The 142,967-nt window shown below is 44.0% G+C and overlaps 4 protein-coding genes and 2 long non-coding RNA genes across 10 annotated transcripts; 3 read left to right on the top strand and 3 right to left on the bottom strand.

Annotated features, from left to right (window-relative positions):
• Positions 1 to 13,228: 13,228 nt before the first annotated feature.
• BARX1 (BARX homeobox 1) lies at positions 13,229 to 24,656 on the bottom strand. Its single transcript, XM_080997065.1, has 4 exons — positions 24,172 to 24,656; positions 17,405 to 17,693; positions 16,444 to 16,528; positions 13,229 to 13,968 (listed from the first exon to the last, which is right to left on the bottom strand). Exons 1-4 carry the CDS (start codon positions 24,377 to 24,379, stop codon positions 13,804 to 13,806), a joined length of 747 nt encoding a protein of 248 aa, XP_080853191.1. The 5' UTR covers positions 24,380 to 24,656; the 3' UTR covers positions 13,229 to 13,803.
• A 39,997-nt stretch (positions 24,657 to 64,653) lies between these two features.
• On the top strand, positions 64,654 to 95,800 carry PTPDC1 (protein tyrosine phosphatase domain containing 1). 4 transcript variants are annotated; one of them, XM_080996738.1, is made up of 10 exons: positions 64,654 to 64,801; positions 82,146 to 82,238; positions 85,119 to 85,290; positions 86,054 to 86,134; positions 86,323 to 86,441; positions 87,162 to 87,299; positions 88,349 to 89,493; positions 91,327 to 91,512; positions 93,053 to 93,163; positions 95,552 to 95,800. In XM_080996738.1, exons 1-10 carry the CDS (start codon positions 64,708 to 64,710, stop codon positions 95,666 to 95,668), a joined length of 2,256 nt encoding a protein of 751 aa, XP_080852864.1. In that variant the 5' UTR covers positions 64,654 to 64,707; the 3' UTR covers positions 95,669 to 95,800. The 4 variants fall into 4 exon arrangements, with proteins under 4 accessions (XP_080852864.1, XP_080852867.1, XP_080852866.1 ...); XM_080996741.1 differs by lacking the exon at positions 64,654 to 64,801 and adding an exon at positions 70,494 to 70,551; XM_080996740.1 differs by lacking the exon at positions 64,654 to 64,801 and adding an exon at positions 74,448 to 74,565.
• A 631-nt stretch (positions 95,801 to 96,431) lies between these two features.
• Positions 96,432 to 102,392, bottom strand: LOC308472222. The gene is made up of 3 exons (XR_013983365.1): positions 102,034 to 102,392; positions 99,002 to 99,120; positions 96,432 to 96,880 (listed from the first exon to the last, which is right to left on the bottom strand). It is a non-coding gene; the product is annotated as an uncharacterized lncRNA (long non-coding RNA).
• A 101-nt stretch (positions 102,393 to 102,493) lies between these two features.
• LOC308472179 (tripartite motif-containing protein 54-like) lies at positions 102,494 to 122,681 on the top strand. 2 transcript variants are annotated; one of them, XM_080996824.1, is made up of 9 exons: positions 102,494 to 102,715; positions 104,105 to 104,263; positions 105,627 to 105,797; positions 109,494 to 115,394; positions 116,916 to 117,183; positions 118,741 to 118,834; positions 119,946 to 120,354; positions 120,447 to 120,564; positions 120,754 to 122,681. In XM_080996824.1, the coding sequence occupies exons 1-4, from the start codon at positions 102,542 to 102,544 to the stop codon at positions 110,103 to 110,105; spliced, it is 1,116 nt and encodes a 371-aa protein (XP_080852950.1). In that variant the 5' UTR covers positions 102,494 to 102,541; the 3' UTR covers positions 110,106 to 115,394; positions 116,916 to 117,183; positions 118,741 to 118,834; positions 119,946 to 120,354; positions 120,447 to 120,564; positions 120,754 to 122,681. The 2 variants fall into 2 exon arrangements, with proteins under 2 accessions (XP_080852950.1, XP_080852949.1); XM_080996823.1 differs by lacking the exons at positions 119,946 to 120,354; positions 120,447 to 120,564.
• An 805-nt stretch (positions 122,682 to 123,486) lies between these two features.
• Positions 123,487 to 132,404, bottom strand: FBXW12 (F-box and WD repeat domain containing 12). The gene is made up of 10 exons (XM_080996815.1): positions 132,250 to 132,404; positions 131,066 to 131,103; positions 130,010 to 130,170; positions 128,975 to 129,096; positions 127,143 to 127,352; positions 126,732 to 126,893; positions 125,676 to 125,883; positions 124,712 to 124,893; positions 124,476 to 124,603; positions 123,487 to 123,768 (listed from the first exon to the last, which is right to left on the bottom strand). Exons 1-10 carry the CDS (start codon positions 132,340 to 132,342, stop codon positions 123,675 to 123,677), a joined length of 1,398 nt encoding a protein of 465 aa, XP_080852941.1. The 5' UTR covers positions 132,343 to 132,404; the 3' UTR covers positions 123,487 to 123,674.
• Positions 132,405 to 132,946: 542 nt separating this feature from the next.
• On the top strand, positions 132,947 to 139,583 carry LOC308472201. The gene is made up of 3 exons (XR_013983342.1): positions 132,947 to 133,921; positions 134,484 to 134,562; positions 138,747 to 139,583. It is a non-coding gene; the product is annotated as an uncharacterized lncRNA (long non-coding RNA).
• Positions 139,584 to 142,967: the final 3,384 nt, after the last annotated feature.

The raw sequence follows: 142,967 nt of genomic DNA, 5'->3' as shown, positions 1-142,967 counted from the left end.
TTATATGCAGCCTGCATAACAGTTGCACATCTATAGATGTGTATTATTGGGGAGACTGAAGACTTTGAAAGACATAATTCATGCAAGAAGGTTGCGGTCATGAAAGTATTCATTTAAATTGTGAGGCATTTGGGAATACATGTTACGTGCCTGGAAGAAAGAAGAAAACCTAGAGGTTTAATGAAGCATTCTAATAGAGTGACTCATTGACTACTTACAATGGTGTAGGTCTATGTAAATCAATGGGACTATGCTGGAACTCATAGTTAGTGAATGAGCCTAGATTTTTTTGTGTGTGATTTTTAACTTTGCGAATAAGTATTAGTCATCTGAACTTTCCTTGATCAGCTTTGTTTACTTTTGTTTCTTTTTATCTTGGCAGAATTTGTATGAGGTTTGGGACGCTCCACCAAGCATATTTTAGACCTGGTGTGTAGTCAGAATGGAAACAATTTGGAGAGAAATTAATTTTTGACATTGAATCCATAATTCTTCACATAAGTGGTGCTTAGAGATCCCTTGGGAGGGGGAAAAGAGGGGGAAGACCAAGATAAACTTACACATTTCTGTTCCAGACATCCCTAACATTATCTGTTATGGACTTTTCCAGTGGCATTCCCCAACATAATCTTCAATATAAATCAACGAACTTCTTTAAACAGCTTTCCAGATTGCAGCATTGTGGAGCAGCCTTGTACAAGAAATGCTCCACAACAAAATGTTGTAGTGAATCCCTGGGGTGTGTAGGGCTGACACATTTCTGTGGCTGATGGGGTTGGGAAAACAAACTTTTGCATCCAAGACAGGATTCCCTGCTCTAACTTAATGTGCAAAAGTTGTTTCGGTTTTCGAACATTTAAAAGTCCAACCCATCTGCACTCAAGTCAATCTAGCAGGAGGAGCAACAACAGTCAGCAAGGTAAGAGATCGTACACACCTGACCAGTCACCAGCTTCCTTGCGGCTCACCAAGAGGGGCAAGACACAAAGAGGTTGGCTCAGTGCAAACGCACCAGCAGGAGCACAAGATTGACTCTGCCAAATACATTTTTGTTTCCTTGTGCTCCAGCACAACATCACAGGCACAGCCCAACAAGACAACAAGAAGAATCCCCCGACAGCATACGACTCAATCTGGCTAACCTGATTCAAAAATACACTCTCACACCCTGCTCACACACAAAAACAATTCTCAGTACAGCCAACCAAAGACAACCAACCACACCCTAAGCCACCTCCAACCTCTCTCACCACCAAGGAAACATAACAAGTGAATAGCAAGAGAACCCTTACAAGTAACGCTGACACAACCCCCCCTAAGTAGAATAAAAGAAGCATAACCACCCGACCCCCACCCCACCCACCACTCCCCCTCCTCCTCCTCCTCCTCTTCTTCTTCTTCCTAATTGTTTAAACCAATTCATAAACCAAGAACTTATACACTGACCACTAATAATGAAACATATGTTTCCCCACATTTATTATGCTATTTTTGTGATATACAAATAACATGAGATAACTTGGTATACTTGTTTGTATAACATTCTTGTTTATAAAACCCAATAAAAATAAATATATATTATACTGTTAAATCTGTTTTAATAATGTTCATGTGATTTTATTATTGTATTTTTTACTTTGGTTGTAAACGGTTTGAGGACCTTTTCAGTGCAAAATACCAGTAATATATTTAAGAAACCCTATAATTTTATAGAACTTGTAAACCACTCTATGATCTTTGGATGACTATATAAATTATTATTATTATTATTATTATTATTATGTTCGTCAGAGACTATACACACTTACTTGGGAGCATTGAACTCAATAAAGCATACTTCTGAGTAGACCTGTATAGAAATGCACTATAAAAATGTCATTGTGCTCCCGTAAACACCCACAAACACCTACACCTTTTGGGTTCAAACTATATCAATGTTCCTTCATGTAAGCTAGAAAGAAGTTTGAAAATCCAGCACTTCCTCTGGCCAAGGCAGTGTTGACATTCCTGCTCAAAATGGTTTCTGTTGGTTTTACAGATGGATTTAATGTATTCTTATTTAGCTTTGCATTTTGTTGGTATTTGGTTGTTGTTGCTGTTGTTTTTGTTTTTGTTTTTGTTTTTGTTTTTGTTTTTTTACGCTGCCAGGGCGTTTTTAAATGGTGGGCAGTTGATAGATTCTTTAAGCAAACCAAACAACAAACTCGGAGCAACAGCATCAAGGAACCCCGCCCGGCCTGGCGGAGACGTCAGGTGAGAGAAGGAGGGCGCCGCGCGGTCGCGCCAGGTGAGTCCAGGCTGGGCCACCTTGTGCCAGCAGGTACCTCTCTGCGGGATCTCCCTGGCTCGTTTCTGCAGGATCTTTCTGCAGAATTGAAGACCTCCGCAAACCGCCTCCCTCCCCGACCCCGCAGGCCTCCGTCCCGGGAGCTCACCTGCGGGACAGGTGGCTTTACGCAACGGAAAAAACTGGCCTTCAAAGACATCCCATGGCAAGCACCTCCTCCGCAGCTAGAGAAGCCCCATCCTAAACCTGCGCTCGCACACATTACACGAGGCGGCCAAGGAAGGTCCTGAGTGAGAAAAACTGGGATGTAACGAGATGGGCCAAGCAGAGAGCAGCGCATCTTCCAGAGCAGGCAGGTCCCGCAAATTAAAGCTGCTCCAATCTGATCTCAGCTGGGGAGGAAAGGACCTTTGGAAAGAGCCTTTTGTGGTGCCAGTGAGCAGCTTGGGCAAGAAGGTCTCGTGTTTATTTAGGTCTCGTTATTGTTTTTCCATCTTCCAACGTCGCTTCTCTTTCCTATAAAAACATACCAGAGGCAGCAACCTTTGGCGTTGACAGTCCTCTAAATGTAATTAGGCTCCTTCCATCCCAGGCCCCAGTGGATGATGGGAGTTGTAGTCCAGCGACATCGGCAGCCTTGGGTATGTTTTTAATAAAAATGAGAGCTATGGAGGCGGGGTGTAAAATAACGATCGTGAGGCATCCGTTGTTTAAGCAGCTCATCGGCATAGCAAATGCCTCCGCGCACCAGCAAAGATCAGATTGTCAACATCGTTAACTTTTTGCAAGACCCTCTCTGCGTTAAAGTTACAGATAGGTAGCCGTGTTGGTCTGCCATAGTCAAAATAAAAAAAATCCTTCCAGTAGCACCTTTAAGACCAACTAAGTTAGTTCTTGGTATGAGCTTTCGTGTGCAAGCACACTTCTTCAGATACATCAGGTATCTGAAGAAGTGTGCTTGCACACGAAAGCTCATACCAAGAACTAACTTAGTTGGTCTTAAAGGTGCTACTGGAAGGATTTTTTTTATTCTGCGTTAAAGGAAGCTCAGTCCTACGATTTTCTTCGGTCCAGTGGCTTCAACTGGACTTTCTCTCAGGTTCAGTGTGTATGTGTGGATTACAGCCTTAAACCTGAAAACAAAAAACGAAAGCGGGTGGGGAGGAAGGGAGGGAGAAGGAGCCTCCTCCAGCCGACCTCTCTGGCTTTGTTTTTGCTTTTTTGGCAGGGAGGAAACATGGAAAGAGAAGGTGCGCTTTTGCTTCGCTTCTGTTCCTTTGGTGAGGCCATAACAGGCACCACTATAACATGCCGCGTTGATTATTCCCAGGACCGCGAGTGGCTACTGGGATTTGTTGTAGCCCTGTCGCTGAAACCAAGAGGAGGAGAGGCAGCTGTCAATTTCGGTGGGAAGAGTTCGTGGGATTGCAAAGCTACTTCGGCAATGAAAGCGCCTGCGGAAGGGCCGCGCTTCCCCGAGGAACCACGAGGAAGGGGCTTTTCATTACGGTGGTACCTCGGATTAAGTACTTAATTCGTTCCGGAGGTCCATTCTTAACCCGAAACTGTTCTTAACCTGAAGCACCACTTTAGCTAAAGGGGCCTCCTGCTGCTGCCGCGCCGCCGGAGCACGATTTCTGTTCTCATCCTGAAGTTCTTAACCCGAGGTACTATTTCTGGGTTAGTGGAGTTTGTAACCTGAAGCGTATGTAACCCGAAGCGTATGTAACCCGAGGTACCACTGTATTCAGCATCACTCCTGCAGCTTCGGTCAGGAAATTTAAAAACTCTCCACCCACTATTGCAAGTCCTAAAAATGTTCCAATGCATATTAGATGTTCGACAGCACCTATCAGTAACACATGACAGGCGTCTTCCTTATGCACGCTCCCTCCCAGTCACTTAATATTACTGACAGTATTCCTATTACTGTTGTTTTTATTATATCCCCCCCTTTTTTTCCCTTATGGGGACGCAAGACGGCTTACACATGAAATAGAAACGGCTAAGAACACAATGCAATACAAATCTGAGGTTCTGCCCTCCCTCAACCAAAATCCTGGCTACGCCCATGATCATTACAATAAAAACAGCAGGGCACCAGCCCTTTCATTAAAGGCAGCCAATTCACCAGACAGCAAAGCAAAATCCCTGGGGTGGAGAATGTGCGCCTTAAAGCAGCGATCCTGCTATGCCTGCTTACGCGAAGATGAGCTTCTCGCGGAGCACAATGGGGCGGAACTCGCGCGTAAACAGAAACACCCGCAGTCCTGGGAAGTAAAGAATCATTGAACTCCGGGAGTCTTGCTGCTGCGAGTGGGCTGCATCGGGTGAACCCCAATAAGTCCTACTGAAGTCACTGAGAAATACTGCCGTGTACATTTGCGCGGGATTGTGCTGCACTAATTTTTAGAAGAAGAAACAGGGAGGAGGGAGAGAGAAAAGGCAGACAGTTTCATTCGTCCCTTTCCGGTATCCAGAAGAGAAGGGAAACCTTTTTGAGCTTCCCTTCGCCCACTCGCTCTTCCCAAATGAGTGGATTTCTGTTCTATTTTTGTTTTTGTTTCTTCCTCGAACAAGGAATATAATTGCCTGCTTCCTCAGCCACTCGGTAATTTGATATGGGAACAGAGTGGTGGAGGGAAAAAAGTAACACAAGTCCACACACAGAAACGCACCAAAAAGTCAACGTTGGAATACCTTCGTGGACAGCTGGAGATTTCGTCGGCAACCGGAGGATGAAGACAATCAGTTTCGTGTGTTTGTTTTGGAAAGGAAGGAAGGAAGGAAAAGGAAGGGCTTGCATGTTAAAGCGGTCCTGTGCCACCTACCTTGCAATGCTCATTTCTTATGTGTTTTATATTGTCCGCCCCTCCGCGCCTGATCAAATTGTGCACCTTTCTGAAACACTCCAAATAAGAACAAAAACAACCAACTTGCGTTCCCTTTTTGACCAGACCCCTCGGCAGGGATGTGCTTGAACTCTGGGCGACAAAGCCGGCCTGTGGGGTGGGAGTTTTTTTGCGAGTGGGGCCTGGGAGGGAACGCAGCTAAACGAGCATCGCGCGCAAAGGAGCGCGAGCGCGCAGAGAGCCCTTCGGTTCTAGCCTGAGAAGTTGGAGCTGGCTTTGCAAAGATCTCTCTGCGCAAATGAATTCTTGGCTGTAAGCAAATTAATTAATATTATAATAATAATAATAATAATAATAATAATAATAATAATAATAATAAAAAATAAATAAAACAGCCACCAGCCAAGGCTGACTGAACTCCTGGTTCGCCTGGCGGTCATGACTTGGAAGTCAACCCCATTGATACCACGACCGAGAAACCCCTGCATATTATGGAGGAGGTGCAAATCGGATCAATCTGGGTGGCGGATCAGGCAGACGGAAATAATACAGGCGCGTTGATAGCTCCAGTATGCAAGTCCAGATTTGGCAAGTATGGGATAGGCCTGCATTCTGGGGCGGAACTCCACTGTGGAGATGAAGCTGAAATCAATTCCAAAGCAAAGCCACCTTCCCTTCCTTCCCTCCTTCCCAACCTACCGTGCTCAGGACAGGAAGGCGGAAGTCTCTCCTAGGGGACCATTGGCGAGGTTGGCTGGGGCTGATGGGAGAGTCTAAGTGCATTTGGAGGGCCAGAGGTCTCTCTCCCCCAGGCTAAGGGAACAGCGGCAGCCGGGGAACTGCGAGGGGACGGGCAAAGGAAAGGTGTGTCTCGTTCAGGAGGACGCCGGCTTGGCACACGAAGAATAAGCGCCAATCTCTCCTCTTGCCTACTACACGAACCCATCATAGGCCTCAATCACGTCCGGAATAGGCAGGGTAATAGGTTCAAAGCTACCCCGAAAGAGGATCCTCTAACCTGAAAGCTGGGACGAGGATGAGGGTACTCAGCGGCGGGGGAATCAGTTCACACGTTCCAGGAATGGACGCTGATTCCAAAAGGAGGTCCTCTGCAGTTTACAGCAACCCTAAACCAGATAAGACCTATTGGAATCAATGGGGTTTGCTCCCAGGGAAGTGGGATTAGCCTGGACTACTCACTTATCAGAGAGCAACCCCCGTTGAGCTCAGAGGGACCTAACTTCTTAGCAGACACGGTTAAGATCTTGCTGTTCATTTATTTTTGAGTTCCAAGGTTTTAAAGCGACTTCTGATGCCTCTCTTTGTTGTTCTAAGGAAAAAGTTAGGACCGGATGAATAATAAAAACCAAGGCAAATAAAAACGAGCTTTGAAATAATGGGTTGGCTCTCCCTCGCCTCCTTTCCTTTGCATTCCCCCCCCCCCCCGGGAGTTGAGACTTCCTTCGCTGCTTAGTTTTATCAAAAGTTCGGGAGAACCAGGTTTCTAAGTCTTGCTCTCCTTTTTCATTACTTTTCCAGCTCATCCGAAAGCAAGACTCAAGTCCAGGCACCGAGCCGACCTGGTTTCTTGGATGGCACGTGTGAAAAGGGAAGTTCATGGGTTGGGAAAGAATTTCACCATTAAAAAAGAACTTCCAGGCAGAGTAGGGATTCAGCTGTATACTTCAGCCACGACCCTGGTGTGGAAGGTGATTTGAGACAGTTAAAAAAAATTGCTGCCTACCAACGCGCAGCCGCAGTGAATTTCAGTGGAAGCCAACCAGACTTCCAGTAAACGGGTTTCGGTCCGGGTGCCAAAATATACCTAATAGACCTGCAGCCCGAATCTGTCAACAACTGGTGCAAATATTCCACTGAGTTCATGGAAGAGTTCGTTGAAATAGCCTTGAAAAAAAATGTGCGGCTCACTGGCGCTTTTCCCCCAAAGTGGTTTGAACAATCGAGGAAATGCTTAGAGGAGCTCGCGCCAACTCCATGACTGCGGGGCGCCTCTCTCCAAAGACACCCCCAGCGCAACCCTAAAGAAGCCCTCCTTGACTTCCCTGAAATCCGCTCCTTCTATCTAGGACTGCGACTTGAACCACTTTTTTTTCTGCTCCAGGTGAAAAAGAGGCACTAGATCGTTGAAAGGGATTTGAAGATGAGCAAACGGCCGAGATTTGGGGGTTCGAGGAGTGGCAGTCTTTGCAGCACAGGAATAAGTCCTGAGCACATAAGGGGTTGTTTTGAATGGAGTGGCCGGGAGAAAATGCTTGGAAAGAAGTCGCCTGTGGAACGACCCGCCACTGCGCACTCGCCCAGCCCTCCGCCTGAAGTCCCATCCCTCAGGGAAAGACTGCGTGCCCGCGCACAACAGGTCACGTTATTTTTATTCCTTTTTCAACAGGGAAGACGTGTCGTTCCCAAAGCGAAGGCTAGTTAGGTTCCCTCTCCTCCCAAACACAGCGTCCTTCTGAGTATGACAGGCAGGTTAAAGTGTTAGGGCTCCCTAATCCGCGCGAAGTACGAACCTTGAGTTGACACCCTCACAGTTAAAGGCCTGGACACTCCGCAGAACTCCGGGGAGATTCTTTCTCCTTCCCCCACAGAGTTTTTCAGCAGCCCTGTCTCAAGACCCAAAAGCAGAAGCAATCTATTGGTCCATTCACAACAAAATAAGCATCAACGGCATCTCAGTGCTTTGCCAAGGCCTGGCTTAATTTCAAAAGTTTCCCGTTTCACAGGATTCTTCCTTAGGCTGGACAAAAATGAGGAAGAGTTCTGTCAAACTAGCACTTGTGAACTGCAAGTAAGTACTTTGGATCACAAGCAAGGTATTATTGCTTATGTTACTCTTCGGATTTTACACACCCGTCCAAGGACCAACACTGCGCTTTTGTCTCCATTCCTTTGGAGAACAGAGCCACCCACATGGGGACCCCAAAACTGGAAGATTTGCTTTCTACCATCTAACGTGAGGTCTTTGCCTAAGAAGAAAACAAAATCTCCAAACAGCGGGTCAGCTGTGGCCAACCCCTGATTCAGCCCACCAGACTCCCCGCCCCAACAAAGTCCACCGATTTGGGCGGTGGCGGCTACAATATTTTTGTTTTTAAGCGAGCATAGTGGCGAGGCGCACATCGCCCCCTTCCCCTCCGTCGGATGGCCCCTCGGAGAAGCGGAATGTGGGAGATAACAACCTCTCTTCTTCCTTGATCTGCGCAGATCAGCTGATCTCTCTCTCTCTATATATCTTAAAAGAAAAAGATAGCCACCGCTGCGCTAGTTATGACTAGCACTCCCTTGGACTTCTTCTGACTCTATCCCTGTTGCCTCGTCTGAAATCGATCGCCAGATTTGCTACCACGTTTCTGTTAAACTCTGCTCGGTGCCTCGCTGCGCAATGCTAAAAAGACAGATCGATCGCATAGAACGGAGGGACTATTGTGCAACTTGGACCCCTTTTTTGCGCTGGGCACAAACTAACTTCATGAATCCGCAAGACACTTCCCGGACCACATTATAGGACCTAACATATTACAGGCCTCACCGGGCTCTTCGCCTTTGTCTTCTTCTCCACCATCAGCTGCTTTTGGTTTTTGGGTGGTGGTTCAATGTCCAGTTTTGACGAAGAGATCTGTGAAATTCGAAAACACTGCTCCCTGACTTTCAGTTGGTTCCAAGAAAGTTGTTATATTACTGCAGCTGTTCGATTTTTATTTTTATTTTTTAGGAAATCCGCGAGATCCAACTTGAGCTCCACCCCTCCTTTCACCTGTTCTGATCAGGTTGGCATCTTTTTTGAAAGCCATCACCCCCTCTCCTCAGAAGACGATGCTGTCTGACATGACAGGAGCCGGCCCTGGTTTTCCACCTTCTCCTTCCAAGGGCCACGAATCAAGGCTGGTGGCCCCATTCAAACCAAAGAAAGTCCTCGCATTCAGCTCGGATTCCATCACATTTTAAAGCGGCGGAATCCTCCTGCTGTAATCAGCTGCTGGCAGCATTTAGTTTCCCCAAAAATACTGTATGCGCTGGATTGGGGCACTAGTTTTAATTAAAATCCAGATGTGCTGATTTTAGAAGTATTTATTTCTCTGGAAGAGCTTAATTTTCCAAAGCGCCCTTTCCGCTGAACTAAATGGGACTTCCGAGAAAAATACAGTATGCTGGGGGAATCGGGCTGTAGAGTCACGGAATTGCGGTTTCCCATCCAGCACGGGAAGCCTCGCCTAGGTAAAAGTCACCTAAAAGAGAAGCACTAATCTGACCTATGCACACTTACCTAGTAGTAAGTCCCATTAAATTCTGCGGAACTTACTGCTGTCGGGGCAAACTATTTTGGTAGCTGGTTTTAAATGTTTTCTGGTGTTCTTATTCTTAAAGAGTTTGTTTTTCTCATTCTGTATTCTACATCGACGTTTTTAAATGTTGTAAGCCGCCTTGAATCCCAACGTGGGAGAAAGGCGGGATATAAAAATACACGAATCATAAAATTGCAGAGGGAAAGGCATAGTCAGGCTGTGAGTGATCCCAATGGGAACTCCCGAATAGACACGAATACGAAGGCCGGGAGTGACTGCCGCAGTCCTAGACACCTGTACAGTGGTACCTCGGGTTACATACGCTTCAGGTTACAGACTCCGCTAACCCAGAAATAGTGCTTCAGGTTAAGAACTTTGCTTCAGGATGAGAACAGAAATTGTGCTCCGGCGGCGCGGCAGCAGCAGGAGGCCCCTTTAGCTAAAGTGGTGCTTCAGGTTAAGAACAGTTTCAGGTTAAGAACGGACCTCCGGAACGCATTAAGTACTTAACCCGAGGTACCACTGTACTTTTAATTTATAACCAGGGACTTCAGGAGTCAAGGCAGAAGTCAGGAGATGAACAGAGCATTGGCGGGTGGGGCTGCAGTAGTAGTGAGGCGGGGCGGGTCTTACTTACTTTTATATCTCCATCGACCACTCTGATCAAAAGTCCTGGCTTTAAGTCGCTCTTGTGCCTGAAGTACTTCTCCTTCCGGGTGTGCCTGAAGGTTAGGCTCCTATGAACAAGTCTATTCCGACACACTTACCGTGAATGCTGAGGCGAAGGGCAATACCACCTTCCCCCATCCGCGCCCACCCCACACTGGCACTGAAATCTTCCTGTGGGGCAGGAGGCCAGCTCGAGGAGAAGCAGGGCAGGCAGGCTGCGAGGCACACCGCTCCGCCCTCCAGCATTTTTCTGCAGTTCACCTAAGGCCGCTCCCTGCCTCTGCCCAATGACAGGGCCGGGCAGCCCAGCGCCGACCAGTCTCAATCCTACTAGGCACGCTTCCTTGGGAATGAGCCTCGCCAAACACCGACCGGCTTCCGAATAAACACGTATGTGCAGGGTGGCCACCGCCACCCAGTTTCATTTGGCTGACAAGATTTAACTGCAGGCCAGGCTGAATCCCACATGCGCTCGGTTGGCAGCGCCCTATTGAGATGGCGGGGGCTGGCATCTGAGCTTGGGGTTCAGGCTGTTAGGGAGAAGCAGCGGAGTGGTTAGATCAGAGATAGGAAAGATCCAGATTCAAATCCCTCCTCAGCCATAAAACTCACTGGGCCATTCTTTCGGGCTAGCCTATCTCGCAGGGTGGTCGTAAGGATAGCATGAGGGGAGGAGGCAATGTAGCTGCGTTGCACTTCTTGGAGGAAATACAGTGGTACCTCGGGTTACATACGCTTCAGGTTACAGACTCCGCTAACCCAGAAATAGTGCTTCAGGTTAAGTACTTTGCTTCAGGATGAGAACAGTTTCAGGTTAAGAACGGACCTCCGGAACGAATTAAGTATTAACCCGAGGTACCACTGTATTGTTTACAAGCAGAATTAAAGCATTAAAAACGGGCACTAAAAGTAGTACAGCTCTGAGCAGCCGGATCCTGTACACGGATAACTGGGCTCACTCTCAGGAAAGAGGTTTTTTTAAGGATCGCAGCCTCTGTTTCCCCCGCTCGCCGCCCGCCTTTAGCTGCGAGAAGTCCTTCAGAACTGGATTAGAGTCCCTCTCCACAGAGCTCGGCTTCCAGCAGGTGGGAACAAGCGACGGGGAAAGCGGCTCATCCTGCAACTCCATACACGCCCTGCCAGCCAGCCTCCAGTCCTAAGGCAGCTGGCTGCTGTTGGAAAACGCGGCTCGGATTGCGCACCCGGCCTCCATCCTCCGCTGGATCCGACAGCCGGAGCAGCCCGTAGCGCCACATAGCTGGCGGGCAACTCGAAACCTACGTCAGTTTCCAAAGCTGCGTAGACTGCTTTGGGAGAAGCTCTGAGGTGACAGTCCTACAGAGCTTAAAGTGTGTGCAAGCTAGAGCGGAGAATTCTTTAAGCAGGGGCAGCAGTTGTCACGCTGGCCCGGTGATCCTACACGCACCACATTTCCTGGGGCAATAAGCTCCACGTAGCCCCAATCAAAACTAGGACAAGGTAACATAAAATCATAGAATCGTAGAGTCGGAAGGGACCCCAAGGAAGGATCATTTAGTCCAACCCCCTGCAATGCAGGAATAACACAGAGGGCATTAAGCACCTTTAAATAATGACTAGCAGTGCAAGATCAAATTTTAGCCAAAGTTCAGCACATGGCAGTACCGCAGAGTTCAACCCGCGAGTGTCCAGCGGGTGCTTAGTTTGCGCTCACTTGAGAAGTTCTGCAAGATTTGGTGCACAGATTTCTGTGAACAGAAGTTCACAGAGCATGCTTCAGACATGCCTAATTAAGACCATAGCCTAAAGTGTCAGCTATTAAATGACAGCTTTGACTGGGCTCTCTCGTTTCTTGGTGTCAAAGTATGCCAGCTTCAGGGTATCACAGAAGCCTGCGGCAAGCGGATGGAGACATCTGTGTGCCTTAAAGGTTTGCATACTGTTGCCTTGAAGGAAAAGACCAAGAAAATGCTTCGCTTTATAAGGGATCTTGGCTCTCTATATTTAGTCAAGCTTACGCTTCGCTTGATACCACAGAAGGTCAAAAACTACGCAACGAGCCTTTCTAGCTGGGAAGCTGCGCTGACAAGGAAGGAAAAACAGGAGCAATAACTCATTCGAAGAGCGCAGCCCCATTAGTCTGTCTTGCCGCAAGAGAGCAACGAAGAGCCATGTGGCACCTTAAGGACTAACGCATTTATTGCGGCGTAAACTTTCCTAGACTCCGGTCCACTTCACCAGATGCATGAAGTGTGGGGTCCTGATCGTAAATCCTGAGATCTAAGCGAAAGGAAATGCAGAAAGCACAGAGAGTGGCAATTAACGTTACAGTATTAACAATGGGAGGTTTGTATTCTTGCGAAAACTGATCTACGAACACTGTTAAGAATTTGACTGTCTTTCCTGCAGCTGATTGCCTCGAATTAGTGGCCTGAGAGTTGCTCCCAGGAAATCTGCCTTTGCACAGGTCCCTGGGAGTTAGTCCCATTGAACAGGGAGAGGATTACTCTCGGGGGAACGTGAGTTGTCCATTGACTCTCCGGAATCCTCCTATTGGGCTAGCCCCATTGTTGCTGGAATCCAACTCCCACGCTTTCTGGGGCTGCTGGGAAATTTAAGTTGCGCAACATCTGGTGGGGGGGCGGCAGGGGCATGGGTGTAGCCAAGGGGGGCAGGGGGCAGCTGCTTCCAATCAATCAATCAATCAATCAATCATTCCATCAAATTATGTTCTGCCCCCCCTTAACAAAAGCCTGCCCCCCAACCAAAAATTCTGGTCATACCCATGGGCCAACTAGAATTAAATATTTGGGGGCCCAGGTAAGCCCCGCCCCGCATAATCAATCACATGTGGTCACGCACACCACTTGAATTGAAATGTCCATCAACTTGGCGGAGGACCCCTCAAATATTTTATGGGGGGGTGAAGCCCCATTGACTCCTATGGGGGGGGCGGGGAGGCGCCTAGGTTTCCCATTCCTGGCCTCGACGGTTCTGAGGAAATGAACGCATGACATTGCTCAGGCCAGTCGTCCATAAAATACTTTATTGAAATAAAATCAATATCTTCATGTTAATGAAAACCGATTGTAAAAGGCGTCTGTCTGTCGAATAATTTGCGGGACCCCCAACCCCACCCCACCCCGTGTCTGAGACAGCGAAAGAAGAAAAAGAGCCCCCCTTCTGCCCAAATCCTTCTCACCCAACGCCCACCCAGCGCGAAGGCGACGTTTTCCTTACGTGTGCACAACAGGCACTGAGGCGGGGGCAGTTCAAACGCGCAGTAAATACAACGGATTCAACTGAGAATAATAGTCCACTAACCATTTTGCCACCCATCTTCTTCCACTCTGCAGCTTCTGAAAAACAAAGTCAGTAGCGCGCCCCTCGTCTGTTTTGTGCGCCTACTCCTCTTTACGCATCAGGCAATCCACTTGGTTTTTAAAGAAACCACGTACGCGCAAGCGAGCGCCTCAGCGAGGACTAGTCGATTGGCAAGGCGCACAAGCCTGCAGTTCAAGCCGTAATGGCTGGAGGTTCCAACAGGGCGCGCGCGGATGCGAGAGGGAGGATTTCGAAGGCGTCGCGGATCCAGCCTCTTAGGCCACTCAATGGAGAAGCAAGGCGCTTCGGCCGCGGCCGCCTTTGCAGTACCGTAAGTCTCTGTGTTGCAAGGCACTCCCGCCGAGAGGCCTCAGCCTGCGGCGCGCCGTTATTCCTCTTGGCTGACTTGGCAGGGGGAGCCCAGGCTTTCCGCTTGTTTCTCTGCTTCCTTCGCTCGCTCTTGCTCGGTCAGCTGCTCGCTGGTAGGAATGGAGTTTTTCTTCGGGCGGCCTTTGGGCTTCGTGGGAGATTCGAGCCCTCCGCCTTGCAGAACCTGCAAAAAAGAAAAAAGGGGGGAAATCGGGAGAAGAAAGCAAGAAGGCCCAGAGAATTTAATCAGCTGGGGGGCGGGGAATTACAGGCTTATAAGGAACCCGTCCTTTTTATTTTTTTAAAAAAGGGAAATTCAAAGTAAAAAAAAAAGCTCCTGATTTCTAATAAGCATCGGTTCACCAGGATTTTAACACCGACCCTGACCCTCCACCTGGCTTGCGCGATCCAGTGGGTCAACTAGGACTGTCTGGGTTTGGTTTTTTCCTGCAGAAATCCTGCGCTTTTGACAGAATCCTGGCAGGCAGAAATCCAGCGGGCGAGCCTTTCTCCAGCAAGTTGTTCTCCACGCAGAAGATCGCCTCACCTGTTGGGTTTCTACCTTGCGCAGCTGTTAAAGAAGCACCAGTCTTGTCCGAAACCGGTGGCCATGTTCAGGCAGCAAGTAAGGGTCACTCTCCTGCTGCAGAGGAGCGAGGCTAACAGAGAGGATCGCCTTGGCTGCTGGATCTGTGCACTCACTCAGAGCACCAGTTCCTAACCAGGAAAGATCCGTGCTGGTTTGTTTTATAGGAGTACTTCTGCTTACAATTGGAGCTTCTCCAGGAGTTTAGATCAGGGGTGCCTAACCTGTGGCCCTCCGCATCACATTCTTAGGTATGCCTGCTCTAAAATAAGCACAGGATTTCCGCCTAAAGGACGCTGCAAAACGCCCCCCTGTTTTTGCCAGATGATGTCTGACGGATGCTTGAGGCCACGACAAGGAAGAGACGCTCACTCCGTAAAAGACAACCGCACTGCAATCCTGTACAGGATCCACAGGATTTCTTCCCAGTAGAATTTCCGGGATGGTGGGCCTGTGGCTTTCCAGAGGTCGCTGGACTACAATTCCCATCATTCCTGGCCATTGGCCATGCTGACGGGGGCTGATGGGAGTTGGAGTCCTATGAGCCCTGGAAGGCGTACAAGGCTGCCGCTTTCTTCATAACTACTGCGCGCAAATGCAATTACAATGTGCACTGCCAGTACTAACTGTGTTTGCGCATATCAGCCATGTTATGTGCTGCTTTTCCATACTATGGTTTAAGTTCTGCACTGTCCGGGTGTTTTGACTACTTTGGGTTCCTTTGGGAGGAAAGAGTGGGATTAATATTTATTTAATTGACTGATTCGATTTAAAGGTGAGGTTTTTCTAAAACGCTGCGCATTGCCCTGCGCTCTTTCAGTAGGAAGGGCAGTATACAAACACAATTAATGATGATGATGATGATGATTATTCCTTTACACTTGCCTCTCCAGCAAGACCTTTCCTCTGGGTGTCTCCCCAAGTTGTCTAACGTTCCTTTGTAGTGATCCGTGCACACCGATGGAATAAGACTAATAATAAATCACCGTGCATGTGTGTCAGGCCCCACTTACTTCAATGAGTTTGTTTCCCACATTCCTGTTGTGAGAATCGGGGTGTAAGTAAGATCGATCAACTATCTATCTGGACTTTAAAGTTGCGGTCAGGATCAGAGTAGGAGAGACTGGTTTTAAACAGCCCAAATTCAATCTGACATCATCTCGTTCAAGTTCCACGTGAGGAACAGGACAGCCTCTCCGTCCCTTGAATATCCCAGGCAAGGTCTGGTTCTGGGATAACAGCAGGTTGAAGGCATCGGTGTGGACAAAGCTGCACCGATTACCATCCCGTTAGAACGCCACATTGAAATCCACGAGTAATCCATGGATCTATCAATCCCACAGATCACCAGTGTCAGGCTTTCTGCCAGCAATGGGAGGGGGGCGCAGTGAGGAGGATCAGCTTTGAATCCTGAGTCCTTCTTATACATCATGGGACCGTGGAAGTGGGGTCGACTGGCTCTTCCCTGCCAAGAGTACGTTTTGCCCGGGGAAGCCCTGACGATTTGGGTCGGGTTGGACCAATGGCAAAGGTACAATCTTTGACTGTGCCACAGTCCAATGAGATGGGCCCTATCGCTTTCCGCAGTGCTTGTTCCGGGCGCTGTATACTGCAGTCCGAGTTGGACTACAACTCGCATCATTCCTGATCATTAGCCATGCTGCCTGGAACTGATAGGAGTTGTGGTCTAAAACGTCTGGTGGATAGAGGTTCTCCACCCCTGGAAGGAGCCTTTTCTGTCTGCAGCCTTAGGAAATCTGTGGGTTGGGGGCGTATTACTTTTCCTGCAGAGGAAAGGGTTGCAAATGACTAGCATTTTCTTTCCTTTACGGCTGGGGTGGATGCATCCAGGTCACACCGGTACTTGGAGACAGGCAGGAGGAGAGAAAACAAACCTCTGCCATTATATAAAGATGAACGTACTGGCGCCTTCTTTCTCCCTTCCCTAGGAGGTCAAGAAAAACCATTTGGCTGGGACAGTGTGTTTTTCAGCGGTTGCCTAACTAAGTACATGGGGTGAAGGGGGGGGGACACACCGATTTAAATGGTTGAACTTCCAGAAAGCACACTTACTATTTTCTTCCATTTCATTCGCCTATTTTGGTACCAAGTTTTCACCTGTAGTTGACTCAGGCCCAGGGATTCCGCCAAATCTATCCTACAGGGAAGAGAAGAGAGGGCGCACGTGGCTCGAGATCTCTATCTCCAGATCCTCCTTCCCTTGCGGGCAAACTGCGCCGCTATCCACTCACCATCCCTTTCCCTCTGCGTCCACCACCCATCCTCTTTAATAGGGTCAGGACCTCTAGTTCTGGGAGCGCAGCATTTCGTATATAAAGTGAGCAAATATGAAGACCCTGAGAGGTTGGCTCGCTAAAGAAAAGAAATAAATAAGCAATTTATCAGGTCCGTCCAGGGAGCTTCATGAATGATTAGTTATGTTGTCCTTTCCAGAAAGAAAGGTTATATATACCTATCTAGTATTCCACACTGCAATGTCTGGTGCATCACCAATAAGCAAACCCAAAATGAGCCATATTTTCAAGCTGGGGGCCTCAGTACCCTCCTGCGCACACAATTAAATCTTGCAGTGATGTGGGAAACCACCCTCGGTGCTGTCCTGCTGGAGAAACGGCGGCCAACGGAAGAATGGACTCATTCCGGGTTTGGACCCCCACCCCCATTGTGGGGAAGAAGGGTTCAGCGGGGGTCGGAGGCTTGCCCAGGTGGGGTCGTTCGCGGAGGGCCTGCCCCATTACCTTTGCGGACTTTGAGCTCTGGTGGGGACTGGGGGGAACTGATCCTGACACCTGTAAGAGTCCCCGAGGGAGATTTCCCGGGCTGGCTTTCTCGACGTGCGCTCTCCCTCTCTCTTTTGGCAGGAAGGCAAGCCGATAGGATTCCCCTCACCCACCCCACAACGATCCCCACCACCGTGTGCTGTCCGGCTGTACGCCCCGTCCGGGGGGGGGGCTGCCTCTAACACCCACTCCCAGGGCTCCCGTTTCCCCCCTCTCCCTGGGCGAGGGCCCACCTGTCGGGCGTGGAGAGGTATTTCTGCTTCTCGAAGCGCTTCTCCAGGCCCATCAGCTGCAGCTCGGTGAAGACGGTGCGGCTCCGACGGCCTTTCTTGGCTTTGCCTCCCGCCTCCGGAGTCCCCGGCTCCAACTTCCCGCGGAGGTGCAGCTCGAGGGGCAGGTGAGGAGGCCCCGAGCCGCCCTGGAGCCCGGAGCCCGCCGCTAGCAGCGCCGAGCTCAGGCCTGAGCAGCCCAGAGGCGCCAGCGGGAACTTGAAAACCGCCGCCTGCTCAGCCTTCAGCACCGCTGAAAACAAAGAGAGAGAGATTGAGAGTCAACAGCGGGGGGGGGGGGGTGAGAATCCTAGGTCTAGCACCCTTGCCCGCCCCCCACTTCCGAGATAGCAGCGTTTGGAAGCAGGAAAGCGTCAGGACAAAGATCCCGGGGAAGAAAGTTTGTTGTTGCGCCTGGCAGATTCATAGGCTCGGTACTCTCCGGCCACTCTTCAGGGGATTTTTCCTTACCCACAGACAAAAGAAGCTTTGTGGCGCTTTAAAGGGGAGCAGATGAATTATGGCTTCCCGTGGCGCAATGGCGCACAGAAGTATTGTCACAGGAAGAGTCCTGCCGGATCAGGCCGAAGGCCCAGATAGTGCAGCTAGCATCCTGTACCCAGAGTCGCCTTAACCAAGAGCAGGACCTGAGTACAGCAGCAGCACTCGCCCCGCTTGGGACGCCCAGAAACTGGTATTCGGGCATACCCCTTGGATCACTATAAATCTGTTCTCCACAAAGATCTTTACTGCAGGGATTGCGCAGTGCCCTTCTAAGACCTCGCTAGGTTACAACTCCCATCATGTGGCTGGCTGATTATTAATAGAGTCCTAAGACAGGCCTCTAAGGTGGTAAAGAAGCTAAGAACCCGCTGAGATCTCGAATCGCTTGATCTATATATGTATTTCCTTTATTTGCATGTCAACTTTTCTCAAGGGAGCTCTGGGTGACCTGCGTGGCAGGTAGGTCCCGCATTTCATCTCCCCACCCAGGTGAGATAGAATATTAGAGTCACTGCCTCCAGATCACCGTGGAAGCCTCTGGGAGGAGCGGGACCTGTACTCAGAACCTTGAGGTCTACGGTTGCGCTCCTCCTCCTCCTGCTCTCCCTTCAACTCAATCTGGCAGGACGAAGCTGGATGTGAAACGGGGAGTCTCTTAGCTAGGAGGTGTCCGAGTGCCAGCCAGGAGGAGGCAGTGGGTGGAAATAGGAGCAGCTGGGGTTTATAATAATGAACGTATTTTCTTGGCAGTTAAGACGCATTTAACTAAACTGCATTACTTCCGAGTAAACAAGGTTGGGATTAGACTGCAGCAGGAGCGCGGGAAATCGTGCAGCGCGATCTTTTCCTTCCAGGCTGATTTAGGATTAAGTCTAAGCGTGTCTGATTCTGGCTTAAAGGTGAATAGGGGCAGGTTGCACGATTTCTCGCGCACTGACTAGCGATACTCCCGCAGCCCAATCCAGCCACTCGGAGGTTTACTGGAGGGCGCTGGGAAGGAGAGCCGAGTAATGAGAGCGCCTCTTAAAGTGCATCTAGATCCAAAGCGATTGGGTATCGAAAGTGGGGGTGGGGGATGAGAGCGGGAGAGATCGATATGGAAGGATTCCTTTCCTGTAAGCCCCGTCAGCCATCCTGCCAATTTTCCATAACTAAACTGGTTTAACTTTCGATCTTCAGCTGCTGTATTTATCCGAAAGCCATTTCCAAGGAAACTAGCGCCCCGGTGACTTCAGTGGTGTTGCCATTTCAGTTGTAAACAAATTAAATCGAAACTTCCATTGATTATGACGAAGGTGAATTAGGCGCTTCCTGTGCTGTAAATAGACGTCGATGACGTCAGTCGAATTTAGGTAACGTCCTATTTGGTAATACTTCGATTATGGGACTTACTCGCAAGTTGCGCTTGTTTGCATGTTTTTAGGATGGCACTACCACCGTAAAGCTTTAAGACAGCGGCAGAAATTGACTTATTTGAAAATGTTGCCGTTTTATTCAGCAGCTTGTGAATCTAGCATTCTGCTCCCAGTGATCATATTTTATATTTAGTTTTCCCCGAGGAGCAGTAGAACATATTCTATCGTTTGGAAAGAAAGGAAAAAATGCTGCTGCTAAAATATTTACAGTATTTTCGAATCATATGAGCATCAGGAATAGTTTTTAAAAATAAATAATAACATTGGAAGCACAATATTAGACAAAACAAGTCCCTTCGATTTTACTGAAATTTACTTTCAAGCAATGAGTCTAGCAAACGGATGAAAACCTTTTCTTAAAAGAATTCAAGACACTACATGCAGCCTGTATATACTGTTGCTCAAAAACTATTTCCATGTTTGTGGAAATCTATTGTTAGTGAAGCAGTAACTCAATATTTTCCATAGAACAGGTAATAGAGATTGATATATAGCCTACTGCTCTGATTTTGGAAAGTCTTTTGTCTAGCAGCTTATGAATGTGATTTTAAATGGAATGTAAATTTATTCCACTTTCATAGGCCGATTCTCAAGGCAATGGAAATGTAACCCGATATTTAGATTAAAGCTAGATTCTCAAAACACACTTATCCAGGAGTAAATGCCACTGAAGTCAATGGAACTTACGGCTGAGTAGACATGTGTAGGACTGAGCTGTACATAACATACACATTAATTTGCATGCAAATACATTAAAGGGCGTGTCAATCAAGCTTCTAAGACAATGCCAGCATTTTCCTCCATAATGAAAAAGTGAAAATAGAGTAATGAAAAGATGTAAACAACTTTTGCTAGATTTGAGACAACCATTGTTTAATGCAAAAACATCATAGCTTACACACACACCCAAAAAAACCACCCAAACTAAACCAAACCAGGGACAGGATCCAAACATAATTAAGCACTGAGTGGAGAGAATTCAACATATGCTTAAATCTTCACCCATTAAAAGTAATGGCATTGTTTACTCAGAAGCAGCCCCCATTGAGTTCAATGAAACTACCTTCCCTATCAAGCATGCGGAAGAGACCTGCCGCCTTCAATGATTTCCTCGCAAAACCGTGGAGGAATTTTCATTCGCTCCATCCAGGCAGGAGGTCATTTTTGGGGTACTTTTTCATCTTGCCGAGGAAACTCTAAAGGCGGCGGTACATTTGCATCCGCTTGCGAATTACAAATTCATCCGCACTCCGCATACCTTGGGGCGGAGAGGGGGAAAGGTGCTGGCAGCGCTCGAGAGCCAATGCATACCGGCTACGGGGGAGAGGGATCAGTTAAAAATAGACTAAGACGCAAATCGTTTATAATTTCAGATTTCTTTCCCTGGCAGAGTAGAAAGAGGCTCCCCAATGAGTGCCATGTGAGCAGCTCTCCTGGACCCACCGGCCCCTCTCCGCGCTCCTATTTTCTTCAGCCTGCGATCATGAAAGGTGTCAAGAGTGTGGCGCTTCACTCTAAAGGGCGAATCCGTAGTGCGCGCTCCGAGTCCTGGCGCTGAAGCGATAGAATCCTCGCGTCTCTCTTTTGGAACATCCACGACGTTTCTCTCCCAAAGGGACCCTCGGACCCACCCTGCTTCGGCTTAAATCGAGGCGCAGCGGCTTCCTGCTTGGCAAACCATCCCGCCGCCTTTGTTGGTAGTTCAGTAGGTCGAAGAAGGGCCTTGAAGGCAATCGGGTCACCCCGCAGGGAGCACGAGCAGATCGAAACGCGCCGGCTGCCGCCACTGGCTTGTTAGGCGTTTGCGCGCAGCGTTTACCAGGATCCCGCGGAAGAGGCCCCAAAATAAACAGCCGACGTGGGCTCAAATGCTTTACCGGGCCAGCATGTCCGACTGGGTCTTTTGGTTTTGTTTTAGAAAGCCCATCCTGGGCTGCTTTCTCTAACGGTGGGACCATTTGCTCCTACAGAGTCGCAGAAAGAGCTACGCCTAGGCAAAAAAACCCCAACCGCAGATGGCCCTCTGTTGGCCGGGGGGGGGCTGTATCGGATCCGAATTCCACTCCTGACATAAAATGAGACCTAAATGATGATTTCTGAGGCCAGTGCTTGAAGACAGACATATTCAAATAGAAAAGGGGAGGGCGTGCGAATTCAACGCGAAGGACACTTATGTAAACTTTTCTTTTTGGCAACTCCGTTGCTATCTCCTGACTCTGTTTTGAAGACCCGTTGGCGATCGTGTTATGCTTGTCTTAATCGTGGGCCTCGTGCGAAGCACTACCCGGCTATGAGAAAATAGCTGGATTTATAAGGCTATGATCCTTTGCATGTAAGCCCCGCTGGGCTGATGTACTCTGTAAATGTGCAGATTACGCTGTTAATCTGCTTTTTGTACGCCCTCGGATCCTCGTTAACATTTTGTGGCCTATCTCTTCCCCTTCCCTGAAGTCATTGGAGATATAGTTAAGATATATTATACATTTTCCCACCGATCGCTCTGCTATTCCATGTCAATTAAAAAGCAAAAGAGGCTCGGCCAAACTCAGTCCTATGAAAGGCCTTTGAAATCGATGGGCTTGGTCCCGCGTCAGCTCAGCGCTCGGGGAGGGATGCAAATTTGTTCAGCGCTGGAGTCCGAAAAGGGAACCGTTTTGCACTGAAGAGGGAAGGGAAAGACTCTCCCGGAATCCTTCCGGCTTGAGAGCCTGGTCTGTGCAGGCCTCAGAGACCCACAACCCCGCCGCTCCTTCGCGCGCGCTCCCCCCCCCTCTCTCTCACACACACAGCCCCGCCAATAAACGGTAAGGTTTACGCGTCTCGCCCCACCTGGTTTCCAAGCAGATTGCAAAAGGAGAGTAAGTTTGGTTCTAGGAGGCCCGGTGGGGAACCAGGGGCAAGAAAACCCGTCCTGGGATGAAAAGGGATCCTCTCCTACAGAGAAATATCACACACACGTTTGTCATGGAGGCGCCATTTCAAGTTTGGGGGCACAGCAAAGAGATACCGGAAGGCGAGAGCAAGACTGCAAGGTCCAAAGGCCCTCTCTACAAGACGGAATGGCACGCAAAGGAAACATTTTACGCATTTGGATACGGTTACTTAAAAAACAAAACAAAGCAAAGCAATACCACTCGTAGAAACATGGGCGGTTGATCTAACGCTGCTGAGGAGAGCGGGGTGGGGGGTTGGGCCTGAAACGGCTCTCCCTCGCAAGAAGGTCCGTTTCACTCCCCGCTTGCTTTGTAGGGGGCTCAGGGTCGCTCTCTTAGGGAGCAGTGCGCTGCCACGCGAGGACCCCATTTTTGGAAGAATCCTTCCCAGTTTTTGGTGCTCTGGAGGTTGACGACTGAGCCGTCCTTCATCGAAAGCTTGGGGTTGGTCCAATCGGGCGTGAAGCGAAGCGGAGCACCCACCCAGCGCCCAAACTGGCTCCCTCCGCCGGTTACCCGGGAGGAAGAGGTCCTAGACCACAAGGGAGTTAGTTCGGAGCAACTAGAGTTCAATACCTTTCCCCTTCTCCCCTCGCGTCCAGGCCGCGGCTCTCGCGGTGCAAGCCTCGACTCTTTCCCTCCACGCCATTCCGCAGGATCTTGGGATTTTTTATTGCAAGACCCACCCATAACACCGGCTCTGCTATCTCCGCCAGCGGTAGATTCATCTGGACACAAGGGAGGGGGCGGGGGTGTCAAAGAGAGGCCCGATCCCGTCCCAGTTTACTCCGAAGTAAGTGTCACCGACCTCAACGGGCCTTCATAAACCAAAACGCGTGTCCTCCCCCCTGCACCCCACAGCCCCAAAAGCTCAGGGAACACAAGACTGCAGCCTTAAATCCATTCCCTTTCCTTTGATGCCATGCCAGTGGAAACAACTGCTTGCCTAAAGGCATCAAATTAAATGGGTTGTGGATCGGGTTGTTTCCTTTCGCCTTGCCTGGACCCAGCACACGCGCGCACGCCAAAACTCTGAACTTACTTACTCAAACCGATCTACATGGATCGGAATAGGAATCTTCCGAATTGTGTTATTTACGGGTATGGGTGGTGGGACACGCTGACCCTCTCAAAGACAACAAACTTGCATCTCCGTTTCTGGGGGAAAGTTAATTAAGTAAAACGAATCAGCACCACGAAGCTTACGGGAGATTACTCCCTAGTTTAGTGTATCAAGGACGGCAGTCGTTATGTCTTACTGCAGTCTTACTCGGGAAAAATCCCCACTAACGTAAGACTTTGCTGTGCCACAGGCCCGTCCATTTCTTGAGCTACAGCTCTGGCGTGCCAGCCCTTTGGGGAGCGAGTCCCCTAGATTTCCACGGAACGAAAGGCGCGCGGGTCTTTGGGGATCGCAGCCAAAGATTACCCGAGGCCCTGATCCGTGAAGCCTTAGCCATGTTCGACGGAGATCTGCTCCCTTTGAAAGAGGTGGGACTTGCCTCGACTTCTCCATACTGGGGGGTGGGGGTCGGAGTGCTGAAACTCCCCCGAGAGCAGAGTTTCACTGTCCCTCGCGCGCCACCTCCCTGCCCCCAAGGCACCCGCCGCCCCCTCGGCCAAAGATGGAAGGAGAAGCAGATCGGTGGAGCTTCCAGGCGGGGAGAGTTGACCTTGAGCAGGGAAAGGGGGAAAAGCAGCGTCCAAGCAGCTCTTAGCGCGCGGACAAAAGAAGGTCCATGTCTATTTATTTCCGTTTCAGTCCCCACCTTCCCTCTCCAGGGGGGCAGCCGAGCTCTCCCGCCCCCCCCCACGCCCCACAAACAGCTCGATCCGGGGAGGGACGGGATTCGGTTCACCCACCTGCCCACAGACCTACCTAGGGGGCTGTGGTAGGGCCGCGCCGAGAGCAGCGCTTTCACGCCGAACTTGAGCAGCTCTCCTGCCGGGGCAGAGCCCTTGGCGTCCGGGTGGTCCGTCAGGATCTCCTCGATCATAAAACTCCGGTAGCGGTGCGATCGGTGGTCGACGAAGGGGTCGGCGGGGAAATAGTGCGCGGCGGCGCCCAGCTCCAGCGGGTGCTGCATCGCTCTGCGCGGCCCCCGGGAGCCTGGTCCCTCCTCGGCCCGGCTCCGCGGCGCAACCCTCAGCGCGACCTCTCCTCGGACGCCTCTCCTTCCCGGACGCGCGCAGGCCTGGCGGAGGCAGAGACCATCCTGGCGGCCTCGGGGCGCCAAGCCCCTTCTTCGAATCCCCCTCGGAAGGAAGCAAGGCGGGGCGCGGCCGGTCTGCCCCGAGGGCCGCCCGCGCGTCTGGCCGCAGTCGCCGCCGAGGACCTCCCTGCGGAGTGAGGCCAGGCAGCCGAGCGCGCCGCGTCCGCTTGCTCGAAGGCGCGGCCTCCTCCGAGGAGCCCCTTCTCCTTTCTCCGCCCCAGCGCCGCTGCAGACAACAGCCTATTATAGGGCTGACGCGGGCTGGAGCGCGGAGGGGAGGGGAGAGAGAGAGATGCCCGAGATGAGGAGGGGCGGGTACCTGGGAAGGAGCGCTGGATCCTGCGCCAATGCAAGCAAATTAGTCTCCACGCTGGACGGCTGGAGAAATCCAAGCCGTCCTCCCGCCCCCTCCCTGTGCAGTCACGAAAAAAGGTGCCTCTGCCCTACTTTGGGGGCCAACTCCGCTCGAAGTGGAAACGATTCTCTCTCTCTCTCTCTCTCTCTCTCTCTCTCTCTCTCTGTGTGTGTGTGTGTGACAAACACACCCCTATTCTGGGAGCACGCTGGACCCAAGGCTGCCTCGCAGTGGTATCTTCACAGTGGCTGGGAGCAAGGTTACTCGCAGGCATTTGATCCAGGACCGCAGCCTGCACAGGGCAGCAAAGCCGGACAAGGCGGCGACGGTCCCTGTCCAACGCTCTTGCCTTTATGGAGCTAAGGCATCGGTGCCCAAAGGGTGTGGCAGGAGAGGATGGCAAATGTGGAGGGAAGATTTAAAAAAAAGAAAACTGCAGAATATGGCTAGAGATACATGTATTTTCAAAATCAAACATTGCTAGAAGGTGTTTCTCTCCCCCCCCCCCCCGGTATTTTTTCTCAATTAAAAATTCGGTGTGGCGCCAGCAAATTTTTATTCTGAAAGTGTGGCCCAGAGAGAAAAGTTTGAGAACCACTGAGCTAAAGCATTTTCCAGGTTCCCACCTGAGGGCCAAAGGGTATAGGAATAAAGGAAATAAAGCATCTACAGTAACCCTGAAGCCAGCAAGCAGCCCATCCTCATTCCCACTCATTATCAGACACAGCAAAAGGCGTTTGCTTTTGGGTCTTGTTGCAATGGTTTCTTCCTGATTCCATATCTGGGTCGATATATGTAGGCTGCTGCCGTCCTTATACCGCATTTGCCTGGACGTAAACGTCATTCAGCTCGGCGGGATTTGCTCTTCTGAAGACATCTGGCTAGGAGAATTGCAGAAGAATTGTCATCCCAATAAAGGAGATTTTAACGACAGCTTCAATCAAAATAGCAACCAGAGCCCTTTGCTGAGTCTCTGATTCTGAAAGAAACACAGAGCAAGGCGTATATGTGGCTCTCGAAAATGCTGGGCTCACACATAATGATTTAGGCCTTTATTCTTTCTGTAAATAGGAATTATAGGACCTCAGTACGTGCTGCTGGGAGAGTGATCAACTTAATACAGACCTCATGTACCGAATGTATTAAAGTTCACTTGCAAGCAATCCATTTTCTGTATTCCTTAGCAATAGGCCGCTTAGGTAACTGCCCGTGCAATTTTATGCGTGCCTATCCTAGAAGCAAAAGCAGCATCTGATTAAGTGGACTGCTCGTGCCCTCGGAAATGTGTTAATGCTTAGGATGCTACGTGACTCTTTGCTCATTCGCTGCAGCAGCAGCAACAAACTGACACAGCTAACCCACTGGAAATCGTTACTCGGGTGAAGACAGTGTGGAGCTGCAGTCCTTAGAACGACTTGCCTCGGGGCAGACGGGCTTAGGAATTGCTAAACTGCAGTCTTAGGCTCACTTGTCCGGGAGAAAGTTCCATTTCTCTCAGTGGGGGTTGACTTCTCAGTAGGCGCTAGAAGTTTGCAGGGTCGAGTCTTGCAAAAAAGCAAAACTGAGTAGGCCCCCATAATTAAATGCGTCCAAAGGCCGTTGCTCAGAAGAAAAGCATCTCCAAGCACCGCAGGGAATAGTCGCTGTCTATAACCCTGGAAAGCCGCTGCCAGTCAGTACAGACGATATTGAATTCCATGGACCAATGATCTGACTCAGTAGAAGATAGTTTCCTGAGTTTGCCGGGAGAATTCCGCAGATGACGCCAACCAAGCCCTTCTCCCGTTGCAGGCAGTGGCGGAATCATCCGCCCTTGGAAGAAATCCCAAAGGAATTCATTCGGCCTTACTTCGGAGTAATCGGAGCAGGATGAGCCAGTGCTTCGTTTAGACGAGACGTGCCAAATAAGAATATCACGTTCATATCTATAAAACGCTTGACTGTATATCTTTACTGTTGCCCTATTGGAACGACCTTTAGTCAACTGAGCGATTAAGAGAGTTTACCAAGAGTCTGCAGACGTTTTCTAAATACAGACGTGGAAAATCGAAGTGACCCCCTCTGTGGCTTGGGCTTCCAACATGATTTGGAGCCGGCACCGAAAACCGTCGAGAGCCCCTGGACCTTGTGAACGTATGGGGAATTGCAGCTGGCCGGATAGTATATCTGAACTCTAATGACTCCGGTTCGACGGCGTCCAGGTTAATAGGCGGCTATGTCCCGCCAAAATAAGCACGACGTCTAATAGCTTTGCAAAAGAAAATAGGATACTTAAGGCATTGCCCAGCAACAACTGACTGATTTAAAGTCCTGGCCATTTTAACAGGGGGATTTCAGCAAGTGCTCAAAGCGGCCATGCTTATTTGGGATACCGCCCTGTTGAGCTGTCAGTGGGACTTACTTTCAATCTTTCAATCAACGCTTCAAAAAAGTGTTTCATGTTGGTTGGATCATGTCCTTATTTCGCAAGTGGAGTAAGAGTTTACTGGGGTTTTTCCGCCTTCCCTATTTTGGGGGAGGCGGGTCGTTTTGTTTGTGGCTGTTGTGCGTAGTGAAACTTAGAAATTCAATAAATAATTATACTAGCGAAAATGAACCAGGACGTAATGCCGATACGTCTCTGATTCCTTATCGGTGCTGAATGGCACCAAGCTGCCAACCAGTGGTGTGGCCTCTGTTTGACTGGCAAGGGCGCTCGTGGACGCCTCTCCTTGAACTTGGAAAAAAAGGATGTCCAGATTTGTATTCCTACCTCATTCAAGTTATGGGAAACCAACCCTACGAGTGACCTGGGGCCGGTTCATACAGGTGTGCTCCTTACCTGGTGTCAAGGGCACAAGGGCCTGCCTTCTTACAGAGGTTTTGTTTTGTTTACACAACTAGGAGGTGTGTGTATTTAGTCAATCTAGCCCACTGTTGTCTACACTGTCTGGCAGCGGCTGGCCAGGGTCTCTACTAACCCGGAGATGCTGGGGGTCGAACCTATGACTTGAGCCAGGGCCCTTCCCCTCTGACGGGGCCGTCGCAGATGCAACACCGCAGACAGACCTTCCACAGGGCAGTCAGATGCAGTTTCCTTCCTCGTCGCCATCAGTTCACACGCTGCCTTGGCCAAATCATTAGTCCACCTCACGCAGCTCTACATCAAGGGTAACCAACGCGGTGCTCTCCAGATGTGCTCTCCAGATGTGGTCTCCTCTTCCCATCAACCCCTGGGTCAGCATTGCCAATGTTTAGGGATGATGGGAGCTGGCAGAGGAAGGGCATAACTCTTCGAGGCCTTAAGCATGAAAGACAACGACGCTCAATAATTTGGGGGGGGGGGTGTGTGCTCACCGGCGTTAGGCCTGATGGAGAAGAGGGAATAGTGGTGGATATAGGGAAACATTGTGGATATATACAGATATTACGATTTCCTCTCTCTGGCACTGCAGCTCTGTCCCAGATTACTATACTCATATGTAGATCGCATTTGAAGGGACTCCGCTTACCTCTGACTCCTCTAGGCTTGCAGACATTACACTGCAATCTTCTGCATATCTACTAAGCGTTAAGCCCACGGAGTTCAATGGGTCTTGACGTCCGGAAAGTGTGCATAAGACTGCAGTTTTGTACTCAAGGGAATGGCTTCTTGGAACCGCCACTCGTGAGCTACCACGCTCCAAAGGCAGCGTTTTCTGGCTTGGTCCAATAACTCGAATGCGACTACTTCGGAGTAAAGAGATCATGGATGGCAGCCAGGTCTAGAAGTCCACAGCAGTACAATCAACATAGCGAAGATTTGGGGTGGATCCAGACGACCGTTTTACCTGGTGATGATATATGGTCGTCTGGATTCACCCTGAACTTCAGAAGGGTTGGGGAGTCAGATGTGGGCTACGAATATGCCTGTTGTAGGAATGGATATAGCTAAATAATAGATACTCTCCTAGTGTCTAAATCCATTCCTACACCTGTAACATCGGCTTCTCGGGATTTCTGCTCTTCCAAGGCGGCTGCGAGGAGGACCTGCCCGACTCATCGGACAACAAAGGAGGCTCCTTGCTTCCGAACTGTCGTTTGGTGTCACGCGCAAACGCAATCGACCCCTCGAATCATACAATTAAGGAATCGCCTACTATTTCTTAAATAGGAAGATGGCAACATTATGCACATCCCCACCACCCCCACGCAGTGAGATGTAGCGGGTGTACAAAGCAAACGCGGCGTGGATAGGAAGCACAGGGGAGAGGAAACCGAATTAAGGAAGGCTCAGAGGCTTCCCAGTGGAGTCGTAAGGTCTGCGGGCCGACGCAAGTCCGCCTCAAACTGTTCCACACAAGCAGAGGGGAACACACTCTTGACTTGGAAACTCCTTAGGATAGGGAATCCAACGCTTTTCCCAGCGCAAAGAAGCCGCTGTTCCCACAGGGCGGACCATGAGCGGAGGCAGTCCCCATTGGCACCAAGAGTTCACCTGCGAGGAGGACGAACATCAGTTTCAACAGAGTCGATGCATGTTTAGTTCGACGGAATTTAAGCGAGTGCCATTCCCAAAACTTCGGTTCTGTTGACTTGGGTACCTCGGCTCGCCCGTTGTTAACCAAGGTAACACGTATCTAGAAAGACAGAATATGGTTGGGCAGATATTTGGAGCAAGGTGCATACAGACATGAACTGCCATTAGAATTACACTAGATTCCACTTTTTGGGGGGCAACGCTTCCGCTATCGACTAGTGTGTGAACCAAAGTGGGGGAGGGAGAGGCATAACTGACGCTTGCCTGTGGCAGGACTGAGACCCACATTCGCTTTGGAGAGAGAAAGATTCTTTCACAGATCCTTCATCTCCATCTATTTACCTGACTTCATGTTTATCTTGGGCATTAGCCACGTCCTCTAGGCGCTTCGCGGATTAAAATCAATAACATGTAAATACAATGAACCATCAACTCAAACAATCCAGGCAGAAGCAGCATTTGGAACCAGTTTCGTTTCGTAATCAAAATAGGCCGGTGAGAAACTTCGCTTTGCTTTACGCACATTATAAAAAATAATATAAAAAAAACACCTTCCGAGAATATCCACCTCGGGACGGGATATAAAGAATCTCAGATTTATTACAAATGGAATTCCCGGAGGTATTTCCTCCCTCCTGAGTCACAAACCACAGCCAGAGAACTTTGGGGACTAGGTAGAAGCGACTGCAGATTCGTCACAGATTTCCTCTGGAAGTCGTGGCCACGCCACTTCCCGGTACCTCTATCAGTGTCTAGACCAGGATTTGAGCAGGAAAAGTGGGCAGGGAGAGCAGAATTCTGCGTGCAGTGGGTGAAACCCTTCCCGCTGTGCCAGCAAGCTGCTGGGTTGCATTTTTTAAAGCCATGCGGTGACCCACTTTGTAAAGAGTCAAAGGAGGCTTGCATCTCCCGCGCAATAAATTGCGGAACTGCCTTTCGTTTATCAAAAGCCAACTCGTTCCAGGTCGCCAAAGAGACCCGGCTTGCTTAGTTAGTAGCGCCCGAGTAGTATGTGGTTAACCTCGAAACCAGTCAAGGGAGAAATCCACCGATTTCAGTTTCCTAAACGAGTCTACTTTCTATTAGCGGCGAGAGATTGTCATGCATATACAGTCTAGCAACTGGATCCTAAGCGCATTTCCCTTGGAAACAGGGTCCACGGAAATCCCTGGCCCTTACTTCTTAGTAAACTGCACACTTTAGGAAGTGCAACTGAGCTTCGCCTTGAGATCTGCTGATCTGGGCAGGTTCATTGAAATTAACGTAACTCACTCTGGAGGATGTGAGTTGGGGGTCGAGATTGTCAGAATGTCAAAGTTTAGTCTCGCCTTCAGTGGGAAGTAAGCCTCGCTAAACCTGGACTTACTCCTAACTCATCGCTCTTCATGGCCTTCTGAACTTCTGATCAAATATCCAAGCACCCCTACGATCAATGAATGGACTTAGAAGTTGGTTGTCATGAAATTTACTTTCGAGCGAGAGTTCTAAATATCACATCAACAGGAGAATAGCAAACAAAGCCGTCAACCCCCAGGAAATTCTAGTCTTCTTCCCTTCCCTTCCTTTTTTCTTTTCTTCCTTTTTTGTTGTTGTTTGTTCATCTGAAATGAGATGCAAACACACAGAGAAAAATGATATTATCTTTATTATTACTATTAATATTACAAAACCGCATCTTTTTTTTTGTTGAGGACAACCTTAGGATTCACTCTCAGGGGCTGTGTGAGCACCTGATAAGGATAATTAACCACAATCTGATAACACAAAAAGATTGTCCAAAGAACAATCGTGCGCTCACGGAGGACTATTGTTGTCTTTCACTTCCTCACAGTTATGTATTTATCCTGCTATGGCATTCAGCCGATCCCTCAGCTCTGTAGCTCAGCGGCAGAGGACCCATTTGACATTCAGAAGGTCCCAGGTTCAGTCCCAGGCTTCTGCTGCCTCCTTCTCCAGCTATCAGTCAGTGACAGTACTGAGCTAAATGGACCATTTGACTCGGCTTAAGGCAGCTTCCTATGTTCTCGTTCAAGATCAACCGGGGAATTGGCAGGTTTTCTTTGGGGAGAGACACTTAGAGGAATGGAGGGCCATAAATCAGGAATAAAACAACAAGCAAGGGCGCCAATAGGGCCGAAGAGCCTTACAAGCTGACCGTGGCGTTTCGTTATGCGCAGGCTTTTCTGGGAGAGGGTAAAGCGGGGCTTACTCCTAGGCGAGCATCCATAGCCGTCTGTCTTGCGGCTTCGGGGGTCGAGAGTGGCCTCTTGCGCTGCGCAGAAGTCCAAGCCAAGTCATCTCATAGAATCATAGAATTGGAAGGGACCCTGCAGATCTCATCTATTCCAATCCTCTGCAATGCAGGAATATATGCAGCTGTCCCATCCAGGGATCGAACCTGCGACCTTGGCATTATCAGCACCACGCTCTACCCAACTGAGCAACCTCAAGGAGCTGCCAAGGAATAGCACTGAAGGAAGCCAGGAAGAACTGTCGCTGTCTTCCGAGCCAGGGGCAGCCTTGCCAAATCTACTTCTCTCTGCGTGCGTTTTCAAAACTAAAAACCAAAGATTTACCAACCAGAGCCAGGTGGGGAAAAATGCATACATTATATAATTAAAGGGGAGGGGTCCCTCTAAGCATATTCTAATCCTGGGGAATCTCAGGCTCCAAGGCAAATGTGGCCCTCCAAGGGTCACAGGTAATACCTCTGACTGGCCCTCCTTCGCATCTCCCTTGAATGTTTTTGCGTGTTTGAAAATTGTGTTTAAACTATGAGAATGCCTCTCCTTTGTCTGGCTGCCGGACAGAGGAGGCGGTGAGAGTGCTGATGGAAACCAACCTCCACTAGGAAAAGAGACATTTAATGTTCTTTGTTCTTCCTGCTTTCGTCTTCGGCCCCGCCCACCACGGGCATGCGGCCCCCGGAAGCTGCACAGAAGGGAATGCGGCCCTCGGACTGAGAAAGGTCCGTCCTCTCTGCTCTGTTTCCAAGAATTCGCCCACAGGACCGGAACTGAACCGAGTTCACAGCCCCACAACATTAACTTTATTCACTCCAGCAGCCTCATTTAAGCTGGGAAAATTATTTTATGGTCCTGAACTGGGAGTCAGAAACCCGCCTCGATCGACTGTACTCACCCAGAGATCTACCAGTAGGCCCCGATCCACCTTCTGCCCACCCTTTGGGAGACACAGAGACACCCTGGAGGTGAAAAGGAGAGGGAAGCGTGTAAGAAATGGAAGCTTTGAAGGAGTAAGAGGAGTTCGGCGACATGCTTTGCACTTGGAAAAAGGAGATGGGCGAAGCGACCTAACTCCGTATGCTTAAAACTAGCCTTGGGCACGTTTTACTGGAAATCAGAGGAAATATTGAAATCCCTTGAGAGTTCCAATGCGTAGCAATATTGACTGTGTTCTAGTAATCTGTGTTTTGCATCGTTATTAACTACTGTATTATTATTATTTAATCGGCCCCTCTTCCACGTAAGCCGCTTTGATTTTTTTTTTTTTTTAAAGGAGAAAGCGTCGTCTAGCGACATGCCTACCCAGAAATAAGTCTCGCTGGGTCCCAGGCAGAAGCGCAAATGACTGAGGCAGGAATGGGGTAAGATGAGTTTAAAAACAACAACTTAAGTTAAAAATAAAATAAAGAGTGAAAACTAAGTCTCTTGGGACACACTGAGACTTACTGCATGCTTGCTTAGGCTCTCAACTATTTCCTACCCATGTTTTCATCAGGCGTCATTCTCCTGTCCTACTCTCAAGGCAATTTGTACTGGCCACATGACCCGGAAGCTGTCTGCGGACAAAAGCCGGCTCCCTCGGCCAGTAAAGCGAGATGAGCGCCGCAACTCCAGAGTCGTCCGCGACTGGACCTAATGGTCAGGGGTCCCTTTACTTTACCTTTACAATTTTAGCAGCCTTTTAGCTGCGGAGCCTTTCAACACAGGGCGATTATTCCATCTCCTTCACAAACATCGCATTTTCTCCTTATCGTTTTTGGTTGTTGTTTTTTTGGTTGTTTTTTTCACTGGTATTGCTGTTGCGTTAGAAAAAAGAAAATAAGAAGTATGTCTCTGAAAATAAAATAAAAGACAAATCATTTGGAGGTCTGACTAAACTAACCCATACTCTGTTGAACTCAGCGGATTTTCCATCCGAGTAAACGTGCATAAGATCTGGATGCGCGTTTTTTCACGCACGCATAATCCAGTGTGCAGACCGATCCTGAGGCATGCCTACTGTGTCAGAGTCAAGTCCTACTGCTTTATTGCTTTATGAGGGGCTTCATTTTGAGTACGCACATTTAGGATTGGGCCGTCCGGGAACTAACGCAGCCAGGTTTTTCAGGGCATTCCTTTGGATGGAAACTCGTATCCAGCGACTTTGGAATGTGCTACTATCGATCCTCCCAGACAAAACCGGTTTGACTCCACTTGGCCGGCTGAAGTGCAAGCGCAACGAGCCCCAAAGCCGGTGATCGATAATAGAAGGCTAATTGAAATGACACACCCGAAACTGCCCCCGGCCCACGCGTCACTTTCTATCCTGCGTCCTGCGCCCTCCGTGGCTGTAGGAGTTCAGGTCAGAAAAAGGCAAAAGTTAATCGGGAGACGTTTAATCTCCGTAAGGGTGAAAACCAGACATCTTTAACAGATTTATTCCTTTCGAGAAAACATTTCCTTCCTGCTTCTCCACTGTTTTTCTTTGTCCCTCAAACCCAACGCTAGAATAAAATTCGACATGAGTGTTTTTTGTTTGTTTTTTTGAAGAAAAACAAGGAGCCTATTTCAACTTTTCACACCCATGAAGTTTCGAGCCCCTTTTAGGCAGGATTCTAATGCAAAGCAAAACCAGGCATTATCGAAGGCTGAGGTCCTGTGCGCACTCACTGTGCAGCGCAAGTCCTTCAGAGTAAATGCGCACAGGTTGGCGTTGCACAGTGCCTGCAGAATCCTCTCTTTTCCCACTGGGGCTGTGCGTATGTAAATGAATTCCTATCAGAATGGGACCACGCTTCTCTTTCTTTAATATATGTCACTTTTCTAGCCTTTTTACTAAGAACTCAGAAGTAACTATCTGAGCCTCGCCCTTTTTGCTGCCTCTGCTGAATTTTGGAACCGAAACGTGGGCTCGTATTTTTCTCCTTCCCCATTATCTGGATCTGTCCATTTCTTGCCAAGGAAGCGTGCCTGGTTTTCTCATCAGAAACCGCTCCACATCCTGCGATTTACTGTATCTGAAAAAAGCACAAAGCTTAAGGCGAGAGCTGGAGCGCTGTCAAGTGGAACCGACCTAGGCTGCGCGCCGCTTTTCACTGAAGCTAAGAAACTCGAATTCCCGAGAGAGAGAGAGAGCGCTCAGGATCCGACCCTCCAGCCTTTGCAGAGAAGAGCGAGGTCAGCCCACTGGCAGTCCCTTGACGTCCTCGTCGATTTCACCCCAGCGGCTGTTGGAGAGGCGGGAGCTGCTAATCCGGACTCACTTCTTCTTCTGCTCCTTAACAGCCACAAAATCCGGCCGGACAATTGCGAGATTGCTTTCCACACACTCCCTCTTTTTCTCCTTCTTCTCCCAGAGGGCTGTTGTGCTGGGGACGCCTCCTCCGGATGACACACCCGTCTTTGGACTGGTCCCCAAACTGCTCCCCAACGACGCCCCGTGCGCCTGATGAAAATGGCCCATGTGGAACAAAAGGGAGCAATTTGCAGCCTTCCTGAAAATCCTTTGCAGATGCAAGGCAGGAGGAGCGTGCGCTGGAGAAGTCGGGCGCTGTTCCTGAGGAGGAGGAGGTGGTGGTGATCCTGCGGGTGGCCAGCAGCCCCACTTCCTGGCAAGGGAGTCCTGGCTCCATGGAAACCAGGGGAAATTGCTTCCGAGTAAAGCGTGCAAGATTGCGGGTACGGGTCTGGGGCGGAGGCTCGACGGAGTCCAGACGGGGAGGAATTGCCCGACGAGATCTGGCCTCTAAGAAGAGGAATCTGCCCCAACTCGCTTCAGTTCCAGCGAAGGTGATTGCGCCGGATTACCGTCGGGGAAAGACGGAGCAAGTGAGAAATGCGGGGCGCGGGGAGATGTCCTCACCTTCCCCACCAAGACACCTCGCCGCCGCTCCTGGTGCATTTGAGCGAGGCGGAACCGGCCAGAATTAAGCCATTTCTAAACCCTGCTGGTTAACAAGATAGTTCACCATACACAGTATTTAAATAGCTCAGGTCGAAAACAATGAGATTCTTTAAAGTGCTGGACTTTGGCTGGATCGTTGCCATTTTGTTACAGAAAAAAATGTAGCTCCTACCGAGCGCTCAGTTCCTTTCCCCGTTGCTTCTTCCGAGCTGCGCTTGCACCATTTAGCGAAAGAGAATCACACCACGCATCTTACACTCTTGATATTTTTATGTCTCCGATTATATCTCGTGTGTCCCCTTTAAAAAACAACAACAAACGGACACAGTGCTTCTTGCTGCTTTACATTTTACAGACTTTTATAGAACTGGTCCCGTAGGAGATGAGGCAGGTCAGGTCTCGCCACGACGAGGAACTTAGTGCAACGATTCACAAGATCGTAATGTCGCGACAATTGACATAAACATTAGGCAGAGTTAATGGCCAAGGGGCCCTACAGAAGAATGATCTGCCTGTCTTATCCCCAGCTGCATCAGTGCTTAAAAGACCGATGAACCATGGTGTAGAACAATAGCAACGCACAATATCCCCCCCCATTTTATTTTATTATAAAACCACATTTGAAGGGTTGAAGGTGCTCCATTCTTAGTTATAGGCATTGAGAATGAGCCTTTGCAGATTTCAGTGGGGACCTCACCGCAAACTGCAGCGCGTGCTTAAGACCCAGAAAGCAAGATCCGGTTTTCCCTCTCACGCGCACTCCTTTACGCTTACTGCCCGCCTGTTCTGGCAGTGCTAACAGGGCGGATCCGTGCTCATATTCTTTCAGGGCAACCTTGTAAATGGATGGGTGGCTCTTAAAACTGCGTACGTCAGCGTGACTAGAAAACTCAGACGTGTGCCTTACTCCGTATTCACTGAATCCGAATTAAGAGGATCCGAGTGATCACCTGAGCTAGCAGTCTAGAAAGCCACCAGATCACTAGCTGAACCCCACCCGCCCCGTCCCTTCCTGCACCCTAGAGATTTCCAGAGAACAAAGAAATCAGGGCAGGAATAGGTCGACGTGCTCTGTAAGCTCGACGTCGCTCGATTAAAAGCTCAGCCTTGTCACTTGTACCCCTGACATCAGCTGGTTGCGGGAGAAGGGACCCCAAAGTGGGCAAGAGTTGATAATCAAAGAATGTTTCCATTAACTTCTCACTTTTCCCAGCACAGAGCAAATGGCCAACTCCTGGGCCCTGGGAAGGAGGCGACAAAAGTTGCAGCCTGGACCATCTTTGCTTTGTAACCGGCCCTTCAGGGAGGAAACGGAGGGGCTGTCGAGCAGGGGTAAAAGATGGATAAGTGGACGGAATCTGCAACAGCAGCAGCAGCAGCAACAGCATTGTAGTTTTTCACCTCCTTTTTTAATGTAAAGGATAAGGGAGCAGGATTGGCATCCCTGATCTTAACAGAAAGGAGATAAGTGCCGCTGAACCCTCATCTAGGCAAACTTCTGCGAGTTTGACCGTCAAAGCTCCCATTAGACTTTTATCTATGGGCCTCAATCTATGGTTAGCTGATACGAACCTGAAAGAGCCTTTATTTATTTGCTTATTTGCTTATTTCTTACATCTCTACCCCACCTTTGCGCCTTGTCCTCCCCACTCCATTTCATCCTTCCAACAGCAACCTTGTGAGCTAGGACAGGCTGAGAAACTGTGATTGGCCCCAGGTCATACAGTGAGATTCATGGCCTAGTGGGATCTAGAACCCTGAATCCAATGATATGTGGTGGTCTTGTAGTAAGGTTACAGCTTACTGGGAAGTGACATAATGAATTGAAAAAGATGTTTAAAAACACACACCACAAAACCTAAGAAGCTTTCCTTTTGGGAATTATAGGGGCAGAACTATCCAAACTGTCAGGGCCGTCTTAAGTATATCTAGCGCTGTGGTGCAAAGCTCCCCATTTCCCAGAGTCTTTTAGGGAGGACGGCGCTGCTGGCAGGGTTAGAGGAGGCGGGCAGTGGCTGGAGGGCAGCTCCTCTGGCGGGGAAGAGGCGGAGGCTGGATGCGGTGCCTCCTGGCTCAGCTGGCTGCTTCATGCCACAGTGGCCATGGCAGATGGAGGCTCCAGGCGCGGTGCTGCTTCGGTGCGGCATGGCGGAGGTGGGCGAGGGCGGCGAGCTGATGCTGGGAGGTGCCGCGTCTAGCCTCCGCCTCTTCCCTGGCGTCCTCAAGATCTTGGCGCCCCGGCGCCCCGCACCACTAGCCTCTATGGTTAAGACGCCCCTGCAAACTGTATAGAAATTTATTAATGTATGCGACAACAGAGGCAAGAATGTTATTTGCCCAAAAGTTCTGATGAAAGAAGAATGGATGCAAAAACTTATGGAATATGCAGAAATGGCAAAACTTACCAGAAAAATAAGAAATCAATGAACCTTTTATAAAAGAATGGAAATGATTTACTGAATATTTACAAACAAACTGCAAACAGATAAGAACCTTATTGTAATAGCCTGCACTTTTATAAGAGTATACATTTAAAGTAGATGAGTAAATGATTAAGTTAACTTGGAATATGCAGAAAATATATATTAAAAAAATTTAAGGAAGCGCAGAATGAGGGGGAAGGAAGTCAAGTTCCAAAATGTTAAAATGATTGTAAAATTATTGAAATGTATAAAATTGAATATCATAATTTTTTTTAAAAGAGCCCTGAATCCAATGAGGAATCCATTGAATCCAGTGAGTCTGTGAGGGGCCCATCGGGGAAGGGACCTACCTAGCTCAATAGGCAAAGCGTCTGATCTGCATGTGAACAGTACCAGGTTCAATCTCTGGCATCTCCAGCTGGGGAGGGGAGAGATTCCTGCCTGAAATTCTGGAGAGCAGCTGCCTGTCAGAGTAGGCAGTAGTGAGCTAGGTGCACCCATGGCCAGCTTCCTATGGTCCTAAACACACTTCCTAGGGAGTGGATCTCTGTGGAACTTGACAGTCGGGAAGAACAGCATACAAAAATCAGGTCCCGTCCCCCGTCCCCCCCGCACTGAGACTTTTATACATAGCATCAACTACACTGAGGCTGGGATATTACAGCTAAAAGAAGATCTGTATAATTGGGTGAACAGTGGAAGTAAATTGCAAACACTCGATTACATACCTATCCTCTTCATCAGTCAGGAATAATCACCAGCTTGCTGGTTTTGTACCAGCAGCAATTTTAACCTTCCCTTTGCCCTCATGCCCACACCATCTCCTATGCTCTGCTGCTAATGGAGGCGGACTGCCAGCCAAGAGTTCCAGATATCCTGCCCAAACTGGCTCCAACCCCCAACCTCAGTCATTCAAAACTGTGGTTTTAACCACACTTTAGCCACTCTTGTCAGTACACACACACACACTTCACATTCCAGTAAGCCTATGTAAGAGAGGGGGCTTCCCTTTTTTCCTCTCAGTGTTGATTGGACTGGGAGATTCCTCAGGCATATCTTCTTAACTGTAGAATTCCAGATGTGCTCATCGTTAGTCATCCTCAACCAGGAAGCTTGCCTGTCTTAATATCTCACCAAACCCAGGGATTTCCCACTGAAATGATTCCACAGCCACATGCTCTGTCTTCTTTTAAAGCCATTCAGCCATTTTAAAGCATGCAGAGAGATCATGGGGCCTCTACCTGCTCCTCAGCCCCAAGCATCGTTTATTTGATCACCCCGTTCAGTAGAAAAGAGATGGTTTGTGAGCTGCAGTGCCACCTTCTCTCTCTCTTCCTAGACAACCTGCCCCATATGCTGGCAACCTAGCAGCTTGAAAGCACGCCAGTGCAAGTAGATAAATAGGTATCGCTGCAGCGGGACAGTAAACGGTGTTTCCGTGTGCTCTGGATTCCATCACAGTGTTCTGTTGCACCAGAAGCGGTTTAGTCATGCTGGCCACATGACCCGGAAAGCTGTCTGTGGCTCCATCGGCCTGAAAGCGAGATGAGTGCTGCACCTCATAGTCGCCTTTTTTTTTTTTTAATGATATCTATTCCAAATTTAAAGTTACAAAAAAGAAAAAGAAAAACCATACAAAATACAAAGAAAACTTTAGCCATAACAAAGCAAAAGATAAACGAGTAAAAAGAACAATAAGATAGAATAAAAAAGAAGACTTAACAAAAAATATAAAAATACATTAAGTTGAAATAAAACAAAAGCAGATTAAACCTTTACATAACCTTTTCCCTTTACTTATTTCCATGACCTCCTCTCACCTCCCAATTTTGTATTCTAGTTCAAATCGTGTTTCCAGCAAATCCCTCTAACCTTATTTTCATTTACGTATTTTAAAATTAAAATAATGTAATTAAACCTACTCTATTTCGTCAGTTTCATCAACTCATTTTTGCTTATTCCATTATATCATATCATGGGAAGTTATGTTGGCTACCTGATCTATTGGGGACACTCAAATGCTCCTTTCAAGCCTAATTTCAGGAAGGGGACCCTAGGGACGCCCACACGCACTATGTAAGGGACCCCTGTCATAGTCGCCTTTGATTGGACTTAACCATCCGGGGTCCTTTACCTATATGCTGACAACAACCTGGGTGAAACTGTTTCTGCTCAAATTCCATCGTGTTTGCCATGATAGTTCATTAGTCTTGTGGTATCCCCAGAAAGACTCAATATTTCTGTCAATCGGGACTTCCTCTGAGTTTGGGTTTAAATGCGTAACCCAGGGGTCCCTTACACAGTGCATGTGGGCATCCCTAGGGTCCCCTTCCTGAAATTAGGCTTGAAAGGAGCATTTGAGTGTCCCCAATAGATCAGGTAGCCAACATAACTTCCCATGACAGTTTGAAAATGCATCCATGGGTCCCACAGCTTGGCAACCTCCAGTGTCACTTGTTTGTGGTTCCCAGGCTGGGTCAGCTTTGCAGCATATGAACTGAGTAGAAGGAGACTGAGCATGTGCAGAAAGCCTTTTCTTCCCCAGGAGAAACCCCGGCCACCCTTCCCATTGTGAGGATAGGGGAAAGGGCAAGACCCTCTAGGATCAGAGAGCCTGACTTCCAGAGATGGCACCTGTCTTTTTGGAGAAGCAGGGCATAGCCCCAAACTCTCCTGTCATCTAGGAAGCTTCTGCTTGCTAGTGGCAGAGCTGAATGTGCCACATTTAATATCATGACCAGCTGCACTACTAGGCAATGTTAGGAAGCCATCCATGAAGATTCCTTAAGAGAAGATAGTTTTGCTGCAGTAACTGCAGCAACTGAAATGGATTTTTCCATCTCGGCACTGTGTGTGGCTTTTCTTCTTCTGATTGTCAGGATCAGGAATAGGAAGTGTGAGAAAGAGGACCCTGTCAGCAAAGTGGCTGTGCTGGTCCCGGGGGCTAACCGAGAGGCGAGGTCCAAGTCCAGTCCAAGGTCGATGGTGCAGTATGGAGGCTGTCCATCAAAGCTGTAGCTGGGTCCAAGGCGGGGAGTCAGGTGTCAGGAACTCTGGCAGAAGAGCAGGACAGGGTGCAGGCAGGAACAGGCTAGCAACAACTTTGCTCCCGCAACCTGGGACTGGGGCTGACTGGCTTTTATCTGCCCCGAGGCATAGGGCAGCCCTGGTCCAGGTGACTCGCCTCTCCTGGCCTGGAGGCGAGCACTCCTCCTGCAGGAACTTAGTTCCCTCCGCCTCTCTGCCCTGAGCCTCTGCAGCTCAGGGGAGGCTGGAGGGTTACCGGACCCAGAGGCAATCTCCTCTTCCCCTGACGGGGCTGAGAGTGGAGCACCTGCAGCCATCACCTCAGGAGCCAGAGCAGACTCAGCTGGTGCCTGCTCCTGAGGATCCGGCACAGGCGAGGACCCTTCAGGCTCAGGCCCCAGCCCCGGCTCAGCTGGTTCTGGAGGCGGGGACACCTGTGCAGGCTGGGATTCCTCAGGTTCAGCCTCTGAGTCCGAATCCCAGGCCATCACAGTGGCAGGGGTGGGTGGAGGAACTTGGAGCCTAAAGCTCCTGGAGACCCAGACAGCCAGAGCTTCTAGCATGGAATGGCTAGAAGGTGCAGGCAAGAAGTAAAGCACATTTTGCTCTCTGAGGGGGAAGGAGAAGATGGTGCCCTCCCCATTCCACATACAGATGCGGCTTGGAACATAGGAAGCTGCCTTACACTGAGTTGGCCCATTGGCCCATGGAACTCAGCCCTGTCCTTATCCTAGATTCATAGAATTGTAGAGTTTGTTCAACGTCTTTATAAATGACTTGGAAGAAGGAATTGAGGGGATGCTCATCAGATTTGCAGATGACACCAAACTGGGAAGGGTACCTAATGCCACAGAAGACAGAATCAGAATTCAAAATGACCTTAACAGATTGGAGAACCAGGCGCAAGCTAACAGAATGAATTTCTATAGGGACAAATGCAAGGTTCTGCACTTAGGCAGGAAGAACCAGATGCACAAATATAGGATGGGGACACCTGGCTTACTTGCAGTACATGCGAAAAGGATCCAGGGGTCTTTGTGGGCCACAAGCCTAACGTGAGTCAACCGTGTGATGTAGCAGTAAAAAGAAGAAGCAGCTAATGCTACTCTAGGCTGCATCAACAGAATTATAGTGTCCAGATCAAGGGAAGTAATAGTACCACTCTATTCTGCCTTAGACCACACTTGGAATACTGTGTCCAATTCTGGGCACCACAATTTAAGAAGGATGCTGACAAGCTGGAACGTGTGCAGAGGACAGCAACCAAGATGGTCAAGGGTCTGGAAAGTAAGTAAGCCTTATGAAGAGTGCTTGAAGGAGCTGGGTATGTTTAGCCTGGAAAAGAGGAGACTGAGAGGAGATATGATAGCCATCTTCAAATATCTTAAGGAGGAGGGAGCATGCTTGTTTTCTCCTGCTCTGGAGGGTAGGATTCAAACCAATGGCTTCAAGTTACAAGAAAGGAGATTCTGACTAAACATTTGGAAAAATTTTCTATCAGGAAGAGCTGTTAACAGTGGAATGGACTCCCTCAGGAGGTGGCAGATTCCTCTTCCTTGGAAGTTTTTGAACAGAGGTTGGATAGCCACCTGTCATGGATGCTTTATCTGAGATTCCTGCATTGCAGGGGGTTGGACTAGATGACCATTGAGGTCCCATCCAACTCCAAGATTCTATGAAAGGAACCTGAGGATCATCTAGTCCAACTGCCTGCAATGCAGGAATGTACAGCTCTCCCATATGAGGATTGAACCTGCAACCTTGTCACTATTAGCACCGTGCTTTAACCAAATAAGCTATTGTAGCTACTACACTACACTAAATATGAAAATATATGTAACTGGATTGTAGCCAATGTTAGTCTTACCCAGAGCAGACTCGTTGAAAATGATGGAGGTGACTAACATAGACCCATTAATTTCAATGGGTCTACTCCGAGTATAACTGAGTGGGATACAACTCACTGTAATTAATTATTGAATCAACCAAAAACACACACCCTGAAATGATTTGATTGAGGCCCTTTTATCTGGATGACAGCTTCAAAAATATTGCATGGGGGTAAACTACCAAGTGCACTTTGCACCATACTAAAAAGTTTGCAATTTGATGGCTGAATGAACTTCTAATCCTATACTTGCCTGCTCAGAAGTTCAATGGGACGGACTAGAGCATTGTTGTACCTTAGCTTGTTGAGTACAAGGAATACAAAGGAAGCCTCATTGGGGATTGGCAGCAGAAGCCTATGTGGGATAGTTAGGAAGTGAAAACAAACACGGAAGCTTCAAGGTCAGGTGCAGCAGGGGGCACTGTTGTGATATGTCACTCAAAGCGTACCCTTTGCTTCAGGCTGATGCTTGCAGCAATCACATTAGCCCTCCACTTCCTCAGCATTTGTTGTGGTTTCATCCTGCCAGTTTCAATATAGGGGGAGTGTACGTGTGTCTTTAGAGGTGATTGCAGGATCTCTGCATGGCAATTTGTTCTTGAAAAAGATTACGTTGCATACACATGTTACACCCAAGTTGAATAATTGAAACAGGTTATTTTTCTTGGTGCAGAATCTGGCTGACCTTGGAGTTTTGCGTTTTCAGGAGTATACCCAGCACTGTCTAGAACAGGGGTTCTCAAACTTGTTGCAGTGATGCAGCCCTTCACTTTAATATTTTGCAGCAAAATATTTTTAAACGATTTTTAAAAAATGCTTACTGCTTATGAGACCGAATAACATAAAGCTGATCTTTTAAAAACTTGCCTTTACAGATCAGTTTTGTTCTGAATATAACAATGTTACACACCATTTTAATGAGAATTCTTAATGAAACGTTAGAGTGACAGGATGGGGGAGGGAGTCAGTTATTGAGCAAGGGAGAACCAGTCAGAATAAAAGCAGCGACCTTGAGACTTTGAAAAACCTAGCTGTCAAACTCCTGATCTTCTCCTGGGAGAAACCTTTGTTTTGCTTTGTTTGCCATCCTTAAGGGGTTGGCCCTGATCAGAGAGAGTTCTTCTCTGTGTGTTGTTAAAGGAACAGCAGATTTCATCCTTCTGCTCAATGGAAGGTGCAAAGAGGGGATGAGGGACCCCCATGACCAGTGCTTGAGCCGCACATTTAACCTAGCGGTGCAGACAGGACAGCATTGCTTTCCTAAATAAAAGTCCCACAAGCCAGAACAACCATGCTGACTGGCACTGATGGGAGCTGCTGTCAAAAAAGTTTTCCTCAAGGTCAAGAAAGGTTCTCTTAGACCATCAGACCCATCTGGCGATCTGTCCCCATATGCTTGAGTTGCAGCAACACATAGTACTGTTTGACTTAGGTTAAATTCCTGCCTTGACAGCAACCAGCTGGATCTGCCAGTGTTCTGATCCTGAACACCTCATCTGCCATTATTTCTGTGGAATGTGCATTCAGAACTTGCAGTCCTGGGTTGCATGGGTTGAGTTCCGCTTGCCCCCTTCAAGGGTAAGGCCCAGTATGTTGCTTCTTGTGTTATATAATGGGTTCCCTGGGTGGGACAGGACCAGGACCAGCTTCTTCCTGTTAACCTCCGGATGCTTGTATTTGGTGAAGACCTTCATGCCTTGCAAGGGACACAGCCTCTTGCCTCTCCCTCTGCAGCAGAGTAACTGCAAGGGGGAGATCAGCTGCTCTGATTTCTACCTTCCTTGCTGGTTACTGCACTCAAACATTCAGGAAAGGCACGGAGCATGTGAAACCATGCTCTCATTCGTACAAAGCACCAGAGCTGTTGAAGGCATAATTTGGGCCTGAGTAATATGCAGCATTTCACGGCTCAGTGAAATTCCGTCAGCTCCGAAACATGTGGCCCTCTTCCCCAAATGATTTTTCTGCAAGCACCTGGCCATCTCAGGCAGTTGCAACATGAGGCTATCTTTGAAAACGTGCAGTGAGATCACGTAATTGGCATGCCATGTGAGCTACATCCGACTGCACTCTGATCCTGTGATTTCCTCTCCAATTAAAATGGATCACCTTTTCACCACCATCTTCCTTTCCAGACACTCCAAATAAAGAAGGCTCAGTTCCTTCTACAGATTTCCATAGCTGTAAAAGGCCCAGAACCACCCACGTCTAAAAGCTTTTGCAGCATCAATATTTGATTCTACTTTTGCTTTTCTGCCTCGTTCTCAGGGCACTTTAGAATTTCTTTAAAATTGTGTGTGTGTGTGTGTGTGTGTGTGTGTGTGTGTGTAGTTTAATTTATCATTGCAAGGCATCCATGGGTAGTGTATATATCTTTCTTTCATGTTAACTGTTATCTAGCACCCTGCAGCCTCCCCAGCTGCTTGTGCTTTCTGGTCTGAACAAGCCCTATAAGGAGGAGCAACTTTGTGATACCTCCCCCTGGGCTTTGATGGAAGTGAGGTCACCCAGGAAGGCTGCAGCCTGCAGACCACCAGTAAAACAATTTGCAAAATGAAAGAAATGAAAGAAATTCACACACACCATTTCTGCCAGCTCAAAAATATAACAAGTGCAACAAAGCTATACTAATGATGTAAACCCATTAACCAGGGCTTGTGGTGAAGGGACAATCATGCAAGGTAATAAGCTCTTGTCCTTGAACACTGCAGTCACTCACCTCATGTGCGTGGATATTTCCTGACATACTTATTTCTCATGGAACCAAAGTCAATGCCCATTACTGAATTTATGCACAGGTCAATGAAGGCACACAAAAGTTCCATAGAACATACTAAAACACACAATAACCTGAGATTATTTCAGATTCAAGGAAAGTTATTGATATGATGGAAGACTATTGTTTGTGTCATAATATTTAGGAAATATAAACAGTAGCTTCACTAATTATTAATTTTGCCTCATGCAAGAAATTATAATCTTTATAAGCTAGCATGGTGGAGGTGGAATGCTCTCTGTCTACATACATCATAATACAAATGTGATGTTAGTATAATGTGCTGCCTTTGTTCGGATAAAATATTTAGAAAAAAAAATGAAATTTTGAATAAATGGGACTGCTATTACATTATGAACCTCATTTGCAGGTAATTCAAAAGATTGGCTGCAACAAGTAGTCACAGCAGTGTTGCTATTAAATTGATCAGTACACTCATATTCATATCAGATTCCATGTTGCAGGAGCATGTAGAGATTCAATCTCTGATCACAGACCAAGTTCACAATCTGAGGGTGGAGATGTTCACCCACTCCCCGTGAGCTGCATTTTCTCACCAGCAATTACTTATTGCTTGCTCACATGCAGTTTGTATCCTTTCCTGCAGAACAAACAAACAAACAAACAAACAAACGAATGAATGAATGATTTTTTTAAAAAAAAATTGGTTTTTTGCACATCTACAGTGCTGACCAGCAACAGGTTTCTTACAGAGCTACTTGGAGGTGGAAGTAAAATGATGGTGGGCCAATTCCTCATCCTCTGAAACAGCCCATCAGCAAATTCTGTTGGGAAGGAACCACAACACAGTGGTAGAATATATATTTTACAGCTAAAAGTTGCCCCCTTTACTCCCCACAATCTCCAGTTAAAAAGATTAGGATTTTTAATCTCCAGTTAAAAAGACAGGACAGATGTCTGTCAGAGACAGTCTGAGCTGGTCTAGACCAGTATTATTCAACCTTGGAACCCTAGATGTTCTTGGACTGCAAGTCCCTTCATCTCCAGCCAGCTTAGCTAATGGTCAGGGACAATGGGAATTGTAGTGTACCAACACCTGGGCACCCCAGGCTGAAGAACACTGAGACAAGTACAGTGGTGCCTCGCAAGACGAAATTTATTCGTTCCGCGAGTTTTTTCGTCTAGCGAATTTTTCGTCTTGCGAAGCACGAAATCCCATAGGAATGCATTGAAATTCAATTAATGCGTTCCTATGGTCAAAAAAAGTCCAATCAAAGCCAAATTTGGTACAACAAGAGTTTATTAACTGCTCTTTAAAGTCACACATACTTTAAAGAGCATATCAAAAATTGAAGGAACAATAAATTAAGTTTCTAAACATGACAGGAAAAACATTTAAAAATCAAAAAAGGGTACATTACATTTTCTAAGACTCTGGGGGACCACTCGAAGAAGGTTCCTCTTCCACTCTTTGCTTCTTGCTGAGGAACCTGTCCATGGTCTGCTGCTTCATCCGCCTTTTCAGCAGCTCCCTGAGAGGCGACATGACCGTCGTATCAAAAATGTTCGCTTGGTCATGTGCCACGTGCTTGTCAGGGTGGTGCCGCTCTGCAAAAGCCTGCACCTCATTCCACTTCTGGCAAATGTCCCTCAGTTCTTTGGAGGACAGCCGTTCCTCAGTTGCTTCCTCCTCTTCCAGCGAGGCCTGCTCCTGCGCAACCTCTGACTGCAGTTCAACCAGCTCCTGGGTGGTCAGCTCGTGGTCGTGCTCCTCCACCAGCTCACAGACGTCCTCCTCTGTGACCTCCAGGCCCATGGTCCTCCCCAAGGCAACAATGTCCTGCACCACTGTTGACTCTGGTGCATCAGAGTCACTTGGTGCCACACAGTCCGGCCACAGGCTGCGCCAAGCGCAATTCAAATTCCTCTGGCTGATCCCCTTCCAGGCCGTGGTGATCATCTTCAAGCAGGTGACGATGTCGAAGTGGTCCTTCCAGAATTCCCGCAGGGTGATGGTGGTGCAATCAGTCACCTCGAAGCATCGCCTGAAAAGCTCCTTGGTGTAGAGTTTCTTGAAATTGGCGATGACCTGCTGATCCATCGGCTGGAGCAGTGGCGTGGTGTTAGGCGGCAGGAACATGATGTTGATGAAGCTGAACTCCTCCAACAAGTCCACCTCAAGGCCTTTAGGATGAGCAGGAGCATTGTCCATCAGAAGCAAAGCCTTCAGCGGCAGGTCGTTGTCCAGCAGGTACTGTTTGACAGCAGGGCCAAAGGCAAGATTGACCCAGTCCACAAACAGCACACGTGTGACCCAAGCCTTGCTGTTGGATCGCCACATGACACTCAGCCGCTCCTTGTCGACCTTGTGTTTCTTGAAGGCCCGTGGGTTCTCCGAGTGGTACACCAGCAGGGGCTTGATCTTCAGGTCACCGCTTGCATTGGCACAGAAGAGCAGGGTCAGACGGTCCTTCATGGGCTTGTGGCCAGGCAACTTGGCCTCCTCCTGTGTGATGAAAGTCCTTTTGGGCATCCTCTTCCAAAACAGCCCGGTCTCGTCGCAGTTGAAGACCTGCTGTGGAACGTAGCCCTCCGTCTTCACAACCTCCAGGAACTCCAAGGCAAAGTCTTCAGCCGCAGGAACATCAGAACTGGCAGCCTCTCCATGCCTGACCACGCTGTGGATTCCGGATCTTGCCTTGAACCGGTCAAACCAGCCTCTGCTTGCCTTGAAGACTTCTGGCTCGGCCGAGGTTCCTGGCTGTTCCCGGATGAGGTCTGCGTGCAAGGCCTTGGCCTTCTCACAAATCACGGCCTCAGTCACTGTGTCCCCTGCACGCTGCTTCTCTTCTATCCAGATGAGGAGCAACTTCTCGACCTCCTCCAGAACAGCTGGGTGGTTCTTCACGATCCTGGTGACTCCCTTGGCTGCATCAGTCACAAGGATCTTCTCCCTCATCTTCAGGATGGTCCCGATGGTCGATGGGTTCCTGCCGTACTCCCTGGCGAGGTCCGTCACACGCATTCCACCGTCGTGCTTCCGGATGATCTCCTTCTTCATCTCCAGCGTCACCTTCTCCTTCTTCCTCTCGCCGGCCTCCGCAGCAGCAGCAGTCTTCTTGGGTCCCATGGCAGCACAGCTGTTACCTTTGTAAAACTCAGAAAAAGAAAAAAAAAATCAGCAATTCAAACCCACAACCAAGTCCTTGAATTCCAAACACCCAACCCAAAATCCAAAAACCCCAAAAAAAGTTTTAAAAGTTTAACTTACGAAATGGCTGCAAATCACCAAAGTCTTCAAAATCCTCAAATGGCTGCAAAAGAAGTTTTGGGAAAGCTTTAAAAATCACCAAAGTCTTCAAAAACCTCAACTGTTCCCCCAGCCCCTCCCCAACTGTTGCAAACCCCTCCCCAACTGTTGCAAACCCCTCCTCAACTGTTCCCCCAGCCACCCAGCACACAGAAATTCAAAACCCAGAAAATTTTTCAAAAAAACAACAACATGGCCCAATGGTTACAGAAAACCATAAAAATTCAAAAAAAAGCACACAAGCTCCCAGATTCCTGCAAACCCCTCCCCAGCTGTTCCCCCAGCCACCCAGCACACAGAAATTCAAAACCCAGAAAATTTTTCAAAAAAAACCAACATGGCTCAATGGTTACAGAAAACCATAAAAATTCAAAAAAAAGCACACAAGCTCCCAGATTCCTGCAAACCCCTCCCCAGCTGTTCCCCCAGCCACCCAGCACACAGAAATTCAAAACCCAGATTTTTTTTTCAAAAAAAACAACATGGCCCAATGGTCACAAAAAATCATAAAAATTCAAAAAAAACCACACAAGCTCCCAGATTCTTGCAAACCCCTCCCCAGCTGTTCCCCCAGCCACCCAGCACACAGAAATTCAAAACCCAGAATTTTTTTTCAAAAAAAAACAACATGGCCCAATGGTCACAAAAAATCATAAAAATTCAACAAAAACCACACAAGCTCCCAGATTCTTGCAAACACCTCCCCAGCTGTTCCCCCATCCACCCAGCACACAGAAATTTAAAACCCAGAATTTTTTTTCAAAAAAAAAACAACATGGCCCAATGGTCACAAAAAATCATAAAAATTCAAAAAAAACCACACAAGCTCCCAGATTCTTGCAAACCCCTCCCCAGCTGTTCCCCCAGCCACCCAGCACACAGAAATTTAAAACCCAGAAATTTTTTTCAAAAAAAAGCAACATGGCCCAATGGTCACAAAAAATCATAAAAATTCAAAAAAAACCACACAAGCTCCCAGATTCCTGCAAACACCTCCCCAGCTGTTCCCCCATCCACCCAGCACACAGAAATTCAAAAATTCAAAGCCAGATTTTTTTTTTTAAAAAAAATAAACATGGCCCAATGGTCACAGAAATTCATAAAAATGCAGAAAAAAACCACACAAGCTCCCAGATTCTTGCAAACCTCTCCCCAACACCAAGTCCTTGAATTCTAAACACCCCAACCCAAAATCCAAAAAACCCAAAAAAAGTTTTAAAAGTTTAACTTACCAAACAGCTGCAGAAGAAGTTTTGGAAAAGCTTCAAAAATCCAGCAAACTCTTTAAAAAGCTCAGAAAGGCCACCACACCGCGTGCAATGTGTTGCTCCTCGAGGTCAAGTCGCAACTGCACCTCTTCCAGCAATGCACCCTGGGTTTTAACGGTTTTACGAAAAAGGAAACAAACTTGCAAGACGTTTTCGTCTTGCGAAGCAAGCCCATAGGGACATTCGTCTTGCGAAGCAACTCGAAAACGAAAAAACCTTTCGTCTTGCGAGTTTTTCGTCTTGCGAGGCGTTCGTCTTGCGGGGCACCACTGTAGTCTGATCTGGTATAATGCTTCCCGTATCGTGTTGTTGCAGATTTTTCACCTCTAGATAGGCAACTGGGGAAGGGGTGGGAGAAAGTTCCTTTTTGGTGTCAGGATCTGGCCCAGGGGAAAATCAGTTATTGACCTTTAGTCTCTAACCATCTCCCAGCCTGTCTCTCAAAGCTGCTCTCCAACTCACTGGACAAGGCATTATCACTGGAGGAGGAAGAGGAGTGCGGGGGGAGCACACCCCTCCCGGCAATGTGATCCTGGTGGGGTGCCATCGTGGCTGCCCCCCCCATGCTGGGCGCCACACCCCCGTGGGCGGCACACCATGTCCCCAGGAAGCGCATCAGCCCCGCCCCCGCTTGCTCTCCACCCCCGGTGCTGGAGCATGAAGCTCCGCCACTGGGCATTACCTGCCTAAAAGGTAATTAAAACACTACTTAGAGCAGAATTCAAGAATGATCTAATCTAATTATAAAGTGACTGGAGCTGTAGCGACCCAAGGGGCAGTTACATGGGAGTAAGCCCTACTGAACACGGTGGAACTTTCTTCCCAGTAAGCATGCCTAAGATTGTGTGTCCGAACAGAGTGAACAAGTCCAATTGCTTTCAGTCGCAACTAACTTCAGCTGAATAGGAAGAAATGTCTTGCAAATCAGAGTACCCACTTGCCGGGGATTAAACTCTATTGAACTCAATGAGATGTACTTCTCCTGAATAGCATGCATCACTGTCACTGTTAGATATAAATGAATGAACGAAAGAATATCAAATCCTAGGTTGCTGGGAAGACACATATCTCTTACATGGCTCACCCCCTCTACCCAGATGTAGGGAGCCTTATTGTGGTTAGGAAAGAAAGAAAGAAAGAAAGAAAGAAAGAAAGAAAGAAAGAAAGAAAGAAGAATCAAATGCTTAGAAGCACATTTCTCAGGCTACTTGCAGAAAGGTCTTTATTTGGAATAGCAGCCACCAAGCTGCAACTGGGAAGCTTCTAAGTGTGATGTGATGGAGATAAACTCTTACCCCGATAGTTTCGGACCAGGGTGTGTGGATGACCAGCTGCCTCATCTTCTGGGTGCCACACCTTCTGAGGTCAAGTGGGTGGTGACAAGAGGCAGGATTTCTTACTGGTGGTGCCCTCATTATAGACTGCTCCCCCAGAACACACCTGCCTGGTACTGACCTTTTTAAGTGCAAGGTACAGTATGAGTGTGGTGTGGCAAAATAACAAAACAGCTTTCTGTTTCTGTTATTATTATGTGCATGCCTAGGACCAATGAACCAAAGCACTAAGGATTAGCGGAAATAGCATCAGATTTTTTTCCACACGCAATACTGTCCTCTGCTGGGTTTGATAGGCTTTAGCACTCAAAGAATTACAAAGACTTTTGCTTAGTTACGGAAGTGCTTGCAAGTGATACAGATATTGCCTTCCACACATTTCTTTATGTATAGTTTTCCAGTCTCTTTACGTCAGGAATATTTAAAATGTATTGCTATGCTTATTTATTCGTTGACATATTTATATAGAGAATTCTTAGACTGTGCTCCTGAAATGCCTTAAACCGGGCCCAATTCAGCCAAACTTTACACTTGGATATCAGTGGTTTCCTTATAGTGAGGAATGGATGAAGGCAATGGGATTTTTGTATTTTTTTACAGTGGGACTTTGGAACAAATAACTATTCTAAATTGTGTGAAACTGTGATTTACAATGAAACTTTGGGATAGAACAATCCAATTCACATCTACCCAGAAGTAAGTACCATTGAGTTCAAAGGTCAGGAAAGATCACCTGACCTTTCTGTAGATGCTCTCTCCAGCATCCCGTTTAAGCAAGGAAATCTGCGTGTGAATGTGTGCTAAGTGATTTAGATTATGTGAATAGAGCTGCCACCGGCTGCCGCAATGTGGACGTGCAACGTCGCAATCACATGCCTGCATGTAGTGCATGTGACAACACACACATGGGACGTCACATGTCCATGTTGCGGCGGTGGCAGTGGTGGAGGAACCCTCTCCGGCACCTGGGGCAGGACGCCAAGGGGCGGGGAGAACCGCCCGGTGGCGCACATGCGACGTCTGTATGGACTGCGCACGTGCTGCATCCCGCACGCAGTGTGCAGGTGCGGCAGTCCGTATGGACACCCATATGGATGGCAAGAGCGGCAGCCCGTACGGATTGCACATGTGTGGCATCCCGTAGAGACTGCACATGTGTGGCATCCCGTACTCATATGGACGGCATGCGTGAGCGGCAGCCTGTACTGAGTGCACATGTGCAGCATTCCATATGAAGTACGCATGCACAGCAGCCTGTACAGACACCCGTATGGATGGTGCATGAGAATGGCAGCCTGTATGGATGCCATGCGAGTGGCGCCCATACTGACTGCGTGCGCCCTCGGCAGCTCTACAGCTGGGGGGAGGCAGGGGCCATCTTGTCACCTCCCCAAGAGTGGCACCCGGGGCACACCCCCTCCGCCCCCACTTTGTATGCCTTTGGGCGGTGGGCACCCACAATCCAGAGGGCAAGTTGGCACCCCTGACTGTGATCATCTGCAAGGGATTCCCATGCAGTGGGTTTAATGTTGCCAGTCTTTATATCGCATTTGCAGACATCTTTGTATTGCAGAGTTGGTCCGCCTGAAGCCAGCTTCCCATCCCTGGGGATCCGGCCATCTTCCATTCTGTGTATATGACCAAGCCAGCATAAATGTCACTGAGACAGAAGTGTGAACCTGCTGGAAATGTGGGCTTGGGATGAGACTCTGTCCTGCTATCACTCGACACATTAGCACTGGCAACCACACACTTGAGGTGGTAGACAATTTTGTCAGCCTGGGCTCCACCATAACCAGCAACCTCTCTGTCAATGCTGAGCTGGACAAGCATTTTGGCAAGGCAGCTAAGGCAATGGCTCGCCTCTCCAAAAGGGTATGGGAGACTGTGATGCTAACTTCCAAAACCAACAGGCTTGCATGTTGAGTGTACTACTTTATGGAAGTGGCAGGATTTCCTTTCCCAAAAGAACATACCCCAATTATCTTGCTTCTTCTATTTATTTTGTTCATGCATAGATATAAGGAAGGCATATATGCCATCTAACATTTTATCTCCCTTAGCTGCCTGGGATAAATCATGTGCAATCAGATACAGAAAGGCCAAGGTGCATCTGTGAAGCCTTTCAGGTTGCACTAGAGAAATAACAACTGTGGCCAGAAGAGGGCTACAGAACACAGTGGAATGGCAAAGGGAACACAAATAAAGTACAGTGGTACCTCAGGTTAAGAACTTAATTCGTTCTGGAGGTCTGTTCTTAACCTGAAACTGTTCTTAACCTGAGGTGCCACTTTAGCTAATGGGGCCTCCCGCTGCCACCACGCCGCTGCCGCACAAATTCTGTTCCCATCCTGAAGCAAAGTTCTTAACCCAAGGTACTATTTCTGAGTTAGCGGAGTCTGTAACCTGAAGCGTATGTAACCCGAGGTACCACTGTAGACAGTTCCCACACATCTCCTCCTGTTCTATTAAAAGCATCCAGGATTCAACATTACTGTATTCACAAAGTCCCCCAGTATGGACCAGACCTAACTAATCCACAGACTTACAGACAGGCTGCTTTTCTTTATTTAGAACAAAAATATAAATTGCTTCATTTAAAAGAAGAATACAAGAATATATACAATAATAATTATCATGGATTAAGTCAGTTAAAATATAAAAGTAAAAATACATTAATAATAATAATAATAATAATAATAATAATAATATATTTATACCCCACCCATCTGGCTGGGTTTCCCCAGCCACTCTGGGCAGCTCCCAATAGAATATTAAAAACACGATAAAACATCAAACATTAAAAACTTCCCTAAACAGGGCTGCCTTTAGATACCTTCTAAAAGTCAGCTAGTTGCTTATTTCCTTGACATCTGATGGGAGGGTGTTCCACAGGGAGGGCGCCACTACCGAGACTCTGCCTGGTTCCCTGTAACTTGGCTTCTCGCAGTGAGGGAACCACCAGAAGGCCTTCGGCGCTGGACTTCAGTGTCTGGACTGAACGATGGGGGCGGAGATGCTCCTTCAGGTATACAGGACTGAGGCAGTTTAGGGCTTTAAAGTAAGGTTACCAGATTTTTTTTTCAATGAATCCAACTTCAATGGATTTTGTCAGGGGGCTGATTTGTAAATCCAGGGACTGTCCCTGGGAAATGGGGATGTCTGGTAACCTTACGTTAAAGGTCAGCACCAACACTTTGAATTTCAGTAGAGATCTAAAACAATATATTGGGGGCACCTGCGTAAAATATTCAGAACAATATTTTTAAAACAGCTTTTTGGTTGTTGCAATGGTTTGTCCACCTTCTCCTCCATGCACTGCATTGCTCCACCAGACAAAAACAGAATTTATATCATCCCATTTTCCCCCTCTCCCAGGGCATGCTATTCCAACACACAGTCATACTTGTGCAAGAGAGAATGAATGACACCGACTCCTGGGGAGCTTTGGTGCTGAGCAGGAGATTTGAACCTGGGTTTCCCCAGTCTGGGACGCGGGTGGCGCTGTGGGTTAAACCACAGAGCCTAGGACTTGCCGATCGGAAGGTCGGCAGTTCGAATCCCTGCAACAGGGTGAGCTCCCGTTGTTCGGTCCCAGCTCCTGCCAACCTAGCAGTTCGAAAGCACAAAGTGCAAGTAGATAAATAGGTTTACCTCCAGCGGGAAGGTAAACAGCGTTTCCACGTGCTGCTCTGGTTTGCCAGAAGCAGCTTAGTCATGCTGGCCACATGACCCGGAAACTGTCTGCGGACAAACGCCGGCTCCCTCGGCCAATAAAGCGAGATGAGCGCCGCAACCCCAGAGTCAGTCACGACTGGACCTAATGGTGAGGGGTCCCTTTACCTTTACCCAGTCTAGATCAAGTAGTATGATCTAGCACCACAGCACCACAGTGGTATAAGTCCACACCCACACCATACATTGATACCACATTAAAGGTTGCTTGTAGGAAAATCATGGGAACTATCGTTTCTTATGGATGCTGGGAACTGTAGCTTTGTGAGGTCAATACCCTATACCTGATTACCTGAAAGTGAGCCCTATTGAACCCAGTAGGGCTTACTTCTGAGTTGGCATACAGAGGTTTGTGCTGTGAAGATCCCTCCGGATGAGAGCCAGAAATCCCAGTTGGGACAGGTGAATGAGTGCCTGAATCTCTGTGGAGAAGAGGATATTTCTGCAGGTGTAGCTTTTCACGTGTGGCAGATAATGTATGTATTTTCATGTTTTGTGTTGTTTAGTGTGCCTGTTTTGGTTTTAAGATATTCCATGAGACTAGTTGCCTTGGGGAAAACAGGGGTTAAGTGAAAATGTAACTACTTGGGAGTGAGACAGTTCTGGGCAGTCTTGGCAAGCGTTGCCAGGGGAGTCAGAAGTTTGGGTTGTGGGGGAGAGAAAATGGAAAACTAACACAAAAGCCTCAAGGCCAGGTGCAGGAGAAATGATAGTCTTGCAATAGTATTATATGCTGGGGAAAAGTCATTTCCCCCCCTCATTTATAGTAAAAGCTGTTTTGACAAAGGTCTTTGTGTAGGCTTTGAAATGTTCTTTCTAGAGTGCAAATGTGGAGTGTGACTCCTCTATCTTTCCCACATCATTTGGCATCATGCACCACATATGCAATCTGCGCCAGCTGACATTCCCACTTTCTACACAACTGTTAAGAGGTGCAGGGGCCCTGTCCTTTTTCACCTTGGCCCCCTTCCTCAGGGAAACTGCACACTCATGCAGAGCTCTATGGCGCTCAGCTAAACACAGTTTAGTGTTGACTTTGGTTAAAAATAATTTGGGATGACATTTAAGCAAATGTGCAAGTGACCTTTGTAGACACAATGGCTTCACGCAGCTACCCACCTCCGGAAAGCATGCTGAGTGATAACATAATTAACTGTTGACAGTGTTGCCTTGCAACACGAAATCAAGTGCAGCAACTGAAGCTTCAAAGTGATAGACTGGTTTGGCATCTCCCTTTGGAAGTACAACATCGGTGGAACAAGATGTTTTCAAATCACAGTGCCTGGCTCTTTGTTGTTCTCTGTATCTGTAGTTCTGCATCTCTTCCAGCTGTTTTTCACAGGAAATGTCCTAGAACCTACCATAACCAGTTGGCAGTCTCATTCTGAAAGTTGTCCCTAAGAACAAACTACACATGACATTAAATGTGCTTCCCCAGCACTTTCCCTACATTTGAGGAACTCAGTTGAATTTTGTGTCTCAGTTTTAACGGCAGATTCTAACCCAATGATCACAGGGACTAAATCCAAGTTCCATAGTGCAGCTATCAGAAATAGGCCATAAATATTAAAGAGAAGATGAGCTGTGAGTTAAAATTGTCTGTAACTTTAACTATTTTTAATTTTTTTTATACATTTTGTACTACTCTCATTTATTCTCATGTGTGCATGTATGTACATCATGTTTCTTTTCTTGTTTGCTGTGGTTGTCTTGTTAACCCTACAATGTTCATGGCCTGTAAACCAAAGAAACTGAACTTGAATTAAACATGGTGCCACTCAAACATTTGATTCTCCTCTCTGCCTCCAAAACATAGGAGGAAGGGAGGCAGGGGGTGGTGCGGTTTGCCCTGGGTGCCATCTCTGAGGGGAGTGACAAGAAGGCACCCTGCGGGGGGCTCACCCCACTGACCCAGGGAGCGGCGGCACGAGCCACCGCCATCGCGCCACCACAGCCGGGTGCGGAGGATCCCTCCACCATCCATACTTTACCTCCTGAGATAGAGTAGCAAATGGTGCTCTCCCCGACCCAGCTCAATCAAGGTGCATAGTAGTTCATGGCTAGCCAAGTTATTTTTGCTCCTGAGACAGAAAATTCCATTAGGGTCTCCATGGGAGTTAAAATGCAACAATGTTAAGTTCATTCTCCTGCCCTTTTATGAGACTCAGAATCAGCTGCTTGAGGTGGCTACCTCATTCTGCCTAATGGTAGGACCAGCCCTGTGTGGTTGGAGAGAGGGGTTACTGAACACATGCTGGTTTGGGTGGCAACCACACACCTAATGTAACACCATTTTGACATGATTTAGGCTCTACATCCAGGTTTCGTGCATATGAAGTTATTGCCTAGTCTAAGGAGATCCAAGGGGTTGCATCACAAGGCTGAGCTAGCTTCTGTTCTTTCTTTCTTTTTAAAAAATACAGCTCAGATGTATGGAGAAAGCTGCCATTGCAGCCGTACAAATGGTGGCAGTGCCTATACCTTTGTGCAGCTCAGCTCATGCTGATACTTCTTTATGTGCTGCTGTACCCAAGAGAAGATAAATGCTCAGCTTGCCTATGTGAACCAACCTAAAGTCTCCATAGCTGGGCAGAAGGCACAATAGCTGGCCCATATGGGAGGAAGGAAAGTTTCTGTTGTGAGAAGAAAATAGGAAACATCAAGAGTCATGGGACTGGGCAATGCAGGCAGGAGAAAACGCCCGGAATGGATCTATAGCTTTTGCCTGCACCTGTCTCTGGAAGTGGCAGTGGGGTGATTGGCAGGACTGGTGCTTCCAGAGACAGGTGCAGGCAAAAGCTCCATCCTTTTTCTTCTGCTTGCATCTCTTTCTTCAATTTCTCTCTGTGGCGATCACACAGGGTCCCCGGATGTTTCACCGTCTTTTGATCCCTGTGCCACCACTTGATTTCTCGCTGCCACCACCCAGGCCCTACCTGGTACAATACTGAGTCCAGTCAGGTTTAAATTGGAACATAAACTTCTGTTTATTTATTGCAGTTTAACAAGCGTGTGGTTTCATTAACGGTATCGGTGCCTATCCAGACCTATAACTTCCGCTACCTGCTCTCACTCACTAAACCACCTCTCAGATATTTACTTGTCTTCCTAGCCCCTAACTGTTCCTGACTCAGCTTATTTCGCTACACTAACTCAACCTACCCACAGACTCTATCCCAATTCACTCCCACTCCAACCAACCACCCAACTCCCAACGAACTCTCCCTTCACCCCTCCCAGAGCTGGTTTTATAGTCCCTCTGACTCTACCTCCCCGGGTTCTGATTGGGTAACTTGTTTAACTATCGCCTTTGTCTCTTCCCCATTGCTGATTCCCTGTGGGTCATGGCAGCTGAGAAAGTCAGGTACTCTGTACTCTTTCCTGACTCCACATTCCTGTTTTTGATTTTTAAACATTAGGGTGCGCCTTGGCACACACCAAATACCCTGTGTACACTCCCATAATGATAAAGAAGAGAGCATGATATTATTAAAACATTGTGACGCTACAGATGGTTTGGTTCTCGTGAAAGCATTTATTTTTAACTTGCAACAATGGTTGATTTGGCCTCAGAGGGTTAAAACATTAAGTGCTGTGAGTTTACATAATGTTCACTCATAAGCAGATTTATTGAAAACATGGTAGATTTGCGGATTGCCTCCCAAACCTTTGGATTGCAGTTCATAAATGGTAATATAGTACTAGTTTGTTTCTTTGCATTCAGCTTTAAAAATAAATAAATCAGCAACTGCTGAAAAGGTAAAAATGAATCTGATGTGACCAAACAAAGGAAGGGGGAGTGGTTGGGGATTATTCATTCACAGGCAGAGTATATGATTATTTTAAATAAGAATAGTGTGGTACTTTGTGGTAGAGTCCTACAATATTACAGAAATATTTATTATACAGTTTCTGTAGGAATGGCAGATCATAATCAGCCAGTGTTGCTGCCTATCATAGGCTGTGCCTTGCTGTAACAGCTGACTAGCCTTATTTTGTTCCGTTCTCAGTTCTGTCACAAACAAGACAGTTATTGTATAATGTGTGATGCATCTATGTAAACAGGGTAAGCGAGAGGCCTCTAGTGAGAAGCAATGTTGTCTCTGGAAAGGCTCTATTCACTTAGGTAAAGAGCAGAGATACATAACTATCACTAGTGATAAACAGAATTAAAGAAGAGACAGCCAGAAAAGGATGTAAATAATGTTCATAACAGAGCCAGAATGAATTGTGTGTTGACATTTGGAATTAAAATGCTGGCAGGAACTTAACTAAATACTGAATTCCTGCTGGAGGAGCACAATTTACCCTGCATATAGTCACACCAAGACTCTGGTACGTGCTTTGGGAAAATAAGAAAGCTACAGGAAAGGTGGAAATGCAATGAGCCATGCTTACTCAGCAGGAAAGACAAAGGAAGATGTCACCTCTCCCAACATGAGGATGAAGATGTAGGAAGTGAGGTCAGTAACCCTAAGGATATAAGGTGGAATCTACACACATATAAAAAACACTGTGAAAATGCTTTTTTAAAAAAAAAAAGTTTTGAAAAAGTACATTGAATTTGGCATAGCTCACCGTCTCCATCTAGTGTCACATCTGTATATAGAACTTTAGGACACATTTAAACCATTTTATTTGCAGCTGTATAGCTGAGTCTAGCATCTGATAGGAGGTCAGCACTGGTTAGCTCAGAAATGACAGTCTAGATAACTTGGAGGTTCCTCTATCTACTTTCCCCCATGCAGACACATCAGCCTTCAGTGCAAGCTGAGTTATATCTTAACCCTTCCTAGTATTAAGGATATATTGTTCTGCAGTTGAAATACAGGTACATAGTGACTGGGTATATTTACTTCCCTTGAAGGGCTCCTCCACACTTGTCCCACAGCTTTCACCCAAGAAAACTCTTGGTTTAGTGCTGAATCGGAACAGGCAGGCTTTTCCATGCATTGCTATTTGCTCTGATTTAGCGCCAAACAGTGTTTTTTTGGGGGGGAGAAAGGCAAAATCCCTAAGAATCCTTATGTTTGAACTATAATAAGACACATCACTTAACAGACATACCTAAAATCATCTTCATGTTAATTACTTACCACAGTTATGCCATGGTGGCTGAGCTAATATGAAGATACTTATTCAAGAAACTCATCAAGATTTCAGAGATCCCAGATCAGAGGCAAGGTAAAATAAGACCCAAAAAGCCCTTTTAGAAGTGCCAAGGCTTATACACCTTGAGACATGTTACCTTTCCCTGCACCACAAAACAATTCCTTATATTTTGGGTAAGGATGTTTCAAGCTACTCCAAGTTAATTTGGGGAGGAGGGTTTGGCTGGTCAAATGGCATAAGAGCAGCTCATGGAAGGAAGACTCAAAAGCACCATCATATGTGCACAGCTTAGCCCCTGCTTATTGGACTGAAGCCAAATACTGCATTCCTTCACTCAGTCTTATACATTCAATTAGAACATTCACAGGGTTGGAGCTGAAGTGTTTATTTCCAAAACAGAGATGTATACCAGTGTCCAATTATAACACCTTTCTGAAGCAGGCCTGTAATGAATAGGAACGAGGTACTCACATTTTGAGGTGGTAATTGTCGCTGTAACCACTTGCTTTTCAGTGTTTTCCCCAAGTTAGTCAAAACAAAACAAAACTGTGCCAGAAGAAATCCGAAAGGAATGTTTAGCATAAGTGTCACCAGTCACCCTGTTTCCTACATACATGCTTTACTTATAGGAGCATCTTAAAAAGTGATGCCTGCAATCTTAAGTGGCCCATCCCATTTAATCTCCTCAAATCTTGCCAGCCTCATCCTGCTACATTTGTAGACCCAGCACTAACTTCACAGAACTAGGTGGAATTTCATGGGTTATCTGGGGATAGTTGCTGGAAAAACTTCCCACTCCTTGTCATGAGATTCACCAAGTGTTAAACACAAAAGTGAGGAAAGAATGTGCTGTCTTCAGCACTGCAGTCCCCCTGGGCTACACATCTATGGAAAGAAAAGCATCTGGGGGGAGTTACTTGGATTGTAGAAGTGGCTGAGAGGGGAAAAGATTCCCCCTCTGCTTCTGAGCTCCAAATTGTTCCTTCTGATGCATCTCTGTCTGTCTGTCTGTGTTGGGCTTAAGATAGCATAAGAAAATGAGCAGTACTTCCCCAGTTGTGTTTCCCATCAACTGGTATTCAGAGGCATAATGGACACCCTCACTTAAGTAGGGTGCTGGGTAACATGGTTGCCACAGCAACCATCTCCTAGGGGCCATGGGGGCTTTGGCTCCCACAATAAACTATTTTAGGGGGCCAGGCCCCCACAAAGTTGATGGGCATTTCCATTCAAATGGTGTGTGTGCACTGCGTCATGTGATCGATCATGTGGGGCAGGGCTCACCTGGGCGCCCACAATATTTTATTCAAGTGGACAGCCCTGATGATTGCTTTTTTAGGTGCATTATTAGATAAATCTCACCCTCCATTCCCACAGCAGAGGTTCCCAATTAACTCTTTGCGGTAGCATTTATGTTTATCCAGCAGCAAAGAATTAGTTGTGTGGAGGGGAACCTGTGACTGCTTAATCGTCACCCAGAGTAAGGATGAGGCACTTTTAGAACAAGAATTTTGTTTATGCTCAAAGAGATTATCGTTTAGTGAGAAGTTTTTTAACACTCTGTTTCTTTTTTAAAAAAACACTCTTTACAGAGATATTTAGGATATTCCTTAACTTCATGCTTTAAACCGGTCACTGGACAGATTAATTATTTCTAGGATGACTATTGCCTTGCACTACCTGTAAAACATTCCCAGCACCTTCTAGAGCCCTAAAATTCCCCAGGTAGTTAGAACTTTGCCCACAGACAATTCCTATCTTTAACAAAGAGCCAATTTGCTGTCCCCGCTGACAAATAATCCTTATTTGAGTCTGCTCAGATAGCCAGACAAGCCTTCTGCCCACCCAGACAGAATGTTCCTATCTCTAATCCCAGATCCCTGTCTAACTCACAGACAATCTCTGCCTGTGCTCTCTCAGGTAGCCCCTATCTGACTGTTCACTTAAATTCTGTTTCCTGATTGCCCAATGGACTGGCCAGCTCCCACTGGTTGCTGGGTCACTAGGAAGCAGAGTCAGGTCCTTTCCATCCACAAATGCCTCTGACATTGGAGGTGGAACACAGGTATCCTTGCTAATAGCCATTGATAGCCTTATCCTCCATAAATTCATCTAACCCTCTTTGAAAACCACTCAATTTAGTGCCCATTACTGTGAATTCACACAGCCCACCATTAAATGAAGCAAAAGAACACTCTGATCCTATCCACTGACCACATATGCCACCAACAGCTATTATCAGCAGGTGGGCCTGAACTGGGTATGAATAACCAACACTTCTTTTTGCTTAGATCTGGCCTTCAACTGCTCTCCTTCTTTTGCCTTTTCCCTTCCTTTCTGTTTCTTTGTAAGCCTGATGACAGTGCTTTGTCTCTCTCTCCTTGTTAATTGATATGAGTCCCTTGGTATATGATAATAGTCTGAAAAGTGGGGTTCAGAATAAATAGCTGCAAAAACACAGTTGGAGCCCTGCATGAAGAGGCAGCTTAGAGGTGAAATTTGGAGTGAAGTGTTAGGCAAGGATTGGAATGAATTTAATATCCCAGCTGATTCTCCATTCCTGAAGCGGTAAGGAAAAGAAAATACATTTGGGTTTGTTACACATATTGGCAGATACTGTTTAGGCCATAAATTGACCCAAGAGCCAGAGTACCGGCTCGGAAACCCTAATTTTAACTGATGGAATAAAGAAAGCAGTGTTCTTTCTTCATCTCTTGTGTTGACTTGCACTGTAGAAGAACAATGGAGCAATTCAGTATTCCAGCAACATTTTGTATCCCTAGAAGACCTTAAAGCTTGGCATAGTACAATGGGACCCTATTCTCTCCCTTCCCTTTTGACCTGCTTGCTACTGGGCTGAAGACAATAATAAAGTCTCCCAGAAGGAGAAAAACTTGTAATTCTTTGGCATATTTATTGGGGCTATTGGGTTTCTTTCTCTTTTCTTGATTCAGGGAATTTCAACATCAGATTTATTATTAGAGTTGATAATAAATAATAAATAAATATTATATACCACTTATTGTACTAAAACCTCCAAGCAAAAAATTCCAAACACATCACACATTAAATATATCAGTAATAGACAGTTAAAACAGATAAAACAGATACTTAAAACATTCAAAAACAATTAAACTCAACCACAAGCAAAATAAGAATTTATATAAAATATTTGTATACTGTTATATCATAAAAATATATCTAAGCAGTTTACAGCAGTAAAAACATAAAATCAAACACCCAGTGTTGTTTAATGTTCCTGCAAATGGCAAATGAACTAGGATGAAAACTGATTTGCATACACAAATTTTCAGGGAGATTAAACAGCATCAGTTACTTATTGAGCTTTCTGATTTGCCACATAGATTATATGACGTTGCATCAAGCAAATTTGTACCCCACACTCCCCAGTCCATTTTCTCATCACTTTCATTATTGCAAAAAAGGGTCCGATTTTTGTGTGTGGTGAGAGAAGCACGTTTTCACGCAACACTGATAAATCAACTTTTAATAGCACAACCTGAGTTTATATACACACAAACACATATACTTTTTATTAAAAATCTTTTAAAAGGTTATACAATATTCTGCAAAATGTTATGAAACAGGATCTGGTGACAATATATGTAGTTTGTATACAAATACTGACAGAAAAGGAAACTAAATGAACCATGGATATGTGAATGCATGGAAGGTAGCGACTAGAACTGTGTTTTGATGGCAGGCAGTGGATCTGTTGCACAGGAATGCCAAGCCTCATGGAGCCTCGATGCTGTGGGATATCCAGCCTATAATGATGGTGATGATGTTGATAATGGTGAGAGCTGTTTTGACAGTGGAACGGACTCCATCGGAAAGTGGTGGACTCTCCATCCATGGAGGTTTTTAAGCCGAGGTTGGATGGCCACCTGTCATAATGCTTCAGTTGAGATGCCTACATTGCAGGGGGTTGGACTAGATGACCCTCGGAGGCCCCTTCCAAATTCTTTGATTCTAAGGGCAACGAGGCCCAGTTTAAACTTACGAGCGCTCTTACTTTTTGCCGTGAAGCTACAAAGCCCCACTGGACGAAACGGGAGACGGTCAACCAAACCCCAACAGCCCGCCCCCCCCCCCGTGCTGTTTCCCCTCCAACACAGCACTGGCCGCCAGCATCTGGCGCTGAAGGAAAGGCCTCCCTCCGCCCCTCCCTCTCCAGTTTCGTTTTTCCCGCCGGCCTGTCACCATGGCAACAAGCCCAAGCGAGGCCTGGCCTGGCGGGCCGCGCAGGCGCACCCGCGGCGCTTTTTTTGTTCGGAGGCCGCTCCTCTTGGCTTCGCCTCGCCTTTTCAAGAAGCCGCCGCCTGGAAGGCGGGACGGGCCCTCCCATCCCTCGGGCCTTCCCCAATGCCGGCCGGGCCCGGCGCGGAGAGGAGGTCCGGGAGCGCCGGATGGGGGCTTTCTCCGCCCCGCCGCCGCCTCAGAAGCCGACCGGGACGAGGTGGGTTCGCTTCCGCCGCTTCGCAGGATATACTCCCGCGGCGTCTGCCCTCCTTCTCCCCCCGCACCCACAACCGGAGGGGGGCGGCTCCCCGAGGGCTCCGAGACGAGGCTCTCCCCGGCCAGCCTCGCAGCTCCCCCGGTGCCGCTTCCTCCGTTTTCGGAGCCCTGAGTTGCACCTCCCCGCCCCACACCTATAAGCTTTTCTCCCACCCCACAGACGGCTTCCTCTGCTGCCCCTGTGCGCTTCTCAGGTGGCCTTCAGGGATGCTGCTGTGTGGGTCACTCACACGCTGGCTGGCCACCTGTCATGGATGCTCGGGTTGAGATTCCTGCATTGCAGGGGGTTGGACTAGATGACCCTGGGGGATCCCTTTCAAACTCTACGATGCTATGATTCCATGACCCACCCACTCATCTTCCAGGCTGCTTCCCCACATAGGCAGGATTCACCTTTAGTTCCTAGGCAGCGTCTCACTCCGAACAGGGGAACCCTCGCCCCTTCAATGATATGCTCAAAAAAAGCTTGGGGGGTGGGGGGAAACAAACCTAAACTAAATCGGGGAATCTGGAGACAAGAGTATGAGGGTTCCTCTCCTTCTGAAGAGACACGGTGGCTGCTTGGACTCATGCACTTTGGCAATCGGGTGCTTCAGGCTTTTTGTGTTGTTTCAGAGAATTGGCCACCAGATGACAGTGGAAAGATAGAAGCTGTGGAAAGCAAAAACATTTTCAGACAACTTAACACTCCTAAAATAATGTCTCCTGTCTGATCAGAAGGTACTTTGTCACCTGCCTTTGTCAAGATGTAAGGGATGTAACTTGCATTAAATCGGGCCATTTAGTGTGGATAACCTAGGCATTTAGGGGCCGTCTTCTATGGACAAATAAAAATGTGCAATCCTTTATGTGATGAAATGATAGGAGGGGTACCTTTTTGTATTATTTGCAAAAATATCCAAGCACCGAATATGCAGTGCACTCTAAGGCAGGGGTGGGGAACCTTTTTGAGCATGAGGGTTCCCTACCCTCATGGGTGAGGCTCTTGTGCTGGTAATGGGCAGAGTAACAAATGTAAATTTACCTTTCTGCAGTAGACTAGTTTATTCACATAAAAACATGCAGTTCTAAGAATTTTGTTGGGGTAGAAAACCTATAACTGCCTTGAAAAAAATAATTGATAATTAATATTTCTTTAAACTTTAACACCTATCCATTTCTAGAGAAGCCAAGATAAATGTTATGGGTGATATCCAACTAAGTCATACTCAAAGTAGACCTATTGAAATTAATGGACTTGATTAATTTCAGTCTACTCGGAGGCCATGTACAATGTAGCCTTTGCGAATCATAGGGCTCATTTTCTCACCGTGTTCCTTTATACATAGTGGTTTGCAATTGTACACACCTTCCTGTGATAGTGTCATCTAAAATGATAGCTCCTATCTGTGTTTTCTGTACGTTTTCAAACTAGTGTGCAAACTATTCCCTTCCCCTCATTTGGTATTTCCACAGACTTTAGAAAGAGAGGGTCTGGAAACTGGTATATTGATGTACAGATGATATATATTGGTATACAGAGGCAGCTAATAGTGGCCACTAATGAAAAACAATGGGTTGTATTCAATGAAGTAGCCCTGCTCAGAGTAGCCCTAATGAAATTAATCGACCTAACTTAGTCAATATTCATTAATTTCAGTGGTTCTCATCTGCACTTAAGTTATTTGTCAGCAGGACAGAGAGAAGGACCTCTCTAGAAGATCTCAGTGCCTAGACAGGCTTGCAAGGAACAAGATGGTCCTCCAGGTAGCTGTTGAGAAGCCCTTGGACATACTTGGGAGTTATTTCTTACATGCTAGCAATTTAAAGTCATCTAAAAGCTATAGACAACTCTTTGTGTTTGTGGTTTTTCATCACCTCTGATAATTTAACTATTTTTTTCCAGTTTATGAAGGAAATGGGCTTAGGTAAGGGAATTGATTCAAACAAGATCAGTTTTTACTTTTGCGTATTTGACAGCTCACAGCTTTACTGGCAGTGTCAAAAGCCTGATTTTATTTGTATCTCATTATGGCTATGGGAAGTGTGTTCTGCTTAAGTTAAAGCTTTTCCTTTACATGTTCACTGATTATACTTGTGCTTTTAAAAACAACTTGCATCTGCCCAATTCTGCCAGTAATTTTTCCTGTAGTCTAGCAGAAGCTTTTTAACTTCAGAACCAATCACACTAACATTAGACATATTAAAAGTCCCATGATTTCAGTGGGAGATAAGTATACATTTTGTTCTCATGTTGAGATAAGTTAGATTTAGAAATGCTTCATCTGGATAGAATTGTACCACTGTTTGACAATTTTAACGATGAGTTACCATGGCCTCCCAATAGGGTTAGTGACTGCACTGGTGGGATTTAGCAGCACTGAAGTATTGTGCTTACTCAAATAAGTAGCTATGACCTAAGACACAGGGAGTACACATCTTGGGTAAACATATGTGGTTTTATTACATAATAGCTTTTCTTCTTGAATCCTTTGCTCTGGAAAAAACCATGTTTTTCATTCGTTGATATTTGTGTTTGTGCTTGTGGTATTAGAGCTCTTGAGGCTAAATGTTGTGCTTACTTAACCTAGTTTTGTTTGACAGAGCTTCTTAAAAATGTGGTTCAAATTAGAAAATAAATAAAAAGTGAATGTTTTCACATACACATTATTTTTACTAATTAATAACAAAAATTAGTTATCTGGTTATTGTTTCTGCCTTGATTTTTTTTTACTGTTATTCACATAATAACAGCAATAAAACTGATTGGCTTCCTAGCTGATTATGTGGAGCTAATTATTTTTTTCTTCTGCACTGTTCCCTTGACTCTTGGTGCTTAGAAAGAACTTATTGTTTCTAGCAAGCTTTCATCCCAGTTAGTAAAAATTGGGCCCCAGGCCTGTGGGATAATTAATCCCAGGGTGATATATACAAGCAATATATATAAGGTGATACATACAATTGCTTTTGAAGCAATTTTCTTTCCCTAGTTTCTCTTATCAACAGTTTCTCTAAAGTCCTTTATGGTAGCAAGGGAATATATAAACAAGTGACACAATGCTTCAAATTTCAGAATTGGCTGGATGCAACCAAAGTTCTGAAGTGCATTGTTAGCTCTCTCTTTTTAATCCATTTTTTTAAAAGTTGCAGGTTAGTTCTGTATGCATTTGACTGTTCTCATTTTAATATGTTTGAACTGCATAATTATCTCAAAGAGATTTCTTTTTACATTTTTATTTATAAAGTACAAAAGTACAAAATACAGAACTGAAGAATAAAAGCAAAAAGTGAAAGAAAAAGAAAGAAAAAAAGAGAGACCGATATTTGATCACTATCCTGTTTAGGTACAGTGGTGCCTCACAAGACGAAATTAATCCGTTCCGCGAGTCTCTTCGTCTTGCGGTTTTTTCGTCTTGCGAAGCACGGCTATTAGCGGCTTAGCGGCTATTAACGGCTTAGGGGCTTTAAGAAAAAGGAAACAAACTCGCAAGAACTCGCAAGACGTTTCGTCTTGCGAAGCAAGCCCATAGGGAAATTCGTCTTGCGGAACGACTCAAAAAACGGAAAACTCTTTCGTCTTGCGTGTTTTTTTTCTTGCGAGGCATTCGTCTTGCAAGGTACCACTGTATAAGTGTAATATATGCAATGACCCAATAATTCCAGTTGTTTATAATCCCAGTGTCTTTGCTGGCCGGTCAAATATAAGCATTTAGCTGACACACTATTTTCCAGGCTTATTTGCTGTTCAGGCTTAGGTCTTGGGCAGGAGTTGCCTCTAGAGCTTTCTTGCTTGCATAAATCGAATAGATATCTCCTCCTAAAGTTCTGTGAATATGCGTTACTGTATTCCAAAGAGAGTAGGCTAGGGTGAATACAGTGGCAACTATGTGCTGTATCAGCTGTAGAAAAGGAGCAGCCGGAAGGTCAAATAAAACAGTGCAGTAAAGTTCACTTCTGTAGTGTGTAGAAGAGTCATAATTTCAGCCAGTGTGTTGTAGGAGTTCAGACTAGGACTGGGGAGACGCAAGTTAAAATCCCCACTGTGCCATTAAGCTCTTTCTGAGTTGCCTTGAGGCCAACCACTAGCTCATTTTACTGCCCAGGGCAGCAGACACTAATAAAAAGACAATGAACAACAAAATAAAAACATATTTAAAACATGCATCGTCTTGGACCATCTTGGTCTAAAACTTGGACCATCTTGGCTGTGAGTCCTGGAAGACCCACTCCATGCCTTGCAGGCCTTTTCCCACCTGGCCTGGGAGAGCAGGGCCTTGACTGATTCCAGCTACAAAACCTGAGGCTATTGAACAGACTCTTGGGCTGGGGGGTTTAGGGAGTTTTGTTGGTTTTTTCAGCTATTGCTGTTAATTATTTGTATCTTTATTTTAGATCTTATGATTTATGTGGAAATTGTTTGATTTGGTTGTGTATTTTTATATTTATTTAGTGTTTATGACTACTTTATTATGTTGTAATTATTTATTTTTTCCACTTTGTAAGCCATCTTGAGCATGGGTTGAACTATGGAAAGGCGGCATGCAAATAAAATTATGTATGTATGCAGTCATTTCTGTTTTCTGAGGCTAACTTGGCTAATACCTGCTCTGTGTTTTATCTGCTGCTGACTCAAATTACTGGTGACGTTTTGGTTTTATTGTATATTTTACTGCTTTATTTCTTATACCACCCAGGAATGTATTGAATGAAGGGCAGTATACAAATGTTTTTAAAATAGAAGAGAATGAATTAATGCATTTACCAAAGGGATGCCTTACAAACTTGCCTTATCAGATGCTGGCAGCTGCAGTTTAAAAAAAACAAAAACAATATACCAGCCTGTTGTTTAAACAGCTGCCTAGTAGCCATGAGGTGAGTGAGTGGGTTAGTGGAAAAGGGAGGACCCTTTTTTTTGCCCAACAGACTGCTGGAAGAGGGGCTGAGCTCTCCATCGCTCCTGTGCCAGCCCCCAACAGGCAAGTAACATTTATAGGGATATATACGAGGTTGCTTTTACCATGCTCAGCCTAGTTAACTTAGCTTTAGCTTCCAAATTCTGTGTTTAAAAAGTCACAGGAGGAAGCAAAACAGTCTAGAGAGGTGGTACGAAAACATAATCTGTTTTAATATAAATATTATATTATAAATATTAGAGTGTGAAACTATAATCACTGTTCCAAAGTGATAAACTTCATTTACCCCTTAAGAATAAAGGGGTGCTTTCTAGATAAGAAAGGCATTCTTATTTCAAAATGGTTAACTTCATTTTCCTTTTCATTATTAACTTTTAATATAAGTGTTCATCAAGAAATGCTTGTTGGATACCTAAAATTACCGAATTAAGGTGTGTATCTTAACTGGCAGTTTTGAATTAATTAACTTCAAAAATAACAAGGAAGAATACTGCATTGCAATGGCTTACTATGACCTGTTTGTTTAAAACCTATTTATAATATAGGCCAGGCCCAAGAAAGCAGTATTTGGGATAATTATCTACATAGCACATTTAGTGTTCTGCATGTAGGTTGAAGAGAAAGTAGGCTGCTACTGGCTCCTCCCAGATTACCATTTACAAATCCAATTAACAACAGCAGAAACTGCAGCACCCAGCAGAACCCTTCTGTATTTCTACACTGTGCTGTTCTTGTGATTGGTCAAAACTGGTAGTAATGAAAGGATCAACTATTACCAATTCTTTTTACTGGGTTACAGGTAAGGCTAACAAGCTGCAATTACTGTGAATGATCTGCTTGTAAAATAGGAGGTTAACATTAATTCTGGGCATTTGAAATGTTCAGATACAAGAGAACTGTAAGCATAGAGGACAGTTCTAAAACAAGTTTTATGATAAAGCTATTTAATACATTTAATCGTAGAACATAATGATTCTAATTCCCATGTAAAACTGGAAAAGGTGGAAAATGTCAGCTTTTTTTGTTTGTTTTTGAAGCAGTTAATGTATTCAGTTTTCCACACTCTTTTGTTACAGTTTTCTGTGTTAATTACTGGCTGGAAGCGTGTTCAAGATACTGTAAAATATTTGAAAATTGTTACGTTGCGTCCTGCCATAATAATACTGACAGTGGATTACTTACTGCTAATTAATTTCTGTCATTTAGCATTCAAGTTCTTGCCGTTAATACATGGCAGTTTGAAACACTGAACTATCATAGAACACCACGTATCACCAATTAAATTGCATGTCTTTATTCCTTTTGTCTGCATTTGGTGCATATAAGCAGCCCTGGCTCTACCTAAACATGGTGCTTACTGATTAAGTGAAAATCAGTTGTGACTAAAACAGATGGTGAATGGTTTTTCAGCAAATCAAAGACAATTTTCCACTTTTCTTCTGGTCCTTGTCCTACACATAGTGATTATTTTTCTGCCACCATCTCACATGATTAACCTAGATATTTAGTCTTGTACTTTGTCTTTCATCTTAGGACAGGGATTGTACTGTGGCTGGAATGTTCCTTTTTTTAAAAAAGTTGGGTACATAAGCTTCAAGAATTGTAGTTTATGTACTTCCAGTTTTGTAATTGTGAGACTGAGGGGCTATAGCAGTGTGTATAGAGCTTGGGCACAATGGTTCTTTTCCTGACCCTCACCTCAGTACACCAATATTTCTGCTCTAGAAATGGATTTCTCTGACAGATGTGGCACAACAACTATTAGCAAGCCAAGAAAAGGACTCAGGAAGTTCACGTTCCATTTACGTGTGTCCTAGTGACCTTTTGGCCAGTATTGAGCCAGCTATGATTCTTAAGCTCACTTTAACAGCTGGCAGGCAGCGTTGCAAGCGTGCACCTTTGGCACTTGCCTTATTTAAACTGCTGTTGCTATAGATGTATCACCATCTGTTCTTTCCATCAGTTGCAGCTGTATTAGCTAATATCTTTTCAGCGAATCTCTCTGGCAGCAAAGTACTGTGCCCCCCTAAAACTCTTTCCTTTGGAAGGCCCTCCAGAGCAACTTGAGAGACTTCTGCCAGAAGGAAAAAATAAGTTGCTGGGGTGAGCAAAGGCACCCATGGACTCTGGCACTGGCTTCCCATTGCCTGCAGCAATGGTTTGAGGCAGCCCTGGCGAGATGCCTTATGGTGGCTTCCTCCTCCTGCTGCCATGGCTCTGCTTCTCCCCATTTGCCATTGTTTCAGTGTAACTGCCCTTTCCTGCTCTGCTTGTCTACCCAGTTGCTTGCTTGGTGAATGGAGCAGCTGACCACACTTTTCTTTAGGAAAATGGTAGTAGCCGTCTGGGTGCTCCGCTACCAAATGTAAAATGGCGCTGGCAGGAAGTCAGAAAACAACTCTTTTATGTGATCACATAATGCATAAGTTCCTTTCCCACTTCCTGTCAGTGCCATTTGTGAAACAGATGAGAAGTAGTCAGTTGCTCAGGCTGCAATATCAGTAAAACTGAAGCTGTGCAGCTGGGTTTTAAATTGCATTCCTTGAAACTTCATCACTTCCAAGCAGTGGTTCTCCTGAGATATTTAACAAAAGCATAGCAAGACCAAAGGCCCATCTGGTCTAGCATCCTGTTGCTACAGTGATGGACCAGATGCCTATGGAAACCTGCAAGCAGGATAAGAGCCCCATAGCCCTCTTCCCATTTGTGTCTTCCTTTATTTTACTCAATACAGTATACACACACAAAATAAACAAATATCGCATTATTCTCTGAACTGTCCTGAGACCTCCGGGTATAGGGAGGTATATAAATTCAATAAATAAAAATAAATAATAAATAACATAATTTTACATAACCTTAGAGCATTAATGGTCAGTATAGGCTGTCTACAGACATGTTTGTGAGTTTAGTGGGAGAGATTTGCTATCAACTTCCCTTACGTAAGAAAAGAAGGGGGACCAGGTTTCATCATTATGACACCTTTTGCTATCCTTCTAAGCCCAGTTAATTGCTCTGAAATAGCCACGTTCCAGATATTTTTGAATCAAACTTCAAGGGGTAGCTCACCCTGGAATTTCAAAAAATACGCTATCACCAAATGTGCGGCCGTCAGTAAAAAGAAAATTAGATCTTTATGTTGAATAGTAAGATCAGACTCTAGATTTCATGAGAGCAGGGTTAAAGCTAGATTTGGTGAGAGAGGTGTATCAATTTTAGAAATGATACTGAAGACCTTTGTCCAAAATGCGTGGACAAATTTACATTCCCACCAAGCATGAAAATATGTTCCCCTATTCCCACATCCCCGTCCACAAAGAGGGGATAAGGATTTGTTGATTTTTGCTAAGCGAACCTGAGTCCAATGCCACCTGAGGATGCCTTCAAAGAAGCTTCTTGAAGGTGAGATGAAATGGTTCTTAAAGGTGGGGTCCTCCATATGCCTTCCGACTCATTATCATTGATTTCTTTGCCTATTTCAGTCTCTCATACTACGTGCAAACCTTTTTCATTCCCAATGTAATATTCCATGAGCACACCATAAATCAATGAAACCACACCTTTCATATCACAGTGGGATTCAATACACCTTGTTTCAAATGTCATAAGAGAACGAACAACTGCAAATGAACAACATTGGAGAATCTGGAGCCAGTTGGGGTGCAGATCATTTAGATTTTCCTTTAACCTTTCTTTACCTATTGCTTTGCCTTTATAGAGTGAGTATAAGCCTCTGTTTTTCCATTCTTTGTATGCCAATATTTATCTTATTGATAAATGGCAGATAAATTTATCTGCCTTGATAAAAGGCAGGATGGTCTAGAAAGGGAGTTACCGTAATGGTGACGTTCCAGAGGTCAACATTTTCCTTTGATTTTTCCATGTCAAGATTGCAGTTTTTTAAAAGGGATTCAATTCCCTTTATCACCGAATCTAATAATTTTAAGAAGGGAAGTGCTCAGAATGCTGGCATGGCGGAGGCAATTTCAATATGGACCCAGGGATCTTCTGTTTGGTCCCAATCAGTGGGATTAATGATTTCATTTGAAATGCCACTTTATCTACAACATGCTGTTACATGTGTAGAGTTTATGTGTTCTTCACACATGACCCTAAAACATGCTTTGAGAGACAGGGACTTTTATAATAATTTAAGAATAATTTATTATTTATACCCCGCCCATCTGGTTGAGTTTCCCCAGCCACTCTGGGCGGCTCCAGATCGAGTGTTAAAAGCAATACAGCATTAAATATTAAAAACTTCCCTAAACAGGGCTGCCTTCAGATGTCTTTTAAAAATAGGATATCTGCTTATTTCCTTGACATCTGATGGGATGGCGTTCCACAGGGCGGGCGCCACTACTGAGAAGGCCCTCTGCCTGGTTCTCTGTAACCTTTTGCAGGAGTCGCAACTGAGTGCCGTTCAAAAGATCTGTTTGAACAGTTTATTCATACCACACCAAAGGTTTCTTTGGATGCTAAAGAGAAGCATCCATTTATTATATAAGCAACAAAAGAAATAACGGTGCAGCATAAATATAAAATCACAGGTGTTTTTGAACCAATGTCTTAACACATCCATACTCTAAAGAAATAAGCGGCCCTAATCTACAATAGAAATAAAGCAGTGGACCAATTGCCCGACTCAGTAAAAGGCAGCTCCCTGTGTTACTTGTTCTTCTATATGCTTGGGTTATTATCTGTTTGATAATGCTTTCCGCTATTTTACCAGGAACAGCCTGTCATTTCCTGGATCTTCCCTGGATCCCTTTTAAAAAAAATGGTTCTATATTGGCCACTTTCCAATCCTCAGGTATGGAAGCTGATCTTAGGGACGTGTTACTTTAAGAACTCTGAGGATTTGTTCATTTTTAATTTATCGGTAAGGTGAGAACTGCTTACCACTGTTTGCTTCAGTTCAGGCACAAGAATCTGGCCTACGTTTTCTGCAGTGAAAACAGATGCAAAGAATTCAACCAGTTTCTGATTTTAGAAGTCTGGAACTGAAAGTGAAAATAAATAGCTGTGACTATGGACTGGCCAGTACAGTTAAGCACACTTTAAGCCCATTGAAATCAGTCAGCTTAAGCAGGCTTAACTCTGTCCTGGACTGTAGCCGGTGAGACTTGCATCCCATGATATGACTTGTATGATAGGGCTGCACTGTTTCGTTGCCTAGCTATATTAACAGCAAGGATACTACTGCTTAGTGCTAACAAATAAAATGTATAAAATAGATATTTGGAGAGTTAATTAAATTATATGGGTATTAATGGTAAGACAACAAAAATGGATTTTGTGAATTCTTGCAGTAATAAAGAAGAGCCTTGGAGGATAAATACCCACCATTTATTACGCAGTGGCGGGAAGACCTTCACATCCTTGCTACCTATTTGGATGGCTTATATTGAGCTATATGTGTAAACTAAGATGGGTGTATTGAAAGTTATTGTATTGTTTTCCTTTTATTTCCTTTTAATAAATTTTCAACAAAAAAGCAAAAGAAATTACTTTCTTGTGTTTTAAATAGTATCCCATATGACCTATTTTGATTTCTAAGATTGTGTGTAAGCATTTTTTTATACTGTCTATATGAATCACTGAGAGTAAGTGGAGGTGTGTAGATTTGACCCAACCATGGATGAGTAAAAAAAGAAAGAGGTAATGTGATTTATTTATTGTTTTATTTTCTTACATTTATTTCTGACCTTTCTTTCATCATGCAACCCAAGATAAAGTGTGTGTGGTTTTGAGGTAGTCTCCCAACCAGGCACTGCCTAAACTCAGTCCTGTGTGGCTTCAGCAAGGTGCCATACCATACCCTGAGAACATCTTGATTCTTGTCTGTTATATAACATCTCTATTATCATTACCCAGAATGTTAGATAGATGGATACAGATTGATACATTGTGGATTTATAATTTGTTGAGATAATCAGTAGGTAACTGAAAATAAATTCAGTAATTTGTCGCCAGTTCCATTTTTGGAGGGTAAATTCTGACTCAGATGCCTTTTGCCTGCTAACTAGCACTCTCCTTGTGCGCCAATCCAGCCAGGTGCTCCATGCTTGTGGAAGCAGACTTCTGTGTTGTGCATCCCTTGTAAGATAGAGTTGTCAGCAGCTGGACTGAGGAGGAATGGTGGGGATCGCCCCCTCCCCGAACCTTCCCAAGAACAGGAGGACAGTATAGATTTATAACAGTGTTTTGCAGAAGGTCATAGTTCAGAGACTGCAGAGGGGAGAAGCTGGGAAATAATGGGAGAGGAACAGCAGGAAGAGGATGCACCAGGGGAGAGACAGCTGACAGACTCAGTGTCTTTAGAAATATTCCTGCCCCCCTCCCCCGGGACCAGGCAGGCATTGAGAGTAGTAGAACAGAAAGCTCAGAGGCAGAAAACTCAGATCAGCCGACGCAGGGATGACGCAGAATAGAAGAGATTGAGGGGGTGTGACTTTACTTGGAGTAACGCCATTATCTAAGAGAAGCTGCTTTTCTTCGTCTCTCTGTGAATATTGAATAAAATATTTGGTAAGAACTCTTCTTGTTTATCTGCTTCTTGGCTGCCACCGTGGGAGGGATTTGATTTCCTGAAGCCTGACAAGAATTGTGCTTGTGGCAGAGGAATTCAAACCCCAGCCAGGCAGGGGTGGGAGATGATGCAGTGGCATAACCACCACAGCATCCACAGCTGCACTGCTCATGTTGACCCGGGTGGAAGGCAGGGTAGGCAAAAGCCTGCTCTGGACAACACCAATCTGGAGTTGGCATAGTCACTGGGCCTGGTGCTGTTGGGTGAGGGCAGTGGGGCTGGTTGGGGATCCAGGAAAGCCCATACCAGTTCAGCCCCATCCCTGGAGCTTTCCATGGGCTACTGCCAGTGGGAAGCCTGCCAGACATCAGAGCAGCGGCTGGAATGTGGAGCAGGGAGCAGTGCAGTAATCCTGGGCTAGGTGGAGGGAGACCTCCACTCCATCCGCATGCATTCTAACCCAGCAGATCATGGTTTTGGATTGCATTTGCAGCCCGCCCAGTCTAACAGCAGAGCAATGTATGTAGCCCTTTCAAATAACCACAATTCTACTGATCAGGTCAATGGGTTGTTGAAAGTTCCCTCTTTCCGTGCTTAACAGCAGATCAGTGGAACTTCGCTATAAAGGCACAATTCGGCTGCTCCTTGCAGATTCTGTTGGATCAGAGAACTGGGACACATGTGGATCTGCTTTGATTGAAATAAATAGAGCAAGGTTACAGCCTTGGTAAAATACGGTAATCTCTCAATTTATAAAGACTGAAGCGGAGTTTCCATTAAGCAATTGAGTCTTGAATTTTGATTTCTGACTCTTTGCTCTTTCAAAAAATACTCTCAAAATTGTTCACTAAATGGATGAGGGATAAAGAAGGAAGTGCTATCAGTGAAGAAGTAGGATTAGAACAGTTGGCCACTTGTGCCCCTGCTCAAAGACTCTTGCCTTAATATATAGGAACCTCTCAGCATCATTTGCCACAGAAGCAGGGGTAATCTAGGATTTAACATATAACCTCTTTAATTATAGGAGTGAATCATTAGTTTAGCCCAGCAGCCTATGCAAAACCAGGAAATTATCTGGCTAGGCATTAAAGTTTAAGACCAATTGTTAAAAACAAAACAAGGAGTAGTGAGTTCATTATGTTGTGATGAAGTAATAAGAGCATTACCAGTGCTGTAATCTTTATCTTGTTTGGATAACTTCAAGAATGATGAAAATAATCTGAAGACTGTAGATTGTCCAAGAGGGAGAACAGCCACTTGATACAAACTCTGTCCATTAATATGTCCCATTAATTAGTTCCAAGGAAGAGAGCAGCATGTTAGTGAAATGTTTGCTGAATGGTAGCTAGACACAAGCAGTGGAATAATGTTCTATTACAAACCATTTGATAGTATGCTGTTTCTTAAGAATAGTACAATAGGTGCCCTGACCATAAATGATGTGTTTGTTCATGAGGTAAATAGGTAGTACATATACGTATTTGTATGTTTTATTTCCACTACATGTGTTAAATCAACAATGTGGGGAGGGTGTGGTTCAAAGTGAGGTGACATGTTTCTATTTAACCATGCTCCCGAGATTAATGTTTCTTAACTGTCATGGCAATGGAGGTGCATGTTGCATGGATAAATGTAGTTGATCTGATTAGTCCAATAACCTGACTATCTAGAGCCATGTGGCTTTATTAGCTCTGCAGGAGAATTAGGAACATGGCCTGAAATAACATGGAACATTGTTGTCTAATTATTCAGTACCTTCCAAAGTTATTTACATAAATACGTAATGAAACATTTGTTGATGCAAACCTTTCGTTGGTAAATATAAATAATAGCTGTTTATACTTTCTGTTCAAGAAAGACTTTTTGTAACATAAAAAGAAAAAAAGATACTTCATTTTATAATAATAAATAAATGCAACTTTCATTGATACCTTCCTGGCCGCCCCAAGAAACACATCACTCCTCCATTTCTGAGATTGGGCTGGCACAGTCCATTTTCCAGCCACTGTATGACGTTCATAGAATTGTAGTGCTGGAAGACACCCCAAGGGCCACCTAGTCCAGCCCCATGTAATTCCCAAATCTCAACTAAAGCATCTATGACAGATGGCCATCCAACCTCTTCTTAAAAACCTCCAAAGAAGGAGGGTTCACCACCTCTTGTGGGAATCTGTTCTACTGTCAAACAGCTCTTACTGTCAGAAAGTTCTTCCCGATGTTTAGTCAGAATCTCCTTTCTTGTAACTTAAATCCATTTGTTCAAGTAGGAGAAATCAAGCCTGCTCAATCTTCCATGTGGCAGCCCCTTACATATCTCCTCTCAGTCTCTCCTTTTCCAGACTAAATATACCCAGCTCCTTCAATGGCTCCTCATAAGTCTTGGTTTACGTTGTCTTATGCAGAGTCAGACTACTGGTTTTTCTAGCTGTATTCTGACAAGCAGTGGCTTCCCAAGGTCTCCTTCACAAGCCTTTCCCATCATCATGTACCTGGCCATTTAGGTATTCAAAACGAGAGCTACCTGGACAGTAAGCTGTATGTCCCCCACATCAGTCTTCCCTTGTATTGCCCTGTAGTAGAGGCTGTTAAGTTAGTGTTATTGTGTTAGCCCAGGATATTTTACTGCATGAAGCTGAGTCCAAATGGTGCCTCTCCTATTAGGGCTAACACTTTGCAAAGTCTTGCTGCACCATTCAGGCACTGGATCCTGCCTGGATCTTTGACTTGCCCCTACTGCCACAGTGCTGTCTGAGATAGGTTACTTCACCTTTCTGCATAACACGGCTTGCCCCTGAGCCTGCATGTTCTCCATCTCAAGAAATAAAAAATACCCCTCTCAGACTTTACTACCCATCAGGGTTTTTTGATAACACATGTATTATATTTCAGCTATGCGTGTTTGAAGAAATGTAGCATCTTTGACAACTGTTAGTGAGGATGAAACACCTTTATATATAGATAATAACTGAGCAATGCTACAAGAGGGGGGAATTGTGTTTCCTGACAATTTTTGATGTGGATATGCAAGTGAAGTTCTAAAGAGCTCTTGTTTTCCGTTGTGATTAGTCATCACACTTTCCTTTCTCATATAAATGCAGAGGTTGAGCATTACTCATAGTACAGAAATTGGAACTGGTTTGACAGTAAATTCATCTCTCTCTCTCTCTCTATATATATATATATATTAACCAAAACTTCGTAGGTTTCTGGAAGCCATTAAATAGCATTGTCTGTATAAAAGAAAATGCATATTTAGGAGTGAGGGTAGAAGAAAATAAATCCAAATTTCTGTAAATCTTATTTATTTATCCCCTGCATTTCCAAAGTGGCAAACGATACATAGGCCTAGTTTGCATGACCCGCTATGTCTCCTTTTACATAATGGGGCCACACAGATGTGCAGGCTCCTGGAAGGGAGCTCATAGAAACTTTGCTTCCCCCCATCCTTTTTCTTTTTCATTTTTTTATTATTTCACACACAAAAAAGAAATATAGAAATAAACAAATATCCATCACCTCCTAGCAACAAAAAAGAAAGAAAGGAAAAACAACAATAACAACACATTAAATAGTGCTCATAATACGTTTAACATAAAAGTGACTTTTTTTCTATATAACTGAATTCCCTTCTACTCCTTACTTCTATTTCTCATCAATTATTCACTGCCATATTATAACAGGTTTTGGTTTTGATATTATTTATTCTATCGGTTTGCCATCAAACTTAAAACTCCTGCTGAAGTTATTCAAATGCTGCTACAGACTTCAAACTGTCATTACTATTTTTCAGATAAATTTTAAAAACTCCCATTTTGAGATAAATACTTCCTTTGATTTATTTTTTATTCTTTCTGATAAGTTATCTAATTCCGCATATTCAATCATTTTTTGAGTCCACTCTGATCTAGAAGGGACTTCTTCGCTTTTCCAATTTGTCGCAATGAGTATTCTTGCTGCAACTGTAGCATAAGGAAAACGTTCCTTTGCTTTTTTTAGGGATATCCGAATCTGTGATTCCCAGTAGGTAAGCCTCTGGTTTTTTGCTGAAAGATATTTTAAACATTTTTCCAATCCTTTTTCCACCTAGCCATGCTGAGACTGTAGCGAGTTGTCCGAACCAGGGTTTTTGGTTAATCTCTCTCCTAACCTAATCAAGAAGAAACCATAGTTTGGCTTAATGTGTTGTGCAAATCAGGCCAATGTAAAATGTGTAATTATCTTTCCAACCCATTAGAGAACAAACATACTAAAACTCTTTAATCATAGGTGTATTTTTTCATGGAACTAGTTGTCAGCACTGAGAAATGCACATTAAATACTATTCTGGGTATTTCTACTGATTTTATGCTTTTTAATCACATGTTCATCCTTCCTTTCCTCCAGAGGAGCTTTCAAGTGCCTCTTGTTTGTTCTCACATGTATGTAAACGTGACAGAGCGGCTCTTAAAGAGAGCCTGCAAACTTGTTGCAATATAATGTGACTCTTTCAGTAGAGAGCAATTGACTGTGTTCTCTGCTGTGGGAAAAGCTTCCATGTGCAACTCCTCTGGGGATGTGATGTTTCAGGTGACAGGACCTTTTTTAGATGCATCTAGATCAGATCTAAAATTGGCATAAAATTTGCCTTCTTAAGTTAAGAGACTTTATTGTGCCTTACCATATTTAATTTGGAATCGCAGCTCAAACCTCACACTTTCTGAACTAGCACAAAAGTGCTTCTTAAGAGTTTAAGAAGGGACAGAGTGGTCATCTACTGCATTAAATTCATTGGCAATAGATTCAGGACTAAGAAAATACTTCTTCCCTTAACGCAATTCATTTACGTGGTTTCACTCAGCAGTTTCTACACATTGCACCATCTTTTGCTTATAGTATTGATATGAGTTTGTAGATGCCATACACCCATAATCATGTTGTTGTTTAGTCGTTTAGTCGTGTCCGACTCTTCGTGACCCCATGGACCAGAGCACGCCAGGCACTTCTGTCTTCCACTGCCTCCCGCAGTTTGGTCAAACTCATGCTGGTAGCTTCGAGAACACTGTCCAACCATCTCATCCTCTGTCGTCCCCTTCTCCTTGTGCCCTCCATCTTTCCCAATATCAGGGTCTTTTCCAGGGAGTCTTCTCTTCTCGTGAGGTGGCCAAAGTATTGGAGCCTCAGCTTCAGGATCTGTCCTTCCAGTGAGCACTCAGGGCTGATTTCCTTAAGAATGGATAGGTTTGATCTTCTTGCAGTCCATGGGACTCTCAAGAGTCTCCTCCAGCACCAACCCATAATCATAGCAAGTGTTAAAAGCTAATCAAGCCAGGCTAGCTTCCTGATGAGGTAACCGCCTGGGTGATGTGCCATTAAGAGAACAAAGAAAAGAGTCCTCTCTGCCAGATGACGAATGGGTGGGGCCCCTCATCCAGTGCTTAGACAGTTGGAAGGACAAAGCCTGAGTCTTTGAAGGGAGAGTTGGCTGTGATGTGACCTAGAGGAAAAAGAAGCAGGCTGGAAAGTCAAAAGAGAAAGTCATAGCTGATTTCTGCTGGCATCCAAGGCTGTGGGACCAAGAGCCTTTTGGGGTGTTGATGCTGTGAACCCCTCCTTTGTAGGTTCAGGTTATATACGTGTGTTTAAATAAACCTTGTATCAAAAAGGTCTCTGCTGTTCCTCATTCCAAAGGAACAGTCTCTGCTGTTCCTCATTCCAAAGGAAACACAGATCCTGGGTAAGCGCCTGAACCTCCTGGAATCTTGCACTGCTCAGAGATTGGGGTGGTGTGCAACAGTACGTTCTACCTTGGCTTTCCTCCTCTGGCTATTTTGAAGATATGCAACAAACCACAACTAAGGCTAATGTGGCAAATGTTTCAACAGGTACTGCGATGGCTGCAGGGGTCCTGTTGGAAAATGAATTACCCTACTGTTCTCTGGTATCAAGCAGTGCATATCTTGCAACCATGAGTTCAGGTAAGTGGGCTTTTTTGGGGAGGAGTTACTTTTAGTAAATTAAAATGTGGGATAAAACAATGAAAAAAACCCAGGCTATTCTTGCAAATTGTGATGTTGAAAACCAGATATCGCCCAGCCCTAGTCCCACACCCACACATAATTTGGATTTGTATATAAGGAGCAACATTGGTCTTTCCCATAGATGTTCCTGTTTGTGTTTTCCCTGCTTTTAAATTTGTTGATTCTAATCTGTTGAACCTGAGTTGTTGTTTTTTTTAAAAAAAAACCCTGCCCAAGAATTGTGTAAAAGTACGCAGTCAAGCAATTGTAAATTTGTTTCTGCAGTTTTCTGGTTTTGTGCAAGTTTAGAGATATAGATATTACCCAATGGAAGAGGTTCCCCCTGTTTCTCCTCCAATACACTTCATAGGAGGGACTAGGGTGGAAAATCAGCAGCTGCCCCAGAAGCAGTGCTGGAATAATAGCAGAATGCAACAGAGGGAGGATATTGACAATGCAGGATAACAAATGACCATTGTCATGACTTGTAATTCTGATTCATCATTTTGGCAGAGTGCTTTTAAGGTCAGTGAATTAAGAAAACAAAAGTTGCAGAATATGATTAGGCCTTTTTTCTCATGTCCGAATCTCATGTTCCTAATTGTCCAAAAAAAAATAAAAATGATCGGAGACCTGGGATAAGAACACTCTCCACCGTGCTACTACAGGGAGCTACTTTGGATAGCACTATGATCACTATTTGCTGTTGATTCAGCAATATCATGCCAGGTTCTGGGCACCACTAAATATTACAATTAAATGTTTTACATTTTTTTTTAATGAGAGAGAGAGATTGTTTCGATTCTTTGGAGAAGTCTGTACCTTTTGGGTTTCTTCATTTCTTGTTTCCCCTGATTTCTGTTCCTTCAAAAAGGATGGGCAGGGGGAGAAATGACATAAGTACGAGCTCCTGAGGATTGGGCACCAGTATGACAGCTCCAGGTTATGCATGACTTCCTACACATGGCTGTGCTGAGAGGGCCATTTGGGTTGGGAAATGTATAAACTGGGGTGTAGGCAAAAAGGAAGTTAAAAGCTATGTGAACCAGTTGGCACAGCTACAAGATTTCCAGTAACTCCATTTGTGAAGTAGTCCAACACCTTTTAAAGTGAATTAAAAGACTTGTCCTGTTTTGCCATTAAATTATAGTTAAGAACCTCAGTTGGACTGAAAGAATATGAGTGACTTCTAGTGGTTTCTGGTGGAAATTTAAGGTATATTCACAGAAATTCTCTGGTGGTGCAATGTGCTGTGACAGGCATGTACTTAAGAGTGCAGTCTGTTGTGTATCTGTTTATGCATTGGGAATTCGTGGTGTAGAAATTCCTACTGGAGACTAAGTAAGCAAATGTATAAATCCATTTTTGGATTGCTGACATATTATTTGATGATAAGTGCTCCCAGATACTGGCAGGACCGCTTTGGATTGCTTTGTTGTTCATACTATGAGGAATTATTTTATCCCTCATCTGTTTCCTTCACCCTTCAAGTAGTATCTATACATTCTTTTACAGATCTCATAAAATAGCAGGATAATTTATTTTTTTAAGAGTAGTGTTGCTTTTTATTCCTGCTGACAAAATACTTTACAGATCTTAGTGTTTCTTTAGAAAGCTTTATTTCTACACTAGCATTAAAATTCAAAGGCATGATAGTTATTTTGCTGGGGAAATGAGTGTGTTATATAATTTCTCTCCAAGAAAAGGTTAATTCCCCTTTTCATCCTTTTACATAAGGCTCTCCACGCACTTCTGATTTTCATCTTCCAATCCGGCATGGGATGTTCGTTGACACCTTAGTCGTGATTTCTTGAATTGTATTAATTTCTGAGGGTTTTTTTTTTTTAAAGAAGAAGCCTCTTCTTGTCCAGGCTGTTGAGGTCTGTACTTCAAATTCCAGAAACCTTTCCTGTTCATCGTAAACTATTTGGGAGTCCTGCTCCAGTTTGGAATGATCTGCTTCAAGTGATTCTAATCCTCATCGGCAGTGGAACAGTTTGTCCCACACAGAATCAATGTATATAGAATTCAGCTGCCAAAAGGGTAGCTGCCACTAGTGAGTTCATTGTTGGTTTCTATGGAGACAGAGCAGCCTATCCTGAACAGCTATTAGATCATACAGAAAGATGCATGTCTCTGTGCAAGTTCAGTACTGAGCAAGTCAGACTTCTCATTCAGTTTGACTTCCTACAGCATTTCTAAACTGCTCCAAGTAGTGGGTGACCATGCAAGGCTCACCCAGAAGACGCTTGACAGTGAATATTTTTAGCAACTTTTTTCAGGGCCGGAGACATTCCTCCTCTGATCCTCTTCTCCGCATACTCCAAAGGCGACGGAGCTCTGTTGTAGAGGTCCTCTCGACTTCTACGCATAGAGTTATGGTGGCCATTTCCTCTGTAAGCCCCGAGGAACTAAATGCTGCTTTCCATGAGAAAAAAAGTAAAGTATTGGCAATTTCCTTTATATAAACTGGACTTGGGTTTTATGGCAATGTGTCTAATCTTGTTCTCATAACTAATCATAGATTAAGTTCTTGACTCTTTACTTATCATTTTATACCATCATAAAAGCTTAATGTTATTTTTCATGGAATTTTAGTTGAGAAAAAAGCATTTGCTGCTTCTAGATAATGACTGACAATTACTTTATTCAGGAGCTGCTACATACAAAGACCCTTGAGAGGGAAACGTTAAGACAGAAGCCAGTTTTCAGTAAATGTTTTAATGATCCTGATTGCTTTGCCTGCTTTGAAATATATACTGCATACATTCGTTTTTATATGATTCACAAAAGTTGTATGATGAAAGATTTTACTTGGTCTTGCCTTTTGTGTTGCAGGAAGGTCTAGGCGTCCGACTGCAAAATACACAAAAGTTGGAGAACGCCTTCGCCATGTCATTCCTGGTCATATGCAGTGTTCTATGGCATGCGGTGGTCGTGCTTGCAAATATGAAAATCCAACTCGGTGGAGTGACCAAGAACAGGCTGTGAAAGGGCTTTACTCTTCCTGGTAATGTGAAGCAATTAGCTTCTACTAGAGTTCTTAAAATGTTGCTTTTAAATGTCAAAGGTTACCCAGAGTTACTTGTGAGCAAGTCCCATTGAATTCTATTGAACTTCTGGGTAAACAAGTTTAGAATCAGGCTCCACAGTCAGCGAAAGAGAACTAGTTTTATATAGATTCAGATACTTTATGTTTTAGATGTGCAGACCAGCTTAAATACAGTGCCAGTAATCATATTTTGAATGAACTACATATGTGGAACAGTTAAGGTTCCTTTTGAATTCTGTGTCTTTGACTTATGCTCAAAATGTGTATGTTAAAATTCTATTGGTAGCATTGGCTTTTGCCTTTTGTAGCATGGTTTTAATTTTAGAATTTTTTTACCACAAACCATATTTTAATTTAAATGAAATTTTAGAATTGAATAGTAAGATTTAGATGTAATGATAGCATTCCCAAGCACTAGAGTGCTATTTTATAAAGCTGTTAAAAGAACATTTTAAAGAAATGTATAGTTATTTTGTGCATGGATATAGAAATAGAAATCTGAATATTCTGTGCTATCTACATTCTTATCACAGTATCTTGCACCATAATGTAATTTTGTTACATAACGTTTTTCAGCTAGAGATAATAGACATTAAATGGTTTAAACGCACATAGTTATCTAAGGTGGCATGGTTTGTTATTAGAAAATTACAGCTGAACACCAGCTAGGAAGTATTTTAACCCATAACTGCTCACTTCTTCTTTCCCTGCTCCTTTCCAGGATAACAGATAACATTTTAGCCATGTCTCGACCATCAACAGAACTTATTGAAAAATATAATATTATCGAGCAGTTTCAAAGGTAAAAGAAACAGACTGGTAATGAATTATTGAAGCTCTTACAGCTGTAAAGCTGACCTATTATTTCTTTTCTGCGTTGGTTTGGAACTGTTCATAACAATTCTGAAGTAAGAAGGAACGTTGGTGGGGATATTGATTGTGGAAAAGCATGCACAGCTCAATAATGTGCCTTCCTTTTCTTTGCCTAAGATGTGGCATAAAAACAGTAATTAACCTTCAGCGTCCTGGAGAACATGCTAGCTGCGGGAATCCACTGGAACAAGAGAGTGGTTTCACCTACCTTCCTGAAGCTTTCATGGAGGCGGGAAGTAAGTTTGCTCCTGCTGTTGTTCCTTGTTAATTATAAAGTGTGGTGCTTACAGGCTGTTTCTGCCACCTACTTCTTGGTGGCAGCTAGCTGAGAAATGTTTGCCAAAGAAAATAACTTGCACCTAATGAGAAAGTTGAAGAAATACACAGCTCCACTATGGAGCATTATAGATACTAAATCTCATAAACAGCCATAAAATAAGCAGCTGAGAATGGATAGCTGTGTTTAGTATCTGCAGCTGTGCATTTCGCACATTGGCAAAGCAATAGATTTGCATGTGGATTTTATTGCCTCCGCTGCAATCAAAAGACTTTCCCTTCCAACGAAAAGACACTGTTGCTCATTTCGGTAAGATTGACAGCTGCTAAGAAAGTGGGGATTTTGTTACTTCCCAAAACATTATGTTACATTGTGTGTGTGTGTGTGTGTGCGCGCGCACACACACACACACACACACACACACACACACACACACAGCAAAATCCTTACTTGTTACAGGTTTGATATGCCATGTTTTGTGTGAAATGCCTTGACTAATTTGCAATGTGGCATTTGCAGTTCTCATAAGACGATATACTAAAATGGAGGAAGACAAATACAGGCTAAAAATTCTGAAAAGCTTTCTTAAAACAGATCCGAATATTTTTGTTGCAATATGAATACAATGAGCTGTGTATGGTCTTTTGATAATAATGATGTTCTAAACTGTTTTTTCTAGTTTATTTTTATAACTTTGGATGGAAGGATTATGGTGTGGCTTCTCTCACTACTATCCTCGATATGGTAAAAGTGATGACTTTTGCCTTACAGGAAGGGAGAGTAGCTATTCATTGTCATGCAGGACTTGGCAGAACAGGTAAAAATGCTCAACTACAAATTCACTGAGAATGTATTGTTATAAAATGCAAAATAATGATAATTTAGATTCCTTGATTCCTTTGTAGATTGCTTGATACATTCATATAATGAAGTCTATTCTGATAGAAATGCTAGCACAACGCCCTCATTGTTTCAAAGGCTGCATGCATGCATTTTTCACAATTTTCTTCTCAGATGTGCCACACAACTCCCAAACTGGTCTTTGTGTTCAAAGGATTTGGCATGAGAGCTTTTGTAAAGGGGAAATCGGAGGTGGGGATAGCATTTCTAGAGGCACTTGCTATTTAAGAAGCTTTTGTGCCATATCCATGAAGTGCCTTTTCAACAACATCCCACTTTCCATGCTCATACTTAAAAAACCCTACGTAATTCTTTTCCAAAGTATCCCTCAAGCATAAGTGTATTCATCTAGCCCTTTTTGTAAAAAACCCAAAATGTGGTAACAGGAACAAGGCCACTCCCTCCTTCCCCTTATAGGCACCAATGCCTTGCAATTTTTGCAGATCTTTTGCTTTATTATTGTTAAGAACTGCTTTCTCATTCCTCTAAATCAGGGGAAGCACTGCTAGAAAAGCTCAGTATGTGCCTTCCCTGACCTCCATTCATCCACTAGTAAAGACCTATTTGTTTCCAAAACAATTTCCCAATTTTTTCATCTCCCGTTTTGGGTGATGATGTAATCCTTAAGTCAATTTGTTGCCGCCTGCTCAGTGTAGATGTTTCAAGGTTGTTGGTATCTAATAATTTTTTGTTCTGGAAGCTGTTCTATGTTTCTATAGCAAATAAATGTGCAGTTCTTTATATAAATAAACAAGTATGGTGCAGTAGGGGGGAAATAATCTGGAGGAGCTCCTACAAGGCTGAATTGATTTTCATAACTGGTGGCAGCTTCGGCTAGCCTGCTCTATTGGAAGGAACATGAATCTGCATCTGTACGCTCTGTGCTATTTTGAGAATTACATTTTTGTTTTCACCTAACAAATTTAACATTTCCTTCTTCTTTTTTGTCCTTTACTTACCTTCCAGGTGTTTTAATAGCTTGTTACTTGGTTTTTGCCACACGAATGACAGCAGACCAAGCAATCCTTTTTGTCAGGGCGAAAAGGCCTAACTCTATCCAAACCAGAGGACAGCTGTTGTGCGTACGGGAGTTTTCCCAGTTCTTGATTCCTCTCAGGAATGTTTTTGCATCCTGTGAACCCAAAGCGCACGCCGTGACTCTTTCCCAGTACCTGATCCGGCAGCGGCATTTGCTCCACGGTTATGAGAGCAGGAACCTCAAGTATGTGCCAAAGCTTATTCATCTGGTTTGCAAATTGCTGTTGGACTTGGCTGAAAACCGGCACGTGATAGAGGAACTTGTGGACCTTCCAGACCTGTCCGCTGAGATTGAAGAGACCGTTTCTCAGCTAGCTTCCACGCAGCTTGATAAAGAGCTGACAAGGCAAGACAGTAGTGCTTCAGAGCCGTTTTCTCTCTCGGGAGCCAATCCTCTTCATCCCAATGAACAGGAATGTGATCCTCTTTGGAAGAGGAGGAACGCTGATTGCCTTCAGCCTCTGGGTCGGGCAAAAAGGCGCCTGAGCTACAGTGACTCAGATTTGAGAAGAGCGGTCTTTGTCTGTGAGCAAGGAGAGACCCCCTGGTCGGTGCCTGTGCAAGTGCCACTCTGCAGCAAAACAAACCCACCAAACAATTGCCAGACTCTCAAGGTTGATTTAACCCAAGAACTCTTAATCCGTAGTACATTTACTTTCTCGTGTCAGGACAGGACGCCTTTAGATGGAAAAGAAGCCAATTCTCCATTTTTCCATAAAAGCAGGTATCCCGGAGAAGTGCAGCGTAGCCAAACCTTTTCTTCGGGCCTTTCGAGTGATCGGAAGGAAGAGGAGGCAGAGGAGGACGAAGAAGAGCTAAAAGCACTAAACTATAATTGTGGCAGAAAAGCTAATAGCTATGGCAAAAAAATGTGGTCCTCTGAGGACTCGGACGCTTCGAAAGCAGAGCATGAGATCCGCAATATTCGGGATCTCTGTGAATCGATCCCCCATATCGTTGTGCAGTCAGAACTAACTCTGGAGGCACGAAGAACGTTGGCAGCCAAGGCCCTGGCAGATGTGAATGAGTTTATGGGATCAGAAGAAAAAGAGCAAAAAGTGGAGATGTGGCAGGTATTTTCATTTTGTAAATGTTGCACACGTGTCTAGTTCATGAGAGCACCTCCAGGAAGTGGGGGGGGGGGAGGGGGAATCCCATAACATCTTTGCTTTCAGAGAGCATAAAGTCATACCAGTAAAGGCCATTCTTCCTACTGAAGCTTATGCTTTCAAAAATATAAAGCTATAAAGAGAACATACTCAGGGCTGCTTACTATGCCCTACTTCATGCCCTTCAGCGATAAGACGCTGTAGCCACTAGCTTTGTTGTATTTGCTTAATCTAGGGACAATCAGGTGTTCTTGTACACATGCAATTACCGTGCAAAGCTGGGCTCTAGAACCAGACTTATGGCATCTGTAAAAAGACTACTGCTCCTCTTTCAGTTGCGGCAAAGTGAGTACTTCATCAGACGGCTGCACACTCCCCTTCAGTGCTCCTTCATAATACTTGAGCAGATATTTTGAGGAACATGGGAGTCAGCTCTTTACCAAAACACAGCCTGAAACCAAAATGGGCATGCAAGTGCAAAAGGTTTTAAGCAGTGACAAACCCTTCGATTTTTGTATGAATGTAATGCAGTCTAAGGGCAAACCTCCTGCTTATGAGTCAGCACAGGGTCCTAAACTCTCTGCTTACATTAAATCCTAAAACCAGAGCAAGGCATTTGTAAGAAAGACTCCGTTTGAAGCAGCAGGTGCTTTAACACATACCTCCCAGCCATTCCCCTCTTGCAATTGTCCTGGGCAGCGAGGTAGGGACTTGAAGGCCAGTCGTGGGCTCTTTGAATGGGGTACCCAAGAAGGTAGGGACGCAGGTGGCGCTGTGGTCTAAACCACTGAGCCTAGGGCTTGCCGATTGGAAGGTCGGCGGTTCGAATCCCCGCAACAGGGTGAGCTCCTGTTGCTCGGTCCCAGCACCTGCCAATCTAGCAGAAAGCACATCAAAGTGCAAGTAGATAAATAGGTACCACTCCGGCGGGAAGATAAATGGCGTTTCCGTGCGCTGCTCTGGTTCGCCAGAAGCGGCTTAGTCATGCTGGCCACATGACCCAGAAAAACTGCGGACAAACATTGGCTCCCTCAGCCAGTAAAGCGAGATGAGCGCCGCAACCCCAGAGTCGTTTGCGACTGGACTTAACTGTCAGGCGTCCTTTACCTTTATCTTTTACCCAAGAAGGTCAAGGGCACTGTGCCCTTGGTCTTGCATGACTTGTCTCATCCAGGTCAAGGAAGCCTACTAAGAATGCATTGGCTGAAGGAGGCCCAGATCCTGGAGCTGGCACCACAAATGCATCCAGGCGTGTTGAATCTGTTTGCTTCTAAACTGGACCCAGAAAGTGGAAGGCTTTGGGGAAACTAGTTTGACAGTCCCCAACAAATGCTCTCTGCCCCATATCCCCATTATCTTCTTTCTTTCTCTCTCTCTCTCTCTCTCTCTCTCTCTCACACACACACACACACACACACACACAGAGAGAGAGAGAGAGAGAGAGAGTGTGTACATAAGCTGCCTGAAGGCATTATTTTCCATACAATTGTAAATGCGTGGAGAAAGAGAGCAGGTCTGCCTCTGCTGCTCCTGTCACATTCGCAACAACCTCCCTCCCTGAAGTCCACGGTCACATAGAGTGCTAAATCACAAATGGAACAAATGCTCTTCAGACATTTCATCCCCCATGCATGTATGGCAGGCAGGGATTTGGGAATGGGACAAAATTGCCTTCCTTCCTTCCTCTATGTCATTATACCAAAAGGGGTCTGTGTTTATAGAATTCTACCCTAACGTTACTAAAGCAAAGACTATTTATAGAAAGTTGACAAGGATTTCTTTCTTTTTTATCTTTAGAAAGAACTGAATTCTCAGAATGGAGCCTGGGATAGGATATGCGGCGAGACAGATCCTTTTATCCTCAGTAGTTTGATGTGGTCCTGGATAGAGCAACTTAAAGAACCTCTTCTAACCAAAAATGATGTAGATGTGTTAGCAAAAAACAACGTAGACCCTCAAGAAGCACTTAAATTGTTAGACAAGGTAAGCATTTAATGTATTAAGGCAGTTCTATACCACTTTTCAGGAAGACCTCGCAAAGCATTTTGCATAAGATGACACAAATGCAGCATACACATCTCCTTGCCTTTGGTTGCTTCCAGACGTCATGATTTATTTGCACATAGTTTGCAGGGAGTTTGTGATGTCAGCTATTTATTGAGCATTCATTCTAATATGTTTGTTCAGAGGTTATACAATGTTGCATAAATAGTTATCCTATACTTCCCAGTGTATTTTCCTGTCACTTTCCTTATCACAAAAAGTACAGCTTAACAAATGTACATTCACTAAGGCCTCTTCTTTCATGGTACTTGTATCTGTCCCTACATTTCTGCATACCCTCTTTCATATTATCCCAATGTGGGTTCCTTGGTTATTTATCTTTTGCATGACCCTTAAGAGTAATGTTTGCATTTCACCCCCTCCTGTGTATGTCTACACCACTATGAAAATATGTCCACCCTTCATTTTGCCTCCTATACCATGTCACTCTCTGCCTTTAAACATGTTCATGTTCTCCTTTTACTAATAGCTTTTACTTTCTTTTCTTGGTAACTTATAATGGCTAGGTGGGAGAGCCCCTTTAAGTGTATGCTGTATTTCATATCACTTACCCTTTTTTTGCTACCGATCTAGAGGTCTTATAAGAACTATTTTTTGTCCAGTCTACTGGGTGGCAAATGTTAGTGGGGCAGTATTTAAGAGAAATGTTCTTTTCCATGTATGCTAGTCACCTGTGCTCAGAATTTGTAAATTTTTGATGGGAAACCTTTTTGTTGCATTTGAATACATAATTGAAGTGGACATACTTTACTGCGTAGCCTATATTCAGGACTGGATTAAGATCCTTAGAGGCCCTAAGCACTTACGAGATTTTGGTACCCCCATTTATATCAAATTCAAAATATAAACCGCAGTAAACCATAAAATAAAATGGAACCTACAGTATGATGGAAAATAATGTTTAGTTTTCTATATTTGTATAAACAATGTTTATTTTTGTTCAGATGGTAAATCTGGCAATGGGAATTTTCTGTGGTGCCCCCCTTCCCTTGATAAGCATATGCTTATTTTGCTTTGTGGTTAATCCAGCCCTGCTTACATTTGCAATGAGTGAATACAGTTGATAAATGCCACTGACTTTAACAGGCTTAAAGGAGAGGAGCACCTGTGGCTCTGCAGATGTTCCTGGACTACAGTTTCCATCATCTCTGATCATTGGCCATGCTGGTTAGGGCTGATAGGACCTGGAATCCAGCATCCTCCAAAGGGCCATAGATTCTCCACCCTTTTATAGAGGACATTTTGTGCTTCTGCAGAAGAGGGCATTTCAGCAGGTGTAGTTTGCTCTTTCACTAGTGGAAATCACAAAGGTGATTGTGAAGGAAAGAGTTCACTCTCTCTTTATAGAATCGTATAGCTTCAAGCATGCCAAATGCTGTTGGATTGTGGTCGGTACCTCCTCCACGTTGGTGTCTTTAAAATATTTCCTACCTAACAATGTCTTTCCGCTCCCCATCAGGGAAAATATCACACTATACTGTGCATTTTAAACTGCGTGGTGCAATTGCAGACCATACCAATGTACGTGGAGGACCTTCTACTTGATCGTGCCATTAAAGCATTTACAAAGGCAAGTGGAATGTGAAATTGTGATCTTTTGTAACTCACAGACTAGCCTAGAATGCTGACCATAATTAACCTGATGGTAAACTATTTCAAACATTGCACTTCATGCAAAGAATCTGAACCAAATGTACTGTACGCTGGAACCAATTAATGTGTGGGTGCACACCTACAGAGGGCTATAGAATTCTGGTGTCAATCAGTGTCCACACGGAGCTTGTTTGCTTGCTAGAGGTGGGCACCACAAAACAAGATTTGTTTTGGACCTTGATCTGGCGATTTGGAAAACAAACTGATTCAGCTCCGACTGCTTCAGAAGCCACCCACTTGGCCTCTGCTCCCAATTACAACCTTGCTTTGGGGGGGAAATGAAGCTCTGTGTCTCCCTATGCTTTGAGAGATTGGTTCTTCAACACCTTAGGACATGTTTTCCACCGGATTTTGATGAACACCAGTTCGCTTATAGGAGAAATAGGTCAACAGATGATTCCATAGCCACAGCTTTTCACCTTGCAGCGAGTCATCTGGAGAGACCAGGGAATTATGTCCGAATGCTGTTTACAGTGGTACCTCGGGTTACATATGCTTCAGGTTACATACACTTCAGGTTACAGACTCCGCTAACCCAGAAATAGTGCTTCAGGTTAAGAACTTTGCTTCAGGATGAGAACAGAAATCGTGCTCCGGCGGTGCGGCAGCAGCAGGAGGCCCCATTAGCTAAAGTGGTGCTCCAGGTTAAGAACAGTTTCAGGTTAAGTACGGACCTCCAGAACGAATTAAGTACTTAACCTGAGGTACCACTGTACTGATTATAGCTCGGCTTTTAATACCATCCTTCCGGACATTCTTATTAAAAAGCTGATGGACCTGGACCTTTCCCCTACCATCTGTGATTGGATTAAAGACTTTCTGAGGGATCGCACACAAATAATGAGGACTGGACCTGTTACATCTACCTCTCTAAAGCTCAGCACTGGCACCCCACAGGGATGTGTGCTGAGTCCCTACCTGTACTCGTTGTATACATATGACTGTATTTCATCTGATCCATCCACTGCAATTAGTAAGTTTGCAGATGATACCACCATAATGGGTCTAATTACAGGTGGAGATGAATTAGCGTATAGGGAGGAGGTACAGAAAGTCTCCACATGGTGCCTAGAGAACACCTTGCATCTAATTTTTAATCTTTGTTGGAAGCCGCCCAGAGTGGCTGGGGAAACCCAGCCAGATAGGTGGGGTACAAATAATAAATTATTATTATTATTATTATTATTATTATTATTATTATTATATATCAGCAAGACAAAGGAGATGGTGTTGGACTTTCGGAGGAAGAGAGGGGAACTAGCCCTGTTGTATATCGGGGGGGGGGGCTGTGTGGAGAGAGTCTCTTCCTTTAAATTCCTGGGAGTTTACCTTAGTGAAGACCTCACTTGGAAAATCAATAAACCTAGGCGGTTAGGAAGGCCCAACAGAGACTCCATTTCCTCAGGGTCTTGCGAAAGAACAATGTCAAACAAAAATTGATGATCTCCCATTACCGGGCCACAGTAGATGGTGTCCTTTCATACTGTATTACAGTGTGGTATGCTGGTTTGACAGTCACGGACAGGAAGTCCCTACAGAGGGTGGTGAACACAGCCCATGGGCTGTCCCCGGAGTTTGCTAAATGACATCGCGGGAGACCGCTGCCTCAGGAGAGTGAGGGAAATTCTTAGGGACGACTCACACCCTGGCCAGCACCACTTTAATCTCCTACCTTCAGGCAGGAGATACAGAAGTATAGTCAGCCGCACCAACAGGTTAAAGAACAGTTTTTATATGTGGGCTGTTGGGCTGCTGAATGGAAAAAAATAGTGGTGTGATTGACTTCCGACAAGTACACAGAGCGCGGACAAGACTGAGTGTATGTGGGGGGGCTCGTTTAATTTCACTGTACACAGGTGGTATAGTGAAAATAAAGGTTATTTATTTATTTATTTATTCATTCACTCACTCACTCACTCACTCACTCACTATTATGGGAGCAGTCAGGGCGGGGGGGACAATCGCAGATGTAATAATTTACTTTTTGACAAAACTGCATCCATAGCGGTTCACAATAGATTTGAACAGCTAATTTTGCAAGCGCTGTTCTCTATTTAGCTCCTGCTACTCCATTTTATAAACTACATCTAATAGCCATTGTAGTTCAAGTGGAAAACTTCAGATATTACTCTAGTACTAGGTAAAATGAGACACTCTGAATTTGTATATGCCAGATTCTATATGTAGGATTTATATTTCATTTTCTGTAGACACCATTGTGTTTTGAATTAGACAGTACTATATTTCGATAAAGCCTGATATGTATGTGTTATAATTTTATTAACTTTAAGTTTGCTTCCGGCAGGTGAGTTCTGATTCGGAAGGTGGCTTGAACATTTACAGCATTCTGAAGAATATTTTTAAACAGATATTGGAACACCAAAGACAATACTCCAGAGACCAAACAGAAACCCTCTTTTGATGTTTACATGCTAAGCTAGTTTTCTGCAGCTTTCCAAGACTATCTTTCCTTTACCATCCATTGTTATATTTTGTATTCCTTGGTTCATGTTAACTAATAACGTTGGTTATTAAATAACCACAACTAATTCTATCTGGCTCTGTACATAAGTTAATATTTAATGAGTTGCCATTTTGTGTCTGTACTGTGGCATTTTGTATTTAATTTATTGATTTTAGAAAGTTTATCATTAATAAGCTATTTTTTTCACACTGAGCTATTGCCATAATTTCAGTGCCATGATACGCAATGGTTTATTCCGTTAAATGTTTGCATATTAACACTAAGTATACAAGATGAAGTTTACGACAATGGTATTACATTTTATTTTGTGGTGAGTAAACATTGGCTTCTATTAATGACTGTTGTACAAATGTACAGCTTTTCCTCTGTAATGCCAAAACAAACATGTAGGGAGAAATAGAAACTTGACGTGCAGCTCCAAGATAGGCAATCAATTGCTCATAGATCCTTTTTAGAAAATTGAGAATTTTTACTTTATAACACCATATAAATTTATAATTTTCACATTTGTTGGGAAAACTGAAACGTGAGACCTGTATTATAGTGTCATGGAGACCAGAAGTTAAATAAAAAAAGAAAGTTATTGTTTTAAAGTCTCTTCATTTCCTACATAGATTATTGACTGGGGAGGTGGTGAGTGTTGCTCGTGACTCTTAAGAAAAAAATTGTATGTTGTGAACATACAAATCAAATCAGTCAATATATCCAGAGCCTTAAAACTGGAATATTCCAAAATATCATCTCATTCAGACCTTGTTGAGGCAGAATAAGATACGGACAGTTTTATCTGTCTTCCTAGGGTTAGATTGCTGCTTGAGATTTTGAGAAGTTCTGACACCTTTACTTAAAAGAAATATTTAACAGAAGATGGATATTAACATGGACTAAAAGTTTTAAGTAATATTTTTTTAAAAAAAATTATGAAACTGGCAGATGGAAAATCAAAAGTTTTCTTTTTGCATCTTTTTCTAATGTTTCTTTCTCTTGCTCTCTCCCTCTCCTTTTTATAGTCCCATTCCGTTTTCTGTTTCCCGTCTTCGTTTCTCTTCTTTTTCTTTCTTTGGAGTCCAATGTTTGGGGGGGGGGTAGCTGGTTGATGGAGGACCCGGGGGAAGAGATAAGAAAAGGTTGGTTTCCCAGTATGAGAAGCTGGGATGAGAAAGGAAAGATCCCACGTGAGCTGGGAGGAGCTACTGAGGGTAGTAAGGACTAAGAATTACTTTTAAGAGAAGACTCTATTCTACTTATTCAATCCACCTTCGGTTTTTTTGTAGTTGTAATTTGACTATATTGTGGGGAGAAATGAATAGATTTTTTTTTTTTTTAAAAAAAGGAGATCATTTTGAGAAGCTTTTAAAACTGCCACTTGTGTTTCCATGCTATTTTACTTGGCGGTGGGGGTGGGGGTGTTGCTGCTGCAGTGGAATTTGCTTACCATGAAAAATCATGTGAGAAGGGTCAGCAGGCAGAGATTAAAATGGAGAGAATATTATCAGGCCTGGTGTGTTCTTATGTATCTAAATTTACCAATCAGGGACTCGAGCTCAAACACAACTGTCCTATCTGGCTGATGAAATAGCAAACAGACCCGATGGCTATGATATCCATTGCTATGATATCCATCCAGAGCAATCACTAGTGGTGAGGTGGGATTCAGTAGTCTCTGCTTGCTGTGGGTCGGAATAAGTCAATTAACTGAAGCAGTCAATTACCTCATAAGCAAATTGTATTTTTTCAACTCTTGGCTACGGTGTGTGATTCTATGCCTTGCTAGACAGGGTGTGGGGGGGCAGGAGATAGATTGAGTTATATCTTCCCCAGGCTGGGAGGAAATGCAGATCTTCAGTTCACCACCACTACTATTATTATTATTATCATCATCAGGACTTCAAAGCAAACATCAATTGTAAGTTTCTCTGCTGGAAATAAATCTAGTGACAAAAACAAACCCCTGTGTTGCAATACAGAATAACCTGTAATGGCTAATGAATATAGTAAATGTGTTATTATTAGCAGTAGAATGTCATCCAAAATGAAATGAATTGCTGGTTAGCTACACTGGTTAGTGAGTTCTGATCCACAAGTATTACATTTACCTGTATGGATATTCTATCAAAAACTATTTACTGATGAAGATTCATATTCGAAACAGTTGATTCAATCTGGATATACTGTCTTAGACATCATCCATGGAAAGACGTCGTGGTGTTCCCCACCAGCAATTCATTTCATTGACTACTTGGTTATGGACTGATATATATATTATTTTGAAGTTACTGAATTGTAAATTTTGGATGACATTCTACTACTAATAATAGCACATTTACTATATTCATTAGCCATGTGTTGTGGCTGTATTTGAGCAGGAAATAAATCTAGAACAGCAACTCCTGTCAGAGGCAATGTGGTAGTGCTTTTACCAGACAAAAACAGCACTGAATCTAACCCTTCATCTGTCAGCAGGCCCACTGCTGCTTTGGAAAGAGAATGCACTGTGGGAGTCAGGTGGGATTACTATCAGAAATTATTGTCAATGGCTCAAACCCAGTCAAAGCAATGCTTTCATTGCTGACACAATAGCTTGCTTCATTTTTCATAATTCCTCATAGCTATCCCACCTGACCCCCACAATGTACCACTACGATATTAACAAGAAATTCATCTGGCTTTACTGAGATACTGAGGTGAATTTAAAACTGCAAATTGATCAGTGCATCCTTCCCTTGTAAAAACTTTGGCCAAATAAAAACAAACTATTGGATTGTTTGATTGGATCTGTAGTCCTTTACAGTGATTCTTACTGAAATTATGCTAAACATCCTGGGAATATATTAAAGTTGTAACATCACTACTGCACCAGAAGAATATGAATATTGAAACAGCATTTAAATGGATCGGGGGCATTTGCAAGAAATGTGAAATAATTGTTTTCAGCACTTCTGTTGAAGCATATGAATCTGCTGAACATGAAGCACCATCAGAACGACTTTGTTAATTCCCACAGAGGTTTTCTGACAGTATTGTTAACAGTGATGCTATTAATTTTGAAAGAAGTAGTGAAAATGAACCTTAGTGAGAAGGCCTTATAACAGTGTTATTGACTGTCAGCGCCATCGGTGAATGGCAGAGTTCCTCCGACCGGAGGAACGGGCTCTGTGGAAACTGGGTCTTCCCGCCGCGGCGAAGGTGGGGACCCGCTAGAAATCCCAGGCGGAGGAAGCCTGGGAACGTGGGGTTCGGCAGGGCACCAGAAGCGCCCCCCCTACTCACCAGGAACCCCATTTTGGGGTGCTGGAGCGAAGTGGGGTGAGCAGTGCGGTGCTGCGAACTGATTGCTACTTTCACGGAGTGAAGCCGCACAGCCATTGCCGGAGAGCGCTGACTTTTTCCTGTGGACAATTGGATTTAAAACAAGTACCTGTGAGTAGAAATGGAAAATTGGATCAAGAAATATCTTAATTTGGCATCGAAGCGGGAAGGTTCAAAACAGGAAGTCCGCCTTCCGCTTTTTGTATATAGACTAAAGCAAAAACCTTGTAAGCTAAACCTGGAAAGCCGTTAAAAAAGTCTAAATTTCCTTCATTTATAATTACTGAAACCCCCTTGGAAGCAGGAGAAAAGGGGGGGGGGACTTTGTTTAACCCCTGCAGGAGAGGGAGTGAAGAAGGATAAGTTTCCGCCGTCTCGAACCTGGGAACGGGGTGTCAGAGACAGAAATAGTTGGAGAGGTTCATTGACTGTGAATGGAATACTTTGACAGATAGCTAAAGAAGAGAAATAAACTGATTCCAATGTTGCCTTTTGCATTCTAAACAAACAAAATATCTGAAAAATATCTGAAAAATGAAAGTAATTTTCCTTTGTTGGACTTGCCTTAAAAAAAATGGATACAAATAGAAATTGTCTCCTCTAGAGGGAGCTTGTTAAATTGTTGCTGCAGTCTACTTGAGGACTCAACAGCTGTGAGATTAAGATCGTGGGACCAGTCTTTTCTGACCTTGACTAAAGATGAGCTGGGAGGAAGTTTGGGTGCTTGCTTTATGCAAGACAAGTGCCTTGCTGGAACAGATGCACGAGAAGATGGATTTGATGAATGAGAAAATGGACTTGATGACTGTTGTGGTCAATAACTGTGGACGAACAGGGAACATTGATACAGAAACCATTCAGGGACCAACTCATGAACCTGTACTGACTGGGCAAGTGCAGAAGATAATGGAGGAGGATGCGGTTGCACCTCAAATAATACAAATGGAGAGACCCGAGGCCCTACAGGAGCATAAGCCGCTGTCATTGCAGATTGAAGTTGGAGTGGGCCAGGGGGAGTCTGGAGCTGAGGAGGTTCTTAACTTTGGAGAGACCTTGAAATATGCTTTTAATTACTTTTTGGATTACATTGATGACTGTGGGGAGTGGGACTGTGGGGAATGGGCGGGTTTGATGAAGGGAGATGGAGACAATTTTGGGTTGGAATCCCCCAGAGACCTACTCCTCAATGAGAAAGGAAAGAAATTAAGAAAGAGACCAACAAAAGACAAGGAAAAGGACAAGTATAAACAAGAAGAAGAAGATCTGCAGAAGGGACATGGAAGAGAAAATATAATGAAAATGATTTATAGGTGGTACTTAACCCCAGTCAAGCTAGCAAAAATCTATCATTTGCCTGATAATAAATGTTGGAAATGTAAAGAAAATGAAGGTACTTTCTTTCACCTTTGGTGGACGTGCCCAAAGATCAAGGCCTTCTGGGAAATGATATATAATGAATTAAAAAAGGTATTGAAATACACTTTTCTAAAGAAACCAGAGGCCTTCCTCTTGGGCATGGTCGGCCAATTGGTGCGAAGGGAAGATAGAAACTTTTTTATGTATGCGACAGCAGCAGCAAGAATACTCATTGGGAAATACTGGAAGACACAAGAATTGCCTACCCGAGAAGAATGGCAGATGAAAGTGATGGACTATATGGAACTGGCTGAGATGACCGGCAGAATTCGAGACCAGGGAGAAGGGTCGATGGAAGAAGATTGGAAAAAATTTAAAATATATCTTCAAAAATACTGCAATATAAAAGAATGTTAGAAAGAGGTTGGAAAAGAATATTAGGCCGTTTTGGCAGATATGGTATAATGGATTAAGTAAAAATGAAGTGTAGAAACTGAGGATAGAGGAGGATTAAATACATTATTGAATGTTAAAATAAGTAAATGAAAAGAAGGTTAGAAGGATTTGCTGGAAATACGATTTAAACTAGAATACAAAGCGGGGAGGTGGGAGGAAGTCACGGAAATAAGTAAAAGGGAAAAAGGTTGTAAAGGTTTAATTTGATTTTTGTTATACTTTATTGTAATGTATTTCTATTTTTTGTTGAGTTTTTCTTATTGTCTGTTTTTTGTAATATGTTTTATTCTTTTTTGTATGGTTTTTTCTTTCTTTTTGTAATTTTACAATTGGAATAAATATTCTTTTTTTAAAAAAAAGAAAATTTATAAAGAAAATTTTTTATTTAGGGAATTAGCCTAAAATTAATGAATATTAGGGAAAATGTGGGAATGAAACTATATGACTCTAGCAGAAATGACATCAGGAGTCATGTATAACTGAGTATTAAGTTTTAAGCTTTAAGGTATTTTATGGTAAGATAAGGTTAAATAAATTAGGGTAATTTGAATAATAGAATATGGGGAAAGATGGAAAGGATCTGTCGAGTTAATTAATAGGTTAAATTGCGAAGATAAATTATTTAACAAAAATGGAGAAAGATGGAAAGAATTTGCTGAAATAACTAACTAAACTAGAATACAAAAAGGGAGGTGTGAGGAGGTCAATGAAACAAGCAAATGGAAGTTGAAGATATGTAATGTGGGATTTGTGTTTCTTTTCCCCTTCCTCCCCCCCCCCTTTTTTTCCTTTCTTTTTTGCTGTATTGTTGTATTGGTTTTTATGTTTTGCGTTTTTTCTTCTTTTTATGTATTGCAGTGTTGTTCTTTATTTTTTTCTCTTTTTTGTAATTCTGAAATTATTAATAAATATTATTTAAAATATATATATATATAACAGTGTTATTGACCGTTGCACTCACGAATTGGAAAACAGATTCAGGGAGAGACAATTCTGTTATAATAGCAGCTTGCAAGCATTTGCTCCAGTATGGGAATGAGGATAATTTGAATCAACTATCTGAAATATTGAAACATTAGCCAGACAACTGCAAAAAGCTAGGAAACTTGAAACCCGAGCTTAAGTTGGCAAAACTCCTTATTAAAGAAAACGATCTGCAGATGAGCTTGCAAAACACGAACCTGCATTTCTGGGACTTGGTCTTTTGGTCAAGACTGTGCTGGCACTTTCAAACAATAGTGCAACAGTCAAAAGCTGCTTTTCAAAGTCAGTTTCAGGCCCACAGCAATGGTCAACGCCACATGATGAATATAAGCCAATCTTGTTCTTTTAAGTTAATAAATTAAATTTGAAAATAGGGTTATAGGCAATGAAGTCCTACTCCGAGTAGACCCATTGGAACGAATGAACCTAAGTCCTGTCCATAATTTCAATAGCTTTACTTTGAGTGGGAACAGCATTGGATGTGACCATAAATACTGAGAATTTTGTGTTTCCATGGTTTGGCAATGACAGACCACAATTCTCAAAGGTCTTCTGCAAAAGTGTGAAACTGTTGAGTTTATGTTGCTATGGAGCTGCTGTGACATGCCTCTGGAAAGGCCTTCAGTGCCATTCTAGAACTTAAATGAGAATGCTGCTAGAAGAGAAGGCAAGTTGAGGCTCCGTTCTTTTGAGTGCAGCCATGTCATGGAGGCATTAGCACAGGTGCTTTCATGTTCGGTGTGCTTAGAGTTGTTCACTCCCCCCGTGCTGGTCCTATCCTGCGCTCACAATTTCTGCAAGAAGTGCCTGGAGAAGATCCTCATCAGCCAGAACTGTAGCCATGTCAATGGACAGTTCTCCTGCCCAATGTGCAGAAAAGTAAGTTAGAGAGAGCTTTGTTTTGCCCTCTGCAATCTGCTTACAGATTGCCCTCTCCGATAGTACGAGTGGGTTTCCAACTGCCCACATTCACGCTACAAGATAACGGCGAAATAGTAAAGCAGAAGCCGGCAGTCAGAAGTATAGCAACTGGGCAGACGTATAGAGCAGTAGCACTATCGCAAGAAACATACAGCCTCTGCAGATAGCGACATTCCTCATGTAGCAGTTCTAGAGCTGCAGTGTAAACTCAGTGCAAGCTCACAGGGATCTGTATGACTTTTTCATTCCTAATGGGTTGTGTTCAGTGTGCGGTGCAGTGTGCCTGTGTGCAGTGCTCAGACAAGGGGGATTCCATGTGCCTCTCCACCTCACTTCAGCCCCCTGCATGACCTGTGGGAGCAGGAATTGGAGAATATTGGGCATGAAGAAGCTTTTTGTGGTAACAGCAAGAGCCACTGTAGGGAGCAGGGGACAGGGGACCCTTCTTGGGCATATGCTGCAGCGGATACAACCCAACATTTACAAATTGCATGTACAAAATATATAACCACAGGCAAGAAAGGACCAAAAATTGAATCACATTTATCTCCCCACTTTGCATGCCCAACAAGCTTGTTTTAACTACAGTGGTACCTCTGATTAAGAACTTTATTTGTTCCAGAGGTCCATTCTTAACCTGAAACTGTTCTTAACCTGAGGCACCACTTTAGCTAATGGGGCCTCCAACTGCTGCCACGCGATTTCTGTTCTCATCCTGAGGTAAAGTTCTTAACCCAAGGTACTACTTCCAGGTTAGTGGAGTCTGTAACCCGAGGTGTTTGTAACCCGAGGTGTTTGTAACCCGAGGTACCACTGTAATACATACGCCAATGGCCACATTTTAACATTACATTATAAAAATCTATCATTCAAATAGTCTATTTGAAAATGACCACATTTCATGACAAACTGGAATTGCCCTTAATTGGCCCAGTTGAGAGTGTGTCATTACTCCCTACCTTGTTCCCTATCATGGCATAAAATATTTTGTGTAGCCGCTCCTGTAAAGATGGAACTTCACTTGGTTTTCCTGTGTTTTGCAATTTCTATTATTGCTCCCACTATCATGTAGATCAGGAGTTTATCTCTATTACCTTTAAATTGACATCTCCAATCATTTATAAGGAACATTTTAGCTCACAAGAATTGGCAACCCAGAAGGAAACACATACAGTAGTACTAAAAAGAAACTGATATGCATGCCGCATAGTTGCAGCATTTAATTTACCTTCACATTATGTTGATCGATAGAAAATCCGGGTACAGAACAATTACGTCATTTCCCCACATTAAACCTTCGAAGCAAAATGTTACAGGATGCATTTGATGATTTCATCTCACTTTCAGATCATACCCTTGAGAGGGAGAGGAATCATTGGCTTGCCAAGAAATATTCTGGTGGAGAGTATTTTGGAAAAATATAAGTATGAGCTTGAAAATGTGCATGCCAAAGAACAAGACCAATTGTCCCAGATATGTGAAGAACATGGAGAGCGTATGAATTTGGTATAACTCCACCACTCCTTTTTTCCTATTTCTTAATGAAACTAACTTAACTGCAGTGCTTTACTTTATTTTCAGTTGTTAATTTGGAATATGTATAAACTGCTAAACATTGCAAAATACCACACCAGTATATAACAATAGCAACACATCAGATAAAAAGAGAAAAGCAATTCTCTAAAGAGAAATCTGATGCTGGCTGATTAAAAGGCACATTTACTTCAGGGCAAACTCAAGACATTCTGCTGCCTGAGGCAAAAGACATTATGGCGCCTTACAATTTTACAGAAGAGAAGCTGACTGTCGGGGCACAGCTGGGCCTGTCAGCATTGTCCCCCAGCTTCTGCTGCCTGAGACAGTCACCACACTCTAATAGTGGGGCTCAGCCCTGATTAACTCTAAAAGTGAGGGCTCTCCCCCTGCCCCTTCCAATATGATGGAAATTTATATGATCCTCTAGATTGGGTAAGAGTAAGACACTATGCAAAACGCGTCAGGCTGGGGAAAGTGTTCTCTGCTGAACATCATCCAGGCACCAAGGAATTGCTTCAGTTCTGGTCTATTGCATTTATGCAGCTAACATAGCCACTGCTTTTTCAAGTTATGTCTTGATGTTATGCAAGCATTGTGCCATATTGCACCTGTTGGGTACTCCTTGTGACATCACAGCTCCTCCTGACTGTGCCCACACACAGTTTGGTGACCTTTTAAAAAGGTGTCCTTGTTCCTTTAGAGGTCAAATGCCTTTGTCGCACCCAGGTACAAGACCAGATCCTAATCAACACATTTAATGGAAAAAAAGGGGAAAGCAGCAAGCACCAGCGTTATCTGCATCCCCTTCCCTCACAGCAAGTCACCTCATTTAACAATTGATTTGAGGGGAAAAAGAAGAGAGGGTTGTATTCAGCTAAGCCATAATCAGAGTAGACCCAATGAAATCAATGGACCTGGCAAATTTAAATCCCTTTATTTCAAGGGGTCTTTTCTCAATATGACTTGGTTGGAGACAGCTCTTTATTTGAACTATATGTGCTTCCATGTTCAAACATGGAAGGTCATTTGTGCTTTAAAAATAATAATAGGTATCTTCCTGCAGCAAGATTACAGGATATAATTCAGTGAATACTAGACTGGTGCAAGAGTAAATGAAAATAAAATATGAGTCTTTTTAATTTTAACAACAGAAACAAAAGAAAGCTCCATTAAGTTCAATAGGACTTATTCCCAGGTTAGTATAAGGATTGCAGCCTAAGATACAGTTGGCTGACAGCTCTGAGGCAATGTCTTTTTTAGATGCTTAAAAAGTGGTGTACATTTTTTGCTGTACTGGACAATGACATGACATATGTTGCCCATTCTCATCCAGGTATGCCTGACTGATGATAAGCCGATATGCGCCATCTGCAAACTCTTTGGAGAGCATGAGTCCCACAATGTAGCAAAACTGTCTGAAGTTTACTCAGAGAGGAAAAAGAGATTGATCAAAGATTTAGATTGGGTAAACCAACAATCTGAACATGCTGAACAAGCTAAGAAGGTGCAGTAAAAGAAGCTTGATATATATATTTTAAAATCTCACCATTAACAAAAACAATTTTTAATTTTCATGCTTAGTGGGGTTTTTTCTTTACATTTCCAACAAGGCAATAATTTGATAGTCTTTCTGGTTTGGCCCTGACTTATAGGACTTTCAGTGTTAGCTACAGCTAGTATGCTATTTGTTCTTTTCCAAAAGGTCACACTTTTAACGTCTCTGAATGGATACTCATCACAGATACCAGGTTAACAAGTTAATTTTAGTGTGCTGGGTAAAATTGCCCTATTTATAAGAACAGATTTTAATCTGTTCATAAGAGAGAGGTTACCTTCAAAGACATCACATATAGTAGTCTACCCAGAGTATAGGTAAATATGGCCAAGATTTCTCCAAGGCCACAAGTAGGTTATTGGCCTAGGTTGATGGAAAGCCATGGCTGCCACCTGGCCATTTAGAGCAATGACCAGAACTAACACCACCCCTGTGAATTTGATCCTAAGTGGGGTTGGGTGTGTTGTCATATCCACATAGTGCTCCTTTTGTGTCTGGACTGAGATTCACTTGTAGCCCTCACCCAGTCCAGTGCTGACCTATTTTCGGAACTCCCAGTGCCGCATCCATGTCCACTGAAAACTGGCCATTGAAAGAACTTGGCAACACCATTTAGTGCCCGAGCTTGCTAGTTTTTGTCTCCCCTCTCCAACCTCTCTGTGTCATGTCTTTTTAGTCTGTAGGCCTGGGGGCAGAGACTGTGCTATTCTGTTTTTCAAAATTGATTAGCAATCTGGAAACTTTTCCAGCTGAAGAGTGAGGGAAACATCTTTTGAATGAAAGAATGAATGGAATTGACTACAACTCTTCAGATTAGTTAGGAGAGGAGGAACTGGTGAAACTGGATGTGGAAGAAACTGGGTGTCTTGTTTGTGAAACTACGAACAATATGATTACATGACCATATTGTTCTAGCACTAGGGGCAATGTACATTACCACATTTGTGGTTTACTTTGGGCCAGAAAAGTGATGTCCCCCCCCCCTTTCAGATATAGTGTCATAGCGCCTTCATTAAAAGCCATTTGGAGTTTTGTTATGGCAAAATATCAACCCATGAGAAAGGTAATTGCTTTGCTGCTGCCCCCTTACCTCAGACCACCCCATGTGAGAGAAGCAAAACAGCAGTATCTGCAAAGCTAGGAGGCTCGAAGCAAAAACCAAACCAAACTGGCAAGGCAGCAATGTCACTGCCAGGCAACACCTTGGGGACATAGAAGTCAACTCATTGAGTGTTACAAGGGAAGGGGATAAATAAAAGCTCTGGGACACTTGGACAGCTGTCAGGAAGCACAAGCCAAGTCCCTTTCTGGATTTTCTTGGGACTGGATATGAATAGGGATCGGTGGGTGAGGCATACCCGCCTGCATCCATCTCACTGGCCCAGCCCTGCGAGTCCAGGGATTCTTCCTCGAAGGCAGCAAAACACACTTCTTCTCTTCATCTTCTCTGACTATTCTGGTCTTTGAGTTAGAGGACAATAACAGCGGCATAAAGTTAAGATTTCTCAAATATTGGCAACTTTTCTTTCTCCTTTTGTGAAGATGTTATACATTTTCTGCCACCGTATGCCACTCCCATATATATGGGCAACCACATAGGCAGACTGCACAAAGTCGCAGTTGACTGTAGGTGGCTAGAGAGTACAATTTCTCAGCTAACTCGTGATTGTTTTGTTAAAGAACAGCATGCTGCCTTTTCTTTTTTCATTTTTTTTATTCAAAGTTATAACAAAACATATTTTCCAAAAACATATCCTTATTCCCCCCCATTTTTCCTCCCCCCACAAAACCCACCCCCCACCTCACCCCCCAACTTCCCTCAGTTCCAGTCTTTGGTTTCTCCAATAATGCTATTTTCTGCATGTTACAGAGTTGTATAGATCCTCCAACTGTTTAGCTAATTATTATCAGTAAAAAATTGTGGATGTTTATTCAAAACCTGCCAAGGAGTCCAGTTCACTTTGTTGCATCTTCAAATACTTTGTGAAAGGTTCCCATTCATCCTTAAAGTCACAGTTATCCTTGTCCCGTAGCTTATATGTCAATTTTGCCAGTTCTGCATAATCCATCAATTTTTCTTGCCATGATTCTTTAGTTGGGATTTCTTCTGTCTTCCATCCTTGTGCTACCAGAACTCTCACGGCCGTTGTCGCATACATGAAGATGTTTTTCAACTTTTTTGGCAGGTCTTTCCCTACAATCCCCAACAAAAATGCCTCGGGTTTTTTAACAAATGTTAAATGGAACATTTTCTTCAGTTCATTGTATATCATTTCCCAAATTTTTTAAATTACTTTACAATCCCACCACATATGATAAAATGTTCCTTCCTTTTCCTTACACTTCCAACATATGTTTGAGCTAGTTTTGTACATTTTCCCTAGCTGCACTGGTGTTGTATACCATCTGTACATAATCTTCATGTAGTTCTCCTTCAATAGTGAACAATCTGCAAATTTTAAGTCAGTTTTCCATAATTTAACCCAATCCTCCATCATAATATTGTGGCCTACATCTTGTGCCCATTTAATCATAACTGATTTTACCTCTTCATCTTTCGTCTCCCATTCTAATAGTATGCTATATGCGGCCTTCAGTAATTTCACTTTCCCTTCAATCACTTCCGTTCGAAACCTAGATCTAGTATAACTAAATCCTTTCTTACAGTCTTCTTTATATGTTTCATGTAATTGTCGATAATGCAACCAACTCTGAAAGTGGTCTTTGATCTCATCATAATCTCTTAATTTCCATTTCCCATCATGTTCCTTTAATAAATCAGCATATGTGAGCCATTTTCCTTTCTTTCCAAGTGGTTTGAGCAGTAATGCTTCATGTGGTGAGAGCCACCACGGAGTCTTTTGTTCCAATAAGTCTTTATATCTCTCCCATACTCTCATTAATGATTTCCTGATTATATGGTTGTAAAAGCTTCTATTAATCTTCCCTTTCCTGTATGCATGCCCACCAAATCTGTTGTCATGTCCTTCTAGTTCTAGTGCCTCTTGCTTGTCCAATCTCATCCAGTCCCTGATCCATACCAAACAAGCAGATTCGTAATACAATTTAAGGTCTGGGAGGGCAAACCCGCCTCTATCTTTTACATCTGTAAGTATTTTATGTTTTATCCTTGGCCTTTTGCCCCCCCCCCCCCCCAGATAAATCTTAAAAACTCTTTCTGCCATTGTTTAAAGCATTCATCTTTCAGGATGACTGGTATTGATTGAAAAAGAAATAGCATTTTAGGCAACACATTCATTTTAATTGCTGATATTTTTCCTAACATTGAGAAATTCATTCTGCTCCATATTTCTAAATTTCTTTTTACCTCAAGCCAATTTTTTTCATAGTTATTTTTAAATAGGTTTATATTTCTTGATGTTAACCAAATCCCTAAATATTTAACCTTTTTATGGACTTCAGTAGCAGAATTTGAGTGCACAGTCTTTTAGAGACTCATAGATGCCTCCAGAAAAGGTTATGCTATTATATCCTCGATAGAAGCCATAGGGTTTTCTTTGCAATGTATCTGGGGATTACCATTTACCAATAATTGCTTTGAATAATGAAGCTGAAGTAGTTTTAAAAATGTTTAAATTGTACTTTCTGGGCATTACTAAGAAATTCTATATCATACTTCAACAGGAAATTGAAATGCTGATCAATGAACTTACGGATACTGCTGCTGAAGTCAAGGTTGTTATCGATGCCACTGGAGCAGGCTTACTGAAAGGGATCCGGCGGAGAATGACTGAACTCAAAGCAATATTAGGCAAAGAGTATTCTGTGAAAGTAGAAAACCTTCAGCAGCTGGCAAATGAGCTTGAAGTCCCAAGAAACCTTTATCGAGAAATGAAAACTCTCTTGGAACAGCATTCAAATTCAGTGCATTTTCTCCAAGAGGATAAAATACTCAGAAGCAAGATAGAGAAACTTGCAAAAGGAAATTCCTTATACCCAAACAAAAAAGATTATCATATTTCCGTTGGGCAATATTTTAAAGATTTGATCAAAGCCACTCATATCAACAACTATGTCTCCTCTAATTCCGATGAAACACCTACAAGGTCAGATGAGCTCCCTGATGTGTTCAGGCCAGAATGTCCCACATTTTCTTTTTCTGATGAAATGTCTAATGAGTCCTTCTACGAAAAATTAATGGATTTTTTCCAAAAAGCAAACGAAACAAAGCAAGATCTTAATCAAAATGCCTCCCATAGGGATAACAATAGTACACCAAACAGGAATGACATCTAATTGGAAACAGAATCAATATCAAGGCAAGCCATGGAATAGGTAAAGCTTTAGAAACAAGACCTCCAAGAGCAAAATAATTTATTAAAAAAAGAAACAGAAACAAATGTTCTTCTAATCGATTTTCACTACTCATTAGCAAGTAAAATATTTATAGATGCAACCACATGGCATGGCATTTGACACATATTGTGTTGGGCCCTGCTAATTAATCATCATCACCCTTACATAATTATTTGAAAGTTTGGAAAAAAAGGTCACTGGTAAAATTCAAGAGGAGGATACCACAATGCTTAAATAATGGCTACAGGATTGTACTTTTAATATTGCTGTCATCTGGCCTCACTAGTTAACTTGTAGACTAATTGTTAGAAACCCAAACTCTCTACAACTCCAGTTTACTTTGCTTAGAAGAACCTTCCATAGCCAGGACTATGACCTTGAAGCTTCCAGAAAACTGATAGACAGATTGACAGATAAATTTGAGTAAAGAGAATTCATTTCACATATGCTTTAGGACATTTCCACACAAGACTCAGTGTGATCTTAACGTGGAATGCAAAGTGGAAGAGATGTTCAAAATTAAAATATACGTTTGGGTCAGGATAGACTTTTTATTCTCACCACAAAGTGATTAAATACTCATCATTAGCAGCAACTGTAGAATGCCAGATAAAATCAACTCCAAAAGAAATAGACAAGTCAGTCATATGCTGCAACATCATTTGCAGCATATGCACCACACAACATTTTCAGCATTTCAACATTTGCTGCCTATCTCCCTTTGGGTGATCTGAGGCAACAAAATGGTTTTCTGTTAGTGAGTTTACGTCTTCAGTGAGACAGATGTAGTGATTTACTGGTGAAGGGAACATTGAAATTGTAGTGAGCCAACTCGTTATTGTCTCAAACATATGGTGCCAAGGTTTTCAGGTGCAAATGACACATTTTGAGGCATAGCTGCAGTCACAAAAATGTCACTGATGGTTATTCTTACAGATGTCCTGTATTTCACAAAATGAAACCACAATTTGAAAAACTGAAGTATTTCTGAGCATTGTATGAAAAACATTTGGTCTTAGTTCTTTCTTAACCACAGCATAATAATTTTTTTGGGGGGGGGGAGGGGACTGTTTTTGTGTGTGCACAATTGTACACATCAGATATAGCATATATATTTCGTAAATCAAGCTTTGTTTTATTTGTGCCTTCCAGAGCTGGGTCTCCTTTTCAAATACATGAATGCTGCAGACATCCATAAATTAATTTTCCATTCAAAATGCAATTTATATTTTCTTGATTACTACTTGCATGCATCTCAAAACTAGAAGTTGTGGTTTATATGCAAGTGTGTTATTCATGAAAAATATGCTGGTCATGATAAAACACAACTCTTATTTCCAAAGTGTGGCAGAATGAATGGAAGTTACTGTTGACAGTAAACCTGATCTTTTAGCTAGCATTTTATACTTAAAGCTGAAAAGCCTAGTTATAAAACCTACCTTATCTATGGCAATGGACACATCATTGGCTTGGTTCTTAATATACCTTCTATGAATGTAACACAGTTCATGTTCACAGAACAGAACTTTCCCCTTCTAACCCTTACTGTTGCAGCCCCCTGCACCGCCCTGCCCCGATTCCTCCCCAACCAGATCCTGGGGATCCAAGCCATTCTTCCACTTCAGTTCTCCACCCTCTACAACAGAGTACCGATCTACTTCACTAGACTGCTGTAAGGCTGAAAGATCTATGGATTTCAAGAAGAGCAATGGAAAAATATCAAAATTACAGAGATGTTTAGGTAGCAGTAGTGTGGCCTGGGGCATGAAAATACTCGATTGAGAGGATTAAAATGATATAGGGTTTCTTCCTTTTTGAAAAAGAATCCTTGGTCCTCTATGTGTCAAGTGATCACCTGAGAGATTATGACAAACATTGCTGCAACAGCTGCAAAACAACTGTAAAGTGCTTGTTAAGCAATTAGTCATAACAGTGGCAAGTATCCATATATATATATATAGAGAGAGAGAGAGAGAGAGAGAGAGTGTGTAGCCTAGGTTTTGGACAATCCACTCTGCCAGAACAGCAGATTCCATGTCTTAATCTGTGTTCTGCTGTGTTAGTACAGTACTTAGTCTGCTGTTTGATAAAAAACGAACCAAGCACTTTTAAAAACAACTTATTTCAAATATTTATTTTTAAATTACTGACAGTTCAGTAAAACCCCTTAAATTATATGAGCAACTATATTTTAGAACGAAAGCAGTACTACTGCAGATTACTTTATGACTGGGCAAGGTACAGAACAATGGTGTATATACAACAGAAATAGAGGTTCTATTAATTCAATAGTGACTAATTGTCACTCCTTGTTGAGTCAGCTTCCATTCATCTATTGATAGGCTCAAACTAATATATTCAGTGAACAAAAATATTCCACTTCAAAAATATATTGTTACCTGTTACTCTATTAAAGATTCTTTTTCTCTAGTTCAGCATGTGCTATGGCTACAGGAAACCATTTTCCTATTGTACCAATTTGTCACCAGTCCTATAATTTCATAACCAAAAGATAATTTGGCTTATACTAACGTGAAGTAAAATGATATTGCTTAGTATATAAAGCATTATCTCTTCTCATTCTGGCAAGGGAGTTTACAGGGGCATTTATTTCGTCTTAAATATATATCTCCAAAATTAGGTGCAAATGAGAATATTTCTGCTTGTAGGTGTTTATAGTTCTTATTAGGGTAAGGTTCAAGTTTGAAGTCTGAATCAGAATCATTCAGCTGAAATGACCAGAACATAGCTGTCAACCTTTCCCTTTTCTTGCGAGGAATCCTATCAGGAATAAGGGAATTTCTCTTTAAAAAAGGGAAATGTTGACAGCTATGGACCAGAAGCTCATCACATCTAACCCAATTGATCCAAGCCATGATCCTTAATGAACAAGCTCTTCTCTACATGCATGCATAATACATGCAGCTACACACCTCTTCAGCAATACGGGACTCATGCTCCCTCTTGTGATAGAAAACAGAACTGAAGTTGCACTACCTTGCTTTCCAACAATTCAGAGTACTGTAGTTTAACCCACTCCTGCACTGACACAGCAGTTCATATCATGAAATGGTCCCAGCAGGGACACAAGAGTGTGGCTTACACATTTGAACCAGTCCAGAGTCTCACCCAAGGCACAAGAATGAAGGTAACAATTTGTATTAAATTATCTCAGGAGCGGGTATGGTTAGGTAGCCATACTCCTTGCTCTTTGGTTAACCGATTTAGATGATTGCCCAACTACTTGATCTGAGGAGGCAGACCTCACACCTACTGTGGATCACAGAGCCCTCATACTAGTTTTGTTCTCTCTTGCCTTGTATGCTACCCCTAGGAGTTATTTCAGAGAAGTTCGTTTTGCCTGCTGATTCTTGCATCTATCCTCAAGGGTTAAGGCTATTAATATATGTTAAAAGATGCTGAGAACAGTAAATCATCCTGAAGTTCTCGGTGTTTACATAAGTGGCCTTTTTAATGTCTCTTTCTTGTCTGGTCCATGTCTTGGCCTGAGCTCAAATCCAGTCCTAGTCCTAAACTAAATCCTGCTGTCAATCCAATGTTTTCTGTTCCCGATTCTATATTCTTTTCTGCAATTCTCAGCAACTCTGTTCTCTCAGCAATTCTGCAGTAGTGAGCCAACACCTTATAATCAATAACAGAAAATGCCACAGAACTGCTGGTAAGATCGATGGGGCACATTGAGCTTCGCATGGAAATGACAGTTGCAGTTCAGCTCTCCATAACGAGATAAAAAAACCCAGGCTGCAAGGTTTCACTTTAACGACTAATTAACTTAAAGCAGAGGGAAAACGGAAGTTAATATATGGGGTGGAGGAGTGCACTTTACAAAAAAGGGGGAAGGAAGTAAATCAAGGAAGCCCAACCACAATAGCTTGTGTTCCCTCATGTGAACTTCTGCTTCCTTGCCCACAACATGTGCTAAAGCAATATTGGTATTTCATGAGGTTGCAGTCAAAATCCCATATTCTGAGAAGTGAGCTTGGAACTAAGAAATAATGTTGGTTTCTTTTGCCCTTAACTGTTGCATGAAGTAGAGCACTGGCAGGAAGCATGAAATATAAAGCGCAAAAGTCATGCAGTTTGAGGATGAGAAGAGCACCAACTTTTAGACTAACCATGAGAATTGAGCCCATAAATGTGGTACACCCTGCATATGCAGAGTGTCTTTACAATTTCTGAATTTGCCATGTATTAGGTAAGCTGTAGGTGGTGCTGTATATCTTTTAAATACCAGGTGGAAAGAATGGACACAACAGAAATCCTCCTCAAAATGTATCACGTATGAAAGTGCAAAGTATTTTCTGCTGATTGCTCTCCCGCAATACACTGGCAGAGCTGGCACCCTCCCCACCCCTTGCCATTGCCTTACAGGTTAGGCAAGTGGAAGAGAGTTTATCCTTAGGCAAGTTACAGCTGAAGAGATGGGAAAACCAGACGCTGTTGGCCTGCAACCCTCATCACCTCTGACCATTTAGATTCCTCACTGACGGCAGCCTAAGCATCTTGCACTACCCGAAAGGCTAACAAATTTAAAGCTGCATCCCTTCACTGCACTTCTGAGGAAACATGCATAGGGTCGTGTCTATTAACGATGCCCTGGTCAAGGCTCCAGGAGACTCCTCGGCTGCTTCTAACTCCTCCTCAGCACAGCCGGCTGCCAGCAGCCTTTGTCAGAGTGAGACCAAAGCCGCGGCAGCTATCAATTCTGGCGCCCGCAGACTTGAGAGGAAGGTGGGCGGGTTTTAGCTCCGAGAAAGGACGCAGAGAGGACGGCGAGGAGGCAGTACGTGACTCGCCGGCCAGCCCTCGTTCCCTCCGAGTGGGCAAAGCCGAGGGCGCTCTCCTATTAGGAGAGGGCGGAGCAGGGGCCAAGGAATTTGAGCACCAACCAGGTAGGGTAGGCTGACACAGGAGCCCGCACTCCTCCAATCAGAAGACACGATCTTGCACTAGGGCGGGGCCACGGGCTGCGTGCTCCAATGACAGCGAGCAAGCGTGGGTGACGGACGGGTCACGCTCCTTCCCTTAACTCGGCACACGCCGCGGGGGCGGAGTTTTTCCATTCTTCCGAGGTGGGGGGGCGTCGTCATCAGTCTTTTTTCCCGTGATCCACTGCGGGGAAAGGCGGTAGCGCTGCTGCAGGGGCAGCACCATCGACGGCGGTTCTTCCATCCGGGTCTTGGGTGGCGCTGGGTCATCCTTCTGCAGGTACCGGTGTGTGTGTGAGAGAGAGATGGGGGAACAAGGGAGGGAGCGCTGAGGGAAGAAGCAGCAGCGGTCCTTCCATTGAGGGAGCCGGCGCTGTTCCGGTGCGCGCGGGAGAGGGAAGAGCCCCTTATGTTACCCCCGAGCTCCCGGCTACGGAGGAGCGGGGCAGAACCTCCGCTTTCCCTCTTCGCGTTCCAGTCACAGATCCTCTCCGCCGCCTCCTTCCCCCTCAGCTTCTCTAGCCCGCTTCCCCGCTCTCTTCCATTCTCTCTCCCCCTCCACCCCTCCCATTGCCGCCGCGCCTTCCCTGACAAACCTGAGGCTCCGGGAAACCCCGCCCACTAAGCGACCGCCGATTGGCTGCTCGGCAGTCACCCTCCGTTGCTGTTGGCCGAGGGCGCTTGGCTTGTACGCGTCGCGTCACTTCCCGTAGCAAGTTCGCGGTGGGCAAGAGAGAGAGAGAGACCTTGGCTTGTGTGAGGGCGGGATGGAAGGGAAGAGAGAAAGTGGGTGGGGCGCGAGGTGATGCTGCGGCGGGGACTCCCGAGTAAGATGGGGGAAAGCCCCGCCCCGTCCCGTCTCTCTCCCTCTCGGCACCCCTTTTTCCCGCCTACTGCCGGCCGAAAACCGTCGCTGCTTCCTTCTCGCGCTCATCCTCCAGCGCCCCCCCCCGCCGCCGCTTCAACGTTCCCTCCCTCCCATTGGCTGGAACGTTGGGCCCCGAGAGCCCCTGGGCGAAGAAAGGCCTGCGAGGCGGGCGCCCCCCCCCGGGCATTCTACGGTGGACGGGAGGGAGGGAGGCAGGCAGGCAGGCAGGGGAGGAGGAGCAGGAGGTGGGCTGTTTCTTGGCAAGCGGCTCCCTTACCACGAGGCGCGCCGCCTCTCCTTCCCGCGCGTTCTCCTCCCTCCCTTGTGCCTGGCATCGCAAGCTGAGGGAAAGGATCGTGCGCCCGCCGGCTTACCTCCGAGTAAACCGCCGGCCTAGGGGCTCAGTAGGTCTTCCTGCGGCATCAAATGCCCGTTCTGAGACTGGCAGCAGAGTAGGGCGGGACTGCGGGGTGGTCTGCATGTCCTTGGGGGCTGGAAGGCTGCATTAACTTTGTATATGTATGTATGTTAACTTTGGAAATCGGGGAAGGTGAGTGGCTTTCCCATGCTGTGGCCGCTGACTCTTTTTGTTTTACCACCGAGTTGCTGATGGGAGGGAGAAAGGGTAGGACGGTTTTGGAAGGTGGCACCTCTGGCACAGCTTAATCCTCAAATTCCCAATTTTAGATAGTGGCTTCTGGCAGTTAGAGCTACATGTTCCAAAGCTTCAGACCTCTTTAGGATATGGGGTGGATGTGTTTTGTCCCTTGCAGTTCTGCTGCTGGGCTGCGTTCCTTTTTATATCCCATTTGTGGGTAGGTAGAAAGGTTGCAAAGCGACTCGTTTGCTTTCTCTGGCAAAACATAAATTGCATTGGTAGGAAAATATGATCATATAGATTGACAGTCTGTAATAATATCTGCTTCTTTACAGTTGAGGAAGGAGAAACATTAGCCTCAGATGTGGTGACTGGATTTGGCATTGAAGATGATAAAGGAAAGTACTTGGAAACAGTTTTATGGGGTTTGTAAATCCTTGGGGGTAGTTGGTTTGTTAAGCAGTTTGCTGAACTTCTCCAGCTGTCTTGTGTGTGGGAAAGTGGGAAGACAGAAAGCACAAAGTTTCAGAAGAAGGGAAGGAAGCTCAGAGATGATAGACTTCAGGAAACAACTGCCTTCTGGGATACTTGAATAAACATACTGTAGATTGTTAGAAGCAATTTATTTCTTTAGAATTTGATATATATTTAGTTGATAAAATTGTTATTACCAAATTACATTTCATTGATGGACATTAATCAGTTGAAAGTGTAATCTGCTTAACGTTAGGTCAGATAAAATTGAGTTTATGAATAGCATTGATAAACAGTATAGAGGAGCTAGTGATATATCTTTTATATACTTGATGCATTTTGTAGTACAGTCCTCCACCAACCTGATGTTCTCCATGTGTTCCAACTGTAACAGCTATAACTCATTGTCCCTGACTAATGAGTTTGCTGTTTGGGGGCAATGTGCATTGAGAGTCCAAAAAATCTTGAAGGACACTGGGCTGGGGAAGGCTGCTGTAGTGCTACACTGCAGTAAAATTTGGATTTTGCTAAGATGCAAGTGCTGATCTATGTAAACATAATAAAATTGGCTTTGATGCTGGAGACGTTCATTCAGTTTTAGAACTTGCAAAACTGAATATAGGGTGCTTGACACAATTCCATCTCTGACTAAGCAGGGTTGGAACTGACAAGAAGCTAAACAGAAGACTGGAGAATAAAGTTTGTATAGCAGCTTTCACAGTAGTGGTTGGATCATTAAATTATGTGTGTTTCAAGAAATAATAAACTAGTGCAAAGCAGGGTAAAACTTTGCAAGGCAAACTAGGGCCAAATGGTTACTTTTCATTTTAACGTGAATTAATTAATGTAAGTTGGGTTTGGTCCAGACTTTGGGCATCTGCCTGAGAACTCGTAGATTATGACACCAGTGCTGCATCCACTGTTTCTCCCAGCCTGGTTCTTACTGCTGTTACATTTCTTGGAGAAACACATTAGGGTATTGTGGGAAATCTAAATGGTGAGTGTTTCACAGCCACTTTAGATTATTCCACTGCTTCTGCCAGTAAACCTGTTTTGGGTGTGTTTCCATTGGTATACTTCCCCCATCATCTTCCCAGGGCATGTGGGGATGGCAGGAGGCTTTTTTAGGTCTTAGCAGATCAGTGCCTCTTCTCATCTGCCATGTGAACACTCCCTCATTTTCCTTTCTGCCTTTAGAGTACTGACAGTGGAGGCCTAATACTGATAGTCCTCTCCATAACAGCTAGGATGGGACTTTTATTCTGGGAATGGGCCTCCCTCTCCACCTGCAGAGGGAGACCTGAAAATTTTTATTGATATCCACACAAAAATACAGAATTGCTTTAAAATATTTTAGGTACTATTATTTGAGTCATCATCAAGGCACAGTGCTTTGGTTTCTGTGCATGTCTAATGAGAACAATTTAAGAAAATGCACAAGAAAGTGTAGATGTTTTAATTAAAAGCAGTTGTTCAGTAAGGAGATGTGACTGAATCATACCGTAAAATAATCATTTTAAAAGTCAATTTAACTGCATATGATAAAAGATTCCAATTATTTTTGTTCCGAGTACAACTTATATGGAGTATGCTTTTAGAGATTTAAATATTGCTGTGATATAATGCTCTAGAAATTTTAAAATTTTATTTTAAAATGTATGTTATATTTCCTTGCTTTGGGGGTAGTGGGTTGCCTCTGTTTCTTCTGTGAATAGGAGAACTCCTTACATTAATGCAAGGGATGAATATCCAGAGAAGGCTCCCAAAGAAGAAAGAGGAGGTAATTTTTGTTGAGTCTTTGTAACCTCGCACCACCTCTTCCACTGTTCCAGAAGCTCTCTGAAAACCAGAATTTCGGAGAGGAGAAGGAATAGTAAAAAATCATCTTACCCCTCATCTTCCAGTGAGTGTATCTTGTGGATAGAGTTCCACTGATGGGAAGTCTGGATTCAATCCATTATAACTAATAACCCCCCCCCCCCAAAATAAGATAGCGACATCATTCTATTCTCATCAGTAAAGAGAAATTAAACCAAATTATACCTTCTTTTTGTGCTGGTATGATTCAGCCATTAGAAAAATGTGGGATGATATTTCCTAATAGCTTATCCCTGACTACATTGAACAGAAGGTTTCTTCCGAAGTCCTCCTTGGTATGTCATGAAGAGCTTCATATAGCAATCAGATTTTTTTTTAATATTCAAAAGCTGACTACATTATAGAGATTTTTAGGTTCTTCCAGTAAAGGAGTAAGAATGTTCTTGAGTTCCAAAAATAGGAAACTAAAAGAAAACCACAACTTGTTGCATTTAATTACATTCCAAAATTCACTTGTCAAATTCTTTTGAGTATAGGCAGTATTGATTTCTGAACTGCATCTTCCTTTAGAATAAGCTGGAGGATTGATTTCCTGCACTACTTGTGTAATATTATGACACCATATAGTTGAAGTTTATTTTTTTTTCTTTTCAATAATTTTTATTAAGTTTCCATTTGCCAAATTAAACATATCATACCAATTAGTCCAAATTATATCAATACACATCATAAAGTCCAAATGTTTTCCAAATTAATTTTTTTTTTTTTTTTGGTGGGGGGTACCCATGCTCCTCGATCGTCAGGAATCCAAAGATCCAAATTCGTGCTGCTTTCCTTACTGCAATGATGTTTCCAGTCCCATCTTCTCATATTTGTCATTTATTCATTTTCCTTTTCTGTCACCTCCGAGTTTTCTCCCCAAGTGGATTAAAAGGAACAGTCTTATTTTGTCTCTGTGTGGGTTTTATAATCTCTCATATGTCCACAAATCCAACCATCATGTTTTCGAGCAGACACTCCGTCCTGTCATTCCGGTGAAATACAGTCTAAATGTCCACTCGTTTACTTTCCAGACCCGCTGCCTCATAATTAGTCTTCCAGGAGGATAACAGCCCTTTCTGATTTACGATTCCAGCCTGATATCCAAGCGGCTCTTCCTCCCTAGACCATCCATCTTGCAGCCGAGATCTGCCTACGCAATGGAGCATTTCTTACTGCGTCACTGAGACAGACTCACTTGTTTCCAAATCTTTCACAGACATATAATTTTTTCCACACATTTCATTTTCACTCCCACTTGTAAATTAGTCGTCGAGACAGTTTTTTGAGGGGGAGGGTTATCAGGTACTCACATAAAAATAAAATAAAAAAGTCTCCCCCCCCCCCTCGTACCGTCCACATACCAAAATGTCGGCAGTTCTCTGGTGTTATCTCTGTTCCTTCCGTCCTTCGTCCTTCCGTCTCGATCTTCTTCACTCAGTGGTAAATTTATTAGCAGATAAAAGCATTCCTGATTTCTCTTGAAGCATGTGCGTTTATTGGTCCAATTCTTTTCTTCTTTTTAAACATCGCAGCCAGGCTCGCTCCTGAAAGAAGCTGGCAGGGAGCTCCAAGCTTGCCCGAGGGCTTTCCACCTAGTGCCTCTCACCCCCTCCTTCATCCGAACTCGGGGGTGATTTATGGCAACAGCAGGTGAGGCAGCATCTTTTCCTTCCCTGAAAAGACGAAGGGAGGCTGATGTACTCCCCATATCAGCCTCTAATTACCTCTTGCAAGCTGGACATGATGTTATTAGCAGCCATCTTTCAAGGCTAGTGCCCCCCCCCCCGAAGTTTATATTTTTTTGGAGGGTTTTTCATTAACCTTTCTTCCTCCTTTCAGGTTTGAGTGGGGAACAGGAAGAAGAATATTGTATTGTAGTTCCTTTGCTTGAACATTTACAGTCTACTGAATGTTGCTATCCAGAGAAGTGTCTACGGTTTAACCATTCTTTTATCCATCAGCTATTTGTTGTGTGTGTGTTAAAAAGTATTGAAATGACTTGGCCTATTATAAGCATTCAGGTAAACTTGTTCTTTTTAAGAACATAATCAACATACCTTAAGTGAAGATACCTGCGCTGTGGGATGAGGTAGTAGGTTGTATAGTTTTTAGGGTCATACCCACCACTGGGAGATAACTATACAGTCTACTGTCTTTCCTAAAGAGGCAGAAAATCATCAGTGATATCTGTATGGCTTTGTTACTGGCTATACGATTACAACTGGGAGGCTGTAATGATGGCTCACCGGACACACTTGTCAAGGAAATGCGGACTCCTGAGGAACATGAGTGGAAAGAAGCTTGTGGAAAGGGACTTCTATCATCTCCTCACCATCTGTTCCTTCTTAGAGTCAGGGGGCCTCCTGAAAGGTGTGAACTATGTGGGGAGCAGACCTGAATTGGCCAGAGGTACCTTGTGCCTTTATCCAAGGATGTTGTTTTCCCTTCTCTGAGCCAGGGCCAATAGGCAAAGTTGAGGCATCCTCCTCAGGAGGCAGCCCCCACCTCATTCTCCCAAGCTAGTCTGCTGCCCTGGGCAAAATAGAGGAAACTGTTCTGAAGTAAGATGTGCCTGCCAGTCCAGCTGGATCTTTATATGAAATGGAACTGTATCAACATTTGTTTAGGGCAGCAAATTGTATTGGGCTGGCCCACTGTGCCCTATTCCGCACTGTTTAGGATATCCTTCCAGAGAGGCTTTTTGTGAAGCGCAGGTGAGAGGAGATGGAGATGTCCCCATCTGCAAGTAAGTCTCAGGATCCAGTCCATGGGCAGGTAGACTCAGAACAAATTAACTGGAAATAGAACCCTTCTAAATATATTTCTCTTATCAGGTTGAGGTAGTAGATTGTATAGTTGTAGGGCAGTTATTTTGCCCTCTTCAGGAGATAACTATACAATCTATTGCCTTCCTTGAGGAGTAAAAATTCTTCCGTGTTTTTGCTGAGTTTACCAGCAACCTTGGTGGGACCTCTCTTAATGGAAAATAAATGCAATGATTTGCACAGAAGATCTGTAACTAAATGCAACTCTATTTTTCAGCATTAAGTTGATCATTTCAGGTATCTGCATCTTGAAAATATGTGCTACTTGGTTTGATCTGAGTTGGATTAAAAAAACAACTGTTTTGTTTAAGTTTAATTGGGAGGATATTAAGTATGTATACTATTAATGATATAACAAAGGACTAACAGTGAATGGCTTTGTACTTACGTAGCAAGTGGTTCACCTTCTATAGTAACTGAACGCATACAATTGTGATACAGCATCTTGCCTTATGTTGTATAAAGTTTGTCTTTCACTACAGCTAATCTTTTTCTTTTCTTTTTTGAAGGATTGCTGAAGAAGTGGTGGGTTCCTAGGAAGAGGTAGTAGGTTGCATAGTTTTAGGGCAGTGGTTTTGCCCGCAAGGAGTTAACTATACAACCTGCTGCCTTTCTTAGGGCTTTAATATTACAACAGGATGATATTGGCTCAGTTTTAAATCTTCCTCCACTAGGTTGTGGTTTAAGGTTTGGAAGACCGGCTAGAAAAGTTTTGCTCACTGAGTAAGCCAAAAAATGTGGGGAAACCTTGAGCTACCTTTTAGCCTACAGAATGTATCCTTGGCTTTTTGCTAAGAGAAGTCTATGGTACAAAGTATTCTATCCAAACTGAGTAGAAAAGAGAATGGTGTAATGGTTTAAACTCTTAAGGCTCCAAAGTGTCATATGTTTAAGAAGTACTTAAGTAAACTAGGCTGCTCAATAAACTGCTTTGTAGTAGTACATTCTGTTTCCTGTCTTATGTTGCCTTTCTCCAACACCCCAGTAGATAAAACTGAAAAATGAGATTTTAATGAACAATATTGATTATCTAACTGTAGAGTTCACATGTGTCCAATTTTTGAACATGGCATTTTGGTAAGAGTCTGTGTAATTCTCCTTGAAGCAGCTGTTCCACATAAGCTGTGCTGGTCTTACTAGGGCCTTAGAAATTGTGTGGTCCTACCCCCACATTTAGGAGTTCTCACATGTCTGCATTGTTTAGCTGTGAAACCAACTTTGAATGAGGGTTTTGTCCAATGCTGCACCTATGGAGTTTTGCTCAGGCAACTGGAGATCCCTTGCTCTCCTGCTGCACTCTCAAAATCTCATCTGGAGCAGATTGAGAGTGTACAAGCACTTCGGCATTTCAAATTTCAGCAGTGCCCTGTGCCAGGCCAAAATTTGGCGCCCCACCTCTAGCCTTCAGTTCTGATCAATTCACTACTTCATAGTTGCAGTGCCCCGCTAGGCATCCTTAATCTGCCTCTGATGCAAGGGGGCTGGAGGGAAACGTTCAGTTTTGCAGAGCAGCAATGTTGGACATGACCTTGAGTGCTTTATCTTAGAAACTGAACTGAGGTGTACACTATGGTAGATTGGACCCATGTTACTTCCCCCCGCAAAAAAAAAACTTCAGAAAATATTTACTAATCTGGTCCATTGTACACTCACATTATATCTCAGCATTTAATAAAATTACTGCCTTTTTCCAGACTGAGATGGAATTTCATGAAAGTCGTGTATTTTTAAAGAGCAAGGAAAAAGATAACTGACAACCACTTCAATAGTTTATTCTTGATCTAAAAACGTCAAAGCTTGGATTTCACTGCATACTTTCGTTTTCAAGTGGCATGAAATTTTATAAATCATACTGACATTTTGTTTCTAGATTAGAGTTAATTGACAGGCAAACAAAACTAACACGAGACTGTAAAATGAGAGAAACATTAAGTCTTACAAATTAAAGGAGTATGCTCTTAAGATGTCTCCATTTCCAGCCACCACACCAACAATGCTCACATCGTCACAAGCCACACTTCTAAAGCCACTAGGAGAGGAAAAAATATATAGCTCACAGTACTTGGCACAATCTAGTACTTACATTTAACTACGACATATTGAAACAAACTCATTCTGTTTTAGTACAAGAAGCTACATTGCAGGTTTTTGAGATTTTGCAATGGGTTTTTTATGTTGCCCTGCTAAGCATAGCCCCAGTTTTGCCCTGTTTCAAAACTGAGTTACTACCATCTTTTTTTAAACCTGAGTAGTAGGTTAGTTCTGTGTTCATTACAACAGAATTGGTTTATCCCTTGGCTGTAAGCTTCACTGCTTGCAAAGATTAAATTGGGGGATGAGGAAAGCCATGGATGGCACAGGCGAAAAACAGTGCACATAGCTTTTATCTACCCCTCATGGTCCTAAACGGGGGAAAGGGGATGTTGAATGGGACTTCGTGTCAAGGGGCCCAGTCATAAGGGAAAGCAAAGCAATCCCCAGAGCCTTTGTATAATTCACATATCGCTGTCTTTAAACCCTGGCCCATAGCTCCTATGGTCTAGTATCACTATACTTTAGACTGATTTTCAGAAAACAATTGAACTGAAGTCTTCCATATAAATACAGTTCAAACTAGCATTTGGGGTCACAGGTGTGCTTTTATTCTCAAATCTGCCTTCTAATATAGTTGTATTTAGCAAGAAAGTGATAGGTGCTCTCATCTTAACTGCAATTTGCAAAATGTTTCAAACTTACTTTGACCATCTGTGGGATCCTCCTAGTAAGTGGTAGCGACCGTTCAGCAAAGATGATTTGTTGTCATTTTTCCAGGAGTACACACGAAGTGAGAGGTCCATGGATGATGTGACAACGTGAAAAGGATCCTGGTTGGGGGTGGGTGGGTGCAAATTAAAGTCTTTTAGTTAAAGAATATTTAGTGTACAGAACAGAAATAAATAATAGTAGTAGTAAGTAATAGTAACTGTATATACCACCCAGATTGATGTAATAGAATTGTGGTGATCTTTGAAAGCCATTAATTCAGTTCCTGACAGAGTGTATAGTTTCAGCTCTGGTCCAGTTGATAAAAGAATAGTTTGTTTGCCAAATCCTTTCATAATCGTCTCTCCAATCCGTAGTTGTGCTGGTAATGTGAAGTCTGCAACCTGTCGAGCTTTTGCATAAAAACCATTTTAGCACCGAAATTTCTGCTCTGTTTACTGTGAAGAGTACTGCAACAGCGCTCACCAGTATATTAGTCAGGTCACGATTCTCTGAATTTTGAGCTACATATTGTGTATTGAGAACATCATGCTGATTCAGACCCAAGCTAGCAGTTCTGTCTATTGTGCTGCTATGGACAGGAATGAAAACAGATAGGGAACACTGATTAAGAAAACAAGTTGCCTAAAGAAATAAATTTGTCAATCGGGTATTATCTGCTGAGCTTGACAAAACACCACTATATAAAATTAGGGACATTGGTCTGTCTAGTTCAGTGTCGTCAACACTGGCTGGCAGCATTTCTCCAGATTTTCAGGCAGTTGTCTCTGCCAAACCTATGTGGAGAAGTTAGAGACTGAACCTGGACCTTCTACTTCCTACTACAGCACATGCTCTAGTACTGAACTGTCCTTTCCCATGCATTTTGTTATTCAGCTTTGACACAGTGCAGCCAAGTCCCTGCTTTTATGGCTTACCATGCACAGAAATCCCTTCCGTGTCTATTCAGAAATAAGCCCCATTGAATTTAGTGAGCTTATTTGCACATAAGTGGGTTGGAATTGCAACCAACATTTCAAAACAAATATGCCGCTCCTCTTCACCTATACAAGAAAGGTCCACCTGACAATTCATTTCCTTTTCAATAGCAATTCAGTTCAGGGTGTTTTCTGGATCGCTGCTGAATAAAAGGATAAATTACCTTCTGCTAGACAACAGTTTGAAGAAACTTACCTGTAATACTCTTTTTATATTTAGACTTCTTCTCAATGTGTATATCTAAGCTCACAATGTGAAAAATTCTCTCTTCATCATGCAACACAGCTACTCTTGCGGGCTCTGCTGGTAACCAGCAGGTGTCAAGGCACTGACCTCTGATCGGAAGAGGACTAGATAAGAGTTCATCATCTACAGAATTAGTTGCAGAATGTGTATAAACCACCTGTTACATATACAAAAACAAGCATTAACACACAATAGCTGGGATCCAAAGAGCTGCTTATGGTATACTTGGATAGCCCAAGTGAGGATTTTCACTTTGAATTTTATGCAAAAAATTATTTTGAACTTTGAATTACAGAGCTTCATGGCACATCACAAATGGTGTTTGATACTTCCTTCAGGGTTGCATCCCTACAGGCCCTCCAAGCGTCTTGCCACAGGGTTGTGAGGGGGAATGACTTAGCCATTGTGGATCAAGTCATACAGGGTTCAGCCTCTCCCACTCCCCATCTCTCTGGAGAGGCAGGAAGGGGAAGCTCTGTTAATGGGACATTTTTCTTTTGCCCAAGTAAAGATTGCTCGTTACGTGGAATGGAGATTTGAGTGGAATTTTGTTGACAACAATTGCAAGTTTATGAGAAAAAAAGAAGCCACAAAATAGTGGTAACTTTGCTAGGACCAACTAAATGCCACAACACAGTGAGCAAGTTTTCAAGCTCTCCAGAACTCTTTAGGCTAGATGGGAAGCCTAAAGGTGTAACCTCATGGAGAAGGGGAGGGAAGGACACAAATACTAGGCAAAGTGTTGACACACCAAAGTAGTTTACAGTTTGTAACAGTCTTAAGTCTTAAAGATGATGGGTTAAATCCAAAATTGCATTCAGCGTTACAGGTTGTTGTTTCCGTTTGAAATAGCCATGTGGAATGGGAGGAAGTCAAGACTGCAGCATGCAGGGAAGGAGGAATTTAACCCTTTCTCCTGCACCACAATCCCAACTGAATCCCCACCACAACCCTGAAGTTGACGTTAGTCTCAACAAATGCTCAAATGCTGCAGCATAACAGTACCTTTGGTGGTAAAGCATTATCTGTAGGGCGAGCAACTATCCATAGACCATCGGGTGAACAAAGTAATGAATTTATGCCACAGTTTTGGAACAGTTGTGTGGATGAAATTTGGCTTAAATTGGCAGCTACTAACGTATAGAGTTTGCCTCCTCCGGTGCCTACCTAAACCAAGGAAGGAAGCACAGAAAATATAGTTAATGATTCCTTCGTAGCGACATGCAAAAGATTCAGCTGTGGATTACCAATTTCTGCTGAGTCACCGATTGCTGGATTTCTTGCAAAAACAATGGAATAGCTCTGATCCAGCCCTGAGTTGCAGCAACTTTAAAAACTACTATTCCACATTTTTAAGCAGGCTTTCGGCAAGCCAACAGGAAGTTTGTTTCAAACTGTCAGTCATGCTACACTTACCGTTAAGAATGGCTTGCTGTTTATTGTGTAGGCAACCACAGAGCATGATGCGGATGATACTGAAAACGTTGCAAGCTCTTCCCCTGTCTCTCCATGCCAGAGTTTGATTATCCCATGACAGTCTATTGTAGCCACCAATTTATCTGAAGGAAACGTGGCAATGTTTTGCAGTCCATTTTCCTGCTGGGGACTTGACCAAATCTGTGTACCCTGTTTAAAAAACACAAAATGGTCCCATTCGTGCCTCACTTATTTCCAATTCTCTATTATCTTCAGACTATTTCATTTAACACATCTGTGTTATGCATGGCATGCAGTCCTAACCCCATTCACCCAAGACCAAGGCTAGATATGCTTCAAACCTTTAAAGCACACACCCCCACCTGAGAATTCTGGGAGCTGTAGTTTACTTCTACAGACCCATACTTCCGAGCACCCTTAAACTCAACTCTCAGGATTCTGTGTGTGTGGAGCAGGGGGTACTTTAACAGTCTGGTGTGTATGTTGCCTAAGACCCAACTATACAGATTTCTCTGATGGTGTATTTTCAAGTATGTTCTATACGCCAACTTTTTTCGGTGTGGAGTCGGTAAGAAAAAAAGGAAACGAACACATGCTGTAGAAAAGTTTGCGTATTTGTTGCTTGCTTTCACCTTTACCTTGTTGAAACATGTTCACTTGATTTATGTGCACATCAGAACATAATGAGTCAGTCTCCATTGTATTTCAAAGTCCTGATGTGCAGCCAAAAATATTCTAACAGAATTCATTTCAAATAAATGGATGCTTCCTTGGTATCAGACTTTTGTCCTCCATATTGCCATCAACGTCATGCCAACATTCTTTTAAAAAATGCCATGTCAAATTCTGGAATTTTATTTTTCTTCCTTTCTACTTTCATTGGGCTGCACCCAGCTTTGTCCTCCTGTGAACAGAAGGGCTTCTTCCAGGAAAGGGGTTGAGATTCAGCAGAGGGGGCTCCCACTGGAGGACAGGAAGTTGCCATTTTCAACCATACTCCCCCCCCCACCTCCTGCACTCCTAGAAGTCATGGGCATAGCCAGGGGGTACAGGTAATCAAGGAAATAAATAGAAATATTTAACTCAATGACCAATTGTGTCGCAGATAACTCGATTCTGCCCCCTTAAAATAAATCCTGGCTACGTCCATGCTAGAAATGCTTTTCCTGACTGCAGGTTCCCTTTTAGCCCTTTCTCCAGCAGGATAATCCGTTTTCTACCCATCTCTCTTTAAATATCTCAAACAAACAGCAACTGCCTTGAAAGGTGGCAGATAAATGTCGTAACCAAACAAACAAACAAACAAACAAACAAAAACAAACAATTTGAGCTGCCTGGGCTTTCCTTCCTTTTCCTCTTTGAAGTAATTCTGAATATAAGTGTGATCACCCCTTGGCACCAATCAGAAATATTTTCCTTTTTTATTTTTTTATTTTATTAACGATTTTCTTGTTTTACAGAAGTATGTGTAATGTCTCTCGTATTTTTTCCATGTAACATTTTTACAAATCGGTTTCATTTGTTGAGACATTAGGGGGAAATAAGGGGGGGAAGGGGGGAAGATGGGTGGGGGTGGGGTGGGGTCAGGTGGCGATGTTTCTATTTTGCTTAATGTATGTAGGGTTTGGTGTCAGCATTGCTCGTGCAGGTTCTCTGCTGTTCATTTGTGTTTCTTTGGTGGTGAAAGAGGTTGGAGTTGGCCTAGGGTATGGTTGTTTGTTTGTGATTAGCTATGGTGATCTTTGTTGTCGTGTGATTTTCCTTCCTTACTAAAATCCACCATTCATCTTTTACAAGTTCTTTTGTCCTACCTCTTGGACGTTCCATGCCCTGACTGTGCCATCAGAAGAAGTGGTACACACAACAGACTTGACATTTCCTGTTGCAAATGTGTGCTCGTTCTCTGATAGGTAAGCCATACCAGTTATCGTTCCTATAACAACATGAGCAGAATTTTATTTGGAATTTTTAAAAAATTGAGCAGAATTTCATTATGAAAACAACCATTAGTCTGGTGTGTTTTCTGATACTGCAGAAACGTGGCATATTATAAATCTGCAATAAACACTCACCATAATTTTATTTATTTAAAATCTTATAAACACACACACACACACACACACATGCATGTATATCTCTATACCACTTTATATTTTTAAAGAAAAAACCTCAAAGCATGTGCAATAAATATATACTCCAAACAATGTAAAAAAGTAAAACAATGCAATAGATAATAAAAGCAACATAAAACAAGATCATAAAAGAATCTAGAAATGGCTGGATGAACAAAAAGGACTTCAGTATATGCCAAAAATGTAAACACCGTTGCCTAATCTGCAATTACAAAAGCGTTCAGGCACATGCAATATACCAAACAGAAACATCGGTCTATCACATAACTCTAAAATAGCACCCTGAGAATAAAATGTACTATTCAAATGCACTATTCATTTTATTTCTCCCCAAATAAAAATAAAAGACAAGCTGCATATAATAATTATTTTAGTATACCATCATTATTCCATCCAGTCATATATTTTCATAACTCTGCTTCATTAAACTCAAGTATTTCTGATTTCAGCAGTGAAAAGGGATTTATTTTAAATACTTGCTCCATATGCACATCACAAAGAGAGACCATGTTTTTCGTCCAAATCTTCTCCCCACCCATTTCACCTCCCCTGTCAAATTAGTAAGGTTAGGCATCATTACTGCATATCAGATCTTTTTCACCCACTCCATTATGGTAGTTATTTTCAATGAATATAAAAATAAGTAGAGAGGGAGTGATATGTGTTTCCTATTCCAGGAAATTAAATTATGAGTTTTTACCACACTTAGCCTACCTGTATGTCCTCTCATCGCTTTACATGTGTAGTCAACTGAAGGCCGTCCAGATATCTTTTTATGCTCAAGATTAGAGCGGTGCAGATAGTACTTTTTCCATGTCTGCATTCCTGGGATCACTGAGATATTGCAGAAGGCCCATCGTCTCAGACACATATTTCTATAAATTTAAAGAGTGGCAGATTTATCTTGAAATTTTAAAATCCTTCCTCCAGAGCAGTTTCACTGAATGAGGCAGAAATGAATGACAACCATCATCTGCCGTCATTAGATAAAAAGCAATTGGCTACAAAGTCTTCAGCTGGATTTCATTCATTTACATATTTTTACAATGTACGGCATTGCAAAAATCTGCTCCTTCCTCCCCATCGCCTCTCATCTAAAATTCTGATTCCAGCCTTCCTCATTTTGAGCTTTCCTACATCCTCTCCAGTCCTTTCTCCTCAATACAGAATTCTGCTACCAAATAATTTATCTCTTTCATATCTAGCACAAACTCTTGTCTGCAAGTTTAATGTAGTGGCAGAGAACCTCAGGTGGGGGGTCAAATGCAGCCCTCCAAGCCTCCCCAAACCTACCCACCCCTCTCCCCAAGCCCAATCCCTCACTGACCCTGCTATGTATCTTGTCCTTCCTCCTCCCAACCCATGTTTTCTGTAGCTATGTACACACTATACATTTAAAGCACATTTTAAGCATGTCCCCATCCCAAGAATCATGGCTGTAGCTTTGGGAAGGGCAAGCTATAGTTTCCAAGATTGAGGTGTGTGTGTGTGTGCTCTTTGAATGTGCATTAAATGCATGGTGTGTATTAATCATCATTCTCAGCTGTAACGAAGTTCCTCACATCCATTGCTTGCCACCCTTGTTTTGACTTCCCCCCAGATCTCTTTCTGTCTTCTAGCCATGTCCGTTGCGATCACCAGAGGGGACTTGGCTATGTTGTCCTTATCGAACTCTGCTGTTCCATGTTCGCGAATGGTGCTATGTTCTCAGTAATAAGTAAACTGAATGCACCAAACCCAAATATTAAAATAGATAAGAAGTGTACTAACCTCCAAAGAGAAGAGGTCTCTGCAGCTTCATTCCATGTCTAAAACGGGAAAGCAGGACAGGTTTTAGAGGAAGTTCTTCAAGATTCAGGGGACTGAGTCACATAGCAGCGCACTTGAGCACAGTGCCTGCAGTTTCATTTATTCATTCATCCAGTCTGTTATTTATCTTACCTCAAAGTCCCAGGGTGACTTACAATAAATGTAATAAAATACCCAACACACCACAGTAACAAGCAATAAATATAAAACAGAGCAATGAGGCTTACTGGGCCTCAGATTGCAGCCTTAGGCACGTCTTATTTCAAAGTACTAAGTTGGACATTTAAGCGTTTGTACAAAAAAGAAAAGAAAAAAGAGTTCTGTTTTAAGCAATCATAAAAGTGATATTCATTCAACAGGTGATGTTTCTCCTGTCATGCAAATACAATGATGGGGAAAACTTTTGTCAGCTTAACGTCTGCTTGTCACACAGGTGGCAAGAGGCCCCGAAGCATCGCTAGGGAAGTTTGCAATCCTAGAAGCTTCCTATTAACATCTGCAGAAACAGAAGCGCCAGAAGGACCATCGCTTGGATCAGCGGCTTTCGCTCTTACTGGCTGCATTGTCAGCACTGCAGAAACATCGAGGGTGGGGTCGGCTTGAAAACAGAAAGCAAAGTTTCCAGGAAGAGCGCAGGCGCAGGCGCCTGTCTTGTTCCGGAGATTTCCACAGTGGCCAGGGATACTGTTGCGCGCTTTACTGAATCCAGTGTGTCGCTGCAGGATCTTCTCCCCCCTTTTAATGACTACTGTGTCACGACGCTGGACGGGGACACGCTGTCAGAATGGGACGTCCGGAATCCGGATCTCGCCCTCTTAAGTTCGCTCGTTAATAAAAGCAATGGGGGGGGGGCGGGCAAAATTGTACAACGGGGAAGAAGAAGAAGAGGAAGCTGCGGAGAGAAGGGTTGCAGTGATTTGGGACGTTATACATCTATTAAAACAGGAAGATCGCGCTCCACGTATCTGAAGAGGTCGAGAGAAACTTGGAGCAAGCGCGCCTGCTACTGGCGCATTTGGCTTGGAGAGGTCGTTAAGGGAAGCCCTCTTTCCCCACTTCCCGCGATCGAAGTGGAGAAAGATGTTCTCTCCACCAGTGGCGCACGGGCGAATTTGGGGGCACTTGCAACCGGCGCTGCAACGCACCTTATTCACTTGGGCTGCTCTGAGTAGATCCGGTGGCTCCAGGTATGAGAACAGGTGGATGATGCAGTCCAGGGTCAGCGTCTCAGCGCTCATCTTCCCTCCGAGATCCCCCGCTACGGACAAGCGGAGTCCGGACGCTCCTCTTCCCTCCCCGCCCCTGTCCGGTCAGCCTGGTAGCGAAGGCGGGGCGAGGGCGTCACGTTCCGTCGCTGCTGGCCTGGCGGCTGCTTGTCGCTACTGTAAAAGCAAGCAGGTCTCAAACTCTGCTCCGCTGTTTTTGTCCCTGATCAAAAGGCATTTGTTGATTCTGGGCAACAGAAGTCCGGGCATCCGGCGCACGTCAAGGAAGCAAGTATCAGTTTTTAAAAAAATCCATGGAATTTATTGTATAGTGAACGTGGAATGTTAATACTCAAGGAGGTTTAACTCCTATATATACACGAGGCCAGCAAGCCCAAGGGGCAGGGATAATGGGAGTTGTAGCCCAACATTATCCCAGGGTCCCTATGTCTGCTCTACACACTTCTCTGGGAATAAAGCCATTTTTTAAAAAGTGGGACTTTTGAATAAGACTGAGCTGTACATCTCATAGAACTCAGAAGCTCCCTGTCTTTTCTAGACACGCATAGGATCGCGTTGGAGCAACTTCCTATGAATGGTTAATTGGAAGCAAGTCTCACTCTGCAGGCGAGAGACTATACAATTCACTGTAACTGCCTCGCACAATAATAAAAAAGCTTGAACTTAGTTGGTAATTTAAACCAATCAGAGATAAATCTGCTGATGTGTTTGTTCAGAGGGTTTTACATTCGTAGACATTCTCTGTTCCAGGTATCTTCAACCTTTTCAGACCTAGGCACTATTTTTAACCCAAACATGCATTTGGGGACTTATTACTTAATCTTTTACCACGTGTTTGCTCTTGTGGCGATCCACCTTGGATCAGGCCGCAGCTCACTAGTGGGCCCCGCCCCACCAGCTGAAGACGATCGCTCTACACACTATGGAGAACATCATTGTTTGAGACTCTGTCCTGCCACCCGATGCTCCCAAATCTTCCTGATGCAGCACACTTTACGCTTTTCTATACAGCTACTACGGCGGTAAACAAAAGGCATGAGATACAATTAATGATGCCCAAAATACCGCACTGCAGGGGTTGGATCAGATGAGCTCTTTGGGATCGTTTCCAACTCTACGATTCTAATACAACAAAGCAGCACCATAAACGACCAAGAAGCAGCTTAGAACCAGCACGGGAGATTTAGCGATCATCTGAACTCTGGGCAATGTCCCGAGTAAGCAAGCAAGATCACCCCACCTCCCCTGCGCTCTTCCGCCCCGCGCGCACAGAAGCTTGCGAACTGCACCCGGGAACCGGAAACATCGCAACACAAGCATCGAGGCGGCGCCTCTGCATTTGCGCCTCTACGCACCCTCCCTTTCCTCTCCCAGGCAGACAAGGGATTAGCGTCTCTTTCGACTTCTCCAGTCACCGAGGCCCGACGAGCATTTGCCGTGTTCGCAGAGCATCATGGGAAGTGTAGTTCACCGAGATGTTGGGCTCCTACATATGGAATTAAACATTTAGCTCTCGGGGAGCCTTGAGTGTTTGCTTGGGTGCTCCGACGACCTGCTCCCCTTTCTCGGTAGCTTTCAGAGCTAGGTGCCAGTAAGCTATTTTAATATAAGGCATCCCTGGCAATGGAGTTACACATGGAACAATTTTGCATCCCCACCTAGTGCTGTATTTCCACTTAGAACTGACACGTGCCAATGATTTTTTTGTACGGCTCTATATTTAATTACAGGAAAGAGCCATTGCCTTTTTCCTGAATGGCACGCAATCTGCTAACTTTGGCTACAAATTGACGAGAAAAGTAATATTTTAAAGATTTTTTTTTCCCGTCCAGTTTGGCCCCGGAAATGGGACACCACACGTATGTGTAAATTGCTTAGTGGTGGGTCGTTTCAGAGTCACAGATGCTGGACCTTGTCCTTTTTGCCAAACTCCACACTGGAGAACAATTTAATGTTACCAAAGTTATAATTAACTATCGATTTATTTTTAGGTTGCAATATAACCCCGCTCACTAGGGAATAAATTTGATTGAACTTAGTGAAAATTACTTCTGAGTAAACACATGTATGATTGCTCTGTAAAATATGCAACTCTATTCGCTGTATTAAAGGCTATAACATTAAAACCTGTGTTATTTTCCCCCTTTCTATAGTGATATGTGATGGAAACAGGAACAGAATCAAGGTCTACTGATTTTTATTGCACTTAGTCATCCTCTTTGTTAGTGTAAGGTTTCTGTGAGCTATATTTTTTCAAAGTCTTGAAGGTGTGTCCCAGTCTGAATGTTTTGGGGGGCGGGAATCTGAAAGTTCTTGGCATCCCAGCATAAAGTTTCCTTAAATAACTGCAACTCTCTGGAAGTACCTTAGTGCTTATTGTGCATTTCTAAGCCAGTGCTAGACAATAATAAATGAGGCAAATTACATGCCAGGATGTGTTAGTGATAACTGTTTTCCACTAGAGACAGAAACAGTGAAATTTTCCAGCACAACAGCAGTACTATTTTCCCCTCTCCTCCCTCAGTGAGACAACAGTAAACTCTGCCTGGCACAGACAATCAGCTGCACCCCTGAGAATATTCACTGAATCTGATAACATCCTATTAGTAGCACTTGAAATGACCTAGCAGCTGAAGTGGGGGAGTTTCACCTAGGGAGGTCTAAGCATTTCACTTAATCTTTTCTTGTCTCTGTGTCCAAAAGGAAATCACATGTGTGGCATGAGCCTGACCCAGAAATTATTGCTGGGTGTAGGATATTTTGTGCAAATAAGGAAGGGCAGGGTCTGTAAGATGAATCACCAAAACAGCCATTATCCTGAGGAAAAACCTTTTGTGGGTGGATTTACGGTGATAAGTGCCCTTACAAGGTAACATTGTGATCTGTCAACTCCCTTGAACTGCTGGAAAGCCAAAATTCATGCGCTACTGTATATATTAATGGGAGGGTATTTAAAAGTAGAGCAGTTCTCTGGAAGCCCTCATAATTCATATAAAGTTAAGAAGTGATTGCTCCTTGGAATTGTGTACAGAAAGCTAAAAGATTATTTTTAGGACCTTGCACAGAGCAAAAATAAATAAGAGAGGCACTTGCTATAATGGCAGGAAATAAGCTATTACCACTATTTAACTTTTGGCAAAGCAAAGCTGTTGAGAATTCCTGAATGTGCATGATGGTCTTAGATAAGGTCGAATCTCAAGGATGATTTCTCTTCCACCTGCCCCCGCTGAAAGCATGCGTAGGGGAGTCTTAGGAGTGAAGTAACTTAACAACCAAACACTTGCATTTCAAGTTCTTTAAGGCCAAGTCAGGATTTCAAAGCTGAGGCATGCAATAACTGGGAGATAGGCTGGCAGTATTTTGTTGTTGCTCCCCCCCTTCTTTTAGATAAAATAACAAATATTGCAATTTATGTGTATCCCCAACAGCATTACAATAATAATGTAAGAACCAGTTGTGAATATAACAAATACAAAGTAAAAGTCCAACAGAATTAGTCAACTGTAGCTACCATTAATGCACTGATTAATATGAGTAAGATAAGGTAAGACAGGAGGATATATCAGGGTATTACAGCAGTTCTCATAATTTTCATTAAAAATACTGTGTCGAGTCTTGGAAATTAAATTTCATCTGAAAGAATGTAATTTAATTTATCTTGCACTATGTTATTCCAAGAGACGTCATTTTTCTTTCCAGTGCAGTTATTGTCCTGTTGTCTGCCTTCTCCCAGCTTTGTCAGAAAAGGAACAACAGAAATAAGAGGCTAAGCATCTCCAAATTTTTGTATGCTTAAATGCTGATCCTGCTAGGGTTTAGGTCAGCATTTAGGCAAACCAAAATTTGAAACTCTGTACTGCTTGTTTCTGGTCTTGTCCTAGGCATAGATGTCAAAATGGGCTATCCTAGCCAGTCACCTGCTTTGGCTTCCATGATGAAGTCAGACGAACAGCTACTACAGTGGTACCTCGGGTTAAGTACTTAATTCGTTCCGGAGGTCCGTTCTTAACCTGAAACTGTTCTTAACCTGAAGCACCACTTTAGCTAATGGGGCCTCCAGCTGCTGCTGTGCCGCCGGAGCACGATTTCTGTTCTCTTTTTTTAAAAAAATAATTTTTATTAACCAACCAATCAAATCAAATCAAATCACATCACATAAATTCCGAATTACAAAGCCGAATTTTAAATTTTTGTTGGGGGTACCCATATTTCAAGTTCCAAAGGGGATTCCGATCATCTTCTTGCTGCTGCATTAATGTCCACAAATCTGTCCAAATAATGTTCATAATTCTATCCAGTCCTATCTTGCTGTTCCCACATCTCATCTTATTCATATATTTTTCTTTTTTCTTTGTGATCTCTTCTAATAATCTCCTTAAGCAGGTAAACACCAGTTGTGATCCTGTGTGAATTTTTCCGTTCGTCCAATCACCATATCGAGATGATTTCCATATGTCATCACTTCCATAAATAAAAGCACTCTTTCCATCATTAATCTTCGCAAATCTGTCGCCTTCTTTAGTCCTCTGAGGAGGCTCACCTCCAATATGAAAACAGATCCATTCCTCCTCCCAGACATAAATCTTTTGACAGAACTTGCCAAAATGGCGACGCTATTTTTTACTGCGTCATCCCAAAGCTCTTATACTTTCCACGATCTCCTTAAAACATGCTTTTGGTTAGAAATTATCTCCACACAGTCTTAAATCATCCAGCTTAAGTCATTTAAGCGGCATTTCTGACTTGTGGGGGGGGGATTCTTGGTTAATCACATAGAAAAAAGAAAGGAAAGTTCCCCCCCCCCATCCAGTCCCGTTGCCGACATACTGAGCCTTGGTGTGTCTTCTCATGATATATTCCTGTTTATCCGACCCGTCTTCTTTCTCAGAGATCTCTTCAATTAGCAGTCTTTACTCCCCATTCTTCCTTGAAATATGTGCATTTGCTTCATTCCTAATTGTTTCTTTTGAAGTTGCTGCAGCTAGCGGCGCGAATCAGAGACAGCGTCCAGGAGAGCCGAAGTCCACACAAGGGCTTTCTGCCTAGTGCCCCCACCCCCTCAAATTCGGGGGTGGTATAGGGCACAGCAGGCAAGGGCAGTCCCCCCCCATTCCCTTGGGGGAGCAGGGAGACTGCTTACTCCCATCACAGCCTCTTAATTACCTCGTGTGGGTCGGAGAGATGTTATTGTCGGCCATCTTCCAATGCGCCCCTAGTGGCCCCCCACAATTTCTGTTCTCATCCTGAAGCAAAATCCTTAACCCGAGGTACTATTTCTGGGTTAGCGGAGTCTGTAACCTGAAGCGTATGTAACCTGAAGCGTATGTAACCCGAGGTACCACTGTATATCAGTGCAAATGCTTGCGTCTTAAAATCCTTCCAACTATTAGCTCCCTTTAAATGCAGAGCATTGTCAGGAGGTAGGTGCATTTTTTGCCACAATGAAGTACCTTGAAAAATCAAATCAATAAAGGCCTCCAGAAGCCCTTGTCGGAGGCTGTCCTCTTTAGATTCTTTCCTGGTTTCCTTCCAATCAGCTTCCCCTGGATGAGTAATTTTGTTGTGTCTGGATCATTCAGTGACTTGTGCAGAGATTGTGGCAGAATTACCTGCCCTTAGCGGGGTTGCACCCATAAATGATTCATGCAGGAGCACTGTGGGTAGATTCCTCAGGGATGAGGTAAAAAAGCTTTATTTATTATGATTTAAGAGAAAACTGAGAGACAGTGTGAGGTAGGGGTTAGGCACAGGAAGATCCAGGTTCATATCCCTATTCAGCTATACTGACTGTCACCAGACTGACTTCCTTCCTCCTGGTTTACCTCATGGGATTTTTCAGATGCTAAGAGAGGTGGAAGAAACATATGGGCCACCTTAAACTTCTTGGAAGAAGGACAGGATATATAAATTGGTTAAGCAGCCGAAAGCTGAGGACAGGAATACTTGGACAGTTTTCTGAATGGAAGGTTGTAGAAAGTGGAGTCCTCCCTGCCCCCTGGCCCCAGAATCAGTATTCGGACCTGTTCATAAATGATCTAGAGTTAGGGGTGAGTAGTAAAGTGGCTAAGTTGGTACTATGGTATATTTTGCTATTTATTTTTAGAGTCACTTTAACAGGTTGGTTATTCGAGGCATCTGGCACATCATAAATACACACACTCCAAATTTTGAATTACCAAGATGGTAAAACTCAGGCCAATTAAAACAGCTATTATACTATCAATCTCAGTAGAAATAAAAAAGTTACCCATTATAAAAATGGTGCTCTAAAAACAATACTAGTACTAGTAATAGTTTCCAGAGGATAGCTATGCTTACAGAATGTCTTAGAAGGTTGAAATGTTCTCCCTACTTGCTTTTGAACATTACTCTTTCTAATGCCAGAATTGTACATCCATTTTATTCTTTTAGGTAAGGACTGACCTGCTTCTCCTATGCAGAATGCAGGAAGGGGATGCTGGCAGATGATTGCATGGACGGCATTGGAAGGTGATCAGGTGAATAAAAGCCTGATGTTGCCCAAAGCACTTAATATACATAAGAACATAAGAAGAGTCTGCAGATTCAGACATATTCCACCCTGCCCCTGCCCCTCTGCCACATGACCCTGCAGGAGAGCGAGTAGCCAAATGTGTAGATCCGGCCCTGATGTTGTCTAGCCTGTTTGCAAACAAATCAGAGTGAGCGCTCATGAAATAGCCGTAATCTAGCTTCCCTGAAAACAAATCAGGACGAATGCTCAGTAAACATGCTGTTGAGAAGTGCCTTAAGTATCCCCTCCTCAGTGAGAGATGGATTTCAGAGCAAACACTATAGTTTGGTTTAGGCGGGTGTGGTAGTGTAAACCTGAAATATTTGCAAGCAAAAGCCCAGATTGTTCTTGAGATGTATGGGAAAAAGCAACATTATTTAAAGTGATCAGAGGAGGAATAAATAAATTGAAACACTAGCCCCCAAGTCTCCTCATTCATCCTATTGCGTTTCCCCTTTGTTCCTTTCATTTCCTTTCTCTAAATATTCCAATTTCTTCAGACTTTTTGGTGTCTGCCCAGGATGTGTCTTTGCTGTAAAGAAGTATTGCATAGGTTTCATGAGAAGCTTTTCCTGTGTAATATGTTTCACAGGCATAGTTTCACTGACATGAAGGAAAGCTCTCCAGTGTTGAAGTTAGAGGCTGTCCGCCAGTATTTTGCTGTTTGACAGTCTTGACATGAGGCATCAAAATATGACACCTTTGTATCCTGATAACTGGTTAACCTTCCTTGCTTTCTCTGAACTTAAAATGTTCTCTGAACCACAAAGGGGACATGCCAGTACTTGGTCTATTTTCTAAATATGGCATTAAACTTGACAGCGTTCACAATGATAGGTGTGATGCCTTTCCTTTCATTTACTCCTAAATTATAGTTTGGAAATATGCCTTTTGCAAACAGATGCAAACTAAGTGTCTACACAAGTCACACTTGGCATAAACAAAAATTAGCTTCATAGCTTCGTCCAGAATTTCCAAGACACACATACTTCGATGACTCAGCAAGACTTGCTTCCATTAAAGCAAGATGCTCATTTTCCTTACATCATGGCATAAGCGTTCAATTATACAAAAATACAGAGTGCTCCTTTTATACCAGACATACGGATAAAAACTTATTTTGATTGTCTCTAGTGGCTGGTAGAGCTAGAGCACTTAGAACTCAACTGCATGTGCATCTTTGTACCATATGTCCAAATATTTGGAAGAAAGAATTATATGGGAGCTGGCTCTTTGGCCCAGGCCAACAATTTTTCATGGATGAACATCAGCTTATTGGGTGATATCCAAAGATGTCTGCCTACTTGCACAACATGATTTCTGGTTTCACTTCTCTCCGATCTCCCATGCACCCTCTCCAAAATCAGTGCCAAAGCATTGTGGGACCTTCTAGAGCGGATTTTTTTGGGGGGGAGGGGGATGAAGAAGAAGAAGAAGCCTTGTTATGCCAGCAAACACCAACTCATGTTATAGTAGATCTCTCATTTTTATTTGCTACACTTATGCCCACTTTTCCTTTTTTAAAAAATGTCCAAAGCAGCTAGCAACAATAACACAAATGTAATGTGACAATACCTCTAATGATTAAATGGCAGTAAATATGTACATGTGTGAAGACTTTTGGAATATTTTTTCTGCAAAAAGTATTTACATATACTGCACTATTTGGAATAAGTTTTACAAAACGCTCCCCTTCCTTCTATGGTCTTGTGGCAATTTACTTTCTATATCAGGGCTGGGATCCTAGCAGTCAGCTTATCTCCTCATTCCCCCTGGCCCATGTTTCGCAGGTGGGTGCAGCCACCCACCTGTCAGTCACCTGACATCACAATGACATCAGATGACCAGTTTTTGCCTGGGGAGGTTGAACTCAAAGCAGTGCAGGTTAAAGTACAGTAATCTGCAAGCCCCAGCAATCAGCTGATCACCCAACCCTGCAAGACACCATGCACCCAACAACATAAGACCCAGCACCAGGTGTTAGGCAGGTGGCTGTGGCATGACCAGATTGGGCTCATGCGCTGATTAGACCCACAGGCCAGTTTTCCCATTGCTGGTTTACAGTTAGGCCTTTCAAGATACATTTCTGATCAGCTTCCCTCCTGTCACGTTCTGGAGCTCCACCTCTAGATTTCATACTATCTTCTCATGGATTGCTGACCTTTCCTACTTTTATCTTCCTTCTGTCCTGCAATGAGGAAAGTTTGGCTTGATCTAGTCTCTTCAGAGCTATGTTACAGAGACATTAACAGACCTGTAAGATTTTTTAAATAAAAGAATGATTTTTAATTTCAAGTAACAAAACATATCCATACAAGGAAAAGACCCATCAGATTTGTTCTTCTCATTTGCATTTCAAAAATCTCAAAACCAGACTGGCGTTCTTCGGAGAGCAAACACGCACTTATGCAGATCACGATGCAGCTTCCCTGAGTTTTTGGTTCTTGCATTTTGCTGGTATGGAATCAAATATGGAATTGAAGCTCTGTTTGAAAGTATGTAATTTGTGTTTAGATAGGTGGTGGTGGTGAAATGATTCAAACACTGATATCTTCTCAAATCCTGCCACTGAAAAGACTTTCAAGAGTGGCTGTTAAGGAGGTGTTTTGACAACAAAACAGAGCAGCTATGATTAGCTTGATAAAAGGGAGGGCTATTGATGGCATGTATGTCTAGGATCTAGTTACAAAATGGGCTTTTAACATTTGAATTCAAACTGAGAGGCTAACGTTTTGGAAGGGGGGGGGGTCGGTGTTGTTGCTATTGCTTGAGTAACCCTTTATACATATGAAAAATGAGACATTAATAACCCTGACCAGAGCCAACCATTGTGTGTGGAGGCATTGTGTAAGTTTCCTTGCTTCGTGCTACCAGTGGATTTGAATCTTGACACTGAAAGCAAAACTGACTCTCAGTGAAAGTGGAGCGGCAGACCGTCTCTTGCAGGCTAGTTTTCCGGTTCTGAAGTGGACTTTGCGGAGACCTCTTTTGTATCTTCCAATATATAACTCATAATTAAACCGCATCATTCGATGCTGACCTAACCGGGCACTAAACTGTTGCCCAGCCTTGCTGCAAAGACAACCCTGATAGACAATTAACAATAGGAATACAAATGTGGAAACAAATGACAAATGGCTTTTTGGGTGTAGCTTCAGCCTGCTATCTTTGTTCAGGAGAAGATTGCTGCTGCTAAATAAAGAGATGGAAAGGCAGCCTTCTCCGGTTAGCATCTGGTGAGAATGAATATCTCACATGGGGAAGAAACTGTTGCTCTCCTTTGCAACCCATCTGCTTTTTAAGACGAATAAACATATGGGAGGGCAAAACAAATGAATTGCCCTGGTGTTCTACATTGCTGACTCCACACATCAGTTCCTTCGGTGGTCTTGAGCAAAATTTCCTAACAACCTGATCTTCAAAATTTTCTTTCAGCAAATGCTCCCCCCCCCGGCTATAAACAGGTACAAGACCACCACCACGTATGGGATGGGGAGCATATGGTCATTTGGAGGCTGCTGGGTTCCAACTCCCATCAGCCCCAGTCAGCGTGGCCGATGGTCGGGGATAATGGGAGTTGTAGTCTGGCAGCATCTTAAGGGCCACAGGTTCCCCAGCTGAGTTTTAAGTCCTTGTGATTTCCATGGGTTAAATAGGTGTTTAAATTTACCTCACTGATATGTGTTTAACTTTGAACAGGATCAGACACAGTGAGATTTACACCACTGTAAGAACCTGAAGCCTCTGACAGTATCACTGGGAGTGGCCACCAAGACTATATAGCACCAGTCCCGAAAGACCAGCATTGGCTCCCAGTACATTTCCGAGCACAATTCAAAATGTTGGTGCTGACCTTTAACGCCCTAAATGGCCTCGGCCCAGTACACCTGAAGGAGCGTCTCCACCCCCATCATTCAGCCTGGACACTGAGGTCCAGCTCCGAGGGCCTTCTGTTGGTTCCCTCCCTGCGAGAAGCCAAGTTACAGGGAACCAGACAGAGAGCCTTCTCGGTAGTGGTGCCTACCCTGTGGAACGCCCTCCCAGCAGATGTCAAGGCAATAAGCAACTATTTTACTTTTAAAAGACAACTGAAGGCGGCCCTGTT

Source organism: Podarcis pityusensis (genome assembly GCF_964106645.2).
Source record: "Podarcis pityusensis genome assembly, chromosome: 2".
Lineage (NCBI taxonomy): Eukaryota > Metazoa > Chordata > Lepidosauria > Squamata > Lacertidae > Podarcis > Podarcis pityusensis.
Note: the sequence above shows the minus strand (reverse complement) of the source record. Positions and strands in the feature narration are given on the sequence as shown.

Bases quoted from the DNA above. Each gene is read 5' to 3' on its own strand.
- PTPDC1 (XM_080996739.1), top strand. From the start codon at position 84,506: ATGCAAGGCTCACCCAGAAGACGCTTGACAGTGAATATTTTTAGCAAC. The intron at 86,135-86,322 runs GTAAAAGAAACA...TCTTTGCCTAAG, and splicing joins ATTATCGAGCAGTTTCAAAG to ATGTGGCATAAAAACAGTAA. The intron at 91,513-93,052 runs GTAAGCATTTAA...GCTCCCCATCAG, and splicing joins CACTTAAATTGTTAGACAAG to GGAAAATATCACACTATACT.
- FBXW12 (XM_080996815.1), bottom strand. From the start codon at position 132,342: ATGAGCGCTGAGACGCTGACCCTGGACTGCATCATCCACCTGTTCTCA. The intron at 129,097-130,009 runs GTAGGCTAAGTG...ATGTTGTTATAG, and splicing joins AGCGATGAGAGGACATACAG to GAACGATAACTGGTATGGCT. The intron at 123,769-124,475 runs GTAAGTTTGAAA...TTCCTCTCCTAG, and splicing joins GGATCCCACAGATGGTCAAA to TGGCTTTAGAAGTGTGGCTT.
- BARX1 (XM_080997065.1), bottom strand. From the start codon at position 24,379: ATGCAGCACCCGCTGGAGCTGGGCGCCGCCGCGCACTATTTCCCCGCC. The intron at 17,694-24,171 runs GTAGGTCTGTGG...CTTTGTTTTCAG, and splicing joins GCCCTACCACAGCCCCCTAG to CGGTGCTGAAGGCTGAGCAG. The intron at 13,969-16,443 runs GTAAGTGTGCTT...TCTTTTTTGCAG, and splicing joins GAATGAAATGGAAGAAAATA to GTTCTGCAAGGCGGAGGGCT.
- LOC308472179 (XM_080996823.1), top strand. From the start codon at position 102,542: ATGGAGGCATTAGCACAGGTGCTTTCATGTTCGGTGTGCTTAGAGTTG. The intron at 102,716-104,104 runs GTAAGTTAGAGA...TCTCACTTTCAG, and splicing joins CCTGCCCAATGTGCAGAAAA to ATCATACCCTTGAGAGGGAG. The intron at 105,798-109,493 runs GTGCAGTAAAAG...ATACTTCAACAG, and splicing joins ATGCTGAACAAGCTAAGAAG to GAAATTGAAATGCTGATCAA.